At 35.4% G+C, this 126428-nt stretch overlaps 15 protein-coding genes, 1 long non-coding RNA gene and 1 pseudogene across 25 annotated transcripts in view; 13 read left to right on the top strand and 4 right to left on the bottom strand.

Annotated features, from left to right (window-relative positions):
- The first annotated feature begins 7229 nt into the window (after positions 1-7229).
- On the top strand, positions 7230-8177 carry LOC109175428 (ethylene-responsive transcription factor LEP-like). The gene has a single exon (XM_019324688.1). The coding sequence runs from the start codon at positions 7230-7232 to the stop codon at positions 8175-8177; it is 948 nt and encodes a 315-aa protein (XP_019180233.1).
- A 5063-nt stretch (positions 8178-13240) lies between these two features.
- On the bottom strand, positions 13241-16814 carry LOC109176005 (DEAD-box ATP-dependent RNA helicase 21). Of its 2 annotated transcripts, none has more exons than XM_019325407.1 (2): positions 14297-16814; positions 13241-13420 (listed from the first exon to the last, which is right to left on the bottom strand). In XM_019325407.1, exon 1 carries the CDS (start codon positions 16572-16574, stop codon positions 14412-14414), a length of 2163 nt encoding a protein of 720 aa, XP_019180952.1. In that variant the 5' UTR covers positions 16575-16814; the 3' UTR covers positions 13241-13420; positions 14297-14411. The 2 variants fall into 2 exon arrangements, with proteins under 2 accessions (XP_019180952.1, XP_019180953.1); XM_019325408.1 differs by having other exon boundaries at positions 14323-16814.
- Positions 16815-38745: 21931 nt separating this feature from the next.
- On the top strand, positions 38746-49247 carry LOC109175499 (potassium transporter 5-like). The gene is made up of 8 exons (XM_019324765.1): positions 38746-38991; positions 39071-39202; positions 44629-44968; positions 45512-45550; positions 45642-45955; positions 46827-46941; positions 47016-47270; positions 48052-49247. Exons 1-8 carry the CDS (start codon positions 38776-38778, stop codon positions 49071-49073), a joined length of 2433 nt encoding a protein of 810 aa, XP_019180310.1. The 5' UTR covers positions 38746-38775; the 3' UTR covers positions 49074-49247.
- Positions 49248-53511: 4264 nt separating this feature from the next.
- Positions 53512-61711, top strand: LOC109175491 (potassium transporter 5-like). The gene is made up of 13 exons (XM_019324749.1): positions 53512-54532; positions 54610-54740; positions 54822-54920; positions 55535-55638; positions 57810-57968; positions 58260-58435; positions 58592-58811; positions 58908-59156; positions 59434-59472; positions 59573-59886; positions 59991-60105; positions 60191-60445; positions 60542-61711. The coding sequence occupies exons 5-13, from the start codon at positions 57860-57862 to the stop codon at positions 61531-61533; spliced, it is 2469 nt and encodes an 822-aa protein (XP_019180294.1). The 5' UTR covers positions 53512-54532; positions 54610-54740; positions 54822-54920; positions 55535-55638; positions 57810-57859; the 3' UTR covers positions 61534-61711.
- LOC109175501 lies at positions 61414-75380 on the bottom strand. Its single transcript, XR_002053280.1, has 2 exons — positions 75325-75380; positions 61414-61520 (listed from the first exon to the last, which is right to left on the bottom strand). It is a non-coding gene; the product is annotated as an uncharacterized LOC109175501 (long non-coding RNA).
- Positions 67301-70214, top strand: LOC109175500 (potassium transporter 5-like). Its single transcript, XM_019324766.1, has 7 exons — positions 67301-67332; positions 67467-67935; positions 68126-68164; positions 68265-68578; positions 68666-68780; positions 68878-69132; positions 69310-70214. The coding sequence occupies exons 2-7, from the start codon at positions 67638-67640 to the stop codon at positions 70176-70178; spliced, it is 1890 nt and encodes a 629-aa protein (XP_019180311.1). The 5' UTR covers positions 67301-67332; positions 67467-67637; the 3' UTR covers positions 70179-70214.
- LOC109175492 (potassium transporter 5-like) lies at positions 73364-75337 on the top strand. Of its 2 annotated transcripts, XM_019324750.1 has the most exons (5): positions 73364-73455; positions 73551-73864; positions 73942-74056; positions 74135-74389; positions 74466-75337. In XM_019324750.1, exons 1-5 carry the CDS (start codon positions 73401-73403, stop codon positions 75335-75337), a joined length of 1611 nt encoding a protein of 536 aa, XP_019180295.1. In that variant the 5' UTR covers positions 73364-73400. The 2 variants fall into 2 exon arrangements, with proteins under 2 accessions (XP_019180295.1, XP_019180296.1); XM_019324751.1 differs by lacking the exon at positions 73364-73455 and having other exon boundaries at positions 73661-73864; positions 73947-74056.
- Positions 75381-75768: 388 nt separating the features above from the next.
- On the bottom strand, positions 75769-78762 carry LOC109175494 (protein S-acyltransferase 8-like). Of its 5 annotated transcripts, none has more exons than XM_019324755.1 (6): positions 78297-78762; positions 78036-78214; positions 77594-77776; positions 77141-77449; positions 76677-76910; positions 75769-76594 (listed from the first exon to the last, which is right to left on the bottom strand). In XM_019324755.1, exons 2-6 carry the CDS (start codon positions 78144-78146, stop codon positions 76160-76162), a joined length of 1272 nt encoding a protein of 423 aa, XP_019180300.1. In that variant the 5' UTR covers positions 78147-78214; positions 78297-78762; the 3' UTR covers positions 75769-76159. The 5 variants fall into 5 exon arrangements, with proteins under 5 accessions (XP_019180300.1, XP_019180302.1, XP_019180301.1 ...); XM_019324757.1 differs by having other exon boundaries at positions 78340-78762; XM_019324756.1 differs by having other exon boundaries at positions 78344-78762.
- Positions 78763-83311: 4549 nt separating this feature from the next.
- LOC109175427 lies at positions 83312-83953 on the top strand. Its single transcript, XM_019324687.1, has one exon. It carries the CDS (start codon positions 83312-83314, stop codon positions 83951-83953), a length of 642 nt encoding a protein of 213 aa, XP_019180232.1.
- Positions 83954-85385: 1432 nt separating this feature from the next.
- LOC109175426 lies at positions 85386-87375 on the top strand (annotated as a pseudogene).
- Positions 87376-89844: 2469 nt separating this feature from the next.
- Positions 89845-95651, top strand: LOC109175490 (DNA replication licensing factor MCM2). The gene is made up of 17 exons (XM_019324748.1): positions 89845-90199; positions 90319-90497; positions 91408-91601; positions 91714-91897; positions 92325-92544; positions 92630-92837; positions 92914-93048; positions 93150-93341; positions 93476-93648; positions 93726-93914; positions 94012-94128; positions 94258-94342; positions 94436-94585; positions 94673-94798; positions 94886-95068; positions 95173-95334; positions 95423-95651. The coding sequence occupies exons 1-17, from the start codon at positions 89937-89939 to the stop codon at positions 95537-95539; spliced, it is 2877 nt and encodes a 958-aa protein (XP_019180293.1). The 5' UTR covers positions 89845-89936; the 3' UTR covers positions 95540-95651.
- A 178-nt stretch (positions 95652-95829) lies between these two features.
- LOC109175496 lies at positions 95830-99656 on the top strand. The gene is made up of 2 exons (XM_019324762.1): positions 95830-96219; positions 99026-99656. The coding sequence occupies exons 1-2, from the start codon at positions 95903-95905 to the stop codon at positions 99516-99518; spliced, it is 810 nt and encodes a 269-aa protein (XP_019180307.1). The 5' UTR covers positions 95830-95902; the 3' UTR covers positions 99519-99656.
- Positions 99657-100643: 987 nt separating this feature from the next.
- Positions 100644-103259, top strand: LOC109175495. Of its 2 annotated transcripts, none has more exons than XM_019324761.1 (6): positions 100644-101050; positions 101239-101356; positions 101499-101692; positions 101781-101808; positions 102558-102666; positions 102926-103259. In XM_019324761.1, the coding sequence occupies exons 1-6, from the start codon at positions 100781-100783 to the stop codon at positions 103005-103007; spliced, it is 801 nt and encodes a 266-aa protein (XP_019180306.1). In that variant the 5' UTR covers positions 100644-100780; the 3' UTR covers positions 103008-103259. The 2 variants fall into 2 exon arrangements, with proteins under 2 accessions (XP_019180306.1, XP_019180305.1); XM_019324760.1 differs by having other exon boundaries at positions 100645-101050; positions 101481-101692.
- Positions 103260-104715: 1456 nt separating this feature from the next.
- Positions 104716-115450, top strand: LOC109175493 (cyclin-dependent kinase E-1). 3 transcript variants are annotated; one of them, XM_019324753.1, is made up of 17 exons: positions 104716-104794; positions 104875-105245; positions 105784-105894; positions 106836-106939; positions 107022-107064; positions 107179-107277; positions 108594-108663; positions 108752-108846; positions 109005-109038; positions 109119-109203; positions 109318-109395; positions 110256-110303; positions 110439-110471; positions 111273-111378; positions 111599-111817; positions 111899-111965; positions 114968-115450. In XM_019324753.1, exons 2-16 carry the CDS (start codon positions 105033-105035, stop codon positions 111962-111964), a joined length of 1404 nt encoding a protein of 467 aa, XP_019180298.1. In that variant the 5' UTR covers positions 104716-104794; positions 104875-105032; the 3' UTR covers position 111965; positions 114968-115450. The 3 variants fall into 3 exon arrangements, with proteins under 3 accessions (XP_019180298.1, XP_019180297.1, XP_019180299.1); XM_019324752.1 differs by having other exon boundaries at positions 111596-111817; XM_019324754.1 differs by lacking the exons at positions 110256-110303; positions 110439-110471 and having other exon boundaries at positions 111596-111817.
- A 515-nt stretch (positions 115451-115965) lies between these two features.
- LOC109175498 lies at positions 115966-117484 on the top strand. The gene is made up of 2 exons (XM_019324764.1): positions 115966-116385; positions 117302-117484. Exons 1-2 carry the CDS (start codon positions 116038-116040, stop codon positions 117377-117379), a joined length of 426 nt encoding a protein of 141 aa, XP_019180309.1. The 5' UTR covers positions 115966-116037; the 3' UTR covers positions 117380-117484.
- A 284-nt stretch (positions 117485-117768) lies between these two features.
- LOC109175497 (transmembrane emp24 domain-containing protein p24delta3-like) lies at positions 117769-121373 on the bottom strand. The gene is made up of 4 exons (XM_019324763.1): positions 120979-121373; positions 118947-119159; positions 118706-118782; positions 117769-118162 (listed from the first exon to the last, which is right to left on the bottom strand). Exons 1-4 carry the CDS (start codon positions 121183-121185, stop codon positions 118018-118020), a joined length of 642 nt encoding a protein of 213 aa, XP_019180308.1. The 5' UTR covers positions 121186-121373; the 3' UTR covers positions 117769-118017.
- A 1932-nt stretch (positions 121374-123305) lies between these two features.
- LOC109175489 overlaps positions 123306-126428 on the top strand; it is a 15759-nt gene continuing 12636 nt past the window's right edge. Inside the window, exons 1-2 of the mRNA XM_019324747.1 lie at positions 123306-123842; positions 124457-124584. Coding sequence (XP_019180292.1) covers positions 123636-123842; positions 124457-124584 — 335 coding nt within the window. The 5' untranslated portion in view covers positions 123306-123635. The remainder of the gene's footprint in view (positions 123843-124456; positions 124585-126428) is intronic.

Below are 126428 nucleotides of genomic sequence, written 5' to 3'. Positions count from 1 at the left end.
ACCGTTGTCGTGCCCATGCCCGTGCCTACCGTATTCTGCTTGTATTTAACTTCGTTTTCAGTAATTTTAACATGATTTTGACCCATGGTTGAACCCTAACTACTCTCCTTCATTTCCTTCTATATTTTTAGGTTAGATTAAGCTTAGATTTAGGTTCTTTAACATTTTAGATGCTTGTAATAAAAGATTTGAAGCTTGGATTCCAATATTTCAAGATTGTTCTTCCATTTTAGTAGATAAGTTTCTAATTATTTCTTTCTCTTTGCTTTATGCTATATGTGCTTTATTCTTGTGTATTTATGATGTTTATGTTCAATATATGTGAGTAATTAGTTTATGGACTTGAGTTAGAGTTTTATTATCTATCTTGATGTTATATTATTGATTATTGCATAAAGGATTTTTGCCTACCTAGGGTTCATGAGTTTATACTGGATTTGTGTTTGTATCTTGTTAATCATTGGTGTACAACATTCAGTAGCATGCTTTTGGAGGAATTTTGGTCGTCACAACGAGAGTTTTGTCAAGATTTCGAGCCACTCCTTACCTAAACCCGATTTTTTTATATGAAAATAGGGAAAATTGGGGCTTTAGGCTTGGAATTGATACGTCATGAGAGCGGAAAGTGACTTACAGACTATGATTCCTACGTGCATTCTCTCAATTCCTGGGCTGTATGATTTTCTCACAATCCTTAGATTGTGTTTTGCATGTAGATGATAATGCTTCCTAACTTGAGTCTTTTTTTTTTTTTTTTTTTTTTTAAATCCGTGTTCATCTCTTATTTGTATGTGTTTACTCCATCTTGTTTGGTATTGCTTAGCTTATTGTTAATTTTCTAAGGCTAGTGACTAGTTTCTTGGGATTGCATACTATGTGTCATAACCCCCAATCTCAGAGAACGATATAATACTCGTATTCACCGTGAAAATATCTTACATCACACTTCAATCCATAATCTCATAACACAATATATACACACATATACATATACACAAGTAAATTTTGTTGGTTAACCAATCAATTAATTCAATTAATCAATAGTATCAAACCGAAACATTGAATTAATCAATAGCCTAATAATTTTTTTTTTAATTTTCAAACCGTTAAAAAGACTAATATCTCGATTAAAAGAAGTGAAATGAACTATATCGGTTCAATTGATTAATTGATTTTACACCGAAATTTATGCAATCGGATTAATCAATATGCTACCCTTAATTTTAAAAATTTCATACCATTAACAAAATCAATATTCAGTTAAACAAAGATAATCGAATTATATCAGTTCAGCTCTCATGTGGAGCTTGAACTTGGAACCTTTTGATTATCAAACGTTCAAGTCATGCAACTGTTTGACCAATTTGACTGAGATTGCCCCTTTTTTTTAATATTAGCATTTGATTATTAATAAGTCTTTCTAACATATATTGGGGTTCTATTTTATGAGTTTGGACAAATCTTTTTTTTTCTCAAAATTATTTTATGTATATATAATAGAATGAGCTAATTATGAGTACTAGGTTAGAGAAAAGAGATCCTTAATAAAGGAGAATATATTGAATGTGATTAAATCATAGAATTAATCATAATACATTCATGAATGAATATGATGGAAAAGTTTGATGATGTTAATAAATGATGAAAATGATAAAATTGTTGGCATAAGAACTAATAAGTGGTTCAAAGTAAAGTGTAATGGGGCCAATGATAGCATGCTACTCACACTTCTTCACACAACTCGATCTCCCATCTCTCGAATGATGATTGAATTTCATTAACAATCATGAGATGAGTCCTCTTCCAAGTATGGTCTTAACCATATTAAATTAGGACCAACTATGATTATCTTGTGATTTTAAATATAATCATAAAAATATAATGGTTGTGGACCTTGGTCTTTTGGAGCAGTACATGATTAGTGTATCTGGTCAAGCTAAGTGAAAGGTCGGCAAATTATATTAATTATTTGCATTAGTTTAGCAAGTACGGTAGTGAGTTTTGAAATAAATTTATCAATATTTTTTTATTTTTTTTAAATCAAAATATGATTTGTTATGGTTACAAAATCAACTGTTAAATAAATTATGCACACTATAACATATCAACAAACGAAAGACGAACCGTCTATCTTTATAAAAAAAGTAGTAACGTATAAACATAATATCACTAAATTTACTCCTAATGAAACTCAAACTGATCCTTAACCTATATAATTGTTATGGACATCTTAAAATAATGTTTATAGCGCCTTATAATGTTTTTTTTTTTTTTTTTTTTGGTGACGAGAGAAACTTGTAATTACTATACGAGAGTATGCACTAGGTAGGGATGGTCCTCGCTGGCCTGCCAAAGCCCGCCATTTTGACATGGCGGATTGTAATACGGCTCATAAAATTCAAATCCCGACCCACCTTTTTTGCTTGGCGGGATAGGTTAACCCGACGTGCTAAGTCCGTTTTGACGACTCTAATTCAAGATCAAAGGTCCAGATTAGTTTTTAGTTCTCATGTGGCCGGGCGGAGGGATTCTAATTCGATTATGAATATATATATATATATATATATATATATATATATATATATATATATATATATATAAATTCAAATCCCACCACCCTATTAGCTAGATTTACCATATTAAATATATTATACTATAGAAATTGTAAAAAGGTATACTGAATCATGTCCACATGCAACAGAGAAATAATAGTCGAATTTAATTAATAATCTCCATTTGGTGTGAGAAATTTCTCACAATTAAGATTATGTTTTTATAAATATATGGAGGGAAGTGCATGTTATTAATCATGTTCTACATTGATTAGCGGTGGGTTCATGTGATGACAATCTCTTGACTGATAACAAGACACCAATATTAATCATGCCACTACTTTCCACTAATTAATCATTTCTTGATTTTGATTCTTCCTAAAACCTAGTTAACAAAAATCATGTTCCCCCATAACTTTCTTGCTACTTCAAATGGATTGGCTTAAATTAAGGTAAGTTTAAAGGTATAGCTGATAATTTTTAACACGAAGATAATATAAAATCAAACATAAAAATAATGAGTTAGTGTTTAGTTGTTTTGATGTATCTTAAGTCATTAACATGTTTCACGAATTTTAAGAGTTATTAACGAATTTTGATCAATTCTAATATGTATTGTACTATATGTATGAAATCGATGCACATTATATACAAAGGAACTAATAAAGACGTGTTTATTAATTAGAGAAGTTTTTCATTTTTTTATGAAAAAAATAAAAAATGAGAGAAGTGAAAACGAAAAATACATTTATTTGTACAATATAAAAACATAAAACAAAGAACGAAAAAAAAAATAAAGAATTGAAATAAACACAAGCTAAACCTGGCGTCACCATTTCAAGTCCATACCTTAACATACAACCTATTAAAAGATTTTACACCTCAATTACCAATTCAACAAAATACGAGTGAACCATATACACCGATGACATATATTGTTGACATTCTTAACCCTAAATCAATTGAGTTGCCCATGATCTTGTGGTCAAATAAATGTCACCTGCCTATAACTTTAAATTAAAATATTATGACCCTATTTGGTAATATAATTAGTTTATCAGCCAATTTTGACTTATTTGACCACTATTAGCTGTTTGATTTGGTTAAACAACCAATATAAATACGTGTTTGATTAATTAGTTTTTTGTAACAACTTATTGCTTCAAAACGTTAAAATTCAAAAAACTGCTCAAAACAGCTTTTTCGATCAGCGTTTTGAGAAAGTCATTTTGCATATAACCAGCTAATTTATCAAACACCTTTCTATAATCAGCTAATGCTGTCAACTAATCAAAGTCACTAACCCAATAAGCAAACAGCTATTTACCAAACACGTACTCCTGATAATATTTGGAACCATAAAATTATATAAAATGTGATACGTGGGAGACATGCATGCGGTGCAAAGCAACAAAAACGACCCCTAATGGTATAGGGTAACATGAAAGTAGTATAGGAAAATGAATGAATCCATTTGAGCAGTTATAGAGAAGAAAAGTGAAAAGCTATCATCACCTGAATGCTCTCCTTAAATATAATCCCATACTTGTACTACTACGCTCAACATAATCTCATTATGATCTTTGTTAAGATTTTTTCCCCCTTTTTTTATTTATTGTTTTTTAAGGGGGTGGGGGGGGGGGACTTTTCTTGATTAAATTATTTTAATCAAGAAAAATTAATATTAAATAGTTAAATAAAAATACTTCACCGAAACTGCTAAAGTGCTAATTAATTAAGTACTCCATAGGTGTTAATGACTTATTGATCTAATGATAAGTTTGGTCACAGAGGTGAAATTTGAAAACAATGATTCGAGATTAAGTCTCACCAGCAGTAGTGTGTAGGAACAATCTCTTAAAAGTGTTAGTGCCCTTTCTATTTATATTGGTAGATATAATATATTTTTTATTAGTATTCAAAATTTCTTTATAACTGTATTTTGTACCCATCATAGCAATAAAAGAAAATAATAAAGAGTGGTACTATCTCTGAGAGACAATAATGGGGGACATGGTGTGTAGAAGAAAAATATATATATAAATAAATTATTAAAGGCGAAAAAAAAAATTAAAAAGGGGGGCATGATATATGATGCATATATAAACACTAAGGCACATGATTCTAATGATTAAACATGCTATATATGATATGATGATCAAATGAGAGTTGCAGTAAAAATTTAAGATTGGTTGGACCCTCCGATCTGACAAATAAAATCGAAGTCTTCGCATTATAAGTATACCACAATAATATGTTGTAGTCCAATTCTTTTAATTTATAACTCAAATAGCCTTGGACCTATATATAGTTTTTATTTAATTGTTCAATTTACATTATACTCCATATATATGTATGTGTTTCATTTATGGAAGAATTCACAATTGTTATCCAAAAGTGCGTTAGTGATGGAGCTTGCTTTATGACCTTAGCCGATAAAAGATCACAAAGAGGTAAACCAACTTAGATTTATCGGTACTTTGTGAGTAAAGCATGCCTTGTATGTTGTAACCTAGTCAGCAAAAGGAATGATCATAAGGAAGTAAACTAATATAAACTAGCATAAGTTTTTTTTATAATTGACCAGCTCATCAAATCAAGAAGACCAATATATAGCTTTATGATGAGTTGGATTTAAACCTTATGATTACCAAACTATCTGTAAATGCAAATGCTATCAATATATGATGAAGACTGTTGTGTGTTCTAAGTAAAATAAATAAACTATTGATATTATGAGCAAATAAAAGTTAAATCCGCTTTAATTTGTATGTGAAGGGTATTTATGGTGGTGTTGCATCCAGATGCTGGTTTAAATTTTGTTAATCATTCTTTTCAAAAGGTTGAACTCTAACCCTTAGGCCCCCCGCACCTAACTTGACAGAGCTAATTTTGTTAATCATTCACCATGAGTCGAAGGTTGGGACATGTTAGAGACAACTCTCCTCGTTTAAGTCAAGGTGTATGACAGAATAATTGGACAAGTACTAGATTTGACCCGAAGCACATTCAGACTAATCCGCAGTAGTCAAAGGAATTAACACATGCAGTTGGTAAGTGGTAACGGTCAAGAGTGAAGTTGAAGAGGTGGAACGGTTCTTAGAGTCCAATATCGCCTCATCAATGAGCGATTATGAGGAGAGCGCGCGACAATTACTAAGGAGCCCAGACACTTATGGGGAGGAGTCGTTGCACTTATTAGGAGGTCATTAGTACCTTTATTGTAGCCGTTACCATTGTACAATATAAAAAGCTGAATTCATGTAACAAGTGGGCGGACACATTCTGATTCTAGATTGAAACTATAGGCAATACAATGGATCTACTTCTTTCCTAATATACTCCGGTAACAATTTTACCGTCAGTGTATATACTAAAGAATGTTAATCTCAACTCATTGATTAGAAAAATATAAGCGTCGTGATATATTAGAGGAAGCTGCCTATTGATTTTCTTAATTTGAATTATTGATAAATTATGAATAACCTAGGTTGGTTTATTTTATTGTGATCTTTTGTTGATTAGAACATCCTCAATAGTGGGGATTTTATTGTGATTTTTGAAAAATTTTTGCAAGTGTGATTACGAAAGAGGAGATGGTAGGAAAGAGAATAAAAGAAAAAAAATAACAAATGTTGATTTTCAAAAAAAAAAAAGGTGAAAGACTGGCCAGCAACGCGCCCAGCTGGCACGTGCAATGCACGCGCCCGTTGGGCGCAATTGTAAGCTTCACGTGTGAAGTGTGAAAGTAATTATAAATTGGTACTGCACGCACTCGTTGGCTGCAATTGTAAGCTTCACGCGTGAAGCATGAAAGTAGCTATAAATTGGTCTGGATCCCACTATTATGAAAAACCGCCTAATTAACAGAGCTCTATGTTCTTCTCTCTCCTCATTATTACCCTTTCATGTTGGCAACTTTTTATTAAAACTTGTGCATAATTCTCTTATTAGGGATGCCCTTAAGAGCACAAAGCGAGATTCACCTAGAGTCCATTGTCCACATTCAAGTAATGACTTTTCCGTAAAGCTTCAATTCTTTCACCAATTTGGTAGTGTATGAGAATAAGAATAGTGGTCAATCAACAATTTGGTACCGGCTAAACCATCCAGGTTTACTTAGCCGGTTAGCTCAAAAGGCAGAATCAAACACTAGTATACAAACATTTTAAAAACTTTATAGATCGTTGAATTGCATCTTGCAATTTACTTTCTCCACTTAAATTTCTGAGCATAGATATCTTTAAAAAATCATTATTATTATTATTATTATTATTATTATTATTATTATTATTATTATTTTATGGGTACATAATCTCTGCTTTATGGTATTGAGAATTAAGAAAGGGATAGGGTGGGACAAGTTCAATGACTCACATACACCAATACACGTACTAGCTTAGTGTAGAATCCTAAGGCCAAAAATTGGGATATATCTCTCCTCTCCTCTCCTCTATATATAATCTCCAGCCTGCAATATTGCTCTCACCATTCACATTTCAGACACAAATATAAATTACACAATAATCCTTCTTCTTCACAAAAATCTAACTTTTCCTTATCTGTCAAACACTGACATATATCCCATCAATCTCTTTTGTTTATGCATGTTTATCCATTCTATATATAGTAAAAATTACTGAAATTTCTGAAGAATTGGAAGCTTCATTCATGGATATGACGACGAACAAGACCAAGTCTTCTTCTTCTTCTTCTGGAAAGACCAGAAAGAGCGCAAGCGGCAGTGGCCAGCAGGCGGAGCCGAGCGGATGCAGATATCTTGGCGTGAGGCGGCGGCCGTGGGGGCGGTACGCGGCGGAGATAAGAGACCCCAACACCAAAGAACGCCACTGGCTCGGCACGTTCGACACGGCTGAGGAGGCGGCGTTGGCCTACGATCGAGCGGCGCGATCCATGCGAGGGAAATCAAGAGCGAGGACTAACTTTGTCTACTCCGACATGCCTCCCGGCTCTTCCGTCACCTCCATTATCTCCCCCGATGAGCCGCAATACGCGGTGTACAATAACGACTTCCCGCATTTCCCGGGGGGTTTGTTTTCCTCCGCTCCCGGCCAAAACGGGGAGCAGCATTATCAGTCCGGTGGTAATGGTAACCACACTGGCGGCGCCGATCAATTCCTGTTCTTCGGCGGCGATCAGAGCGGCGGCGGCGGCGCTCTGCTGGATACCGGCGGTCTAAACGGCGGCTGTGAGTTCTTTCAGGATTACTATTGCGGTAGCAGTAACGGAAACGGCGTGGATGAAAGCAATGCCGCCATGGCGATGGCGGCGGAGCTGCCTCCTCTGCCGCCCGACATCACCACCAGCTGCAGCGGCGGCTACTTCGGCAGCGGCTTCGGCGGCGAAGCTACCAGCAGCGGTGACAATAATGCAGCATACACCACCGTTATGGGCGGAAGCGGCGACGGAGGAGTTTCAGCCTCCGCCGGATGGGATTTTTACGGATACGGCGGCGGCTCATCGGAGATGGCGATGCAACAACCGCAAGCTCCCCCCGAGCTACAGATGAGCTACGGTTCATCGGAATCCGATGGTATAAACATGTTCACGGCCAATTCTTATACTTTCTCATCTTCAAACAACTATGGCGGCTATTGGCTCTAATCTGGTGCGATCGAGTAATTATATATATATTTTTCATCATATCGTTTTCTTCTTCTCCGTTTCATTTCTCCGATCATTCCCGGCCGGCCGGCAACGAACGGTTTCTTGGATTGTTTAATAGGCTGTGGAGTTTGTCTATTTGATCGTTTTTAATGTAATTTGCATTTGCTGATGATGATGATGAGTGCTCATCGAACCTCAAAGGATGGTTCATATTTTCACACTTTATTTTGTATCTATCAAAATTTATATATATATATATTAATATTTGAATTTTGAATGAAGGAATATAATTCAGCATATAGATATATAGTTCACCTGTTGAACAATTGTCTTTTTATATTGGAATGTTCACTAAAAATTGTTTTGTTTTAATGAATTCAACAATAATTATTATTCTTTTACTATTAATGGAATGTTTGTAATTATATTGGTCTAATCAAATTGGTTTAATTCAACATATATTAGCTGATTTGGTGGAACATTCAACACTTGAAAACCCAACAAATCACTACAGGAAACCTAACAAGTGTGAATTGTAATTATTGCATTTTTAATTTAAACTATTGTACCCGCACGGGTTTAGCTCATTGGTTCAGTATGCATTACTTGAGAGAAGAGACCAATGGATGGTTCAGTATACACTATTTGAGAGAAGAGACCAATAGATGCCGCACGAGCTTAGCTCAATGGTTCAATATGCAGTATTATTTGAGAGAAGAGACTAATGGTGTGAGAATTATGAGTTTGGTTTAATTTTCACACTGTGACTGTCGATGTTCGAACTTTGGTCATCCATTGGTCTCTTCTCTCAAATACTGTATACTGAACCATCCATTGGTCTCTTCTCTCAAATACTGCATACTAAACCATTGAGCTAAGCTCGTGCAAATAACCCTCTCAAATACTGTATACTGAACCATTGAGCTAAACTCGTGCGGATAATCAGTGTATTGCTAATCAGATGAGTGATGAGTGCTCTCACATTCAACCAATGTGAGGCACTACCGTCAAAATTGTACCATACACTATTTTTATAGAAGAAAGATGTGTCCTAGTTGTCTCATGTAGGATAAAGCTCCACAAAATGTACAAAAATGTATACTAGACTTTATGTAATTTGTCTTATATTAGGGAGTAGTAGTTGAAAATGCTTCCTCGGTATAAAATACAGTTTTGTCTCTTATGTAATTACCTCTTACGATGCATGAAAATTTTTAACGACAAATGTTTTTATATTTCAGATACATTTTAAATTAAAAACTCACCGAAAACTTTCTAGAAATGTTTTGGAATAGTTTCAGTAATGTAGGTGTACTTTGTACTTTAGAGGTCTAATTATATTGAAAGAAAGGAAAAAAAAAAAAAAAGATTTTGAATAAAAACGTGAGTTCTTATTCCTTACTTTGCCCCTTGTAAATTCTTATATTTCTTTTATTGTGTATATATTTTCACACAATGACACAAGCTAGCAACGGTCTTGAACTAGAGGTACGAGAAACATGTTCTATCCATTTAATATTATTTAAATTTTTTACATTTTAATAACTGAAATAAATAATAATATGGTCACACATCGTCTCGCAAATCTTTATCGATAAAACGGATCGGGTGAATATGCAAATGTAATACTTATATTTGCAAATGTAATATTAAATTAAGAATAAAATGTTTATTTTGTTTGTTGAGGAGGGAATAAAATGTTTGTTATTTATAAGGAAAAATATAATACTTTTGATGATAAATATAATACTTTTTTATTTTGATGTAAAAGTATTACTTTTTTCATCCAAAGTATTATATTTTTCCTTATAAGTAATGTTGCACTTATGGAGGCAAACGTGATACATTTGATGAAAAAATATAATATTTTTACATCGATCAAAATGTAAATGTATTTCATTTCTCCCATATAAGTAATAATCATTTATTCCTGATTTAATATTACATTTGCTAGTATAAATATTACATTTCATCTCGATCTGATCTGATCCGTCTCACTGATAAAAGATGTGAGACGTCTGTCATAAGTTTTTGCCATAATAATAGAAAGACAATGATTGTAAATTGGTAGTGCCAGTTATTATTGGTTCAATCCTATATGCGACCAATAACCGTATAGTTTATAACACCGGCCATTTGACCGCGCACTCATGATTTCTAATAAAAGCGCTACAAATTTTATGAAAGCACATTGTAAGCATATTGTTGGGTTACTTGTCGACGTTACGTTGTCGTTATACTACACATCCTTATTTATGTGATAATTGAGTATTATATTAAGGGAAAGACCCCCTACCCCCAACGAGTAATAGTATATTCCCTTACAAACTACTTCATACTATTCATAATGTATATGCGATAAGGAAGTCCACAACTATTAATTGAGGTAAACCAGACTAGGTTGTCTATAGTTTTTTTTTTTTTTTTTTTTTTTTTTTTTGGAATACTAATGATTTTATTACAAGGTAGTATATGTTCTATACTTTCTCAAACTATTGCAGCCCATAAAGTCAATATCCCATCACCGGGGTTCGATCATGTGACCTTCCCTCAAGGGAGTCACAGAGGTGTCATCTAAGCACAAGGTGCTTGACAGGTAACAAGAAGGTCAATAAGTCGCTCTGATCATGTAGTTGATCAACTCAAACCAAGAATACCAATAGGCCGCTTTGTTGAGAGTCGAACTTATAACCTTGTGGTTACTAAGTCAACAGACTGGTCAACTTAATAGAGCTTACCAATTTAGTTGTTTTTTAATTGGGTGGCCTAATTGCATTTCTTAGTGTAATTTAGTAGTTCACGTAAAAAGTGAAGATTGATCTAATCAATCTATCTGGGTAGATCAACGATTGGGAGTTATTATTGAAAAATAAGGGTAAAAACGTTTAGATTCTTTTTAAAAATGTTAAAAATTTAAAATTTTTCAGTAACTATAAAATTAACCATGTATATTCTTTTTATTAAAATCTTCAACTCCTAACTGTAAGAGAGATTTTTAAGCTCATACCATACATAATTTAATCCCTGTGATCCAATTAAAGAGAAAGATTGATTTTTTCATACGAAAAGGGGTTCAAACTTCCGATATCTAAGGAATGAAACGAAAAGGGGTTCAAACTTCCGATATCTAAGGAATGAAAATGCACGACCATTCACACCAACCAAGCTGGTTTATTGACCCATGAATCCATGACAAAATTGACTAATTCATGGGTAATTAATGAAAACAAATAAATTTTTTAAAAATTTTATTATTATATAGTGATTTTAGTCAAGACAAATATTTGAAATTTTTCTTCTTCTCTTACTTGATCAGTGACAAACAATCCATAATATTTTCCTTTTTTAAAAGAATAATTACTAGTTGATTCATCCATGATATGATGCACTTAATGAGGAACTATGGTTACTATTGTAACATGAACCTGTTAATTTTTAATAAAAATCTCACTCTTGCAGAGCATACCTTGGCCTTCTCTTTTATAGTCTCTCTCTTTTGCTCTTCCACCTCACAAAACCCACCCAAAATTTCCAAAAAAAATAATAAATAATAAATAAATCACTATTATAAGTGCTGTAATATAAGGTCCAAAAGGGTTAAAATGTAGTTAGCCCAAAATAAATGTAGCAATGCTCTTCGAAGAGTTGCTATGAAATTTGCAATGTCAGTATAGTACGTAAAAATATTTTGCCAAGCACCTTGTACTCAGTTAGTACATTTGTGACTCTTTTTGAAAGAAAGTCACATGATTGAATCTCCAGTGGTGGTGAAAAAAAAAATATTGAACAAATACTTGTTTTATCAAGATCTTCCAATTAGACTGGCCTTTTTATTTTGGATCGAAGTTGGATACACTTATGAAAGATTTAATACCCAATATAGTCCTTGACTATAGTGATTTTACTCAATTTAGTCTTAAATGACTTTTTGTGCTTAATTTAGTCCTCGACTTCGATAATTTCACACAATTTAGTCTTTTGTTAAAAATTCTGTTAGTTAAGTGTTGAAAATAGGGTCATAATAGTAATTTCTCATCCTTCATCACATTTTGAGATGATTCATTCTTCTTCGTCTTATTAAGATCCACGCAAAAATACAAATCTTCGTAACCAAATCAACTTCAACCCTAAATAAATAAATATTTGCCTATAGTTTTTTTTTTTTTTTTTAAATTTAGGTTGAAGTTGATTTAGGTACAAAGATTTACATTTCTGCGTGAATCTTAATAAAGGGAAGAATAAGAAATCATCTCAAATGCGATGAAGGATAAGAAATTACCATTATGACCCTATTTTTAACACTCAACTAACATAATTTTTAACAAAGAACTAAATTGTGTAATACAATTAAAGTCGAGGACTAAATTGAGTACAAAAAAGTTATTTAGGACTAAATTGAGTAAAACCACTATAGTCGAAGACTATATTGAGTATTAACTCCTTATGAAATCACTAGATTTTAAAGATTTAGGTAAAAAATCATAACAAGATATACGGATTAAAAGAAAAATGTTGCGATGCTGCATTACCCTCCTAATTTATTGAAAATATTTTCTTCCCATCTACTAATGGGAAGAGCAAAAGAAGCCACTTTAAAAACATTGAATCCCATCATGCTTCCACCAATATAACCAACTACATAATCAAGTAAATTACTAAAGCTGTTATACACACAAACTAACTGGTGCTATGCAACCACAACTCTTTTTTATGACGAGAAAAATTCGCAATCACTATTGGATAGTGTGCACGGGGTAAACCCCACCTTGTAACCCTATCTAGCATAAGACCACAAAGAGACAAACCAGCATAGGTTGTCCATAACTAATCAACTCAAATAAAAAAAATAAAAAAATAAAAAAACCCAAAAACCCATAGACCACTCCCGTTAGGAGTTAAACTTGTAACCTTATAGTTACCAAGTCATGACCAGCTTGGCAGGGTTGCCCCCAAGATGCTCACAACTCTTGACAGAGCAGCAAGCATCCTCCAAGCTAAGAATGAGCTCGAATGGGAAGAAAGTCACCAGCTTTGACTTGGAAACAATATTTAAAGGCATAAATGAGGATAACAAGTGTTCACATTCATAATCCAAGCAGTGGTCATGTTCATGCATCTCCACCAGTTTAAAATTACATATGATAATGGCAATTATTTCATTACAGAACAATGTTGGTGAATTTAGAGTACCTCTTTCCACAGATAATGTGGCAATGACAAAAATATATCCCGAAGAGATCCTGCAACAAAGTGAAAGTGACAAGTGATTTACAATGACATCTGGGTACTAAATATGATAAAAGAAGACAGTATTAAAGACCAAGAAAAAGCAGAGGATGGTAGCCACAAAAGAGTGAAAAGACTAAATACTCTAAAAAGCATATGGGTGTTGCGTAAGTGCAAAAGTTTAGACATATAAACACATGATGTTGGTTGAACTTGTAATAAGAAAACATCATTCTGAAAAGAACAGGATTCATAGTGTAGTTGAAACTAAAGAAACTATAATCAGTAACTATCTTCATTAATTTTTTAATTGCATCAGTGGCGTTCCATTTCTTTAAATCCTTTCTTGTGTGTACAGCATCTGTTTACAAATTTCCTAGTCACAATCTGTCTGAATATTTTTGGCACTTGTTTTCAATTTAAAACTTAAAGTAAAAGGTAGTCGTGCTTTACTGCTATAGACAAAATTGTAAACATTAGGGGGAAAGTATAATCCCACCTAGAAGATGGCTCATGGGTTTAATATTGCATACCTTCCCCTCCCATGGTATAAGTGGATTTCTAATCTTAAAATGATGTATATGTTGAAGTCATTGCTTTTTCCTATGCCTTTGTATTTAACGATATTTAAACTGTTTTGTTGATAAAAGACCAAAAATGGTCATGCCACAATAATACTAGGACTAAAAATAGATGTTCTGATAAAAAGGATTTAAAGTAGACTGCCACCTATAAATCTAGGACCAAAAATGGAATTAAGTCATTAATAAAAATAGCAAGATTTACTAAGTTCTAAGGATCAAATGATGGAAGAACTGGTCTAAAAGTCATTTAAAAGAGACAACACTTTTTCAAACCCATAGTAATTAGTACAAAAATAAACCACTAACCAAGAGAAACCAATGATGCACATTACCAGAACCAAAAGGCAGCCCCCACCAAGTCCACCAACTCATTCATCATATCAACTCAGTATTTCCGCATGAAACCATTAGACTCTTGACTTCAATGAGCAAAAACAGTGTCATTTCGTCTGGGTGGTCTGTCAGGAATACTTCCTGGCTTGAACTTTGAAGCCTCATGTCTAGCAAGTTCAGGAGGCACAGGACTGTTGCTTTGAATGAGCATTTGCTTAAGATCATAGAAGACTTCTGAGTCCTGAAGAGTCAAGAATGTTGTTGCTACACCAGTCTTCCCAGCACGCCCAGTTCGACCAATACGATGGGTGTATGCTTCAATATTATTGGGCATATCATAATTAATTACATGGGCCACATCAGGTATATCAATCCCACGTCCTGCAACATCTGTTGCAACCAACACATTATACCTCTTTGTCCGAAATCCTTCAAGGCTGATTTCCCTCTGTTCCTGTGACTTTCCACCGTGCAATGTTGTCACTCTATAGCCTGCCTTATCCAAATTCTTAGAAACAGTATCAGCCTGTTTCTTAGTGTTGATAAACACAATAGCTGTCTTGTCACCAAGCTCATCCAGTAATTTCTGCAACCTAAAGGTTTTCTCTGATTCCTTGACCATGATAACATGCTGGGTAATAAGGTCAGTAGTCTTGCCAGCAGTACCAATGGTAACAACAACAGGGTTCCTCAAGTACTTTCTTGCCAGCCGTTCCACAGCAGGTGGCATAGTTGCACTAAACATATATGTCGTTCTATATATCTTCTTCTCATCGAGTTCTTCATCCTCATTCTCTGGTTTCAAGTTGCTAGAAGGCATGGCCTCAAGTACACCAACAACTTGTGGTTCAAAACCCATATCAATCATACGATCTGCCTCATCAAGAACAACATAATTACACTGGTTGAGAACACAATATCGTCTCTCCAGGCAATCAAGAAGACGACCAGGGGTTGCAATGACAACCTCACAACCCTGTCTAATCCTAAAACCTTGCTCTTCAATAGACTGCCCACCAACAATAGAAACAACCTTAATACCCAAATAATGTGCAAATTTAACAGTCTCATCCTCTATTTGTTGAGCTAGTTCTCGTGTGGGGGCCATAACAACAGCATATGGACCCTCTGCCTCATTCTCTTCACTCATAGGAGGAAGCCTCGATATATAAGTCAACATAGGAAGAACAAATGCAGCAGTTTTACCTGAACCAGTCTCAGCAACACCAATCACATCCCGTTGCTGAAGTCCAAGGGGAATTGCAGCCATTTGAATGGGAGAGGGGGTCTTGTAGCCAGCCCTCTCAACAGCCTTAAACAGCTCTGGAGTTAACTTGCTTTCTGACCAGCTCCTCATGGGGCGAGGAATCCTGGAACCTTTGTAGGAGATATTGAAATCCTCCCTGAAGATTCTCCAATCTCTCTCTGTCATTTCCTCAAGCTTCTTCTCAGACCAATGGCGATCCACTCTCATGTCAAAAGTATCATACATATCAGCAGCCTGCTCTTTCTTCCTCAGAGCAGCTGCTTCACCTGGAGTCTCCTCAATACCATCCTTCTTGCGGATCTCTTCGCGGAGCTCCCTCTCATTCTTTGCAGCCAGCTTTTTCTGCTCCCTCCGGTCCATCCCAGCTCGAAAACCACGGCCAAAAAGCAGTCTAGCCTCATGAGGGTTTTGGTAGAGTGAGTTCATGTCACGGGAGGTATCCTCAGTGTTCTCCCAATCGAATGAAAAGCGGAACTTCTCACTAGGCTTAATGACTCGTTTCTTAGGTTTCTTAGAGCCCAGATACTGCTCCTTGATGGAATCGAGCTCCTTCTCCCGCTCTCGCTCAGCGAGTTTGTCCAGTCGAGCACGCTCCCGTTCTTTGGCCTCATCCTCGCGTTCCCTTTCGCGCTTCCTGCGCTCTGACTCGCGGTCCCGGTCACGCTCCCTGTCTCTTTCACGTTCTCTATCCCTCTCGCGATCCCGCTCCCTATCCTTATCGCGGGAGGAGCGGTGGTGATCCCTATCGCGGTCGCGGTCGCGATCATGATCGGAAGAGGGCTTATTGTTATCTTTAGCCGAAGAAGCAGCGTCGGTAGAAGGGAGTCTGGCTTGTTGCAGAAGAAGCTCGGCGCGGCGCTTTTGCTCAGCAATTTCTTCCTGGCGGCGCTGAATAGCTAACTGCTCTCTCTGCGCTTTGGTGAGGAAGACGGGCTTCTTCGCGCCATCCACTTTACTTCCTAGCTCATCCAATGACCGACTCATATCGTCTTTCTCTGTAAACGATAACGATGGTTTCGATCTGCGGCTTCGAAAATTCTGCTTCAGCAAACAGAACTGAATGAAGTTGATGATAGTGCGAAGGGATTTCCAATTTTAGGTTTCGAAATTCCGACGACGAGTGTATGGATCGCTTGGATAACAGCACGAGGGGAAACAATGAACACCAAATAAACCCTAGAATTCCCTCCCTATTGGAAAGAAGATACTGATTTCCAAACCCGGACCCGATTTGTGTTCTCTTTTCGGGTTCGGTTTGTCCATTTCTTAGAGCAAAAAGTAAAAAGGAGTATTAGCAAAATGACAGTTTTAGTTCACATGTTTAGTATTGCTTTAGTATCAATTTCAATCTACGATTATTGTTTTAGTGTTAAAATTCATCACGTTGATGGTTTAAGACATGCTGAAATATGAAATTATTAAGAGTATTTTTGTCTTTTTCCGAAATAAGATTCCAATTTGAACATGAATAAAGAGATTTAAGTTTTGAGATCAGTCTTAATTCGCAGTTCTCCTCCTCAAATTAAAGTAGGATGAGGATGAGAATTGTGAATTGGATCGATCTTATGGTTTAAATTCTTTTATTAATTAATACTCAAATTGAGATTTTAAGTTGAAAATGACGTAAATATATTTAAAAATTTTAGATTTCGGCATGCTTTAAACGAATGGGTGATCGGCGTGATGAATTTTGACACTAAAATAATAATTGTGGATTCAAATTGGTACTAAAATAATAGTCGTGAACAAAAATTGGTAAGAATTAAACATGTTGACCAAAATCGTCATTTTATTAATACTCCTGGGACCAAAATTGGTATTTGCTCAAATATTGTTAAATAAACTTGTTCTATACTAAATATAAATTTGCCATACATTAAAATTAAACCTAAGTATATATACTAAATATGTCACAACTTGTCTTCTTTCTACCTGATTTCATGAACATAACACATGTGCCGCTTCCCATTGATGTGTGAAAGTTTGATTAGCAAAGAAGAAATGTTCGTTGGTTGAATTGCTTGTGTTCTTCGTCAACTAATAAGTGTTGTAGATGTACATATGCGGAAAAAAAAAACCTATGAGGAGACTTTTACGAAGAGAAATGAAAGGTAAAAAACCAATTTATTTTTTATGGTATGATAATTTTGATGATTTTATGTCCATTTTATAGTCAAGATATCATCAATAATTATTTGTTATTGAGTAAAAAACTTGTTAAATCGATATGAAGACAAATAAAATATTATCAAGGGAGGTAAGGTTGGCAATAATATTGTTGACATGCTCCTAAGTATAAAATAAAGTGCATGATTTTAGGAATTGAGGCCTTGGGGGTAAAAGTACTTTTGATGAAATATTAAGTACCATGTTTTCGGAGAGTCATACCATGAATGATGAATCACGATTCACTTTACAAGGTGGACCTGAATCTAAAATACTTAAATGCACAATTTACATATTAAAGAGTTAATTTCATTGTTGGTCCTAGATTTATAGGTGGCATACACTTTCAATCCCTTTTAATCAGAACATTCACATTTGGTTTTAGTATTATTGTGTCATGATCATTTTTGGTCCTCCGTCAATAAAATCGTCGAAATGTCGTTAAATACAAACACATTTCGGCTTTCAATTATGAATTTTTTTCAAAAAAAATAAATATAAAAATATAACGGGGTCAACTCACTTTGTAAAAAAATGATCGAAATGTGTCTGTATTTAACGAAACTTCAACGATTTTGTTGACGAATGACCAAAATTGGTCATGTCACAATAATGTTAGGACCATATGTGAATGTTCTGATAAAAAATGGACTAAAAGTAGACCATCACCTATAAATCTATGACCAAAAATATAACTAACTTCGTATTAAATGTTCACAATTTAATTATATACCGAACGTTCACAATTTACCTACTAAATATTCACAATTTACTTTTTACAAAGTTATAAACATTCAGTATGTAAATTGTGTATTTTAAACTCGGAGACCCGGGTCCACAAAATAATTTGTCCATCTTTTCTCAATAGGCCTAATCTAACAGCTAAATAAACAATCCATCCATCACAGCATTTAAGTAGTGGCCCAAACTTGAAAGTTGAAATATATAAACATGCTTATCTAATTTATGCTAAACATTATCATTCAACAATGTAAATACCATTTGATGTCACGCATTGCAAATTATGCCGTGCAACCGAATGCACCTTGCAAGGTGCATACGGTTGCAAAACGGCGCCGTTTTATTAAAAAAAGACACGGCTCGCTTAAAATTAAAAAAAAAAAAAATTGGATGGCCGTTAGCGGCGTTATTCATCTCGTATTTGATAGTTTTGCGAATTTTGGTAGTTTGGCGTTTTGATTTTAGTATACGCAAAATCGCAATCGCAATAGCAATCGCAGTCGTTTTCCTGATTTCTTGTATGGATCATATGATGGATGAGGCAGTAGATCAGAGAGATGAAGCAGTTGATGAATTGCATACGGTTCCAGGTTATTTTGCATTTGGTTTTTTATGGATTTGTGATCGTTTGCGATTATTTTGATTGTTGCAGTGTGATATATTGTTTAGGTGTTTATATTTAGTGTGATTGTATACAACGTATGTGATGTTGGTCATTATAGTCTGAGATCATTCGTAATTCTGGGTGTTTATGTGTTTATGGTTTTCTGAATGAACGAAATATATATCCATAATGTTTGAACTATATAACCAGAAGTTGTGAGCTATATATCCAGAATTATAATAGTATATATCAAGGATTTTGTGAACGGATACTCTGTTTTGGATTGTATATCCATAGTTATTGAACTTTATGTCCAGAAATTGTGAGCTATATATCCATAATTCTAATACTATATATCCAGAATTCTAATACTATATATCAACTAATTTCTAAACTGATACTCTGTTCTGGCTTGTAACATTATGCAGTCAGTGAAGATGTTGTTGTTGATTCATCAAGTTCAGATCCAATAGAGTTAGACATTGATGGTTCTTCTTCAATTCCAGGTCTATATGTAGTTTTATTTGCTCATAATTCACAGTGTTCAGCGTTGTTATATTTTCATTCTTTTTCCATGAAAAATGTTATTCCTTTTGTAGAGCATGGCTTGATTTATTCGGAATTATATTTTCAATGGAATGTGTATTATTTGTTATACTTGAGGTTATATATTGCATTTGCAGTTGATGAAGATTTGGTTGGTGTTGTTGTAAGTAACGGGGTTGAAGCTTATGAGTTGTATAACAATTATGCATATAGACTTGGTTTTAGTGTGAGGAAGGGTAATCAACGGTGCAAGGTATATAGTAAAACAGTCCAAATGAAGATGTTTATGTGTTCTAAAGCTGGTTTTAAGGTTAAGGCAAATGCTGGTGTTAGGGCATATTCAAAAATTGACATAAGGACAGGGTGTGGTGCATGTGTTCAGTTTGACGTGGGTGAGGATGGGTTGTGGACGGTTACAAAACATGTCAAAGTGCACAACCACGAGTTATGTGCTGTAGACAAGAGTCATCTTCTTCGTTCACATAGAAATGTGGGTGATAATCAGCTGTTATATTTAAAAGATTTGAAGAAGTGTGGTGTTGCAATGGCAGATGGTATTAGGTTTTTGAAACATCAAGCAAGGGGGTCTCCATTAATTGGTTTCACTAATCGAGATGCTTATAATTCGATTGCTTCCGATACATCAAAGCTTTTGGATGGAACAGATTCGAACTCATTAATTGAAATATTTAGGAAGAGGCAATCGACTGAGTCTGATTTTTTCTTCGATTTTGAAGTTGATTGCGATTCAAGACTGTGCAGTTTTTTTTGGAGGGATGGTCGGATGAGACAAGACTATGAGTTGTTTGGGGATTTGTTAGTGCATGATACAACATATCGCACCAATAAATATGATATGATTTGTGGCCCTTTTGTAGGGATGAACCATCACTGCATGAATGTAATGTTTGGATGTGGTTTTTTGATGAATGAGATGATAGAATCATTTGTGTGGTTGTTTAGAGCATTTTTAAGATCTATGAATGGGAGGTGTCCACAGTCTATCATGACAGATCAATGTGCATCCATGGCTGCTGCTATTTGTCAAGTGTTTCCAACATCACGTCATCGTCTTTGCATATGGCATATTGGTGAGAATTCGAAGAAGCATATCAAGGCGTTAAGGAATAATAAGGATTTATTGGATATGTTTAACTGTGTGTTGAAATACACAGAGACTGAAGCTGAGTTTGAATTTTATTGGACAAGGTATGTCCACTATTTTTTTTTATTTTTTTCATTCCAGTAAATGAATTATGGATATTTAGTATTAGAATTATGGATATATAGTATTAGAATTATGTGAACATGTAGTAGTAAAGCATGACACTTTTCTGATTGTTTCTGAATTACATGCATTCAATTTATGGATTTATAGTATTGGAATTGTGGATATATAGTAATAGAATTATGGATATATAGTAGTAGAATTATGGATATATAGTATTAGAATTATGTGAACATGTAGTAGTAAAGCATGGAACTTTCTGATTGGTTCTGAACATATGTCTTATCATTTTCAGGTTGGTGACTGACTATAAGTGTCACAAGAATAGTTGGATACAAAAGTTGTATGATTGTAGGGAGAAGTGGTGTCCAGCATTCAACAAGGATTACTTTTCAGGGGGCATTTTATCATCGCAAAGGAGTGAAACTACTAATCATTCGATTTCAAGAAGGCTGTCTAAGACTGCGGGTCTTTGTGATTTTTATTCATCATTTGTTAGTGTAATTTCTGAATGGAGAAGCAAAGAGAATGGTGAAGATTTTCGTTGTGCTCAAGGGGTACCCACTATGATGATGGAGCACGTGAAACTTCTTTTACACGCTAGAGAGGTATATACGATTGAGATATATTTTTTGTTTGAGGAACAGTTTATGAAAGGCAATGCTTGTCATCAAGAAATGGTGTTGAATGATGGTTGTCAGTTCAAGTATCATGTATGGCGTCCAGATATAGATATTATAAGGCATGAAGTAAGTTTTAAGTTGGCAACCTTGGACATTTCGTGTAGTTGCAAGTTGATTTCCGAGTTGGGAATTTTATGCTGCCATTGTTTACGTATTCTTCATATACATTGTGTTTCAAGTATCCCTAATAAATATATCATGAAAAGGTGGACTAAAAAGGTTGCTGATGGTAGGGATGTGAATACTGGTCCAATGTTTTATAGAGCTGGTGTCCCTCCTTCAATTTGGGTTGTGGAGATTTGTAGAAAATTTCAAAGATTGATTGCATCTAGTCAAGATAATAGTGTAACTAGACAGTTCTGCGATGAAGCAGTTGAGGATGCAAAGAAAAAGGTTGAAGCTGAGATTGGCTATGTGCATATTGAAGAGTGTGGTGTTTCATCTTCAAGTGGTGTCATTCAAAATCCTTCAAACCGGAGATCAAAAGGTGAGCGTAATGTAAGGAGGAGTAGTGTTATTGAAAAGAAGTACAGTGTTGCAAGGGGGAGGAGGAGTGCTGCAAATAAAGTTGCTTCGAGTACAAAGGGTGCTATTCAGTCGTTGGTTTTGGAAAGTCTATCTGAGATTGCCGGGGATGGGTACCTTGTACATCCAAGTTCTGGGAGTTCGGAGTTTTGTCAATTTAGTAATGATTTAGATGATAATGCAGTTTTAGACTGAGATTGGGTTTAATACAAGTTGTTAGCTGTTTTGAGGATATCAATTTACAAGTTTTTTGATCTGTGTATTCAAAAATTTAGCACTTGTTGTTTTGCAGGTTTAAAGCTATATATCCATAATATTAAAGCTATATATCCATAATACTAAAGCTATATATCCATAATATTAGAGCTATGCATCCATATTTTCGAGAACTATATGACCACAAATTATTGGACTTGTATGCCAAAATAGTAAAAGTGTTCATAATGTTATATCAATATATCCACAATATTATAAATATAAATTAATAAATAGTTGAACTTGATGTTTACACTTATGTAAAATGTTATGTTCACAGTTGAACAAATATTCATAACTTTATATCAATATATCCACAATCTTAAACCTATATGTCCATAATCTTTGAAATATAAATTCATGAATATTTGTGGTCAATCTTTGCACTTAAGTAAAATGTTCATAATTGTATATCAATATATACACAATATTAAAGCTATATATCCATAATATGAGAACTATATATTCCGTGAATTTCATAGATCAGAATTTGCAAAAAAATGTAATAAAGTTGTTACAAAACAATCTGTGAACTTCATAAGATCAGAAATTGCAACAATTGCAATAAAGTTGTTACAAAACAATCTTTGATCATAACAAAAAACGTTCAATGATCTTTGCAGTTTTACTTCTTCTTGTCTTCAATCTTTGTAGCTTTCATGACCTGGCTTATGACGGTGTTCAGTTTTGATGTGATGATACAAGCAGCATACTTTGCCCTCAACTCACAAATGAAGCTAGCCTGTAAATTAAGAAAAATAAATAATTAGTTTATTGTAATTTGGTTATCCTTTTTCAATGTAGTATGAATGTAATTTATTTATGTTACTCTTACATTTGTGCGCATATGTTTCTTGAACCCAGGATCCCAGTCCTCGAGAGCTCCACCCATGTAAGTCTCCATATGCCGCATTACATATATGCCACAGTCGGTGACATTCTCAGCATTTTTCCAGTTCATGGCAAGGAACTCTACTGGCATGTTGTTCAGTTTGTGAGTTAAGGTGGATTGTCCTGCTGCTAGGTATGCCTTGAATGCTTCAATCTGGTAAAAAATTAGCTCAATGTTCATAATGTTTTAAATTCAATATATAGGTGACAATAAGGAGTTTTTTAATATAATATAAGCTACCAGTGTATATGGACAGTCCCCATATTTATCAAGCTCTGAAACACCAGCAGGCAATTCCTTGTTGTCTATCACCTGAACCTTGGATTCCTTGACATTTATGCACACAACAAAGTAGTGTGCATGGCGATGCACTGGGAAAAATATCTAATTCCAAAACAAAAGGTATAGCGATGTTAATATTTATGGACATGATAAATTGAAATTACAGAAGATTATGTTAAAGATCAAATTTGAACAACTACATACCCATGTATTATTAACTGCATGGGTATACATTCATATTTCACAGAGTACTATATATCCACAATCATATAACTATATATCCACAATTTTAAAACTATATATCCACAAATTCAGTACTACATAAAGGATCTTAATAAACTGAGTATATTCCAAGCCTCATGCATATATATCCATAAATTCATAACTATACATCCAAAAAATACATTACTATATATCCAGAATTCTTAACAGTATGTTCACAGAGTAATACATTCATATATTCACAGAGTACTACATATCCATAATCACATAACTATATATCCATAATTCTAATGCTATATATCCACAAATTCAGAACTACATAAAGTATATTAAAAAACTGAGTATATTCCAAGCTCCATGCATATATATCCATAATAAATTTTTAAATTATTAAATTGAGTGTGTGTAATAGATCTTACAAGGTCTGCATCATTGATTTCCAGGTTTCCGAAACTTGATATTTCATAATTCAATCTATCATTGAAATTTTCCATCTTTTTCTCGGCTGGGAGACTTTTCATCCAATCATCAGATGGATCAAGCTGCAGCTGTTTTTGAATACACAGAATGCAAAAATGAGGATTCAAAAGGCTTAGAATACTATATATCCACAGCTAGATTTTTAAAAATGTGCATGTGCATGTCAAAAATAACTCTTACATGTGGCAATGTGGTGAAGAATACTCGTTTTGGTATCCCAACAGCACGTTCTGTGTTCTTCAAAGTTAGCCGCAAAGACCAAACATTCAAGAAGTCTATATCCAGCTCGCGTTGCTCAAAGTTGAGAAGTGACGCCTTGTTAGGTAGTAGTCACCATAGCTGAACAGCAACTCACTACAACACCAGAATAATAATAATAATAATAATAATAATAATAATAATAATAATAATAATAATAATAATAATAATAATAATAATAATAATAATAATAATAATAATAATAATAATATGAACTATCTAAGTAATTAAAAGTTTGTTATAAATATACGTGTTCAAACATACTCTTCTGGGTGTTCGTTAGACGCACTCAAGAATGCATAGTTTGAGATGATTTTTTCCCGGGGAGTTGCGTTGCGTATAAAACTTGCATTCTGTGTCCAGTATGGTGACCTCAGACAAAGAGGTTTGTTCCTGAATCGTCGCTGGGGTCTCTTCCTAACAGTCACGTCATCAACATCAGACTCACTTTCTTGCATGGCACTGTTGTTTATATATCCACAGTGTTAGAACTTCATATCCATAATATTAAACCTAAATGTTCATAATTTTATATCTATATATCCACAATTTCAAAGCTATATGTTCACAATTGTAAAAATGTTCATAATTTTATATTCATAATCTTAGAACTATAAATTCATAATGTTAAAGCCAAATGTAAATAACAAACTGTCAATTTACCGATCAAAGTCATCAACATCAGCATCAGCAGCAGGGGCATGATGGACATATCTTCGAAATGGGACTCTAACAAGTGGAGGAGTTACTTCTGCTCCCAAGGGCGTTGACAGTCCTGCATCTTCTCCAATTTGTTGAACCAAAGCATCCAATGGTTGTTCCTCTTCAACTACTTGCTCATGTGGCTGTGGTTGGGATTCATTGCAGTGTATTCCCAAATCAAATGATGGAGCTTCAATTTCCATGGTTCTTGTTGTCTTCTGAAATGCTTCCACCAACGAATCCACTGCAGCTGTGAAGGTTTCACTCCCAAAGAATATGTCATCTAACTGAGATTCAGTTGGAACGGAAGTTGATTCAATTGCACTTGCAGCACCTAGCATGTTTGATATCCCTGAGAATGCTTTCTTCATCACTTCAATAGGTGCGCCCTGCTTTCCAATTTCAGACATAGCTTCACCAAACTCCAGAACATTTGATGCTAGCTTTTGAAGCACACGGGTCACTCGGTCAACACTTGAGAGTGGCTCATTTGTAGGTGGTGTTGGTGTTGCAGTAGCAGGAGTAGAAGAAGTAGTAGCCTGTGAGGTGGTAGCAGCAGCAGTAAATGCAGGTTGTGGCAGTGAGGTTGTAGCAGCAGCAGTGCTTGCAGGTTGTTGCAGTGAGGTGGTAGCAGCAGTTCTTGGCTTCTTAACCCTAGGGATAACCTTTCCCTTTCCAAACCCCCCAGCCTTTTTTTCAGCCTTGACTCTCTTTCTTACAAGAGTGCTCGTCCAAGCAAGTATGCTAGGGTATGTCCTGTTGACTTTCATTCCTTTGAATTCTACTCGATCAAAGTAGAACAGCTACAAATTAAAGAAGATTATGTTAAAGATCAAATTAGAACAAATTACCCATGTATTTCTTAATTGCATGGTCACAGAGTAATGCATTCATATTCACAGAGTACTACATATCCATAATCACATAACTATATATCCATAATTTTAAAACTATATATCAACAAATTCAGAACTACATAAAGGATCTTAATAAACTGAGTATATTCCAAGTTTCATGCATATATATCCATAAATCCATAACTATACATCCAAAAATACATTACTATATATCCAGAATTCTTAATAGTCTGTTCACTGAGTAATACATTCATATATTCACAGAGTACTACATATCCATAATCACATAACTATATATCCACAATTTTAAAACTATATATCCACAAATTCAGAACTACATAAAGGATCTTAATAAATTGAGTATATTCTAAGCTTCATGCATATATATCCATAAATCCAAAACTATACATCCAAAAATACATTACTATATATCCAGAATTCATGCATTTAGATTAAAGACAATAAGAACTAACCAATATCAATGTCATTGGCCCCCAAAAACTTCTGCTTCTATCTTCCTTGTAAATCTCTATCGAGTCAATGAGAGATTGGTATGTGTAGCCGCACCAATTGTATTCTTTAATCATATCAACATGAATCAATGACTTCAAGATTCTGTACTTGGAGTAGCGTGTTGTGTTTCCTCGAAGCATGGAGGAAACGACAAAGTCTACAAAATCCCTCTTGAACTCATCACCATGATCAGCTCTCCTAACAATCTCATCTGGCATGTGTGTTGTTATTGGTGAGCCTGCTGTAATACCCCACCTCCTTCTCCATGAAGTCAACAGCAGTTTGTATTCACGGGTTGAGTTGTCTTCCAGCTTTGTTCCCTCATTGACCTCCATACGCCCTCGCGGGATCCCCAACGTGTACTCGACATCTACCTCTTCAATGTGGAGAATATCATCCTCTAATACAAAATCACATCTGAAAACATTAAATTTGTCCAGCAGGTATTGCACCAACTTTGATTCATTGGAGCAGAGTTGGAGATGTAGAAGTCCACCAAATCCTATATCAACAACAGCTTGTTTCTGCTGTGTTGTGAGCCTCTGGACAAGATCAAACATCAACTTTGGCCCCATCCTCGTACTGAAGTAATCTCTCCTTTTTTCTCTAGTCCGTGGTGCTTGTCGTCTTTTGCGTGAAGTTTGGCGCCCTCTCGTTGAAGTCTCTGCAACAGTTGTTTGCCTAGCAGGGTGTTCTTCATTGGTTGGAGTAGAGCTCTGAGCTACTTGTGAATTTAGGACTGCTGCTGGTTCTTCATTATTTGGATTAGAGCTCTGAGCTGCCTGTGAATTTAGAACTGCTGCTGTCAGGTACCCTGTTCTTCTTCTTTTTGTTTCTCTAAAAGCCTCAGCTAGTGTAGGTTCGCCCGCCATTTCTGTAAAAGAATTATTAAACTATAAATCCACAATTATAAAGCTATATATCCATAATATCACAACTATTTGCCCACAAACATTTCAAAAACACCCTAATTGAAGACAGGAATGATATTTTCATACATGCAGAAGTACTAAACTATAAATCCACAATTATAAAGCTATATATCCATAATATCACAACTATTTGTCCACAAACATTTCAAAAACACCATAAGTGAAGACATGAATGATATTTTCATACATGCAGAAGTATTAAACTATAAATCCACAATTATAAAGCTATATATCCATAATATCACAACTATTTGTCCACAAACATTTCAAAAACACCATACTTGAAGACAGGAATGATATTTTCATACATGCAGAAGTATTAAACTATAAATCCACAATTATAAAGCTATATATCCATAATATCACAACTATTTGCCCACAAACATTTCAAAAACACCAAAAAAAAAAAAAAAAAAAAAAAAAAAAAAAAAAAAAAAAAACAGAGTGTAGCTCTGTTTGAGAACAATCAATAATCGCATTGCAAAACCCTAGTCAAAAATCACAAGATTCTATAGCGAATATGAACGTTAATAGTCAAAAATCACAGCGTTAATACTCAAAAATCACAAAAATAGATTATACATGATGAAGAACGACAATGCTAGAATGAAAATGGCGAAAATGGCAACAATGGTGAACAAAACAGGGCTTCAGCGACAATAAGATGAAGAAGGCGAAAATCGCGATGAAAATGACAGAGAGAGTGATGAAGACTGAAACAGTGAGAGCGAACAAGCTTGTTGGAGACGAAACGTTGGGAATGGTGGAAAAAGGCGCCTAGTGGTGTTTTATGGTAATAATAATAATTTTTTTTTTTTAAAACGACGGGAGGAGTGAAACGGTGCCACTAACGGCACCGTTACTCCCTTGGTACTATACGGTGCCGTTTTCAACCGTGTGTACCAAGAATGGTACACACGGTTGCACGGCATAACAATTGGTCACGCATAGGGCAAATTATAACAGCTGCGTGGATCATGGCCCAAAACAATTTTATTTTAATGTTAAAGAAAAATTCATTATTCCATATGTACGTTTGAATAATGAACATTATGAGGTAAGATAATGTATTTTATGAGTTAGGATAATGTATTTTATATGTGTTAGAATAATAATGAAATTTTTGGAATAAGATAATGTATTTTATGACTTAGAATAATGTACTTTATGTGTTAGAATATTGTAATTTATGGGTTAGAATAATGTAAAATGTACTTTTATGTGTTTAGAATAATGAAATTTCTGAAGTAAGATAATGTATTTTATGAATTAAAATAATGGACTTTATTATGTATTTTTGGACCGTGATCCACGTACGCAACTGTTAATGATTGCACGCATAGGGCAAATTATGCTGTGCATCCGTATGCACCATGCATGGTGCATACGGATGCAAAAACGACGTCGTTTTATTAAAAACACGCGTCTCCCCTTAAAAAAAAAAATCAGGTTCGACTCCTAGCAACAACATATGAATTAAAATTCCAGAATCGATGAACTATAATTCCAGAATCTATGAACTAAAATTCCAGAATCTAATCTATGAACTAAAAATTCCAGAATGAATGAACTAAAATTTCAGAATCTATGAACTAAAATTTCAGAATCTATGAACTAAAATTTCAGAATCGATGAATTACAATTCCAGAATCGATGAACTATAATTCCATAATCTATGAACTAAAATTCCATAATCTATGAACTAAAATTCCAGAATTAATGAACAATATAATGCTGTTGCTAGGAATCGAATCTGAATTTTTATTTTTTTTAGGAGAGACGCATGTTTTTAATAAAACGATGTCGTTTTTGCATCCGTATGCACCATGCATGGTGCATACGGATGCACAGCATAACTGTCCCACGCATAGGGTGCCAATTGGCACATCATACGAGACAAGCACAAAATTTTTATAATTTATGATTGCCTAGACGTAATGCTTAGAATTCCATCTATAGTTGCAATATAAACAAGAGTTCAATTCCTTGCATAAAACTCATAATTGCATATATAATCTGGAATTCTTGTATCATTACTCTCTTATTCTCATAACATTTAATTATTCTCAACCAACAAGATAACATTTAATTATGCTCAACCAAAAAAAAAAAAAAAAAAACACTTAATAACATTAGTGGACCAATGATTTCCCATATTATTTATTGTCTTGATTGTTATGTACTAAAACTGTACTTCAAAGTTGACTAAATTTGCCAACTTCTATAAGACCAAAAAGAAAAGTATCATAATTTGATAATAAAAACCATTAAAACACTAAGATTACTTAGAAGAACAATTAAACACCACAAAGTACATGAACCTAATGACATAAATGTAGTCAATTTTGTTTTATTCGAGTTAGCAACCAACAAGATTGTTTGAAAAATGGTTTAAAATTTTTTTCTCACAAATTTATTTTTATTCTCTATATTTTGTTTTCAAATTTAAAATACATTTATGAGCATCTATCTTTTGTCTTTCTCCAGTTTTTCTTTTCTTCAAACATAAATTTACCCAATTATTAGGCATACTATTTATATTTATATTTATTAGATTGCTTATAAAAAGTTCAACCCACTAAAAAAAAGAGTTCACACAATAATCAAATATTTTTAGAAAGTCACAAATATTATGAGAGCGATCTAAGGGTACACATTTACTAATTCGTTAAAATTTTATTTTTGAAGATAAATGAAAATTGAGAGCGAGAGAGGAAAAAAAAAACATTTTTTTCTCATATATTGAAAAACATGAAAGAAAAAAATGAGAAATTGAAAAAAAAAAAAAAAAAAAAAAACAACAAAACAAAGAAAGAACATTATAGTCTAGTGGCTCTCTTAATGTAAGGTCATGGTTCGAGTTCCAGTGGGGACAGTAGGTTGAGAAAGTAGTTACAGACAGATACTATATATATTGTAATAGCAGTACTCGAAAAAAAAAATGTAAATGCAACCAAACATTACTCAAATGGTTTTATACTTAGCTTGCACCAATTTTCCATTAGATAAGAGAAAGTCAAACATTATTATTAATATAATAATAATAATTAACAATAAAAGTAGTAATAATGATCCTAAATAATGTATGGAGGTGCACTTATAAAATGTTTGACAAATCCGAGGATGCTCCGTCGAGTGTGGGAATTCTGTGTTTGCTTTTTTCTTTTTTAATTAATGATTTAATTATCCTTAATAGTTGGGTTCCTGATTAACTAATGATTTATTGGTAATAATTAATTAAATTCTTTATGGGAGCTTCAAGTCAGATTTAAGTTACTATTATGCGCCTTCAATAGCCATTTTGGGATTTTCCTTCAAGTTTTGGTAACATTTATTAAAATGTTAGGGTAAATTTGAAATTTCAATAATTGATTGACCATTTCGTACATTATTTTAATAGTTTAAGGACCGACTTAAAAATTATTCAGTAATTCTTTTGAGAATTTTATTGATAGAAATATTGGATCCCGTCTAAGGATTTTGGCCCACGAAACTTAAAGACTAGACTAAGGATGCCAAATTGCCATTCTTAGGATTGCCCCGAGATGAGTCGCAAATTATGCTGTGGACTCATTGTGGACACGAGTCCAAAACGACGTCGTTTTTAGGAAAAACGCGGCATTTCAGTTAAAAAATAAAAATGATTTTGTCTCGCCGTTAACGGCGTTATTCGTTTGTGGCATTATGAATGTACAGTTATGGAATTATGAATGTACAATTATGGAATTATGAATGTAAGTTATGAAATTATGAACACAGAGCTCTGGCATTATGAACTTACAATTATGAACATATAGTGATAAAATTATGAACATAGAGCTTCGAAAATTATGAATGTACAGTTATGGAATTATGAATGTATAGTTACGGAATTATGAATGTACAGTTATGGAAGTATGAATGTACAGTTGTGAAATTATGAACACAAAGCTCTGACATTATGAACTTACAATTGTGAACATATAGTGATAAAATTATGAACATATACTTCTATAACGAAGTGGTCTGAAATAAAAAATAAAAATAAAAATAAAAGTGGAAGATAACGTTGCCACTAACGGCATCGTTACCGTGCCCACAATGCATGCTGGACACGGGTCCATAGCATAACAATTGGAGATGAGTAGGGTCAGGCCAACAAGTGAGGTTGGTAAAACATAAGCCAATCGCTAGCCGTTAGCCCGTTACAGGCGTTCACTTCATTCGGAAAACATTTGGGTAGTGCGGAGAGTTATTAATAGAGTCCATTAAACTTTTTCTTGAATAATAAACTAGCCATTACCTTGTTGGGACATCTTTTGTTTCATTGGCACACTCGATAAGGTACTCTCAAAGCAATATTGTCAAATATAGAAAGTTGTTTGCCTCGTTAATTTCTTTTTTACATTAAGCATTTTTCTTTTATAGTTATCTTGGAATTAATTCCCTCCATCATTTGGTATGTCTAAGATTTTTCCTTTCTAATTTTTGAACTATAGATAAAGAAGTATATATACCATGATCAACTGATCAAGTACTAATTGTGTATTGTTTCATCTAAATTTTAACGCATTCACAAGTTTTACTAATATGCCCAAATTTTGGTATTAAGTTGTGAAGTTATAACTGGTGGTATTCAATTAATGTGATTAATGCAAATTTAAATAAATAAATATAAAGCTACTTTAATCTATGTTATAATTTTCATTAGATTGTTCAACATTGTATTTTAACTGAAATACTTTATTCAATATAATTAATTTGATTAATGATCTAATTAATCAGTTCAAATCTTGATCCAATTAAGTAAATGACTACCCAAAATCACACAACTGTTCTTTTTAATAAAGTCATAAATTGTGAATATTTTACATTGTATATCTTAAAATTACATAATATTGTTGAATATTTTATAATTCATATATACATATACAAGTTTTCACATATTTTGAGTAATTACACTTAAGTGTATAAGATATTATTTATATTTTATTAATATATATAAAAAATGACAAGCTTATGATTTTATAAGAAATAGCAATTGTACGTGTTGTCTGGCTAGCTAGTATTCATTACTTAATTGAACCAATATTTGATCAAATTTGATTTGGTTACTACTATTGATGAATTAATTTATCGAATAAATTATTTCAGCTAAAACATAATTTTCAATGACATAATAAAAAACTATTACATAGATTAAAGGCACTATGTGGTCTAATGGTATCCGGGTTGGATTTTCATTTGGAAGGTTGTGAGTTTGAGCCTCAGCGGAGGCGTCATTGGTTCTTTGTGCTCCAGTAGGTTGAGAAAGTATATGAACAGATACTACAATGTAATAGAGCTATAGCATTCAACAAAAAAAAAAAGATTAAAGGCACTCTATACTTATTTATTTAATTGTACGTTAACTACTTTATTGGAATAGCACAAATTATAACATAACATGAGCTTGCTACTAGAACTTGAATATGCTAGCAAAACTTGTGAACGAATTAAAGTTTATATGAAATTACAAATATTTTTATCTAAATAAAAATCTTGAAAGTGAAAAAGAAAGTTTAAAATAGACACAAATAATATTTCGTTGTGATGTCATTCATTTTATACAATCCAAAAAAAAAAAGGAAAAAATTGAATTTAACGAAAATTTTAAAAGACCAAATTCAAAAATTTGTACATCAATTATTGACTTAATGCACAAAATGATTTCTTGATTATTGAAATTTTAAATTTCCACTTCAATTTAACAATTTTCGTAATAAATGGTCAAATTTGATACAAAATCAATAATAAAAAGGATCCAAATAAATAAATTTTAAAGTTAATACGAAAGTTGGGTAAATATAAATAGTTGAGGGATCAAATCGAGAAATTTCAATTCCTTTTTTAAGATAATACAATTAAATGTAAAAATAATTAAAAATTGGAATCTAAATGCATACTAAGGACCTAACCCAATTTAAAGACTAGATTGTAAATTAAACTTGTAGAATTCAAAGATATTGCTAGAATGCGAGGGTAATCTAAGGTATTAAGACTCTTAACTATGTGAAAATAATTCAATAAATTAGAACTTTGTTAGTCAAAATGAATAAAATTAGTCATGATCATATCTATCCTCAAATAGGATGCAAAAAAAAAAAAAAAAAAAAAAAAAAAAAAAAAAAACACACACACACACATATAACTTTATTTGTCACTTTCACTAACTTATGCTAACTTAAATATATAGCATACCATGTATACATAGAACACAAGTAATAACGACAAATTAATACAACACAACATGTGAATTAGTCCAACCATATGCCAAAAAAATTCAAGTTTACAACAACAATATTTAATACACAAAAGAAAAAAATATAGAGAATAGGTCCATAAAATAGGCTTAAACAAACGATAATAGATATAGAGATCTTTAAAATATTTTAAGAATAAAAATCTCACTGATACCTTTTAACCTGGATTTATTTTTACTATTATTTCAAGGAATTAGTGTGGCGTTTGGTTGTAAATTTTTATACCCCTATTATCATTTTTGATATCCATTGCCATGTTTGTTTGTCTATTTTTGTTATCGTACTATTGAGCTCAAATTCTTTAGATCGAAATCATAAAACTCATTTCCTTCTTCTCCCTTGCTTTTGAACAATGGAATAAAAAATGATGAAGAAAAAAAAATCATTATCCATGCAATTAGTATTGAACTTTAATTTTCACACATCATTAACCAAATGATAAGCTCTAATTCTTACTATTTTTATATCCATATTTGACATTAAACTCATATGATTTTATTTTAATTGGTAGCTACGTATTTGCTTATTTGATCCTTTATGTCATTTAGGTGTTTTGGGGGCATTGATTGTAAGATCATGTAAACTTGAGCTCAATTGGATATTTTTGAATTCATATCCGCACAAAAGGTATGCTATAGAAGTCATGAGAAATTAAGAAAGTGAAAAAGAGCATGGTATGTAGAAACATCATGGCTTGACCCGGGACCCAAAGGAACAAAGGAAATGAATAAATATGTATTAGAGTGAAAATCAAGGCTCACGTTAGCACTCACGACCATGAGTGTTAGCGTGACACAATTCGGTTATGTCTTCTTTGTCAGGCGATGTCTCAGTGTTTTAATCATATCTCAGCATAGGAATGTCCAAATCATGTGATTCAACTGGTACTGAAAAGATAATTGAAAGATATAAACTTCTACATATGAAGACCACAAAGTCTAACTCAGACATCGAAAATGTGATATATATATATATATATATATATATATATATATATATATATATATAAAATTAAAACAAAAGAAAAAAAAAAGTTTTTAATCGGTTTGAATTCAAAGTATGAATAGCTAGATTCATCTATGGGTTTTCAAAATAAAAAATAAAAAAATTCATCTATGGATTTGGATTGAGCTTGATCTCTTGTACGGATGCTTGAGTGAAGTAAATTACAATTAGGGATGATATATATAATTATATATGATGCATTAACTAGGGTCCTTGCTGTGAGTTTGGTGAATTTTATGGAATCTTATATAATTAGAGCTCAATCATACAAGAGAATCATCGAGGTGTGTTGTTAATTTGAGAATGGGACAACACTATAACTACACCATTCACGTTTCTAACTTTACTTGAAGAAAAAGAGGTTGAAAAAAGATGCGAACACTATATGTTTGATAAAATGTACCAATTAGATTAATCACCATGAAATCGAACGAGATCTAATCCTAAAAGTACCAATGACCAAGAGAATTACTTTGGCATTGAGTAGCATCTTAATTGATCCATCTTAATTCATCTCATGGTCCCTAGCCTAGGAAAACTATATAACATCTAGGCAATAGTGGTTTGATCAAAACCCCTACTTTTACATATCATTTGTTAATTGTTTTGCTATTTTGCATTATACCTAGTTGTTTTAAGGCGCATCAGTTTAACTATTAAGGTGCGTATGTTTAAAGCTTAAGGTGCATAAATTTAAAATTTAATGTGCGTAATTAAGTTTATAGTTTTAGGTGCTTAAGTTTGAAGTTTAAGTGTTCAAGTTTGAAGTTTAAGGTGTGTAAGTTTATAGCTATTAATGTGTGTAAGTTTATAGCTTAATGTGTGTATGTTTAAAGCTTAAGGTGTGTCACTTTCTAGTTTAAGGTGCATCAGTTTATCTCTTAAGACGCATATGTTTAAAGCTTAAGGTGCATTATTTTCCAGCTTAAGGTGCATAAGTTTGAAGTTTAAGGTGCGTCAGTTTGAAACACTTGATCATTTGCATCCATGTTGTTAGGAATCACATTTTTAAAAAAAAAAAAAATTCTTCAATTTGAGCTGTTGATCTGGATTAAATCAACGACTTAGATCTCATCCCATTTTTCATTTGAGAGAAGTTTCGCACGTGAACCGTCCCCTTAATGGATCATTCATAGTATTTGTCATTCACTTCACGGCATTATTGGAATAACATTTGACAAATCGATGTTCCCTTTCTATTGCTAATCTTCCGTACGTAATCCAACGTTATTTGGTTTACTTTTTGTAATTATTGTTGTAATAAAATCTTAATTAATAAAATAATTACAACAAGTCAACAACTATATATTAGTTAACAGTTTTTTATTTTTTATTTTCGTATCCCACCAAGCTTCGCGGTATAACAGGTGCAGGTAGCAATTGAAAGAAATTAAAAAGTCAACAATGTTTTTGAAAGGCAAAAAGTCAACAATGTTAAATATATAGCAAAAACTCCTTGTAACTACCCCAGTGATATGGATATATGGAGCGTACACTGTACACAACTACTCCCAACCTTATACCGACCTTGATAGGGTTTGTCTTGAGCTCCCACGTTAAGACTCTGACTTTATCATACGAAAAAAAATCAGTAAAATGTCTTCTTAATCATCCTATCAACTTTAGCCGACTCAATACAAACATGTGACACGATTGTTTTGACTATTCTATGGTGAAGCATTGTAAACCTAGAACTCTTCGTCTGCAGGAATCCCGACATGTATAGCATTATAAAAACAAGTTGATGCCTCAAATCTAACTTGACTCGACAAATTCGGAGGTTCTCGGTCTTATAACGAGGATAACTTCCTACATCCGTGTCAATACATCTGGGGACTAGATACATTTGGATACACACATTCATAATTGTAAAAAAAAAAAACATTATTAACAAGTGATACTATATTTATCTCCTCTTTCTTTCTTTAAATTTTGATTTTTACGGTATTTGATGTGATACACCTTAACTGGCTTTAAAAATCTACAATTTTTTATTCGGAAAAAAATTAGAATAAGTGAAAAAGTACAGTACACTAGAATATTCTTAAGCATAATTGACTTGGAAAATAATTGGCCTATAGTACGAAAAGAAAGTGACGAACAACAAACGCAATGTGGAGAAAGTGACAATTAATAAAATAAATATTAATACATACAAAATTTTAAATATTTAAAAATACTGACATATAAAAAACTTAAAAGTAACTAATAAATAAAATATAGTAGTAAATATACATAATGAAACAGAGCAAAAATTTGTGTAAGACCATCTCACGGATCCTTATCGATGAAATAGGTCTGATAAAGATAAAAATATAATACTTATATTGAAAATGTGATGTTAATTAGGAATAAAACATTTACTAGTGTTATTAAATGCAGAAAAAAAAAAGGCGCATAATAGTAACTTAAATCCGACTTAAGCGCCCATAAAGAATTTAATTAATTATTATATTACCAATAATTCATTAGTTTTTTGCGTTTGATATTAATTTATGGGAAAATGGTATTTTTTCCCCCTGAGTTATATACTTATAGCACTTTTTTCCTCTCAATTATTTAGGTAAGCACATTAGCCCCCTCAATTATTTTAAAAGTGGTGGTTTTTCCCCCTAATATATTAAATTGACATTTCTACCCTTAAAGTAAACATTTTATTTATTATACTTATCCAACAAATTATTGCGTATACGTAGGGATCACCACGGTTCGGTTCGAACTGAACCAGACAGTATAGCAATCGAATTAAAAGTTTCCGATTATGATTCAGATCGAGAACCCAATATTTGGATTTCAATTTATTAAAATTGTGAATCAAAAAAATTGGATCCTAAACCGTGAATCGGCGGTTCCGGATCCGGTTCGCGATTTTGAACCGTCTTTATTTTAAAATTTTATTTTTTATTTTAAAATAGTCTAACTTCAACAATAAATGTATTTTATTTTTTTCAGTTCGGAACATGAACCGTCCGTTCCAGTTCGCGATTTTGATAAACTCTAAATATCGAGTTTTGATTCTAAATTGTAATTGAAATATTTCGGTTTGGTTGCTATAGTGTTTGTTTGGTTTGAACCAAATTATGATCATAATTTGTTGGAGATGAAAAATAAATGAAATATTTATTTTAAGGGTAAATATGTCCATTTAACATTTTAGGGGAAAAAACAGCCACTTAAATAATTAAGGGGGAAAAAGTGCTATAAGTATATAACTCAGGGGGAAAAAGTGTCATTCTCCCTTAATTTATTAGTTAATCAGGAACCAACTATTAAGGGTAATTAAATCATTAATTAAAAAGTAAAAGGCAAACACAGAATTCCCACACTCCACGGAGCATCCTCGGATTGAACAAACATTTTATAAATGCACCTCCATATTGAAAACAGATTAAAAAAAAATAATGCCGTGACATTTTGTTCTTTTGCAAATTGGTCAAACTTTATATTCACATTATTAAACTTTATATTCACAATTACAGAACTCTATATTCATAATTATAGAATTTCGTGTTCATAATTTTTAAACTCTATATTTACAATTATGATACTTTTGAAACCGTGTCCATCTTGCGCGGTTCCACAGCATAATTTGCCTAATAAAAATTTTATTCCATTCTCCTTCAAAACATAAAAAAGTTTTTTTTTTTTTTTTTTTTTTCTAAAAGCATAGCTGACTTGGAAAGAGTTGAGCTATATAGTACAAAACGAAAGTCAGCAACAGCGCGCTGGAGAAAGTGACAAATAATAATACATACGGATTAATTACATACTTTATGTTTATAATGCAGATTCCAATTTAATTATCTTAATGATTGATAAAAGTCAGAATTCTGATGTAATTGTTAATATATTATACACATGGGTGTGAGCAAACAAGTGAACAACGTTGTACTTTATTATATATATATATATATATATACACACACATGTTCGATGAGGTTGTGAAAAGGATCAGAACAATATATCATCGTATAGTACTAGACCGCAGTGTAGTAGCTTGGTCTGGAGAAAACATGGCGGACGACACGACAATCCATGGCCGTACAGATGATCATCATGAGACAAGTGTTGAAGACGACGAGACCACGTTGGCCGCGGGAAACAATACTACTACTACCAGATTGAAAGATCGAAAGGTTTCGTGGGCGAAACTGCGTCGTGTTGACTCCCTCAATTTGGAAGCTGGAAGAATTTCTTTCACTCCCACCCATCACCATGCTGCCTCTAGGGTAACTACATATATATAAGTTCATAGATTTTATAACTACAAGATTTCAAGATTCGCTCGTAATTTAAAATTCTGGGCAGGATAACTGGCAGAGAACACTGCATTTAGCGTTTCAGTGCATCGGAGTGATATACGGCGACATCGGGACTTCCCCGTTGTACGTGTACTCCAGCACGTTCACAAAGATCCACAACAAAAACGACATCCTCGGAGTTCCACTACAAAAAAACGCGGAAATAACGACCGATTTAACGACGGATGCATTCCGTTGCTAATTTAGTGACGGAATAGCGACAACTTAGTGACCGATTTTAATTTTTTTGTGAAATAGAACTATAGCGACGGACTAGCGACGGATTGGCGACGGGTATTGCGACGGAAAATTGTTGTCGTTAAATACGTAGCTATTATTAGCGGGAATTTTTGGCGCAAAACTTAGAGAGAGATTAGCGACGGATTAGCGACGGTAATTTCGCGGGTTAATTTCTTATTTTTAATAGCTACAGAGTAGCGACGGCAATTAAGATCCGTCGCCAAACGTTTGAGGGGCATGTATCCTGGTTCAAGTCTAGCGACGGATATCCGTATCCGTCGCTAAAATTTGTACGGGTTTAGACATCCTAGCGACGGATGGTTAAATCCGTCGCTAAGCTTTCTAATATAGTTTTTGGATATCATTTATTTAGCGACGGACCGACAAATCCGTCGCTAAGTTGCCTACATGGTTTTTCGAATTATTTCCTTAGCGACGGACTGTTATGTCCGTCGTTAAAGTTTTGAACCAATTTTTTTTTTAAAGGGTTCTTAGCGACGGATTTGCTAATCCGTCGCTAGGAGTAGGAGACTAGTAAATATAAGACCTTATTTTTAATAAAATATAGCGAGGGAAATTATTATCCGTCGCTGGGTTTCATAAAGTTTAGTCCTAACTCCTAAGGGTTTTGGAATCTCTTACTCACGCTTAGACCTATTCTCTCACAGTCTCACGCTCTCGAACGTCGACCTTTCAGCAGTGCAAGCACGTTGACCCTCCGGCGACTGGTATCTATTTCCAGAATGTCGACCCTCCGGCGAACAGCAGGTATCTATTTCCAGTCCTATTCGTCCAGATTGTGTTATGCAATTATCTATTTCTAGATTGTAGATATTGATATTGATGATCTTATCAGGAATTTTATAGGGACAAGAAAAGGGTTAACAAAAATCGACTGCTTTATTATCTTACCCATTCACTTCTTCCTATTCTGGAAAAGATTAACCAAGAACAACGCATTGAGTTGGAGATAGAAGATAACATATCAGGTGAAAACTCCCGCATTTACCTTGTGCATATTTGTTTTTGAATCTAGTCTTAAGCTCTATGTTAAATAGGAAAAGAGAACTTGGGGGAAGTCCAGATAAAGCAGGCTGCAGTGGGCCCCAAGAAGTTATATTGCTGGTAAATTGACCATTACTCTCTTTGTGGTCCATGGTCTAAATTGAGCAGTTATATTGCTGCAGTGCATATTTGTTTTTGAATCTTTTGTTATTGTCTACTGTCTAAATTGCTCTCTTTGTGGTCCATGGAATTGAACGTGGAGCAGCAGTAGCTGCTTAAACTGTTCTAATTGCCAATTTTGAAGTTAATTAATCTCTCCTAATTGTGTGTGTGTGTATATATATTGAAGTTAATTGTGTGTGTGCGTATTTCCAGATTGTAGTTGCCAATTTTGATGTTAATTGAAGTCAATTATTCCTAAACATTTGTAGTTGCCAATTTTCTTCCTCCCTAGAGGGCAGCAATAATGGCAGAAGAAGTGCAACTAGGTCTAGAAGAAGCCCCTTAAATCAACCAATGAATGATATTCCACCTGACTAACAACCTTGCATTCAGAGATATTGAACTCTTTAAAGTCAAAACAATGGTTAATTTCTTTCTTTCCACAGATCCAGCATTCTAGCATCTTAAATCAAGGTCAAGCAAACAACAGTTTTGGTCATTTTGATGTCTTTAATGACTTCTTTTAAGGAACAAGTGTAATCAGGGCCAATCAAATAAATAAAAAGTAAAAGTTTAAAAACATAAGACTTTAGAGTTAAGAAGATTAGAGCTATACTTGGATCAAAATATTCATCCTTGATCCAATCGTCTGTCGTCTCCCCCACTTCTATTGCTAATCTATCTACTGCTTTTACAGACAACCCTTTTCTTTCTTATCTTCAGCTATGATCATTTATCAATGTGAAAAACCAGGTAAAAAATAGGGCAACGTACACCAGATTATATAATAGGGTGGTTCATTTCTTGGTTTGTATATATATGTTTTTTTTTGCGTAAAAATGAACAATGGCTACTCTGATCTTTTATTTATGGACTACTACTGTCTATTTTTATAGGTTTGCTTTAAACGCATGATGCTACTATCCTGCATACTTTCCCTTCGTTTTAAATGTTTTTTTTTTTTAAATATGAGGATGTTTTAGTTAAGATGTGATCCACCCAAATTCTTTTATTTGTTAAGATGTGATCATTTGGCTGTTGAGCAGGAAATGCCTTTTAGGTTGTTTAACTCAAACACGTTTGAGATATGCATTTGAGCTTGAGTTCAAAATTTTTGATTTATAACTCAAATATTAAACTCAAAATTTATTTTTATTTTATTTTACATTTTTTGAGGTGGGGGTGTACCAAAACGCACAATTGGATTAATTTTGGAAAATCAATATAGTCGGAGGACCATTGTTAAGTAGAATCTGTCGTTGTTTGCTTGTGTTATGGATTAACGAGAAGGGTGTAAGGAGCTGATACTTTCTTTGTAGAGTAACTAACAAAAGGAGCAGCTTTTTTAGGGCAGGAGTAGTTTACTGTCTATTTTTCTGCTTGATGAATTCTACTTATTTCTAAGCAATTGCTTTACTATCTTTATCTATGCTTGATGTTGTTTTGCATCACCAAAAAATATATTGCATTTTGGGATGCAATGGCCGGCCAAAAAGAAAATATGAAATTTCTAAACGTCCATCCCACTGTTCCACGGTTCAGGATCCATCTAATGTGATACATTCGACCGTTCTAAGCCAGGCTGTTGTCACATGTAGCGGAATACAATTAAACTCACCTCGTTGATTAAGAGTACGTTGTTGATATTGGTTTTAGACTTTCAAGTGCAGGCATTATTTTGCATAGAAAATTCAACTTTTTGTGTAGTGTAAATTCGTTTACTTCTGTTAACCTGATGCTATGTTAACACAAAAATCAGGGTTTGGCTCACTTGATTAATTCATGCCTGGCCTATAAAATAGTGGGAGGCAAATCCTACATGCTCTTTACATGTTTCCAATTTGTCTTTTTAGTGTGATTTCTGCCTTTCTTCTTTGCTCTGTATATGGTTTTGTTTTGCATAATGTTTCTTTTCATCCACTCTTAATATCTAGTCATTGCAATCTCTTATGTTTATGGCTACAAAACGGATTGAAAAGAAATGGAGGCTTGTTTAAAATTAAACAATTAGAATTTGTGATTAAGATCTACAGTTGCATTTTAGAATTCTTTACTTCTGGAATGTATAAATCCTCCACCACCTGCTCAATGGAATTAAAGAAACAGAAAACAGAGTCCTCTTTATATGATTGTTAAGATTGTTAAGGTAAATTCATGATATGTTTTTTAAAATAGTGTGGTTCATTCTTGAAGCTTGAAGCTTGAAGCTAGAATGTTATTTAATTTATGTTAGTAACTTTGTCCAATGCATCTTATGGATGATATTGCATATATTTGATAAATTTGTAATTTGTAATGTTACAGAAATTTTACAAGTGGGACGACACCATTAACAGTCAAGTACGGAGAGCGTTTTTAACACAAGCAAGCACACGCTATACAGATATGGTCTCTAGGATCAAGAAGAATCGGATTTCATCTGGGAAGCCAGATTTTGTACATGAAGATACATGGCGCATTTGGGAGACATACTGGGATAGGCCTGAAGTGAAAGCTAAATCTGAACAGCAACGCAAAAATAGGATGAGTGAGGTAGCAGGACCTGGTACGGGATGTTCTCGACATACCGGAGGATCTAGATCATCTATTGAGCACTTTCACACACTGGTAATACATTTAACATAAAAATTTATTAGTTGTATATATTTTACGGATTTAAGCATCATTTAATTCTTTGTGCTTGTTTAATAGCGGGAAACACTTCAAAAGGAGCCTGATCTGTTTGAGTGCTTTAAGCATACGCACCAAAAGAAAGATGGTACGTTCGTTGATGAGAGGTCAAAGAGAATCGCTGTAAGTATAACCTAACAACCGTATATTGTTAAATTGATAAAATTCAAATATGCCTTTATATATTTGTCTTATTTTGTATATGTTTTTAATTGTAGGACGAAATACAAGTACGGCGTGATGTTGCAATGCAAGAGGCGGAAGGGTCAACTGAGACACCAGTTATAGACATGTCACAGATGTATGTGGATGTTGTTGGTGGGGTAAAAAAACAGCGTATCTATGGCTTAGGGTCCAAGTCATCTACATTAGTCAGCAGGAATAGCTGTAGTTCATCTGCTACTTCACAATTTCAACAAGAGGCAATGAAGGATATGGTGAACCAACAGTTAGATACCATGCGAGTTGAGATGGAAGCTAAACTACAAGCTGAAAGAACTCAAATGCAGGTTCAAATGCAAGCTGAAAGAACTCAAATGCAGGTTCAAATGCAAGCTGAAAGAACTCAAATGCAGGTTCAATTGCAAGCTCAAATTGCAAGTTTGATGGATGAGTTGCGTCGCAATGGCATGTTATCCAATCCAAGTACTCAAGCTCAACATTCGGCTAATCCAAATGATGAAACCTTAGGAGATGATTAGATTATGTTTATTAATATATTTGGTACTGGTTCTAATGATGTAACATTATACTACAACACTTTTGTTGTTGTTATTCACTTTGAATGCTTTTTAATATAGTATATTTTATAATTATATTATTCAAGTACTATATTATAGGTTTAATGCATGTTTCTGATATTAATTAGCGGGTATAATTGTTTTATTAATTTTCAAAATTTAGGGACGGACAAATTTGGTAGTAATGTAACGAAATAGCAACTGAAAAATCCGTAGTTAAATTTAGCGACGGATATTTCTGTCACTAAGTTGTAGTTAAATTAAATTCAATTCAAATAATAATAAAAGAATAGCGACGGATAATTTCCGTCGTTAATATAACGACGGACGGTAGCGACGGTCACGTCCGTCGCTATATTTAGCGACGGAAAAATCCGTAGCTAAGTCGTTGTAAATCTCGTCGCCGGAGCATAGTAGTAGCAATTTAACGACGGAATTGTTGCTGCTTTTGCGACGGAATTTCCGTCGCTAATTATGGCGACGGACTATTCCGTCGGTATTTGCTTGCAATAATCCTCTTCGGATCCGTCGTCGTAAGGAGTTTAGCGACGGATATATTTTGGCTAGCGACGGAAATTTCCGTCGCTAAGCCTAGCGACGGAAAATAAATTGTCTCGCTAACTTTTAGCGAGGAGGGTTTTTGTGACGGACGAATTCCGTCACTAATCCGTCGCTAAATACTTTAGCGACGGATTTTCACTATTTAGCGACGGAATTTGTCCGTCGCTATTCTTGTGTTTTTTTGTAGTGCGATCTGTCCCTCATCATCTACACCATAATCCTCGTACCTCTGCTCAAGTACGTCTTCATCGTCTTGTGGGCAAATGACAACGGCGACGGTGGAACGTTTGCGCTGTATTCGCTGATGTGTCGGCATACGAAGGTGAGCTTGAGGCCGAACCAGGAGCCGGAGGATAGAGAGCTGTCGAATTACCGGCTGGAGACGCCATCGAATCAGCTGAGACGGGCGCAGAAGATAAAGCAGAAGCTGGAGTCGAGTATGGCTGCCAAAACTGTGTTGTTCATAGTCACCATCCTCGCAACCTCCATGGTTATCGGCGATGGAGTTCTCACTCCTTGCATCTCAGGTAGGCGGGTCTGGATTTTTTTAATTTTTACTTAGTTAGTTTAGAAATAAAAATAAAAAGTTTTTAATTAAACTTAAAAGGCTTTATAAAGAAAAATTCAAAACTTGTGCACACTATTATTATTTCATAATATGTCTATTTTTACCTGTGCGTTGCATGGAAAAGATTTGTTATAATCTTAAAATTATAATAACGAATATTATATAGTGCAATTGATGAAATGAGTTGTATCGATTATGTTTTTTTTTTTTTTTTTTTATGTTATCCTTGTTTGAATTTGAGCAAATAAGTGCTCAATTATCCGTGCAGTGTGCGTGCGATGCACTGATAATTTTTTTTTATTATATATTTAGATAATAAAATTACGGTATTAGTTTTATAGATTTTAATTTTGATAGGGCCTTATTTATTTATCCTAACAGTGCCACAAAAATCTAAAAACCGACCCTGCAAGTAGGTACCAACCACCTATATATATATCATGATTTTTATTATATTCATGTAAAATTAATTTGCTACTATACATGTTTTTGTTGCGTGCAGTTCTTTCTGCAGTGAGTGGGATCAAATCCCTTGGTCAAGGTAAAATCACTAAAGAACTAAAAATGATATTATTAATTAACTAGTCGTAACTATGGATTATAATAATAATAATGAATGAGTTGTGATTCAGACGCTGTGATGTGGGTTTCGATTGCGATACTGGTGTTGCTGTTTAGCGTGCAGCGATTCGGGACCGACAAAGTGGGATATGCGTTTGCGCCGGCGGTGTGTCTGTGGTTTGCCTTCATAAGCGGGATTGGTCTGTTCAACCTATTCAAGCACGACGTCACGGTTTTGCGTGCCTTCAATCCCAAGTACATAGTTGACTACTTCCGCAGAAATGGTAAAGAAGGGTGGGTTTCACTTGGCGGGATTGTTCTGTGCATTACTGGGACTGAAGCCATGTTTGCTGATTTAGGCCACTTTAATGTTCGAGCTGTTCAGGTACTTGAGTAAAGCTTGATTACTTAAAATAAGTTTGATTCAAAGCAAAGTATGTTGTGTATTATTGATGGTTTTATCCAGGCCCGGATTTTGGGCTGTGCAAGTTGGCCTACCGCACAGGGCCCCAAATTTTAGAAGCTCAATATTTTATTTTTACTTAAGTAGTTTAGAAATAAGAATTAAAAGTTTTTAATTAAATTTAAAAGGCTTTATAAAGAAATGGTAGAAATATGTATTTATTGTATTTTAACTTTAAGGTCTAAAGTTCAAAACTTGTGCACACTATTATTATTATTCCATAATATGTCTATTTTTACCTGTGCGTTGTACGGAAAAGATTTGTTATAATCTTTAAATTATAACAACGAATATTATATAGTGTAATTGATGAAATTGGTTGTATTGATTATGTTTTTTTTATGTTATCCTTGCTTAAATTTGAGCAAACAATTGCCCAATTATCCGTGCAGTGCGCGTGCGATGCACGAATAATTTTTTTGTTTGTTTGTTATATATTTAGATATTATATAGTGCAATTGATGAAATGGGTTGTATTGATTATGTTTTTTTATGTTATCCTTGCTTAAATTCGAGCAAACAATTGCGCAATTATCCGTGCAGTGCGCGCGCGATATATGTGCGATGCACGAATAATTTTTTTTTTTTGTTATATATTTAGATAATAAAATTATGTACGGTATTAGTTTTAAAGATTTTAATTTTGGTATGACCTTATTTATTTACTCGAACAGGGTCACAAAAATCTAAAAACTGGCCCTGATTTTATCGGGATCGGGTCTACCTTAAAACGGCCTTAAAGTATGTTGTTAAACTAATTTAGGGTTTTAAATTCTAAAATGGTATATATTAGATAAGTTTCACGGGAGTTGTTTGTCCTGCACTGCTGACTGCATATTGTGGCCAAGCTGCATACCTCAGCAAGTACCCTGACCACGTCGCCGATACATTTTATGACTCAATCCCAGGCAAGTTGAATAACTAAACCTTATTATTATTTTAATTCGATCACCTATAATAACAAGAAGTTTTCATGTTGCAGATCCGCTGTATTGGCCGATGTTTGTTGTTGCTGTCGCGGCTGCCATTATAGCTAGTCAAGCTCTGATATCTGGAGCATTTGCCATCATTTCTCAATCTTTAAGTTTAGGATGTTTCCCAAGGGTGAAGGTGGTTCACACTTCTGCTAAGTATGAAGGTCAAGTCTACATCCCAGAGGTCAATTGGATCCTCATGATCTTATGTGTCATAGTCACTTATGCCTTCAAAAGTACAACACAGATCGGTCATGCTTATGGTAAGATTATAAATAAGGATGTCAATCGGTCAGCATGTTTAATTTCGAGTTAGTCATATTAGGTTATAAGACTTATTAGTTGTGGCTCAAAGTCATTACTTCCCATTCGACAATAGAACTAACATATAAACTCTGTTTGACATAACTAGTTTAAAAACTAGCTGAGACTCTAAAAGCAAGTAGCTACTAGTTTATTTTGAAGCGCTATTTAAGATATCGTTTTAAAATAAGCAATTATTTTAAAGATACGGTTTCAAAATAAGAGATTATTTTAAATTCATTATGTTTTACTAAACATAACTTATAATTTATTTGTAACTTAAAAGAGTTAATACCATCTGAGGTCTTCCGAGTATAGTGATTTCACCGCGTTTAGTTCTAAACTTTCAAATTGACCATTTGTGGTCCTTCGACTTTCAAATATAACCATTCGTGGTCCAAGTTAACCACCCATGGTCCTTCAAGTTTTGAAATTTAACCAATTGTGGTCCTCTTGAAAGGACCATGGTTGGTTAAAATTTAATAGTTAAAGGACCATGGGTGGTAACTTAAATTACGAATGGTTAAATTTGAAAATAAAAGGATCACAGATGGTCAATTTGAAAGTTTAAGACTAAACATGGCAAAACCACCATATTCGGAGGAACTCAGATGATATTACTTAAAATAAGTTATACAAAACAAAGTCATAAACTGCATGTATATCTTGTTCACATCATTTGTGAAATAGTAAAATATATATAATGTTGAGCGATGTTGAATGGTGTGTTGGGACATGCAGGGATTGCTGTGATGAATGTGATGGTGATCACCACCTGCATGGTGACTCTGATAATGCTTGTGATATGGAAGACAAACATTTGGCTGGTGGGATTGTTCTTCGTGGTGTTCATCGCCATTGAAGGCATATTTCTATCATCGGTTTTGTACAAATTCACGCAGGGCGGGTACCTCCCGCTGTTGTTCTCCTTGGTTCTAATGATCGTGATGGGGATATGGCACTACGTGTACAAAGAACGCTACGCGTACGAGCTTAACAACAAGGTTTCAAGCGAGTACGTGAGGGATTTAGCCAAGAATCCCGACATAAAAAGAGTGCCCGGAATCATGCTTCTTTACTCCGAGCTAGTCCAAGGAATCCCGCCGATTTTCCCCCACTTCGTCTCCAACATCCGGTCGCTCCACTCCGTGGTGGTCTTGGTTTCAATAAAGAATCTCCCCATCAGTAAAGTGGTGCCGGGGGAACGGTTCCTGTTCCGACAGGTTGAACCCACGGAGTACCGTGTTTTCCGCTGCGTGGTCCGGTACGGCTACAATGACAAAATCGGAGAGCCTAAGGAGTTCGAGGGGCTGTTGGTGGATCACCTCACGGAATTCATCCGACACGAACATTTCATCGCCGGCGGCCCGTCCAATCCCGAACAACCTTTGCCAAACAGGAAATCATCCTCGTCCACCGTACACGTCGAGGAAACTCTGGAAAACGTGTCGGCGCGGTTATCCTCGGCCTCAATTCAGTCAATAAACGCGATCAGGTCGGCCCATTCCTCCACCCGGACCAACACGGTGGTGCCAGGTTGGGAAGAAGAAGTGAAGTTTGTGCAGCGTGCGAAGGAACAGGGCGGCGTGTTTTACCTCCTGGGAGAAGCGGCGGTGGAGGCGAAACAGGACTCGTGGTTTTTCAAGAAGTTTGTGGTTAACAACGTTTACAGTTTCCTGCGCAAGAATTTCAGACAGGGGGAGAAAGTTTATGCGATTCCTCAAAATCGACTCTTGAGAGTCGGCATGACTTACGAAATATGATGCTTCTCATTCTTCACAAATAAAACCAACGTAGGAGGCAAGCTTGCTGCTTGCTTGTCTGATCTTACAAAAATATATATACTTTATGCTTGCTTGTGGATTTCTTTTTCCTTTTTAAATGTTTGGAAGGGGTGCATGAAACTTTGAATTGGAATGTAAACATATATCTTAATCCGTATTACTTTACATGGTTACACAATTATTGGTGTAAAATCAAGTAATATATATAATCCCAACATCGATTATATGCAACACATACATTGGATGAAAAGATGGATGATTTTGAACAAAGTAATTACAAGTGTGAATGAAGTTCTTGGTAGTTTGAGGCTACAAGAACAATGTATTAATTTACGCATAGTATCAATTCTCTTTTTAGTCCTATAAGGTATTATTTATAGGACACAACATACTAGAATATTACAAATGTAGGATGAGTTATAATCATTAGGCGGTATATATATATATATATATATATATATATATATATATATATATATATATATATATATATATGTGTGTGTAAAATGTATGTTATTGAGGATATTATTGTAATATTATTGTGGATAATATTATTATTTTCCACAATCCAAACCAAACACATAAGGTAACCTTACATTCCCAAAATCTCACATTATCTTATTGGAAGTAATCTTACCTGGGGTAATCCAAGATTCCATAAACCAAGGCAAACCATATCATGCATAGCGATGCATAATCGATTATGCACCGCGCGTTGAGACGACGTCGTTTTATTTCATGAAAAGAAACGCCATATGTTTCGCGCCGTTCCGCGCCATTCCACAAAAAGTAATTCTATTATTTAGTATCATTTTGTATACACTGTAGTTTCATTTCGATATAACTATAGTTTCATTCGATATTATAACACCCAAATATGTGAAAATGTTATTTAATTTTATTTTATCTACATCATAGTTTCATTAAAACACAACTACATGATCATTTCGATATAACTACAGCTTCATTGCCCAATATACACTCAAATATGTGAAATGTTATTCAGTTTCATTTTATATACACTGCAGTTTTATTTCAACAATCAAACACACCTACAATTTCATTTCAATTCAATTGCAGTTTCAGTTGATAATATAAAAATAATACGTGAGTTAGTGTCAGTTTAGATACACTGTAGTTTCATTTCAACACAATTACAGTTTCACTTCAATTCAATTGCAGTTTCAGTTGGTAATATATAAAATAATACGTGAAGCAATGTCGGTTTAAATACACTGCAGTGTCAGTTGATAATTAATACACCAAATATGTGCTCTCCGTTACGTATAACGGTGCACTATTTCTTTATTTAAAGAAATGGTGTCGTTTTGACCGCAATGCATTTACACCGCAGTCCACGATGCACATGCACTGCGGTCCACGATATAACCACCAGTAAACCAAACGCTCCCTTGGGTTATCTAAAAAAAAAAAAAAACTAAAAAAAATAAGTAAAGGGCCAACTGCCAGCCCAACACCAAACTATTTTTTTAAGAAATAAGGGTCAAATTGACCACTGAACGTAACACAAAAATGCAATCAAGCCACCGAACTTAAAAAACGTGCAATTACACCCCTCAACGCTTCAAATACCTCTAATTTCACCTGGTAGCAGGTTTCTAACCTTTTCTTCAGGTTAAATGCTGACTTGGATGATTACATGATAATATATATTATTTTCTTTTAATTCCTTTGTTTTTGTTGCTTCCACGTGTAACCCTCTTCAAATTCTCTTTTATTGAAATTAAAAGAAAAGCTGTAACATCATCACTGTTAGAAACAAAGCTGTAACATCATCGCTGTTAGAAACAAATTTCACCTCTTCAACATATTATGACTTCCAGCTGTAACAAACCACTCTAATTTCTTCTTCGATTTCTCTTATTTCTCGGCAATTTCTCAAACATCAGCACAACCATGGTGTCCATGACGATCCTGTGGTCAATTCGCGTCTTCTCTTCAGATTTGAATTGAGTTCGGAGACGGAATCGGCGTCGAGAAATTGGGAGGTGAGTGGATTATTGTGATGTTATTCGGGTCTCTGGGGAAACCCAGGAATGAGCCATTGGCTAGGGTTACTTGGGAGGCGAAGGCGGTGAGGGAGATTGGGTCATAGGTGTATATCAATTTCTTGTTAGGGTTTTTGGCAGAGAGGGTTAGGTTGAGCTTGGCGGTGAGGTGGGTCGTGTCGTCGACGGCGGTGGTGGTGAGGTTGAATTGGGAGATCTTGAGGGTCCGTAAACCTTTTCTTTAGCTATGTCCGCCATTCAGACCACCAAATGACGCCTAAAACCCATCCCCTAATCTGTTTTGTCACTCCAAGTGTCGGGAAACACCAAAGGGTTGGGCCCTTATACATCATCCCTCTAGTCTTAGCTAAGTTTTCGGATCGCAGTTTACAGAAATCCATAAAATGTGTTCGTGGAAGTTGTTATTGAGCTATTCAACCCTAACGATTCACGATCTAAACTCAGAGGAAGCTGTTCTGCGTGACAAATTCGTAAATTTATTTGCCCTAGTCCATTTTGATTCAGTTCCATTTACTGTTTCTTAGAATGAATTTACGGATAAGCATTACTATTCATTTTTTCATACTATTGGGTTTTCGCATCTCAGATTCACTGGGATTTTGAATCTAGAATAGTGATAGCAATATCCATAGCCTGTAATATGTTTTTTTTTTGTCTACCGCTATCCTATTTTTCAATTCCTTACAGTTTCAATCAAACTATAAATTCCTTGTATGTTATTGTGCTAACTACTTTTAGGCATCTAAAATCCCCAGATCGCATGTCTTAAATTCTTAAATTTGATTTAGGAGTTCCTTAGTTGTTTATGCATGGGAACACCGATTTGTATCTGGTTGCATTCCTTATGGTCCATACACTAAATGAGGGACAACCTAATTGTTAGGGTCTTTCTAGACCCTAAATTCAATCTGAGTGTGGGTAGACTGTTTCACTTTGTATGTTTGTCCATTAGGAATGCATAATCTTACCTTTAGTTACTGTGTAATATAATTTTTAGTAAATCATCAAAACAGTTCACTCTTTTTAAGTGGTTCTTTTATTTATAATGCAGTGTTATTAAAGGATTTCAAGACTACCTATGCTGTATTCCTGCACATATATTTCACTTCCCATGTCACAACAGGTCTGTGACTTGTGCCTTTTATTTTCCTTCCTTTAGAATATAGGAAGAATGTCATGGTTAGAACATGGCTCAAATCTTATTTTAAGTGTTAATTGATTACACTCATTGTGATCCATCTGGAGCTTGCTGTTTGATCTTCAACATTGATCACAAGTCTCATTCTACAAATTGGTGCTTGATGTTAACTTTTTAACTGAAAAGGGGTTATTTAAAAAAAATTGCATCTTATTACAATGTATCTGAGACTTCATAGCTGTACAGTTTTAACTTCCAAAAATTAAAACAATGGAATTGAAAATCTATTTTTTTTAGCATCGTTTAAGAGTGTTTTTTGGGTATACTGGTTTACATCTTATCAGGTGCTTTAGTTTTTGAATTTAACTACCATCTCTATTTAGTTTTGGCTATACATACAGTTTTTAAAGTTTGCTATCCCTGGAATAGTTTTTCTGTTTTCTTAGATTCAAATTAGAATCAGGTGAAGCACTAAATCATGAGATTTCTCTCAGAATTATCCTTTTTCACTTCTTGTTCTGATTGATTGGTTTTGCCCAAAAAAAACAAACCAAAACTCAAAATGCCCAAGCCTTCTCCATGTGACTGAGCCCCCTCTCTGCCTCTCACCCCCGCACTGTCTCTCAGCCTCTCCGTGACTCCTCCTTCGCCTAATCGCTGCTCATTCTCAAACCCTCTCGCTTGAGAGTCCCCTCTGATCTCTTTCTTTCAGAGTTTCAGAACCTCTCAATCACTCATTCCCTTCAACTCTATACTCAGGAAATCCTAGATCTCCTTCTAGGCTTCAACATTCTTGATTTCTTCAGTCACCGCCGTCCGTCGGTTCGCTTCTCAAAGGCTGCCATCAAAGCCGCAAAGCCTCTAGCCATGAAAATATATAACATTTTACTTTATTTGTGTTTTTCTTTTACGATTTTTTTCCAGAAAATTCAAAATTTTAAAGTTTTTGGAAAATTTTCCATTTTGTATTATTTTCGAAGATTTTTGAATAATTTTTTCCAGAAAAATTTAGTTTTAACATTTTTGGGGAAAATTATCCCCATGATGTTTATTCTTTTTATTGTCTCTAGGTGTCTTTGCAGGTTAACAGAAAGTTCACTAGAAGCACATGTTTGTGGTAACTTTTGTTAGCTTTTTTAATTGTTATTTTACGGGGCTCTATTCCATATGTGCTTTGAATGTGTGTAGCTAAAGTAATCCTAAAACTGAATTATTTGAACTTTTACATATGCATTTTAACAGAGTAGTTAACTTTTTACATGAAAGTTCACTAGAAGTACATGTTTGTTGTATCTTCTTGGTGTTAGCTTTTCTAATGTTTAATTGTCATTCTGCTGTGCTCTATTCTATATGTGCTTTAAATCTGTGTAGCTAAAGTAATCCTAAAACTGAATTATTTGAACTTCTAGATCTTCTGTGCCGATGCATATTAACAGAGTTGTTAACTTGTTATATGAAAGTTCACTAGAAGCACATGTTTGTGGTATCCTCTTTGTGTTAGCTTTTTTAATGGTTAATTGTCATTCTGATGTGCTCTGCTCTATATGTGCTTTGAATGCGTGTGCCGTGTAGCTAAATTAATCCTAAAACTGAATTATTTGAACTTCTAGACAAATACAGCTAGATGCTCAGGTAACCTACGAAGTTGTTTAAATAACTGAACTATCTCCAATATAATACCATCATGATGGTAAGGTTAGCTTGCTGAGTTTCTTAAATATGTTAACAGTTTCCCAGATTGTCCTGTTTGTTTCTCAAATTGTTTGTTCTGATTTGCAGGCCTTTTCCTATCTCTTGATTTTCAGGAAGTCACAGGGATATATACAAACAATTTTGACTTGTATTTGAATACTAGAATGGATTTCCTGTGTTTGCCACTGTTATTGAAGCAAATTATGTCACAAAGAAACATGATCTCTTTTCAGTTTACAAATTAACTCAAGAGGACAAAGAAGAAATAGAGGAGTTGGCAAAAGATCCAAGAATTGGAGAGAGGGTATGCTGCTTTCCCCCTTTTTCAATCAAGTTTACTCTGTATTATCTATTGGCAAGTTGTTCCATCTGATGCAGGAGTTAGAGTACTAATTTCTCTTGCTATACTTTTAAAAACTTGTACTGGAATTCATATTGTTAAATCCATTGCCCCATTAATGTTAGGTCATGAGACGTTTTGGGGGCCAAGATAAAAATGTTGAAGGGGAACATTGGCTGTGAGGAGACATTACTGTACTTCTCTAAGGTGATCTAGGGACAACCAAGTCAAAATTTCAGTAAGAATTTTCAAAATGACTTATTTGTTGAGTATCGACAATGACTGGTAATTTAACAATAGAAACATCTTTTAAAGGTATGTTGAGGAAACAAGGCAGCAAGCTGTTTATACCACTGGAAAAGGAGCATCTTCAGTGGGGCTTGCAAAAGCAGTGCACAAGGACCCAGTCACTCGTGAGTGGACACTTGAATGGGGGTGGGGCACAGGTTTGAAATGCCACACCCTTTTCTAGTTTTTCTTACTTGATGATTAGTTTATCTTCCTAAACTTTTTCCTGATTCATGAAGCCATGGAGCAGCAGAGTATACGTATATCAAATGATATACTGGGATCATCATTCTCTTCAGGCACGCTTTTCCGTCATTTGGAAATCCTATTGGAGGAAGGTGCATGAGTAGATGAATTTTTAATTATTATTTTATCTAATGTTTGGTTGCCTATACAACAAATTAAGCTTGTCATTTTGTATTTCCACTTTCCAATACTTTAAAATAATTCATTGCAGATATGATTCTTCAAATACTTTTTCAGAGTGTAGAATTAACAGATCTAATCGTCTGATTGACAAGGCATCATACTCAATTATTCATTGTTAGTATCATTATTATTATTATTAGTAGTATCTCACCAGTGTGATGCTCGGTCTAAAATCTAACAAGGGTAATGTTAATCAATAGTATAAGGCTGGCTATGCAGTATCAATCATATAATTTAAGTTTTCATTTTCTTTTTGTGTAGTTTAAAAATACGTATGCTTTTAGTGTAAACATAGAATTTGTTAAATTGAACACTAATATTTGCATATGTTTTGATTAATTGAACACTTCAATTATTTATTTATTTATTTTTTGATTTTATGAGAAAAGGGACCTTACTCCATCAAAACAATATCATAAAGAAACACCAAAACGAAAGCATCTCCTACATGATAGGATCATACATTTATTGAAATTGGAATGGTAGATAACATTACATCTGACATATATTATTCTCTTTGCAGGTATGTGGGTTTTATTTTTGGTGTATAAATCATATCCAAGCAAGGAGAAAAGAGATATGAAGTATATCAGCACTATAAGTTTCATTAATCTAACTCAGTTGAAGGTAATGTGACACTTTACCTTTGTTAGGTGTTTGTTGCTTCTTCTTGCCTGCAATGATGGTTGATCCTTTTAATTTCCTCATTTGCTTTCTGAGTTGAATTTTAGCTGACTTTCTTTTTTGATTGAACTTTACCTGAGTTTGTGGTAGTAAGAAAAATAAATATAAGATAGAATATATATTGAACATATATAATTATATACTGATGTGACCTCTAACTCTCTAAGATGGGGACGTTCCAGCTCTGCATAGATAATATAAATTTGAACTTTAATATTGGTTAAAGTAAAATGCTGAAATGCTAATCCATGCAAATCATTAGTTCTTTGCATACTGAAACGAAAACCACCAATGCCTGACAATCTGATCCAAATTGCATACAAACAAAAATAATTTGAAAAGACTTTTTAAACTAGAAAAATCTATCACTTTGTCTTATAGTCCACCAGACTGTCTAATTGAACATATCAGTTCATATGAGTTTTTTTTTTTTTTTTTTTCTTCCAAATATTAATATGTAATTTGTTATGTTTCAAACCTAAGGTTGACATGTGTTTGCTTACTAACATTTAAAATTAAGGTTTTGGCATGTGATGAATTGATGATATCCAGTTCTGGATATAAATTTTTTTCAATCCACTAAAAGCAAATACCCAATTTCTAGAACTCCAACATGAATGCATCTTCAAAGTCCTGAGTACTTTATTAAATATAACTATATATATATATATATATATATATATATATATATATATATATATATATATATAGAGAGAGAGAGAGAGAGAGAGAGAGAGAGAGAGAGGTAGTTTCTGTGCTGAGGAATCACAACAGTTTTTAAATTTCAAATTATTGACTTGAATACCTGTTGATCCCAATATGATACCCTTATTTAATACTATTATATGCAGGCTAATATTTTGGGTGTTGGAAGACTAAAAGGTGGAGTTGCTGAACTCCATTTCCCTATGCAGCATTTGTGGTAGAGACACTTGTAACTGCCTCTTAATTCAGGTATGGGATTTTCATTATATGTTTTTTGATGTATATCTATGTTTAAGACACTTGGCACTGCAACTCTTCCCAAAAGCCAATATTGTTTATGCTTTAGTTGCCTTTGGATTTTGCATTATGTTGTACCAAACTGAACCTTATTTCTTAATGCCCCTGTATATCTGAACTTTGTATTTTGCCTTACAACAGTGTTGTGCTTCCATGTTTTAGTTAAAAGTTGTTATTTTGTCATTTTGATCCTGTCATTTTGGTGTGAGTTTTCTGGCAGTTTAGGGTTATGTCATTAGCAATGGATCTTTAGCTCGATTATGGACATTTGCCTAATATGAATAGTCTTGGTATTTGTTAATTGATTTAGGAGTTCCTTAGTTGTTTATGCATGGGAACACAGATTTGTATCTGGTTGCATTCCTTATGGTCCATACACTAAATGAGGGACATCCTAATTGTTAGGGTCTTTCTAGACCCTAAATTCAATCTGAGTGTGGGTAGACTGTTTCACTTTGTATATTTGTCCATTAGGAATGCATAATCTTACCTTTAGTTACTGTTTAATATAATTTTTAGTAAATATTTAATTTATAAAATTTAGTTTTATTTGTATTGTCAAATATAATCTAACAATGGTAATGTTAATCAATTATTTGTATTCTTATTACTATTATTAATTTATTACTACCCCAATAATTTTTATTATTACTATAGTTAGTATTATTCCTTTTACTATTATTTTGAAAAAAACTTGGCTATATTATTCCTTTTACTATTTACTACTACTCAGCCCTCTCCTGTGCATTTCAGTACTCTGTATAATTCCTACTTATTTTGAGAAAACATGGGTATAGGTATTATTCCTTTTACTATTATTGCTACTACTACCACTATTGTTACTATTACTATTATTAGTTTTAGTATTAGTATTATTATTATTATTATTTTTTTTTTTTTTTTATTAGAGTAACAATAGAACTCCCCATCTCAATATCTCACTCTTTCTTTCTCTCAGCCCTCTCCTGTGCATATCTCGCTCTCTTTCTCTCAGCCCTCTCCTGTGCATATCTCACTCTCTCTTTCTCTCAGCCCTCTCCTGTGCATTATCTCACTCCTCTTTCTCTCAGCCCTCTCCTGTGCATATCTCACTCTCTCTTCCTCTCAGCCCTCTCCTGTGCATTTCAGTAGTCTGTATAATTCCTACTTATTTTGAAAAAACATGGCTGATGAAACGACAATGCGTGGCCATACAGATGATCATCATGAGACAAGTGTTGATGACGGCGAGACATTGGCAGCAGGAAACAATACCACTACCAGACTCACAGGTAGAAAGGTTTTAGTATTACTATTATTAGTTTTAGTATTATTATTATTATTATTATTATTATTTTTATTATTATTAGAGTAACAGTAGAACTCCCCATCTCAATGTCTCACTCTCTTTCTCTCCGCCCTCTCCTGTGCATATCTCATTCTCTTTCTCTCAGCCCTCTCCTGTGCATATCTCTCTCTCTCTCTTTCTCTCAGCCCTCTCCTGTGCATTTCAGTAGTCTGTATAACTCCTACTTATTTTGAAAAAAACTTGGCTGATGAAACGACAATGCATGGCTATACAGATGATCATCATGAGATAAGTGTTGATGATGACGAGACATTGGCAGCAGGAAACAATACCACTACCAGACTCACAGGTAGAAAGGTTTCCTGGTCGAAACTGCGTCGTGTTGACTCTCTGAGGTTGGAAGCTGGAAGAGTTTCTTTCGCTCCCAGCCATCACCGTGCTTCCTCTAGGGTAAGTAGATGACTTCATAGAGATCATTATACACAGATTGGGGTGAATCATAAAGGATCACAGATTAGGGTTTTAGGGCTGCGAGTTTTTTACTTGACAAAAAATTCAATAATATAAAGTTGTATCTAATTTTTCAACTTGACACTTTCTTGGTAGGATAACTGGCAGAGAACGCTGCATTTAGCATTTCAGTGCATCGGGGTGATATTCGGCGACATCGGGACTTCCCCGTTGTATGTTTACAGCAGCACGTTTACAAAAATCGACAACATAAATGACATCCTTGGGGTTCTGTCCCTCGTCATCTACACCATAATCCTCGTACCTCTGCTCAAGTATGTCTGCATCATCTTGTGGGCAAATGACAACGGCGATGGTATACCTCTACTTTATGAAAGATTCTTAATGCATTGTATTATATTGTTACAAACCATTATTTACATACTATATGCTAAACAATAATAACTTTCAGGTGGAACGTTTGCGCTGTATTCGCTGATGTGTCGGCATACGAAGGTGAGCTTGAGGCCGAACGAGGAGCCGGAGGATAGAGAGCTGTCGAACTACCGGCTGGAGACGCCATCGAATCAGCTGAGACGGGCGCAGAAGATAAAGCAGAAGCTGGAGTCGAGTATGGTTGCCAAAACTGTGTTGTTCATAATCACCATCCTCGCAACTTCCATGGTTATCGGCGATGGAGTTCTCACTCCTTGCGTCTCAGGTACCCAACAAGCTATGAATTTTATTTTCTTTATGGGAAAATAGCATATTTTGCATAATTTAAGAAAAAAAGTTATAATATCCAACTATATTTGAACAAAAATAAAGTATATTATGGGATAGCACTTAATTAATTATATTTATATGTGTATATACTCATGCGCAATATGGTCTATAATTTTACACACTTATGTATATATATTTTGTTTAATGTATTTTTATTATATATATATATAACCAGTTAACAAAAAATAATTTGCTACATGTTCCTTCTGCAGTTCTTTCTGCTGTGAGTGGGGTCAAAAGCCTTGGTGAAGGTAATCGACCACTACCAAATCTGTATTGTATTAACTATACTTGAAAGACTAAAAATGACATTAACATGAATTATAATGGTCGATGGGATTTGTGATGTAGGTGCTGTGATGTGGATTTCAATTGCAATACTGGTGCTGCTCTTTAGTGTGCAGCAATTTGGGACAGATAAAGTGGGATATGCATTTGCGCCGGCGTTGTGTCTGTGGTTTTCGTTCATAACTGGGATAGGTCTGTACAATCTTTTCAAGCATGACATCACGGTCTTGCGTGCTTTCAATCCCAAGTATATAGTTGACTACTTCCGCAGAAATGGTAAAGATGGGTGGGTTTCACTTGGCGGAATTGTCCTGTGCATTACTGGGACGGAAGCCATGTTTGCTGACTTGGGCCACTTTAATGTTCGAGCTGTTCAGGTAATTACAATTAAAATACCTCTAAAAACCTTGTTTTAATTTGTTATTAAAAAAATTTAGATATTTAAATTCATTTGGGTTTTCAATTTCTAAAATGTTATCAGATTAGTTTCTCGGGAGTGGTTCTTCCTGCAGTGCTGACTGCATATTGTGGCCAAGCTGCATACCTCACCAAGTACCCTGACCACGTCGCCAATACATTTTATGACTCAATCCCTGGTAAGTTGAATAATTAAACCTTATAAATATGTGAATTCAGTTAACTGTAAGTCACCTATAATGACATCGAGTTTTCATGTTGCAGATCCGCTGTACTGGCCGATGTTTGCTATTGCTGTGGTGGCTGCCATCATAGCCAGCCAAGCTTTGATATCTGGAGCATTTGCCATCATCTCACAATCTCTAAGCTTAGGGTGTTTCCCAAGAGTGAAGGTGATTCACACTTCTAGTAAGTATGAAGGTCAAGTCTACATTCCAGAGGTCAATTGGATCCTCATGACCTTGTGCGTCGTCGTCACTTACAGCTTCAAAACTACAACACAGATCAACAATGCTTATGGTATGATTGTAAATAGTGAGACTGCACATTTACTTTATATATATATTATGTTTTGCTCATTTATTATGTTCTGCCATGCCATGCCATGCCATGCAGGGATTGCTGTGATGAATGTGATGATGATCACCACCTGCATGGTGAGTCTAATAATGCTGGTGATATGGAAGACAAACATCTGGCTGGTTGCATTGTTTTTCGGGGCCTTCATCACCATTGAAGGCATATATGTTTCGGCTGTTCTGTACAAATTCACGCAGGGTGGATACCTCCCGTTGCTGTTTGCCTTGGTTTTGATGCTCATCATGCTGGTATGGCACTACGTGTACAAGGAACGCTACTTGTTCGAGCGTAACAAGGTTTCCAGCGAGTACGTGACAGATTTAGCCCAGAATCCCGATGTGAAAAGAGTGCCAGGAATCATGCTTCTGTACTCGGAGCTGGTTGAAGGAATTCCGCTGATTTTCCCGCACTATGTCTCCAACGTACGATCACTCCACTCTGTCGTTGTCCTGGTTTCGATAAAGTATCTCCCCGTCAGTAAATTGGTGCCAGAGGAACGGTTCCTGTTCAGGCAGGTTGGGCCCAGGGAGTACCGCATTTTCCGCTGCGTGGTTCGCTATGGCTACAATGACAAAATCGGGGAGCCAACGGAGTTCGAGGGGCAGCTGGTGGATCACCTCATGGATTTCATCCGGCAAGAGCATTTCATCACTGGCAGCCCGTTGGAACAACCTTTGCCGCACAGGGAATTGACCTTGTCTACCGAACAGGTCGATGAAAGTCTACAAAACACGTCAGCTCGTTTATCCTCGGCCTCAATTCATACAGTTTCCTCCACCCGGACCCACGAGGCAGTCACGGGTTGGGAAGAAGACGCGCAGTTTGTGCAGCGTGCGAAGGAGCAGGGCGGCGTGTTCTACCTGTTGGGAGAAGCAACAGTGCGGGCAAAACATGACTCTTGTTTTTTCAAGAAGGTCGTGGTTAACTATGTCTACAGTTTCCTGCGCAAGAATTTCAGGCAGGAGGAGAATGTTTTTGCAGTTCCTCAGGATCGACATTTGAGAGTAGGCATGACCTACGAAATATGATGCTGTGTTGCTGATGAAGTTGTTTGGTCCTCATCCCTCCAGGAGACTTTGCTTTGTACTTCTGTCATAGAAACTCTCTTTTCTTAGTTGATTAGAATGTCTGTCATAGAAACACTGTTTTCTTAGTTGATTAGATTGTCTGGTACCAGTTTATGTAGTTTTGATGCATTTGCTTTAATGGAACAGTGTTATACTCTGTTTGCAGTTGTTTGGTCCTCAACCCTCCAAGAGACGTTGCCTTGTGCTTCTGTCATAGAAACTCTGTTTTCTTAGTTGATTAGAATGGCTGTCATAGAAACACTGTTTTCTTAGTTGATTAGATTTTTTTTGAAAACCAAAAGCAATACTTTATTAAATCAAATGCGCAATACAATTAGGAATATTCAAAATCTAACTAATTGGACTAGTTTGAGAACGAGTAGCTTTAGCCAAAGCATGAGCACAGTGATTCACTGGTCTTGGGACAAATTTAAAAGACAATATTTCAAAGTGTCGTCGTAATGTCTTGCACTCACTGATCACATAGTCTGCGTATAAACGATCGATCTTTGAACCATTAAGTAGCCGGCATACTGTATGACAATCTGATTAGATTGTCTGGTACCAGTTTAGTTTTGGTGCATTCGCTTTAATGGAACAATATTATACTCGTATATATTTATTATGTGGGGTATTTCAATGTTTAGTGTAATTATTTTCAGTAAATTTTTATTTTTTTTTTTATTTTAAAAAAATCCTAATTTGAGAGTAAAATTATACATGTATTGCTTTACTCTCAAAAAAATAAAAAAATACATGTATTACTTTATATAATTTGCACTCAAAATGGCTACACAATTGTTGGTGTAAAATCAAGTGCTATAATCCTCAACAAAATTGAAAGATAGAAGTTCTCAGTAGCTTGGGGTTCCAAGAGTAATGTATTAAATTAAATTTTAAATATAGTATCAACCCTCTATTTTGGTCCTATAAAGTACTTATTTATTGGACACAAGCATATTAGAACATTATTACAAATGTATGATGAATTGATGAGTCATAATTATTAGGCGTCTAGAGTGAGGAGAGCAAGGTTTTATTAGGTACTTTGCACTTCCAAATCAATTATACAATACTATCCAAAACTCCAACTAATACCAATCTCGATTGATTTCATTATCAGTCTAATGTTTACACAACAGTAAGCGAAAGGCACAACAGAGTTTTTTTTTTTTTTTGGGTGAATGTAAATTTATTAAAGCCGAACAAACATTTGTACAAATCCACTAGGAGGGCATACCCCAGATAATACAAAAAAGACCCATGCTAGTATTAAAAATTGGCCCAAGGCCTAAAGCACGAAGCATTTCAAATTTAAAATCAAAACCAAAAGCAAATAAAGACCAAATGAAACTGCAGCCCACTAGAAGTCAATATTGTTAAGGCCCATCCTTCTCAAGCCCAAAAAACCCTAAAATATAAACTATGGGCTCACGCCTAAACCGCCATACACAAATTAAATCAAATACCCAATTCTGTCTACTGAGAGCTCATTCAAGTAAAACCCATAAATCAAAATCCACAAACACAAGATGAGCGGCAAATTATGCCGTGCATCCGTGTACACCATGCATGAACGCGCGTCCACTTAAAAAAAATTAATTTCGACTCCCGGCTCAATGAACTAAAAATCCAGAATTAATGAACTAAAAATTCAGAATGAATGAACTAAAAATTCATAATGAATGAACTAAATATCTATAATGAATGTACTAAATATCCAGTATGAATGAAAAAAAAAATCAGTTTCGATTTCCGTCTAAATATCCAGAATCAATGAACAACATAATGCTGTTGAGGAGAATCGAAACTGATTTTTTTTTTTTTAAGTGGAACACGCGTTTTTAATCAAAACGACGTTGTTTTTGCATCCGTATGCACCATGCATGGTGCACACGGATGCACAGCATAACGATCCAAGATGAGCCCAAAGAATACGGTAATTTATTGTGTGATCATGATTCACGTAAACTTGTGAACTACGAATAGGATATACATTTTTAATATATTAAAAGTATATTATTTGTGTACTGAATGTACATTATTTAATAATATATAAAAATAATGTATTTTCAAGTAATTTACTTTTTATTTATAGTTCAAACAAATGTGTGAAACCATGATCCATGGAAGAATGATTGAAAGAATACTCTGCCCAAGTCCCAATGAATATTATGACCACATCTTCCATCTAATTAAGATCTTTTGAATGACATCCATATTGATATATTTTTATTTTTTAAATAAATTTATAAGTACATAAAATCATTACTTTAGTGTAATATTTATATACATTAAGCTTTATTTTTATTAACATATACAAATAACATTATGAACCTATGATAAAATGAATGGAAATACATATGATATTTTAATTAATCCAATTGCATTTTCCCATGGTCCGATATGAATAGAAACCATGCATGCATGCTTATTGGCCATTCTTCCAGACTAATAGCAAGCTTACGCCTACCTTTCCAATACATTATATTGTCCCACCCACGGGCAATGGCGATCAAAGCGTTCAACGCATATACAACAACATAACGAGTAGGCAAAATTTGGGTGAAATCCAAAAAAACACTGGTTAAATTCATTAGACTTGAATAGGGTCGATTTAGATGAAAAGTGGGTTAAACCATATTTTAAATGGCCAAAGGTTTTTACAATCCATTTGATTTGCGAAAAATATTTTAGAGGAAATAGAATTGAAATTCCATAGGAAATCAATTATTAGAAAGATGATTTCATTGTTTGGATGGTGAAAATAAAATTACTGGAAAAATTGATGAGTCTATTGTTTGATTGGATTTGAAATTTTAAGTATAATGGCCTATATATATCCCTACAAAATAATAAAAGTAGTTCATAATAATACTCCCCGCCTCGTCCCGTCCAGTTGCCATCCCATTATTAGTTGTAATTATATTTATTATATATTATTAATTAGTATATATCAACAATTTTACACGGTATATACACGCAGAATAGTTTAAAAGGATAATCAAGTGAAAATTTTCCTTTTCTTGTCCAAACATAAAAATCTTTTCAAAATTTTACTCACCATGCCTTCCCCCCCCCCCCCCCCCCCAAGTCATCACCGTGCCTCCTCTAGGGTGATCTGATAGAGATCTTATCGAGATTAATTATAATGCTCAAATCAACACTAAAATATTATTGATGAACATATTGGGAATGGAGCAAACTGACTCAGAAAAAACGGAGCGTAGAAGACTCAGGGCCTCGGGGTTAAGCCCCGCGCTTGACCCGGATCGTCTCGGTGTCGACCCTTCAGGTGAGCCCTCGATCGACCCACCCGAACACGGTCAGAGGCCGTTGTAACTCTCCCCTCCTCTTTAGGTGGGCAGTTATGGGTCTCATTTGGGTATAAAAAGAATCTATTTTGTCCCTTTACGACATCATATCCATAATCACTTGCTATCTTGTCCTAATTTACTTGTCTAATAGCATTACTTTGCCATTGTAATAGCTTCACAATCATTGTCTAATACAACATTTGGAATCATTGTCTAATACAACATTTGGTCTCTGTGACCCTACAACACCCATTTTACCTATTTTTCCTATCCATTTACATTATCCTTAATTTATTCAATTTATTAATTCGGTCTATCCTGATTAATTAAATCCATCAGTTTTACCTATTTTTCCTATCCATCAGCTTTATTGGAATACCACAAATTATAACATCATATATGAGCTTGCTACTAGCACTTGAATATGCTTATATGCTAACAAATTTTGTGAACGGACTAAGTTAATATGAAAGCAACACAATTTTGAGTAATAATTATGGTATGATTGATATTGTCAAAGTTAAAATTTTAAGTATGATTTTTTTTTTAAAGGAAAATTTTAGGTATGATAAATTACTAAATATAATTATAGTAACATTTAATTAAAATCTAAAGAAAATCAAACTTATTTCTTATATTACTCCAATATATAGACCATGTTTGGATATGGCAGATCCACCACTACCTTCGGCATTTTGACCATGGTCAAAATGCCAAAGACCATGTTTGGTTAACCAGCGGTTTTCTCCAAATATCTTTTTGAGTCATTTTACATGTTAACCATTAATGTAACATTAAACATCTAATGTTACCAAATATCTTTTTACAAACCGTTGATACAATCTGCTAGTCAAACCCGTTATCACAATCCGATATCCGCTATCCGCTAATCGCTAACCTTTGATTGCCAAACAAGGCCATAATGTTTACATACATTATTACCATTGAAAAATATAAGAATATATTGTATATGCATATGCATGGTAAGATTAATGGATAAAGTTAACAGAACTTATAATAGTAAGAATTTTTTCTAAATTAAAAACTTGTATAGTAGAATACTTGTAGCATAATGTATAGAAAAAAATTAATAGAAAAAGTGTATACAAATCAGGCATATAATAACTACAATTATGCAAAATATTTTTTCATTAAAAATCATCAATATATGTAAATGTCAAAAAAAGAATTAGTACAATCAATTGATAGCCATTTTACCATTGGCATAAAAAGAAAAAAATATTGCATTAAGTTAAAAATCATTCTAGTAGCCAAAACCTTGTGGTCTAATGACACCAAGATTGGATGGGTTTGAGCCTGAGTGGAGGCGATATTGACTCTTTGTGTTTCATTAGGTCAAAAAAATCATTCTAGTCACAAAAAAAAAAAAGTATTACATTAAATTGATAATCAAGAATTGAATAATTTTAAACGCGGTAAAGGGACACATTTGAAAATAAATGTAGGATGTACAATAAGTAAAACACAAAGTATATAATCTATAAATACAATCTGTAGTACTAATTTATTTCTTATTTACCTTAAGAGTAATAAAGATTATATATATTTTTAAAAAATATATCCAATAAAAAAATTAAAAACGAGAGGACATGTACTGAAGATAAAACAATGACAATGCTATCCAAATGAAAATTAAGAAAAATTAGAGAAATTAAAATCGAAAGTAGTATTTATTTAGACTATCGCTTTAAGACTAAGTATTTAGACTAGCGTTATTACAAAGTTGCAAACATTTATTTTAGTGACAATTATAATCAATATCTCATATATTGTCTTGAATTTATATACTTTAAATTACCGATTTAAATAAACAAATTCAACATTTATTTACCTATGCATAAACATCTCCTATATAATATTGCATTGATATACTTTGAAATACTTATTTAAAAATAATCATGAGACACTATCTCATTCGCGCAAAGCGTTTAAAAAAACTAGTATATATATATCTCAATTCAAAAGTGGAAATTACTTCGATCTATTAGTTTTTGGAATTAAATATTTAATGTTGTTTTCAAAAAAATACTTAGTTAAATATTTCCTAATTCATTAAATTCAATCCTTACCAAAAATTAATTCCATGATCTCATCTACAAGGTAATTTCACATATATTATATATATAGAGAGAGAGATTATAGGTTGTGATCGAAAAGGAACAGAACAATCATTGTACTAGAGCGCAACGTAGTATAGCTTAGCTTGGTGAGTAGATACTGGAGAAACATGGCGGACGACACGACAACAGTCCATGGGCGTATATATGATGATGACGACACAATTGTTGACGAGGATGAGACGGCTGACGTGGAAAACAATATTTCTACGGCTTCGTGGCCAAAACTGCATCGTGTTGACTCCCTGAATTTGGAGGCTGGGAGAGTTTCTTTCGCTCCCGCCCATCACCATGCTCCTTTTTGGGTAAGCTGCAGATATAGAGATCGAGATCCAGATTAGTTTCAAATCAATACTAAAAAGTTATTATTGTACTGTATATTATTATTAATTTATAATATTAATTTTATGTAATTTTTAATCTCGATCTCAATGGGCAGGATAACTGGCAGAAAACGCTGCATTTGGCGTTTCAGTGCATCGGAGTGATATACGGGGACATCGGGACTTCCCCATTGTACGTGTACTCCAGCACGTTCAGAAAGATTGACAACAAAAACGACATCCTCGGAGTTCTGTCCCTCATCATCTACACTATAATCCTCGTACCAATGCTCAAGTACGTCTTCATTGTCTTGTGGGCAAATGACAACGGCGACGGTGGAACGTTTGCGCTGTATTCGGTGATGTGTCGGCATACGAAGGTGAGCTTGCGGCCGAACGAGGAGCCGGAGGATAGAGAGCTGTCAAACTACAGGCTGGAGACGCCAACGAATCATCTGAGACGGGCGCAGAAGATAAAGCAGAAGCTAGAGTCGAGTATGGCTGCCAAAACTGTGTTGTTTCTGGTCACTATCCTCGCAACTTCAATGCTTATCGGAGATGGAATTCTCACTCCTTGCATCTCAGGTATTGTCGAGCATATAGCCATTAACGTGCAATTCAACTATGGAGCACATGCTTCAATTTGAATCTTAACGTCATCTATAAGCGACTACGGTCCACGTGTTAGCATATAGCCATTAATGTGCAATCCAACTATTACTAATTAAGCTAGTTAATCAAAATTAATTTTGTATATACATGTTGTTGTATGCAGTTCTTTCTGCAGTGAGTGGGATCAAAGCCCTCGGTGAAGGTAATTCATTACTATACTCGAAAGACTAAAAATGATATTAGTTCACTTCATACCCATGGATTATTATATATAATAGTGAATGGGGTTATTTGTGATATAGATACTGTGATGTGGGTTTCTATTGCGATATTGGTGCTGCTCTTTAGCGTGCAGCGATTTGGAACAGATAAAGTGGGATATGCGTTTGCGCCAGCCTTGTGTCTGTGGTTTTCCTTCATAAGTGGGATTGGTCTGTACAACCTTTTTAAGCACGACATCATGGTTCTGTGTGCTTTCAATCCCATGTACATAGTTGACTACTTCAGCAGAAATGGTAAAGAAGGGTGGGTTTCACTTGGCGGAATTGTTCTATGCATCACTGGGACCGAAGCCATGTTTGCTGATTTGGGCCACTTTAATATTCGAGCTGTTCAGGTAATTACAATGCAACCATAATTTAAAATTCAAGATTGAATAGAAAAAAATTGGATTTTCAATTATTTCTAAAATGATATGTATCAGATTAGTTTCTCGGGAGTTGTTTTTCCTGCCGTGCTGACTGCGTATTGTGGCCAAGCAGCATATCTCACCAAGTATCCTGATCACGTCGCCAATACATTTTATGAATCAATCCCTGGTAAGTTGAATAATTAAACCTTAGTATTAATCTATATATTATTCAATTCAATTCAATCACCTATATATAATAGTAAGAATAAGTTTTAATGTTGCAGATCCGCTGTATTGGCCGATGTTTGTTGTGGCTGTGTTGGCTGCTATTATTGCCAGTCAAGCTTTGATATCTGGAGCATTTGCGGTCATCTCCCAATCTCTAAGCTTAGGGTGTTTCCCAAGAGTGAAGGTGATTCACACTTCTGCTAAGTATGAAGGTCAAGTCTATATCCCAGAGATCAATTGGATCCTCATGATCTTATGCGTTGTCGTCACTTACATCTTCAAAACTACAACACAGATCGGCCATGCTTATGGTACGATATGATTGTAGATAGCCAGACTCCACATTTTTTATATATATCACTACTGGAAATTATGAAATTTCTGATCACCTGAAGTGTATAATTTAAGATCACTTTCAGGTGGTCGGAAATTCTATAATTTCTCTGTGATGTTGAATGGTTTGTTGATGCATATATATATATATGCAGGGATTGCTGTGATGAGTGTGATGGTGATCACCACCTTCATGGTGACTCTGATAATGCTTGTGATATGGAAGACAAACATCTGGTTGGTCGCATTGTTCTTCTTGGTGTTCATAGGCATTGAAGGCCTATATCTTTCGGCGGCTTTGTACAAATTCACCCAGGGCGGGTACCTGCCGCTGCTATTGGCCTTGGTTTTGATGATCGTGATGGGGATATGGCACTACGTGTACAAAGAACGCTACGCGTTCGAGCTTAAGAATAAGGTTTCAGGCGAGTACGTGAGGGATTTAGCCAATAATCCGGACATGAAAAGAGTGCCAGAAATCATGCTTCTATACTCCGAGCTAGTCCAAGGAATTCCGCCGATTTTCCCCCACTTTGTCTCCAACATCCGATCGCTTCACTCGGTGTTGGTTTCAATAAAGAATCTCCCCATTAGTAAAGTGGCGGCGGAGGAACGGTTTCTGTTCCGGCAGTTTGAACCCAGGGAGTACCGCGTGTTCCGCTGCGTGGTCCGGTACGGCTACAATGACAAAATCGGAGAGTCCAAGGAGTTCGAGGGGGAGCTAGTGAGTCACCTCATGGAATTTATCAGGGACGAGCATTTCATGGCTCCCGAAAAACCTTCGCCGGCGGATTGGGAAGAAGAAGTGCAGTTTGTGCAGCGTGCGACGGAGCAAGGCGGCGGCGTGTTCTACCTGCTGGGAGAAGCGGCGGTGGAGGCGAAACAGGACTCGTGGTTTTTCAAGAAGTTGGTGGTTAACTACCTCTACAGTTTCCTGCGCAAGAATTTCAGGCAGGGAGGGGAGAAAGTTTTTGCGATTCCTCAAAATCGGCTTTTGAGAGTCGGCATAACTTACCAAATATGATCGATGTTGTGTTAGTTGCCGATATGACTTACCAAGTTGTTTAATTTGGTTCCATCCTCAGCTCGATCCATCTCTACGAGACTTTGTTTTGTGCTACAATTCGATCTGGTATGTAGGTATACAAAAAAATTTTAATGCATTTTCTTTAAAGAAACAATTAATTAATATTAGGCTCAGCTCCTATATATTTATTTTTATGCATGTCAAGGTAAGTTAGCTAGCTTGATAGTAAAATTTCACACATTATATGATAATTAAAATATAATTAAATATTAAATTAATATATAATAATTTTAATAAAATGATAATTAAAAAATAGGAAAAGATATGATTGATATAGGTGTATGATAATAATGATGTGTTATCAATATAATGTTAGAATTAAATACTAACGGTGTTATATATAACAGTGTAAGGTTAGTTTTGTTTAATAACATTGAAATGTATAACATTTAAAGTAAAATGTATACATTTATTTGCATACAAAAAAAGAGACATAAAGTAAGTATATAACCTGAGGCTTATTATGTTTTTAGATATTTTATACTCAAAGGATACATGATTATAAGCCTAACAGCCATTATTGACAACACATTAGATGAAAACATGAATGATATTGAACAAAGTAATGAGAGTATGTACGTGAATGAAGTTCTTAATTTATGAGGACTACATACTATACCAAGCTTACTGCAGGACATTCTTTATTTCTTCCAAATGGATAGCAAGCTTATGCCTACCTTTAATTTCCAATACATTGTCCCACCCACGGGCAATGGGGAGCGATATGCCATGGAACCGTGTTCACCATGAATGGTGAACATGGTTCCAACGGTGTTAGTACACTGTTATCTTTTTTTTTTTTTTCTTAATTAATTGCGTGATTTTTCTTCTTCATTTTCACATTTTGCGGTTTCACTTTAATTTGAGGTGAACAATGATTTCGAACATTCATAAATTATGAATTCATGCCTGCACATTCACTTTGGAACCATGCCTACACATTCCCGTCCGAAATCACAGGCATTTATAAATTATGAATCCATGCCTACACATTCACTTTGGAACCATGCCTACACATTCACTTTGGACCATGAGATTATGAATTTTCTGTTATAAGATTATGAATTTTCTGTTATGAGATTATGAATTTTCTGTTATGCGATTATGAATTTTCTGTTATGAGATTATGAATTTTATGAAAATTCATAATCTCATAACAGAAAAATCATAATTTGATCAACTCGCGCCGTTAACTCCACATCCGTGATTTTTTTTTTTTTTTTGCCTAAAAACGACGTCGTTTGACCTTGTGTTCACCATTCTAGGTGAACACGTTTCCAGGGCATAATTTGCCCGGGCAATGGTGATCAAAGCGTTCAACACAGTTGTTACATATAGAACAATGAGAGCAACGTGGTGGGCAGTATAGCAGGCATGTTTGACAGTATTTGACCCTAACAACTATCCCATTGACTGTAACACTTTTTGTTACGTTGGGGCTAAATTTATACCACTCTCGGATACTTCATCATCTGGTTCCGGGGTGAAAATTTCCCATCCCCACTCCTGTCGGTTGTCATTTCATTATCAGTTGTTATTATTAATTAGTAGATTAGTAGATATCAATAATTTTACACGGTACATACACGCAGAATAAGTTAAAAAGTGTAATCCAATAAATTTTTTCCTTTTAATGTCCAAACATCAAATCTTTCCAAAAATGTATTCCTACCATATATTTTATTCTTATTTTGAGAATTGACCCTATTTTATATGTATATATACACACGTTTAGGTTTTGAAAAGGAACGTAACAATCATCACCCTTAACGGCAGTGTAGTAGCTTGGTCTGTAGATACCAGAGAAAACATGGCGCCCGACACGACAATCCACGAGACGAGTGTTGATGACGATGAGACGACGTTGGGCGCAGGAAACAATATTACTACCACACTCAAAGATCGAAAAGCTTCGTTGCGTCATATTGACTCCCTCAATTTGGAAGCAGGAAGAGTTTCTTTCGCCCCCAGCCATCACCATGCCTCCTCTAGGGTATGTTATTAGAGATTGATCGAGATTAATTATAATTACAATTATTTCTTAATTTTCATCTAAATTTTGTCGAATCTCTGGATAAAATGAGCAGGATAACTGGCAGAGAACACTGCATTTGGCGTTTCAGTGCATCGGAGTGATATACGGCGACATCGGGACTTCCCCGTTGTACGTGTACTCCAGCACGTTCACAAAGATCGGCAACAAAAACGACATCCTCGGAGTTCTGTCCCTCATCATCTACACCCTAATCCTCGTACCTCTGGTCAAGTACGTCTGCATCGTCTTGTGGGCAAATGACAACGGCGACGGTATATATACCTCATCCATCGAATGATAATAAAATTGTACATTTAATAATATTACTGTATGGTGGATCAGCAATATATATATATATATGATGTAATAACGTTCAGGTGGGACGTTTGCGCTGTATTCGCTGATGTGTCGGCATACGAAGGTGAGCTTGAGGCCGAACCAGGAGCCGGAGGATAGAGAGCTGTCAAATTACCGGCTGGAGACGCCTTCGAATCAACTGAAACGGGCGCAAAAGATAAAACAGATGCTAGAGTCGAGTATGGCTGCCAAAACTGTGTTGTTTCTGGTCACTATCCTCGCAACTTCAATGCTTATCGGAGATGGAGTTCTCACTCCTTGCATCTCAGGTAGGGCTAGCTATGAATTGAATTTTATTTTCTTTATGTCAAAAACAATATATTTGATATTTAATTTATTAATTTGATTTCTAGCCTCTTGTTCAGCTAAATTACCCTAATTTATCTCTTCCAAATATTCTGTCATGTCCGGACATGGGACCTTTGGGGAGAAAGTTATTAATTTGATGTCTAAATTTAATTAAATAGCAAATATCCAAAATCCCCTAATACACCGGGGGCCGGTTTTCTTCATAAAATTGTTTTTTTTTTTTTTTTTTTTTGTTTTTTAATTTTTCAGTTTTCATTCTCTATTTTTGTTGTTGAATTCTTACATTTTTTAGAAAATTGGAGAAATTTTCGAACTTTTATTAAAAAAAAAAAAATGATTTATGGATGCTAACAAATATGCTATTTTCCCTTCTTTTTATTATTAAATTAAAAAAAAAATGATTACGCCCCCAATAATACATTACTAAGCTAGTTAACCAAAATTAATTTTGTACATACATGTTGTTGCATGCAGTTCTTTCTGCAGTAAGCGGGATCAAAGCCCTCGGTCAAGGTAATTCATCACTATATTCGAAAGACTAATAATGATATTTGTGATTAGTGGATTATATATAATATTGAATGGGATTTGTGATCCAATATATCCAGACACTGTGATGGGGGTTTCAATTGCGATACTGGTGCTGCTCTTCAGCGTGCAACGATTCGGGACCGATAAAGTTGGATATGCATTTGCGCCGGTGTTGTGTCTGTGGTTTTCTTTCATATCTGGGATCGGTATATACAACCTATTCAAACACGACATCACGGTTCTGCGTGCTTTCAATCCCAAGTACATAGTTGACTACTTCCGAAGAAATGGTAAAGATGGGTGGGTTTCACTTGGCGGGATTATTCTGTGCACCACTGGGACCGAAGCCATGTTTGCTGATTTGGGCCACTTTAATATTCGAGCTGTTCAGGTAATTACAATGCAACCATAATTTATAATTCAGACAAAAATTGGGTTTTCAATTATTTCTAAAATGATATGTATCAGATTAGTTTCTCGGGAGTTGTTTTTCCTGCCGTGCTGACTGCGTATTGTGGCCAAGCAGCATATCTCACCAAGTACCCTGACCATGTTGCCAATACGTTTTATGACTCAATCCCTGGTAAGTTAATTGAATAATCAAACCAAACCTTAATTTTAAGTCGCCTATAATGACAATTAGTGTAATTTCATGTTGCAGATCGGTTGTATTGGCCGATGTTTGTTGTGGCTGTGTTTGCTGCCATCATTGCTAGTCAAGCTTTGATATCTGGAGCATTTGCGGTCATCTCCCAATCTCTAAGCTTAGGGTGTTTCCCAAGAGTGAAGGTGATTCACACTTCTGCTAAGTATGAAGGTCAAGTCTACATCCCAGAGGTGAATTGGATCCTCATGATCTTATGCGTTGTCGTCACTTTCGTCTTCAATACTTCAACAGCGATCGGCCATGCTTATGGTACGATATGATTGATTATATATATATATATAATGTTGTGTGATGATTAATGGTTTTTTGATGCATATATATGAAGGGATTGCTGTGATGAGTGTGATGGTGATTACCACCTGCATGGTGACTCTGATAATGCTTGTGATATGGAAGACGAATATCTGGTTGGTCGCATTGTTCTTCTTGGTGTTCATAGGCATTGAAGGCCTTTATCTTTCTGCGGCTTTGTACAAATTCACGCAGGGTGGGTACCTGCCGCTGCTATTGGCCTTGGTTTTGATGATCGTGATGGGGATATGGCACTACGTGTACAAAGAACGCTACGCGTTCGAGCTTAAGAATAAGGTTTCAGGCGAGTACGTGAGGGATTTAGCCCAGAATCCGGACATGAAAAGAGTGCCAGGAATCATGCTTCTATACTCCGAGCTGGTCCAAGGAATTCCGCCGATTTTCCCCCACTTTGTCTCCAACATCCGGTCGCTCCACTCGGTGGTGGTCTTGGTTTCAATAAAGAATCTCCCCATTAGTAAAGTGGCGGCGGAGGAACGGTTTCTGTTCCGGCAGTTTGAACCCAGGGAGTACCGCGTGTTTCGCTGCGTGGTCAGGTATGGCTACAATGACAAAATGGGAGAGTCCAAGGAGTTCGAGGGGGAGCTGGTGAGTCACCTCATGGAATTCATCAGGAACGAGCATTTCGTGGCTCCCGAACAAGCTTCGCCGGCGGATTGGGAAGAAGAAGTGCAGTTTGTGCAGCATGCGACGGAGCAAGGCGGCGGCGTGTTCTACCTGTTGGGAGAAGCGGCGGTGGAGGCGAAACAGGATTCGTGGTTTTTCAAGAAGTTTGTGGTTAACTACCTCTACAGTTTCCTGCGCAAGAATTTCAGGCAGGAAGAGAAAGTTTTTGCGATTCCTCAAAACCGGCTTTTGAGAGTCGGCATGACTTATGAAATATGATTATGAAGTTGTTTGGTCCGATCCTCAGCTCTCCAAGAGACTTAATTAGCTTTATGCTTCTGTTATAGAAACTATTTTTTGTTATAGAAACTATTTTTTCTTGGTTGATTATAATTTGTCTGGCACTATTGATAAGATTTTTTTTTCTGGGTATCCAAAATTTTCACCGTTACTAATTCCCTTATTAGATTATAAGCTAATCTTTTGAGTGTACAGTTAGTCTGGCCTAGATATTTAAAACTGCTCTATGTCCAAAGTCAAGGATTGAACCATTAGCCTTTGATTGAAGATGGATAATCTTTGATAAGTCATATGCACACAGTAAAATAGCCTTTGATAAGTCATATGCACACAGTAAAATAGCCTTCACACACTTGGATCTGATAAAAAGTGGCATTGTAAAAGCAGTAAGAAAGTTAGGGGGCATGAGATGAGGAGAAAGAAAGAAAATGCAGTAAACTACAAAAGATTGATTCCCCGTTTCTAATCCTGATTTAAGTGAATTGCTAACCATACACAATATAAAAAGCATATCGAACAGCGTACAAATAGCACACTACAACAAACATCACTGTCCCCACGCCAGAAAGAAAATATGTTCTCTGGTCATCACTTCAAATCCTAAGAAGCCCTTAAAGCCAGCTCCCTACGCCAGAAAACCACTTGGAGGGAGTTCCGGCCACTACATTGCATTACTTGTAGTCTTAGGCAGGAGCACTAGTAATAGTCCACTACTTTTTCCCCAAGCAAAATCTTCAGAACACCTCGAGATTAAGGCCAGTGTCCAACTTTTTTGGAGCCTTGAAGGACAGAATTCAACTGTCAGCGTGCTCTGGTGATCTTCTCCCTGTCCTTTGCACCATGTTCTACCTGATTATCGACATTCGTTAAATGTGATTCGGGACTTCTCTCCCGTTTATCGTCCCAGTTGTTGCGTTTAGGTTGGGGTTCACATCTCTCTAAGTCACCAATGCTCTTAATCTGTTTTCGTATGTCTTCAAATTCATTTTTCTCAACAGCCTGTCTTTTGTCTATATCTACGTTGTGGCTTACTTTGGACATATCTGAGCTCAAGGAGCTGCTTGGGTATGTTGAACTGTTGAAGCTTGAACCAAAATCAGCTCTCACCTTTGCACGGAAGTCGTTCTTAGAAGCAGGAATCTTAGAGCAAAAGACATCCCTCAAATTGTGGGCAACTCCAATGTTATAGGGATTCATCTTCCTCTCATAGCGGTATCTGAAATTCTCATATGTTGTCTGCAACAAGGACATCACTATGAAGGGTGAGAGAGTGGACCAAAAATAAGTATACATCAATTGTAAGAAAACTGAAATGAACCTGATTTGTGAGAATCAGGTATATGTGAAATGAAGTGAGACCTCCAACAAACCAAGAAACAATGAATGTATACATCATAAGAATTCCTGAACAAGGTGATTTGGTAAAAGCCTTCCAGAAAGAGAAATTTCCTGATTTCATTATCAGTCTAATGTTTACACAACAGCAAGTGAATATGTACAGGCACAAGAGAGTCGTAGAGGAAACAAACATGAAAAAGTGCCGATAATTTCTCTGCAAAAAAAGTTGAAACCAAGACTGTCAGGTTAAAAGTTAAATAATGATACTAATAATAACAACATATCAAAAGGAAGACTTCCAGAAAAATACACCCAGTAGGTAAAGAAGGAGCATAGGCCTTAATGGCATAACTATGTTAGGCTACTCAATTTATGAGGACATACTATACCAAGCTTACAGGACATTCTTTATTTCTTCCAGATGGATAGCAAGCTTATGCCTACCTTTCCAATACATTGTCCCACCCACGGGCAATGGTGATCAAAGCGTTCAACACAGTTGTTACATATAGAACAATGAGAGCAGCGTGGTGGGCGGTATAGCATGCATGTTTGACAGTATTTGACCCTCACAACTATCCCATTGACTGTAACACTTTTTGTTGGGGGTAAACTCATACCACTCTGAGTACTCCCTGCCCAGTCAGTTGAGATACTTGATGTATCTGCTTCATCATCTGGTTCCGGGGGGTGGGAATTTCGGGGAATTATTCCAGGATCACTTCCCGAAGTGAGAAACAGAAGAATAATAATCTGCATTCCTTGACATAATCAATAAATTAGAGATTATTGTTATGGTAATCTAACAATCTCATATTTATATTCTCAAAAACTAAATATTTACACACTAAGATCCCACAGCTAATCTTTGTTCAATTCAACCAGTAAAAAACTCACATAGGAAGTAAAAAGAACTGCTACTGCTAGAAGAATATAGCCTACTCGGTTGGGGAGTTTATTCATAAGTCCTTCTGCAACAAAAACACAAAACAAGAGTACTGGAACCAAAATTAAGCACAATGTGAAACATATTGATTTGAAATCCGGTCCAAATATAAGTCTGCCCCCAAAGAAGAATTTCTGCAAAGACAAAGAAGGTAGGATAATGAGCTATTCCAACTTCACTGATTCAAGCATATATGGCAAATAATACATGCACTGATGCACTAAACTAACATAACGAGTTCAAAATTTTCTTCAGAGGATGCTATACACTGTTATCGAGTAAATTTGTATTGTAAGTGTTCATTCTTTGGTTTCATGTGTTGTGCATACATAGTATATCATACAAAAGCAGAAGTAGAAAGAATTGCGAAGAAGAAAATTGGACCAAGCATACATTACTTCCTTTCCAGACTTGATAAAGTCGGAGGTTTGGAGAATTAACGTCGATCATTCGCCGGTTGGTGCTAGCTAGATCATGCGCAGGTGCATTGGACGTTTGATACATATTCCTTCGCAATCACGGCAGAGATCAACAACACAGGATTCTCCAAAGTCACCGACAAATCACCAATTCTGCATCAACAAGTATAGTAGCGGCGTTACAAACATGAAACGAGCATGCACGCACGTATATTTCCATTTCCAAGGAAATCACCAGAGAGAAAACGTAAAATTCAATTCAAACGGCATCGTATAACCAACCCGGTTATGCATTCAATATCATATTTCAGTATTCACTCAAAATATCATCAAAATGCATGAGAATTAGAAAGCCTTGGATTAGTGTTGCAATTTTTTTTTTTTTTTTTTTAATTCAGCGGTGGAAAGCAGGAAAGAGTATCTGTATGATCCGTGTGCGAGATTGATAATGGGGGAGGGAAACGATGAGCAATGAATGCAGGGCAGGGTTCTGAAAGAAGGGGAGAAGAATGTGGCTCGCTCGCTCTCTCGCTCTCTCTTGTCCTTGGTTGCCGGAAAATCTAATCGGTGCCGGAGCGGGGATCGATTGGATCAGACGGGAGAGAGAGAGAAAGCAAAGGAGACTCTGATCGATCATACACGAAAATGAACCCTCCCCTCCCAGCCGTCTCTGGCCAAGGCGGAGCTCCCTCTTAGCTCGATTTTCGGATCGTTATTGCTAATTCGGAATTTACCTTTTTGTTTATTTTTTACTTTTTATTTTTCCCCTTTTTTCTACATTTGCTTGTCGCGCTAATCAATTTACTGATAAAAAATGATGGATGACACAACACTAATTCCTTCCTTCTCATCTGGAGATCAAATATTCTAATCTCATTTCGTTTTTCAAAAAAGAAATATTTAATTTTTAAAAATTATTTTCCTATACTAAAGTCACTAATGTTAATCCCATGGCATGATATTAATTTATTCTTTTATTTTACATACAATACTGATTTTTACGCCCAAACTAATTCAAAGTTGTTTTGCATAATGAGGGAATTCTAAAGTCTCTATCAAACCGCTTTAGTTGCTTGGTTGGGCCTTTTGAACTCATAAACTTTAAAAATTTTATACTAATTACAAAAATAATATTACATTTTTTTATATTTTTATACGAAGCATTGTTCTGAGTTCTCATATTATCAGGTATGAAGCTTGGTCAATAACGATCCACACAGGTGTGTGAATCAGGGTCCCAAAACATCGTCGTTTTGTGTTAAAAAATATAAAAAATCACGCAACCCGAACTTAGTCTTAAGCGCTATTGCTAATTGGTTGGTATATATGTTACAATGCAGTATGCATCCACTAAGACTTAACCTATAACCTTTTATATGGGAAAGCAATTTGGTGCTATTAGACCACATTAGCCAGTTTACCTATTTCTAACTCATTCTAAATCTCATTAATTTTTAGAATATTCATGGTCTTGAAGTTTTGGCCCATCATAGTTCTTAAGGGCTAAGGCTTATTGTGTATATATAATTTTCCAATGGACTTTAATTAGTTAATAGTGTCAAGCCCAAAACGTCAATTGGACCCACCAATCAAGTCCACTCTTGTCTTTCTCTCACCACTCATAACTATTTCTTTCACAAAATCTATTTGAGTGTTAATTACTTACTATCTTAAAATTTATTAAGCGCAATCCCATTTGTTTGAGTTTTTTTTATTGATTTTTTTCAGCATGATTGGGAGAGAGAAGAGAGAACAAGAAAAAATAAATAAAAAGGAAAAAGGAAAACAAATGTCAGAACCAAAAAAATAAAAAAATAAAAAGGAAAAAGGAAAACAAATGGGAGAAGAAGCTGCAAAAACAAACAAAAAATTCAAAATAAGGTTACTCTAAACTCGTCGAGTATTACTTTTGCAATATTTGATATCACAAATTCTATTTGTTTGCTGCATTTAATATTTCAAACATTCTAACCAAATTGCAAATAGAAAACAGTTAAACATGTCATATTTTTAGTTTAAAGGCATATTCGGCTTGAATGACTGAATGTATAAACACTTTTGGGGAAAAAAAAGTATAGTTTCAAATATAAAATATGACACATTTTGGGAGTTTTGTTTAGCAAAAAAATTGTTTGAATGACTAAATGTGATTTTAAAAAAACGGATCGGAAATCACGTATATCTAATTAAGTGACAAAAATCATATTTTAAAAAAATTAAATATAAAAATTATCTAATAATCTTGTGGTCAATAGTAAGGTGACCCCTATCATTTTTTATTTTTTATTTTTTTTGTTTTTGAATGCGACCCCTATCATTTACATCAACTAAAATTTACCTTTTCCTTTTCTTCTTTTTTTTTTTTTTGCATTATGAGGATTCCTTAGCATCTTTTTCTTTTCAGGTCTGTAACTTTGTATTGGGCGGTGCCACTATTGTTCCATAGTTCATATATATATATATATGAGAATTAAGGACCAATATTCTCCGCCTTTGATTTTAGGTTCGTGTATGATCATGATTTTGTTTAAATTTGTTGGAATATTTATTTACATATATTTATAGAGGGGTAAATTAGTAATTTTGTGTGTATTTATAATCATGAAATTATTATTTGTGATGTTATGCATGATTTTAAGGGGTATATTTTTTATAGAATTGTATTTTCTCGTAAGATTGTGTTTTTGGTAATTATAATGAGTTTAAGTCAAATAAATCTATTTGCTTTGTAGTAAATATGAATTGAAATAAAATAAATAAATAAATTATAAATATATATATATTGAAGCTCCATATTTTTTATATGACTGGGAAACTCGGTCATATGTAATAACCCGCAAATCACACAAGAAAGGTAAACTGCACTATGAAGACCCCATGCAACGGGCTCAACCAAGAGGGTAGTGGCAAGAATTGAATTCATAATCTTTAAATTCGAAAGTCATTATGTTTTTACCCATTTAACCACCCACTTCGAATCTAAAAGTTTTATATTGAATGCATGGACAATGACCTTTTCATAATTATTAAATTTTATGATTAGTAATAAATTTGAATCCAATAACATTATAGCAAAAATAAGCGAACAAACGGGATCATATTTTTCTATGCAATTTTCCCTCATAATATAAGGATATAGGATATACGTACACATACATACACATGTGCATGCATGTATCAATGTACGTACGTGTAGATATATATATATATATATATATATATATATATATATATATATATATATATATATATATATTATAGTCACCCTCTAAAGCAAAATAATATTGTATTCTTAATCACGTGCAGGCCACACATAAATGGATCTTTTATCTTTATTACTAAATAGAAAAGAAAAAATATCTAAGATTCTAAACAACACAAGGACAGTGACGACTCTGGTCCTAAGCCCTAATTAAGCAACCCCAGAGTTTCTCCTCCCTTGCTAAGTAAAGTGCATAAGCCAACTTATATGGGTTTGCTTTGCAGCTTTATTATATCTTTTTCAAAAGCAAGAATCCATCTGTTCCTCACCACTTATATTTTACTGCACTAATGCTTGACAGATGTATTATTTTATTAATATTGTTTCATTTATTTATGTTGTTTAAGATTTACATTGTGGGTTGGGTTAAAGAAGGCTATCTAAAGTTAGGTATATATTATTGACCTTGAGAGTGTTACTTACAAAAATCATATAAATTAAATGAAATACAAGTTAATCTCGAGTTTAGATAGGAGATTTAGTTCTATAAACTTGTAACGTTATGCAAATGTTAAAATAGAGTTGAGTTTAATTGTGATTTTATTGCTTGTAGTGTTTGTTTCACTTTTGATCAACTAGTATTTGGATGTCGTCTTTGATGTACACTATTAGAAATTATGGATTTTTCGACCACCTGAAAGTGATCTTAAATCAAGTTAATACCAAAAAGTGGTCGGAAATAGCAACAAAGGTTTTTCCGAATACTAAAAGTGGTCGGAACAAGGCTTTCGACTTAATTTAAGATCACTTTTAGGTGGTCGGAAATTCCATAATTTTCAGTAGTGGTATTTCTCATATTCCCTAGCCTTAGTAATTTTCCCCGATTCCAAGTTGTTATTACCTAGCATTGTAGCAAGATTTAACCAAGTTTTGATCCCGACCTTCTACGCCATTGTAGGCACCTTATTTGATTCATTTAGTTAGATCACTTACTTGTTATTATTTGTTACGTTGCTATTATTTGGGTGGTTGCAGGATCGAACTCTGATGCTGAGAGCATTGACTCTTTAGGCTAAAAAAATGAGAAAGTATAGTAAATCGAACAGATACTAACTTGTAAAGAATCACGAGTATTTCTAAAAAAAATAAAAAATAAAAAAATCTTGACAAACTTTCATAGTAGAACAGATACTAACTTGTAAAAATACATGCCTTGTAAACTACTCCGATCCATTCCTACACACCAGTCCTATAATGTAGTTCTACGTCCTATGCACAGTTGCCTAGGCCATGGCTAGGAAGATAAGAAAAACAACGTTATTCGAGTCACAACAATTAGATTATTTTATCTCGATTATTGAAAATGTATCATGTTCTTAGATCACTAAAAGAACCCACAATCATTACTTAAGGGTATACAATAGGTAAATATTAGTCGACAAAGGACCACAAGAAAATAAATGAGTCTAAGTTGTCTATAGTTGACCGGCTTAATGCAATAATATGACCAATAGACCACCTCTACTAAAAGTTGAACTTGAAAAGTTACCAAATCAACCGTCTAGCTAACTTAATTGGATGGAGTTCCCAAAAAAAATATTACATTGGAGCAGCACTTTTTAAAATAATTTATGGTCAAATATAATACTATTGAATATTGATATTAAATCGAAAGAGTAAAAGTAAAAAAGCAATATCCAAGGGGCAAAATTGGAATTAAGCCTCCAAAATATAACTTCGCTCCTTTAATTTATATAATTAAATCCCACTAACGTGGGACATTAGAAGAGGATTACGTACTAATAATTGCTAAGAAACCGCTGTCAAGCACGGAAAGCACACTTGTTGAGTTCTATATAAGACCATCCTTATCATCCTTCTATTATTTCAGCACACCTTCCATATAGTCAAGCCCTCAGTCCTACATCGTCTCTAATACTTCCCCCTATACCTTAGATTTTAATTTCAGCCATTGCACCAAAAACCCTAGAAATCAATTCAAAGCAAAAGATTAGATTAGATCAGATCAGAGATCATATATAGTGAAAATGAAGAATAGTAAGGTGGCCGTTTTCGTGAAGCATGTTGTTTCAGTGTTGAGCGCTCTGGCCAAGTCCAAATCCGTCGCCATTAGAGACAAAACCGGAGCCATGAAAGCTAAAATCATGCTCTTCTCCTTGATGAAGAGCAGGAAGCTGTCTCTGCAAGGCCGCCTCGGCCTCGGAGCCATCTCTCACAAGATCCACGCCTTGCTCGCGCAACACGCGCACGACGACGGCGACGCCGAGGAGGAGGCGGCGGCGCTGGCAGCCAAGGACGTCGCCGCCGTAATCTCCAACAGAAACGCCGCAACCGCCTCCGAGAGCACTCACATTGAGGCGGAGACGATGAGCGGACAATACCTGATTGATCAATACAGTTATGACGACGACGACGATGATAACGATAAGTATCCGGATCTCCGGCACTCGCTGTTCGATGAGGAAGAGGAAGAGGAGGAGGACGATCCGAACGCGTCGGTGATCGAGATGGTTCGGAGTTCGAAGGAAGACGAAGGCGAGATGTTCCGCCTGGAAGACGAGATCGACCACGTCGCCGATTTGTTCATCCAGAAGTTCCATAAACGGATGCGGTTGCAGAAGCTCGAGTCGTTCAAGAGGCTTCAGGAGATGATTCAGAGAAGTGCATGAGACCGGTAGCTAGCTGCATCTCAGAATAATCCGGCCGCCGGAGATGTTTCAATTTTATTATTATTATTATTATTTAAAATTTAAACTAATTATTTTTAACAACTAATACTCGATCCAGTTATTTATTGGTACGAGTTTGAAGCATTTATATCATTGTATGATAGGATAGTATATCACACTATCATGTGAACTGTGAAGTACTGTCTTTCCGAGTTCAACTAACCGGGATTGAACTCACTGGCCACTGCTCTGATCGGAGGATTTCTTTTTATATAATAATAATAATAATAATAATAATAATAATAATAATAATAATAATAATAAATAATTCCAATAAAACCAGGATTATGATAATATATTCCATTTGTTTAATTGTTAAATTATGGAGTGACATTATTAAAAAAAAAAAAAAAATACTACAACAACAACTTTTCTTTAACTGCAAATTTGGCGGGAAAATAATTTTTTCAACACTTACTAATTTTCATATTTGATTATGGCATCATCTAACAGTTAAAAGTTAAAACCCAAAATGAGGTTTTTTTGTCAAGAAATTAGAAAAGAATAATAAAAAAAAGTCTTTTTTTTTTTTTTTTTGGAAAAAAGACGACGACAATGGAGGAAAACGGAGATGTGGTGGAAGGCAGTGGGGGAGGCGAGAAGGGAGACAAGAGGTGAGTACAAGCAAAAGGAAGATGGCAATAAGGGAAGAGGAGCAGACGCCGCCTCCGCTAAGCAAGCGGAGGCGCGGTCGCGGGACAAAGTAGAAGGACTTGAGGGATAGGTTTTGAGAGGGAAGCTAGAGACAACTTTTAGAGAGAGATACCTAAACAAGATTTTATTTAAAAATAAATAAAATTAAGTTAGGGTGTTTGTCAATTGACGACCACCCTAACTGATCACTCACTGGGTGCTCCTAGCTAGCACACGCAAACCAACTCTTCTTCTAGTTTTTATTTTTCTTTCTATTTTAGAAAAATAACTGATTTAGTCCATCAATTATACATATATTATATACTCGGTTCTTGAATTATTACCATACACAAATTTGCCCCCTCAATTATGTGTAAAGTAGCAATTTTAGTCCACCACTAACAAATTATGTTAATATTAATAGTGCATTTTAAAATTTCAAATTATTGAGGGACACCTTAGTCAGGACCAAATATGTCATTAACTCTTATTATTAATGGAGAAGATGCATAATAATCCGGGGAACTAGACTCCCAAATACGAGTATTAGACTAAGAGACAATCGCTTTCACCAAAGCATGTGCTAACTAGTTCGTTTATCTACAATTGAAGCTAACTAAACATGAACTAATGGTTTTAGAGGGTGGTGATTTCTATTTGAATACCACAATCAGTATTTGAAGGCCAATTTCATATTTACTCGTATGAACAATAGAAGAATATTTTAAGGTGGAGTTGCCAATAGAACAGCATAGAAAGAAAAATTTATTCTCATGTTTTCTATGGGAATTTCTTTTCTCCCCAGCGTACATCAAATAATCTTCTCCATTGAGCACACTACCAAATTGCTAAAAACTTTAGCAGAAAATAAGAACCTCAAATTTGGAAAAATCATACATGCCCTTTTGATTGTATCCAATCAAGCCTCTGAATGCCATGTTGTCCACCATAATTCTCTTATCGGTCTTTACTCGAGGTGTGGCCAGCTCCCCGTTGCCCGCCATCTGTTCGACAAATTGCGTGCAAGAAACATAGTTTCCTGGAGTGCTATAATGGCAGGGTATTTCCGCAGTGGTTTTGTGGATGATGTTCTTGAACTGTTCAAAGACATGATTGCAGTGGGCAGTTTGCGTCCAAATGAGTATGTTTTATCCACAGTTCTTTCTGCTTGTTCAAGCAGTGGTTTGTGTGATGAGGGACGGCAGTGTCATGGCTATGTGGTGAAGTCCGGGTTGTTGTCTCATCAGTATGTGAAGAATGGGCTTGTCAGCATTTACTCGATTTCTTCAGATGTGGAAGGAGCTATGAGGGTATTGGATTCGGGATCGGATAATGTCACTCACAACTCTTTTATCAATGGCCTTTTGGATGGCGAGTATGTAACTGAAGCATTGGGCATTTTGAAAAGAATGGTGGGTGAGATACAGTGACTTGGAATTCGATAATATCTGGTTTATCGCATCATGGACTTGGCGAGGGTGTGATTAACATGTTTAAGAGCATGTTGGCTTCCAAAGAACAGCCAAATTATGTAACTTTTATAGGAGTCTTATCTGCTTGTGGGCACTTGGGTCAAGTAGACGAAGGTTTCAACTATCTGAACCATCTAATGAGGGAAATGAACATTAAGCCCGGGTTAGAACATTATACGTGTGTTGTTGGGCTTCTAGGTAAGGCGGGAAGACTCAACGAAGCCGAGAACTTTATGAGGTCCACGTCTATCACATGGGATGTTGTTGCCTGGAGGACTTTGCTTAGTGCTTGTCATGTCCATCGAAATTACGGTTTAGGTAAGAGGGTTGCAGAACTGATGTTGAATATGTATCCTTATGATGTGGGAACCTATGTCCTGTTGTCTAACATGCATGCTAGAGTGAAGAGGTGGGATGGAGTTGCAAGGATGAGGAAGCTTATGAGGGAAAGGAATGTCAAAAAGGAACCCGGAATAAGCTGGACAGAAATTAAGAATAACACCCACATCTTCGTTTCTGGTGATAACATGCATCCAGAGACTGTTCGGGTTCATGAGAAGATAAGAGAGTTGTTGAACATGATAAAACCGTTAGGTTACGTCCCCGATATAGCTTCTGACCTGCACGACGTGGAGGAGGAACAGAAAGAAGATTAAGATTACCTTAGCTATCACAGCGAGAAATTGGCCATTGCGTATGCTCTCATGAAGACACCTCCTCATGCACCAGTTCGGGTCATTAAGAACCTACGGATGTGTGATGATTGCCATTCTGCAGCAAAACTTATTGCAATGGTCACGCGTAGAGTTATAATTATTAGAGATGCTAACCGTTTCCATTGCTTCCGTGATGGATTATGTTCCTGTGCTGATTACTGGTGATAACAGTGGTCGAATACATCTGATATGGATTGGACTAAATTGATTCTAGAGGAAGTTGCTGATTATAAGCTTGAAAAGGAGATATACACCTAATATTTCATCAAGAACCTGAGGTGGAAGTTCCTTCTTGATCCCATATTCAAAATAAAATTTTAAGTAAATGGTTGTATTCACATTTCCCCTTGACTGTTTATCATTAGGGTGAAAGAATCCTTGTTACCTCACCAAATCAGAACAGCAGACCAAGCAGCATGGTTGTCAAGGCAAGTTCATGTTCTTTTGGTGAGGGAAACTCGCAGTTACTGTCCAAGATTGTGCACTAGATAAACTCCGTCTTGTGACCCTAGCCGGCAAAAGATCACAATGAGGTAAACCAGCCTAAGTTGACCATAACAAACCAACTCAAACCAAGAAGGCTGGGATTAAAACTCGAGACCTTGTGGTTATAAGTTTGTATTCTTAGTCAACTTGGTTGGGATTATCCGCAGGTTCATGTTCTTTGATTTAGAAGGATGTAGACCCTTTCATGATCATCTAAAGTTTTGATCTGGGTAAGTGTATTTAGTTTCTTTGTTGATTCTTTGAATGGCAACAGAAAGCAGATTCCAGCTCACTTGGATGGAGAAGCCAATATCAACACTCCATGGACTTTATCTAAGATGGTCTGAACATTGCAATGGCCTTGTAGAAGGTGGAGACAAGATTGATATGTACACTGACTCTTTGCATGGTTGAGGACTTTGTATTAAAATGTAAAATTCTAATTTAATTACAAGTAGAATGGAAGTAATCAAAGCATATTAATCCATGGTTGCATTTTAAAAACTTCGATGTCACGGAGTATGTTTTAAATTAATTATTTACCTTACCGTCTAACATATGCTTCTGTTAATTTCTTAAACCGATTTCGCTAAAATGCGATTTTGCAAATATCACCCGATAGGAAATATTACCCGAACCGTGTACTTGCTAGTGACCCGACTCGGCTGCCGAGTGGATTCTATTCCGACCTTAGCCTTGACTCTCTAGAACGTTATGGGATCACCGCCCGACTATATTTGCTCGGGACAATCTTTCCGAGTTGTTCCTATAACTATGGTTCAGTCCGGTTTTAATAGGTATTCAGAATTTTTAGGACACATAATTGATGAAGTGCGCCTCTCGAGTTTGGCCGTTGCATGTGCGACATGTGCTGAGTATGCTGGGGTCCGGCATGTGTCTCTTCTCTCTCATCTATAAATACTGCATTTATTGTAAAAAGAGAGACTTTTGAACAATTTCTATCTAGCCTTATCAAGCTCGGGAACCTCCGACCTTACGTCATCAACCGAGCTTAACTTTTAAACCAACAAGTAGGCAATAGAAGGACCTAAACCTGACTCCGAAACTCATACGTATTTATGGGAATCATCTTATTTACCACACCATCACCCTAATGGCATATGAGCGAACTTAAAATGTAGGACTATATATTTATAAAAATTAGATAATTAGAGATTAAAATAATTAGTGGTCTGCCAACTACAATGTAGTGTGATGACATTTTGGTTATTATTTTAAACTAGTAATTCACCCGCGCGATGCACGGAAAAAAATTATGTTATTATAAATATAAATAAAAAATAGAAAAACTAAAATATTTTAAATTATTTAATATAATAATATTTTTGAGCTTCCATTGGTCAAGTATTTATTATTTTTATAGAATACAAAATTACAATTAAAATTAATATTAAAATTATAATTTTGTATGGTTAATATAATCTCACCTTCAAAAAAAAAAAGTATGGTTAATATAATCTCTAATTATGTGCATATTCAAATAAACCTATAAAGAAAATTTACATAATTACATTGATTTATTCTTAATTGTATTTCATCTATATTATAATTTTCACAATACGAATAATAACTAAGATAATTACATTTGGAAAGCAAATTTCAAATATTGTATGTGTAAATTTAAACTCTAATTGAACACATTTTTTATATGATTATATAATATATAGCTATTTTATTTTTCAAAAGTATATTTTTTATATGATTATATAATATATAGCTATTTTATTTTTAAAATGTTGTGTTTTTTTTTTTTTTTTTATAATAAAGGATGTTGTGGCATTAATTGTAACATTAATTATTTTTCAAACCATATAGCTTTATTATATAAAGGATGGTGGGTCATATGTTCGAACCCCGATGAATTACAACTCAAGTAAACAAAAAAAATCACACAACATTTACCTACTAAATGTTAACAATTTACCTTTTAAAAATCACTTGTATACTACGAACACACAATGTTAAAATATATGTAATTAATTACCTTGTTTTGTATTCACAAGTTCCTTTTAAATACTGTAGTCACACCTACTGCGAGGACGTTGCATGAAACCAAATTGCCCTGCCCGATCAAGTACCAGTTGCTTCGCAGGTAGGCCCACTCAGGTTAGGGGGCATTGCCCTCAGTTCTCACCAATATCTGGTGTGTAATTGACATGTTTCTAGCTAGAACTCGAATATTAACAGATTATGATTTAATGATCATGTATTACTTTCACAAATTTTTTTCTACAACTGTTATGTGTTTTAATTTAGAAATACAATTTATATTCTAAAAGTCCATAATTGCAATACTAAAAAAACACAATTTATACTGTGTTTAAGACTGATTCGCTCATCTGTAAAAATAAAAATAAAAATCTGTCCAATGTATATGTATTGGCCCAAAGACTAGAGCCCACAGTGAATTTTATTTTATTGGGTCAGCCGGTCAGCGTCAGCCCATAGCTTCACTTTGGCGCCAAAACTTCCCGCCAAAAACAAATGCCCTCTCTGTGTAACTACCGTGCGCGGGTGTGCCCTAACCCTACAGAGCAACTTAACACAGACACTAATCCAGTCAGAGAGAGTGAGTGAGAGAGACAGACAGAAGAAATGGCGGGAGAAGGTGATAGGCGTCCGTCCGATCCGCCGTTGTCCCCCAATGACGGAAATGGAAACCCAGCTTCGACACCTGATTCGCCTACCTCGGTGGGATTCAACACGGATCAACTGCCGTACAACACCAGCCATGCGTCGGAGCCTTACTCCGACGAAGACGAGGCTTCTGTGGATCCGGAGATCATAAGAGACGAGCCTGATGATGTGGCCGATGTCGAAGAGGAAGGAGAGGACCTTTTCCACGACAATTTCCTCGAGTTAGTACAACTGTGTTTTTTTAATTTATGTTGTAATTTTGCTGTTATTTTTACATTTCGACTGCACGAGGTTTTTGCACTGATTTTGCTTTGGTTCTTTAATTTCTTCGAATTACCAGCGACTATCAAAGAATGGATGAACAGGACCAATACGAGTCGCTTGGTTTAGATGATTCGGTAGAAGATGAGAGGGGTTTTGATCAGATCATGGCGGACCGCCGGGCTGCTGAGGCTGTGCTTGATACCAGAGATGCTCGAGTCTCGAACCGCAAGTTGCCTCAGCTTCTTCATGATCAAGGTCCAGCTATCATTTGGCATTCGTATCTCTTGCATTTGCTTTATTATCTTGCAATTTTTTGCTCTACGTTTTAATTTAAGAATGTTACTTGGATACATATAACTATCCCTTGTTCTGAGACAAAATAAACACACAAAAAGTTTCATATTTATCCCAGTAGACTATTTTAACATGATCTAGTAGCTAATTAATTAAAGCATTTTTTTTTAAAAAAAAGCTCTGCAATGTTAAGTGTAGGGGGCTGTTTACAAAACTAGTCTAGGAGTGTACTTGTTGTGAAGAGGCAGCTGCTGAGAGAGGGTGGGGGGGAAGGGAATTTTTGAAAACTACTTTATCTACCTACGAAAAAGGGAGTGCTTTCAGCATGTCAAGTGACACATTAGGTCACACAGTCAGTGAGTGTGCCTGTGCCCTTGTTCCGGGAGTATTTATGAAATTCGATAATTAAGTTATTGCCTTTGTTTATTTGCTAGTCTGATATTAGTTTTCTTTCATACCTCCATACATTATAAATTGATATTTGGTTTGGGTTTACACATTGCAATTGTCAGTTATTCAAAACTATTACTATCATTTTAGCAATTTGCACTATTTCATTGCTTTGTTCAGTTGTCTGAGGCTGAATGTCTCTCATTGCCTCACTACTGCTTTTTTGCATCCCCTAGTGAGGCAGCCTCATTGTCAGCATTATCATGTTATGCAATTCATTAATGAATACATGGTATGCTGAAAATTTTCTGATAGCCACTGTGCATCAAATAAACATACTAATTGCTCTGATTCTCTCAACAATTGAAATTTAAGCTGATTTGAAGTGTCTACTTCGTATTTTCCCCCTTCATTTATGAGGCAGATATTAGAGGAATTGTTATCTAAATACTAAAACTGGACATGTGATGTTTTGCTGCAGATACTGATGATGAAAACTATCGACCATCAAAAAGAACTCGAGCTGATTTTAGACCCCCAACGACACCTAGAAGTGCTGATGATAGTGATGCAATGCAGAGTTCACCAGGCGGTGGGGGAGCTAGATGGAGAGGGGGAGGGAGCAGCCCGGGAGATGTGCCAATGACAGATCAGACTGATGATGATCCATATGAGGTCTGGACATGTTTCTGATTGTGCCTTTTTTAACTCATAAATCACAAGCCACTTTGTGGATTTTCTTTTATTATCAATATACTAATACTAATTCATGGGTATTTTTTTGTAGGATGAAGACAATGATGAAGGAGAGTTTGATATGTACAGGGTTCAGGGAACTCTTAGGGAGTGGGTCACACGGGATGAAGTTCGGCGCTTTATTGCAAAAAAGTTCAAAGAATTTTTGCGCACATATGTAAACCCAAAGACTATGCAGGAAGATTATCTAAAACAGATAAATGAGATGGTGTCAGGTACGTCTTTCAGTGCATGGATTGAACTTGGTATTTCTTGTCCTATAGCACGGTGACTTTATAAAGCATTAGGTGAGTCACTAACAGAGTAATCATGACATTTGATCTTTGTATTGCCATGTTCAGAAGAGTGATCATGACACTCATGAGAGATATCTCTCCTAAGTGAATACCTTTGTGATCAACTTTGTAAAGAGAGCAAGTTGATTGTGCTTCTTCTTTGTATCTCAAGAGTTCAATCATGTACCCTTGCCCAGGGTTGATTTGAAACTTTTAGGAAAGTAAACTTAGTTCATGCCATATCTGATTTTACATTCCAAGTTCATTATACATATGCTTTCTAACCCTTGAATTCTCCTGTAAACCTAATTTTCTAACATGTCTCATGTTTACTCTCTGACTCAGCTAGCTCATTTCTTGTCTGCAGTTAACAAGTGTAGCCTTGAGATTGATTACAAGCAATTTATATACATCCATCCCAATATTGCCATCTGGTTGGCAGATGCACCCCAGTCTGTCCTTGAAGTAATGGAGGAAGTCGCCAACAAGGTTGTCTTTGACTTGCATCCCAACTATAAGCAAATCCATCAAAAGATCCATGTTCGTATTTCAAATTTACCAGTTTATGATCAGATTCGTAATATCAGGTAAAATGGCAATCCTATTTATCTGCTTCATTAAATATCCTTGAAGTTGTACACTAGTCATGCGAATTTTCATTCCTTTCTTCAGGCAGATTCATTTGAACACCATGATTCGTATTGGGGGAGTTGTTACCCGACGGTCCGGAGTCTTTCCTCAGCTGCAGCAAGTAAAGTTTGATTGCAACAAGTGTGGGTCAGTTTTGGGCCCCTTTTTCCAGAATTCATATTCTGAAGTCAAAGTTGGTTCATGTCCCGAGTGCCAGTCAAAAGGTCCATTCACAGTCAATGTTGAGCAGGTGAAGTTCATATGAGTCTTCTTGTACCTGCAGGAATAAGAAGTTGGATGATTTACCTACGTTGTTTTTTTGGCAGACAATTTACAGGAATTATCAGAAACTGACACTACAAGAGAGCCCAGGAATAGTGCCTGCTGGTCGACTTCCTAGATACAAGGAAGTGATACTGTTGAATGATCTTATTGATTGTGCCCGTCCTGGAGAAGAGATTGTAAAGTCTTAATATATTTGGTTCTATAGTTGTTTTAACTCTTGGTCGTAAACTTATTTGGTTCTGATTCACATGCCTTTTCCTTATCTCTTGATTTTCAGGAAGTCACAGGGATATATACAAACAATTTTGACTTGTCTTTGAATACCAAGAATGGATTTCCTGTGTTTGCCACTGTTATTGAAGCAAATTATGTCACAAAGAAACACGATCTCTTTTCAGTTTACAAATTAACTCAAGAGGACAAAGAAGAAATAGAGAAGTTGGCAAAAGATCCAAGAATTGGAGAGCGGGTATGCTGCTTTTCCCCTTTTTCAATCAATTTTACTCTGTATTATCTATTGGCAAGTTGTTCCATCTGAAAAATGCTGGAGTTAGAGTACTAAATTCCCTTTCTATACTTTTGAAAACTTGTTCTGGAAATCAGATTGTTAAATCCATTGCTCCATCTATATATGGTCATGAGGACATAAAGACCGCAATAGCTCTTGCACTTTTTGGGGGCCAAGAAAAAATTGTTGAAGGGAAACATCGGCTGCGAGGAGACATTAATGTACTTCTCTTAGGTGATCCAGGGACAGCAAAGTCACAATTTCTTAAGTAAGAATTTTCAGAATGACTTAATTGTTGAGTGTTGAAAGTGACTGGTAATTTAACACTAGAAACTTCTTTTAAAGGTATATTGAGAAAACAGGGCAGCGAGCTGTTTATACCACTGGAAAAGGAGCATCTGCAGTGGGGCTTACAGCAGCAGTACACAAGGACCCAGTCACTCGTGAGTGGACACTTGAAGGGGGGGCACTTGTTCTTGCTGATAGAGGAATTTGTCTGATTGATGAGTTTGACAAGATGAATGATCAGGACAGGTTGGAAATGCCACCCTTTTCTAGTTTTTGTTACTTGATGCTTTAGTTTATCTTCCTAGATTTTTTCCCTTCTAACTCATTCTTTTTATTCGTTCAGGGTAAGTATTCATGAAGCCATGGAGCAGCAGAGTATAAGTATATCAAAAGCTGGTATCATCACTTCTCTTCAGGCACGCTGTTCCGTCATTGCTGCTGCAAATCCTATTGGAGGAAGGTGCATGAGTAGTTGAATTTTTAATTATTACTTTATCTAATGTTTGGTTACCTATACAAATTAAGCTTGTCATTTTGTTTTTTTCTTTTATTACTTCACTAACCAATATTTTAAAATAATCCGTTGCAGATATGATTCTTCAAAGACTTTTACACAGAATGTAGAATTAACAGATCCAATCATTTCTCGTTTTGATATTATGTGTGTTGTCAAGGTTATATGCTTGATTTCTTTTCCATGAATTTGGTTTTCCTGTTAATTACTTTTATGAGCTGTATTGACCAGGAATGATTTTTGCTTTGTGCAGGATGTGGTTGACCCAGTCATTGATGAAATGCTAGCAACATTTGTTGTTGACAGTCATTTCAAGTCACAACCAAAAGGGGCCAATTTGGATGACAAGTCCATGAATAATTCTCAGGATGATCTCCAATCTAATGTGTCACTTGATCCTGAGGTTTGTCCTTGAATTCTTTGTGCAAGGGAGCCAAATTTATCAAACTTTCTGTTATTAATGGGCTGAGAATTTGTCTTTTGTGCACAGATAATTCCTCAGGATTTGCTAAAGAAGTACTTAACTTATGCGAAGCTAAATGTTTTCCCAAAGTCGCATGATGCTGATTTAGACAAGCTCACACAAGTTTATGCTGAATTGAGAAGAGAATCTTCAGTAAGAAAATTCCCTTTGTTTTAAGAAATCATTATAAGTATAACTAATGAGAAAAATGATATTAAGTTTTGGTTTTGAAACACGTAGCATGGACAAGGAGTTCCTATAGCAGTGAGGCATCTAGAGTCGATGATTAGAATGTCTGAAGCTCATGCAAGAATGCACCTTAGGCAGCATGTTACTCAAGAAGATGTAGACATGGCTATTCGAGTCCTTCTGGAATCATTCATATCCACACAAAAATTTGGAGTTCAGAAAGCTTTGCAAAGGGTAACTATAATGAACTCTTGCCTATGCTACCCCACAAGGAAGTTAGTTAATCTATTCATGCCTGAACTAAAGAATGTAATGACTGGTTTGTTATGTGTGTGCAGAGCTTCAGAAGGTACATGACATTTAAAAAGGATTTCAATGCGATTGTGCTCCATCTATTGCGCGGGCTCGTGAAGGATGCCATCCACATGGAAGAAATCATGTCTGGCTCTGCTGCGAATTTGAGCCATGTTACTGTGAAAGTGGATGAACTGCAAAGCAAGGTGGTGATTTAGACACAACTAAATTGCTTATAATTTTGTTTCTTCTCGTAAGGAGTAGTATTAATTGAAAACATACATTTGTGTGCAGGCACTTGATTATGGCATCTCAGATCTTAGAGAATTCTTTACCAGTGCTGAATTTTCTAGAGCCAACTTTGAGGTGGACGAGGCGCGCGGTGTAATAAGGCACCGCCTTTCTACCTGATTTAAAGATTAGAGACATTCAGCGAGCAGGGCTTTTTGTTGTATTGCTTCTATTTTAAAAATGTAACAGTACCATAGATCTGTGTTTATATAGTGACTAGTGAGTGATTATTAAATAGTTACCTTTGCAAAATGATTTCTAATTCCATATACAATTGCTAATCTTTAACTCTCATTTTTCAAGTAAGGAGAGAAATAAAAAATGTTCTCTTTATTTTCTTTTATTGACCTGCAAGTCTGTAACCGAAAGAGAAAGCCCAATTAGTTATAGCCCAGCCTAGGAATACAGACACAATACGCCAATACATTGTCCCGATTCGTACGGGTAAACGGACTACGAATACGAGGTCGTCTCAATTTGGAAATGGGATTGGGAGGAAAATGGGGGACGATAGCGGCGGTGGTGGGGATAGCGGTGGCGGTGAGGGCTCTGAGCAAGCAGTATGGGTGGGAGGTGGACAAGGACGCTGCTTTTGATTGGTTTAAGCAAATGTCTGATCGGCTGGGATGCTGGGCGATCCCGGCCTATATTGGCCTACACACCGTCACACTTGCGCTTTGCCTGCCCTATGCCGTCTTCTTCGAGGCCGGCGCCTCTTTCCTCTTCGGATTCTTCCCTGCCGTCTTATGCGTCTTTGCCGCCAAGCTCCTTGGCGCCTCCCTCTCTTTCTGGATCGGCAGGTACGCCTCCCTCTCTCTCTCTCACAAGTTTTTCTCTTGTTCAAAATTTCACTTTGAAGCTTAATGCAAAGTCCTTGATTTTTGTTTGCTCTTCATTGAATTTTTCAAATTTATTCAGTGATTTCGGTCATGTATACGTTGATTGTTGTTTCTGTGAACTGCCAAACCCTTCACATTTCTCAAGAGATCAGAGGGGAAGAACAAGTTTATTTAAGAGAAACCTCTAAATTGAGGATTATGAAGTTATGGAATTCTATACTGTACTCTGTTTTGTGTATCAGGGAAATGACTTTGTATAAAATGAACATAATTGTGGATTTAATAACTACAAAATTTTGCTTTCAGAAGAAGAAAAGCCATAACTAATTAACTAATTAAGTCACTAATTTTTCCAATAAGTTGTTTCCTAGTTCAGTAATATTGTTACCCCCATCAGAGTAAAACAATATTTAAAAAACTCACATATGGGTACAATGCTCTAGATAGTAGCGCTGTAGTGGACTACAAAGACAAACAGAGCTTACCCTCCCTTCTGCCTTACCACCAAAACATCAAGACCTCTGCTTTACTCCTTTGCTTGATCATCTTTCCGGCTGGTAGTCCATATAGCTTTTCTGGAAAGTGTGTTGATGCAAATCCTACTATCCCAGGATAATTCCCAGATTTTTCTTGTGTATAAAATCTTATTCTAGTGGCATGTCAGTATTCCTCCAAAACCCTAGTCCCAGGCTCCCAGGTGCATTGGAACTCTGAAATCTTCTCAGGGTGTGTTTGGTTGGTGGGTTTTGCACATAGGAATGGGTATGAAAGTGATTATTGTTGTTTGGTTGATAAATTTTTAGAACATTACTATGGGTTTCGAATACCCCATCAATTGAAAAACCCATACCCAAATAAAATAAGGGTTTCATTCCCTTATTCATTCTCAAGCACTACTATTAGTAACCATTCCCATTCCACCCTACTACCAAACATGTTAAATACTTTCACCAAAACCCATTACCATTACCAAGTATTTGATACCCATTCCAATTCCGATTCCTATGTGCGAACCAAACACACCCTCATTTTGCATTCTTGTCAAACATAATACAACAACAGTTAAACTCTTCTTGAGTCTTATGCCACCAATAATGTTGTGCTGTGGAAGAAACCTTAGATGGCAAATAACTTGGAGACCTCAAAATGATGGTGGGAGAGAATCGTAAATGCATGGCAATAGTTATCTACTTATCTCTCTAAGGGAAATTTCATGAATTGCATTTCTTTAGAGCATGAATATATATCTGATGTGCCACACCGTTCACGAAGAGTGCCAAAGGAAAATCCTAAATAACAGGTATGCATGAATTGGTCCTGGTCGTGCATGCTATCACGTAGGAGTTGGAGAGCATTTTTATTTGTATTTTCCTTCAAATAATGTAGTTTGTGCAGTGGCGTAGTTTATGCTATTTGCTAGGGAATGACGTTAGTCTTTGATGTATATAAACGCCTGAAGCGGAAGTGAATAAAATCATCTGATTCTTCTTGAAAACCCTTCCTTAACAAGCAAGTCCAGAATGGTCTATAAACAACAGGAGTAATTTATTTGAATCAAGCACACTCCCAAACTTCCATTGGAGACCATCCATCCAGGGCCGATGGCATCAACGTAGAAAATTTCCTGCCTTGCTTGATAAAATAAATGCATGATCAAAGCGGTGAAAATTGTTAACTTGTATGTTAGATTCTATTTTGTTTCACAGCACAAAGGCATAATGTTTTCCTTGTTTACCTAACGGAATATGAAATTGTTGTGTTCTAGTATTAAGGAAAGAAAATAAATCTTTTTCGTTTAGCAATCATGGTTACAAAACTCGCCCCCCTAGGCGCCTAGGCGCTAGGCGGCACCAAGCCTTGCCGGTTTTGGGTGTAGGCGGCCATTCCTTGGCCGGCCGCCTAGGCGGCCAACTCGGCTAAGTCGTCCGATTTCGTCTGATTTTGTCTGATTTTGACCGATTTTGTTTGATGTCGTCTTTCCTTAATTATTGATTTTAATATTATTATGATTATGATGTTATGACTTATAAATTATTATTATTTCATTTATTTGGCCGTTTATTTGATTGAATGTTGAAAACAACCTCATTGAAATTGTCAAACGGCAAGCCTACCACTATTTATTTTATTTTTTTTGGCGCCCGCCTAGCGTCGCCTAGATTCTGCCTAGGCGCTGGCCGGGTCCGTCTAGTGCCTAGCGCCTACTGCAACCTTGTTAGCAATAAAATAACACCCTCTGACTCTTAACCCCAGCTTTCTCTGAGCAATTAAAAAAAAAATCTCTTATTTATTTTCTTAATGCTGAATTGCAATGGATGTGTCGATGCATTCACAGAAGGATTTTTTTTTTTTTTTTTTTTGGCGGTGGGGGTGGGCACTGGGAATTGGTTGAGTTGATAAAGATTTTTTACTTCACTCGAACTTCAATTTCAATTTCTAGAATTCCGTCTCTGTGGGCAATCTGTAAGTTCAGGCCGTTTGGTTGGAAGGAGGGAATTAGGGTAGGAAAGGAATTTCAATTTCTTCCAACCAAACAACCTGTGGAAGTTCTTTTCGAGACTGGTGGTATGTCTTGGCCCTGGAGACTCCTAACGCTTTTCATTCTATGTGTGTGTTTACATTGTTCATCCTAGTTACAGATGATGCCCTAGGATTCCTAGGTCAGAAGTTCTTTTACAGTTTTACATTACAGCGGCCAATTAGGAACCCAATATAGTTTCACTATAAGTTACTTCGAAATTTGACATTGATACTGTTGCTTCCTCAGGCTTTTGTTCAAGAGTTCTAGCTCCGCTATGAACTGGGCCCACAGCAACAAATACTTTAATGTGCTTTCTAGGGGAGTTGAGCGGGATGGATGGAGGTTCGTTCTTCTTGCCCGCTTCTCACCTATACCCTCGTACATTATCAACTATGCACTAGCGGCAACGAGAGTCAGGTTCCTTTTGGATTTTCTTCTGCCTACGGCAGTTGGCTGCCTGCCTATGATCTTGCAGAACACGTCAATTGGTAGTCTTGCCGGTGCTGCTATGGCTTCTGCATCTGGGTCACGAAAATCTCAGGTCTGGTCTTATATCTTCCCGGTTCTTGGTATCTTTTCCAGCATCCTCATTTCCTTGCGGGTTAAAAAGTACTCCAAGGATATCGCTGCTGATGAAGGCATTTCAAGCGAGGATAAGGATGATGTTAAATCTGTTCAGTCTAGTAAAACAACAGCTAGTAGAGAAGCAAGCAAAGTCACACATAGAGGCAAGAGATGAGCCTTTCACCCTTCCAAGTTTCCACATTGCCAATCATTTTGTGTTTTAATATTTCAAATTAGATGATTTCTGCAGACTAGTTAAAACCACTTCTTATTTCAAGGAAATTAGCAACCGAGACTATCCTATTTTCATTTCCTCTTTTTTTTTTTTTTTTTTTCTTTTTTTTTTTTGGGGGGGGGGGGGGGGGGGGGGGGGGGCGTCATTTCACAATGTTGTGTGTGGAATATATTGAGAGTAGGAATACATGAATAAAAAGAATGTGTCATTCATATATATATTTTTTTTTAAAGGCCATTAATAACAAAAACAAAAATGTTAGTTCGAAATGCTAAAAAATAAAAATAAATAACTTAGCAACTTAGGGCTAATGGTAAGCAGAATGTTGGCCCTTCATCACACTTCTAAGAGTGGCGAAAGAAGATGTGTAGATCTGAATTAAACATTTTGTGGCTGATTACAACTTATTTTGAACAAAAAGGTTTAAATTTATTTTGTGATTTTTTTTTTCTTTTCGGGGTGATGTGGAAAATTGACAATCACTACATGATAAGTAATTCAAGTAAAATGGTAACAACCACTTAATTGAGCATAAAGAATGTTATATTAAGTGTGATTTGGTAATTCAAGTAAAATGGTAACAACCACTTAATTGAGCATAAAGAATGTTATATTGAGTGTGATTTTTATCAATTTACATTTAAATATCTTTTAATTATAACTATAGGCTTCAAGTTCGAATTATGAAATTGAGAATGCAACTACTTTAAAACCCATGAAAGCATATTTTGTAATATTTGAAGTCCTACCCAACAAGAACATGATTAGTCTCAGTGTATAATTGTAATTAACTTGTTGATAAAACATATGATTAGACTAAAAATAAACATCTTGCAAATACAATATGATGTATACTTCACAATACACTCATATAAGCCCACAAAAGAAACATTACCATCATCAACTTCTCATGATTTGGAAGAGTTTGTAGTGAATTAACACTTCTATCTCAAACTTTAGCATTTTGGAGAAAAATAAAACATTCAAAACTTTAGAGGGTCCAAGTGATATTTCATAATAAACAGGGGGCTTTAGAAAAAAGCCTTTCTCATAAGACAAGTAGACGACAACAATTTGACGATTTTTACACGCCACCAAACCTAGGGTTTCCCACCTCTGCGATTCTATCGTAATCCATTCATCTATTCATATATACTCCGTAATAAATTATATGCGCGATTGTTTGTCTGCAGAGAGAAACCATGAAAGTTAATCATCCAATTGAAGTGGCGAAAACGGTGTTGGAGGTGGCCGACGTGGCATGGGCCGCCGTGGAATGCTGTCACCACTACCACCACGATGGTCACAAGGAGGCGCCGCCGCTGCCGTCAATTCAGACGAACAAAGTAGAAGAAGATTTGGAGGCTTTGCGATCCGAAAACCAACGCCTAAGGCAACTGCTCGAACAAAATCTGAATATTCTACAGCCTATTTCGCAATCTCCTAAATTATTGCAGGATTGCCCATCCGATGTATGTACATTATGATAATGATAGAAAATAAATGAAGGTTTTGTTGATAAGAAGAGCATAATTTTTACATTTGTTTAGTTTCATCCTAAAGGAAAAAAAAGGAAAAAAGGAAAATTAACTCGTTTAGTAAAATATTTGTTTTTTCCTTTCTAATTTGAGTTGCATTTTCTTAATTGGACAATTTTCAGCTCCATGATAAGCTGCTTTCTGCCGTTGATTCTGCGAACTTTTTGAAACAACTGGAATCTCTGCATCCAAATTCGGCACCTGGTGCTGTTTGTAAATTTCCGTTCCAGGAGGCATCAGGTTGAGATCTAAGTTTTGCTTCGTATTTCCTTTTAACTAATTCTGGAATATTAACAGGTGACAGTGGCTGGAATTATGTTCTTTAGCTTTTATGATTTTTGAAGCCATAATCTTAATTGTTTAGATGTGGACATGGAAACAGCTGAAGTTCTGATTAAAATTGACCATGAAGAGCCAAGTTGGTGGGTCTGGGTAACTGATGATATGGTCCCGAGCAATGTTGAGGAAAGGAGCGGAATTGATAATGATAATTATGTGATTGTTAATGAGGAACAGGTTGTAGATGCAGTTGCGAACTTCATGGCTAGATGTGTTTTGTCCAACCCAAAAGCTCAGGTGATTCAAAACATCTCCTTGATTTCCTCCAGGGATAACTGGTCTATAGTGAAATATTTCTTATCGTGTTGGTGTTTTGTTATTGCAGAACATGAGTCCCCAGCAGCTGCAGAAGTGTAAGTGTTTGCATTTTGGTGTTTCTTTTAAAGTGACTTAATTACTCCACTAGAGTTTGTAATGTAACATAGATAATGTAGGGCTTGAGTGTTTTTACCTAGTGGTGCCATTCACCTTTATGTACCAGTACCACATGAAAAAAACTATGGGGCCATTTAACACTTTTTCAAGACTCAACATGGATAGCTAGCTCCAACACATTCAATAGTCCATCACCATATCCCAGCAATGTCACTGATTTGAGAGCAAGCAGTGCTTCACTAGATCTGCTTGTCTGCTCTTGAAAATGTTACTCCGTAGATTAGCCTTGGTGAGTGTATGACCAGAAGCCAAATGGTGTAATGGCAGTTATTTGCCAGCACAGAGCAGCCAGGGAATGAGGATATGGGAGTGCAGGGAGAGGGGGAAGGAGGGTGTTGGAGAAGGGTCTATGTTTTCGTAGGTAATTAGTACCATAGCAGCATTAATGGAATGTGTATCACCCCTGTTCATGAATATTATTTGCTGGCTTGCTTAGTCTGCTCATTCACTAAATTCTGATGGATATTCTTGAGGTCTATAAAACAGTTGAATAAATGAGCTGATTTGAGATTACTTGAGTGGGGTTGGGCGTTGCTTGTGATCTATTAGTAGAGCTGTTCATGTTGCATTTTTGAAACATAGAGGCTATATCTTCTCTTGGAGCGCACTATTTTTATTCATGCAATCTTGTAATCACTAATCCCATGGCTTGAACTTGAAATTGCAGCCTTGAAAAGAGGACTGGGGGGCATGAACAAGTTGGAGACGGCGTTCAACATTTGGCACGCAGGGAAGTTGTTTTATGCCCTCTCTACATGGGGACTTGCTCTGGCAGGGTAAGGTTTTGACTTTCTGAAGCTAAAATTCTCGTCTCCAATTCCTTTGGTTAAAATTCACACTTAGATTCAGATGTCAGACAATGTCTTATGTCTCTAAGACTTGCTTGAATCCCCTTTGAAAATTCGAGAATTTTCAAATATGTTAACCATGTTTTCTTGAAATTAGCATACACACTCCAAACACCATTTCCTTCATAACTAGAAGGATAATACTGAGGCAGGGGACTCATGTATGCTTACTGTTGCTTTTTCGCAGGTTGTACAGCACTCGCTCAGTTCTGAAACTTGCTGCTAAGGGGGTACATACAACCAGCAAAGTGGTTATGAGAGCCCTTTGAGCAAACAAATTGGTATGTGTGCAAGTGTACAGTACGATATGTCATTTAAACTCCCTTGTAAATACTATCAAGATTGTTCTTTCCTCAGAAATGGGTTCCTACTCCAGATGATTGTAATTTGTTATTTGTTAATGACAATTGGTGTTGTGACTGCAATTTGAAGATAGTTGTGTCCAAATTTCCCATCTTTGTATAATTGCAATCTGTGGTCCCTGGCAATTTGAAATAGAAGTGTTATTAATGGCTTTGAAACCTTGTTTTCCCAAGGATTGACCAATAGTGGTAAGGGGTACAGTGAGATTGTCACAAATTATGTAATGTTCCTGGAGCAGGTTGGTTACATTTGCTCTACACCTTGCGGCCAGCTGACTGCCAATCACAGATATTGGGGACCTAATTTTCTTTTCATGTATCACTACAATTATGGCGCTTAGAACATATACAGAGTAGTTGTTCTTTTCTCTTTGAAAGAGCTGATCTTTCTAAAGAAGAAAGAAGAAAGAGATGATCCTACTACTGTTAAAAAAAAAAAAAAGAGTATAATGTCATGTTAAGATATGAATACTAAATTTATTGTGATTTATAAAATAAATGTTTGTTTTTAATATCAATAAATATGCACATGCTTATTGATAGTTTTTGGATTGTAAGAGCATCCACAAGACCACAATAACTGATCTCCGTTGCGATTTTTTATAAAAAAAATAATAATAAAATAAACATTGTTAGGTGCGCTGGTCAGTGTGCCTGCGCCCGCTAGGTGCACTCGTTGCCTTCACCCTGAGGGTGCGAGACTATGAATTTCCTTTCGTGGGGCCCATATTTCTGCAATAATCTCATTCTTGCATCCCCAAAAGATAATAGTTGATGTGTGTGCGAGATTTGAAAAATGATTATGTGCGAGTTATTTGAAAAATAATTATCCTGCAAAGTTAAGCATAATGTTAGACAAAATTGAGATGGCCAGACGGGTCCATAGAGTTGAGCATAATTTTATTTATAAATTTATATTTAAATAAATAAAATAGATAAAAAAAATAATTAAAATATAGTGGGTTAAATGGTGGGTGCACACAAAACTGAGAAAAAATTTAAAACTGATGTAGAGAAGAGTTTTTTATGATTGAGTAAAATAGTTGAGGATGGAGTGGATACTGTGATCCACAAATAACTCATAAAAAATCTCAAGTGATAAAGTTGCTCCCTTTCTTCTCTCTCTTATATTCTCTCTCGCCAAATGTGCATGCACTGTTTCAATATCTCCAAAAGATCAAACACACCCCATAATTGAGTTATTCAAGTGAGGAATGTAAAGGAAGGAATTGGTATTGAACTCGAAAAGCCAAGTTGTGGGTACCATTTTGGCTCTTACAAGGTTATGTTGTAATAGGTACACATATTCTCTAGTCATAGTATTGAAATTGAAAAGTCCATTTTGGCAAAGGAATTACGGAACATGTCTACATAATAGGTGTAAATTGTAAAATAAAATTTTAAATTAACATTTCATTATTTACATAATACTCCGTAATTTTTTATTAATCATTTAAACATAAAATCTATTTTATTTATGTATAGAAAATTAAAACCCTATCATTTCTAAATCTCTTATGGGGGACTCTTAATCAACAATATCTATATCCTAATGTAAATTTATTTACTATACAAAAAAATGATATATAACTAAAATTCAGTATTTGGCCTATATCTGAAATGGATACCACCAAACTGAAAGTTGTGTGACTGTATCGACTTATCTTTTCATTCTCGCCCAAAACTGCAATAAGGTAAATGCCCTAGATTTTCCTCCATAAGTAATTTGGGCATAAAATAATTTGAGTATGACTTTCATATTAAATTTCCGCAGTTGGAAGAGTTGGGTATTTGGAAATTAAAAACTTTCCCTTATCGTATTCTCCCTTTTTTGGTGCTCTGCAAAACTCTGCTGGAAATAGTAGGAGTACAAGAATCAGAGGGAGTTTGAGCAGAAAGAAACACAGAACTCAATTAAGAAATCCGACACAAATGGGAGACGGCGGTAGAGGAGGTGGAAATTCGGGAAATAGGCCGGAGTGGCTGCAACAGTACGATCTTCTCGGGAAGATCGGGGAAGGAACGTACGGATTGGTGTTTCTGGCGAAGATCAAATCCAACGGCAACAAACCTATTGCAATCAAGAAGTTCAAGCAGTCCAAGGACGGAGACGGCGTCTCCCCCACCGCCATTCGCGAAATCATGGTTCCCTTGCCCCTCCTCTCTTCTTATTGCTGATAGTAATTTTGTGTTTGTGGAATTGCCAAGTTAAAATTAAAATTCTTACGTTTATTAATTTGAGTAGTTGATATGAAAGGAATTCAATTAACTTCTTACAGTTATGGGTGTATCTGTATCTTTTCGGAAATGAATGAAATTGTGTACAATTTCATGATTTATATTAAGATCTTGAAATTTAAAGTGAATGCAAGGGGTTTCTTTCCTTTCATTATCTTGTATAATTTGCTTCTTATTACCCTGAAATAGTTGATCAATGTTTCTCCCGATTGCCTTGGATGATCAGTTTCTGTTCTTCTGACTATTCATGGGAAAGAATTCATCTTGTTCCAGCAGACCTATGTTCTTGTAGTTTGACGTTGGTTATGGAGTATAATTTTTGTAGTCTTGTTACTCAGTATTTAATTTTTTTTAGTAGTCATTTGTGTAGAAGAGATTTTTTTTTTTTTTTTTTTTTTTTTTTCCAATTCATTTTAGTTGTACTGATGAAACCAAAATTATGCAGTTGCTCCGGGAGATAACCCATGAGAATGTTGTAAAACTGGTGAATGTACACATCAACTCTGCAGATATGTCGCTGTACCTTGCTTTTGACTATGCGGAGCATGACCTTTATGTAAGTATATGCCTTTTTTTTTTGAGTTCTGATACACATATTTTGTACAGTGTAAAATTGCAGTAGTAACATTTGCACTATTTCATTTTCTATGGCAAATCACCCAATTAAACACCACAGTATTGCACATTGGCTATCAACAAATTCTAAATGAGGCAATTTAGCCATTCATTTTAAAACATTAGTTTTATTACTAGGGTCCTAACTCCTAATCATAACAGAAAAATAGACAAAGGTCAGGTAGGAATATTCATTCCACTCCATGTTTTTCTCTTCCATTTGGGGTGGACTCTACTTGAATTAGATGGCTGCTTGATGGTTTTAAGTTTTAAATGGTTAAGGATTATCCTAAGCTCTGGTTATAATTTTTAAATGGTTAAGGATTATCCTAACCTCTGGTTAATAGTAGGAGCCTAGGAGGTTAGTTTGCTAAGTTAAAATGGAGAGTTTTTGAGGATGGCAAATTAGGAACTTCACTGGTCTGTTTATGGAGTTTGTTCTGAGTGAAGAACACCCTCTACTAGTCTACATTTCAATATCTACTTTTTGTTCTAGTTGCTATTTCTCTTTGAATCTTTGCTGCACCTTGAGCACTTGAGTGGGTTGCCAACAGTTGAATCTATTTTCTTGTCTCTGATATACAATCATGTGAAGAACCTATTGTATCATTGCATCAGAGTTGCTGTCTGGGTTGTTATTGAGCTCCTGTTGATTGTCTACATTATTTTTCACTTGTAAAATCAGCATTGTTTTGACACTAATGTTGGTAAATATTTCCTATAACTAAGAAATGTAGTTTCTTTACATGAGCTTTCTACAATGCACCATGTTGTTAAATGATACTGGAATAAAAAAGCTATTTTCCTATTAACTAAATCGCGCCTTTTTTTTTTTCCTCTGCAAAACATGTTTTGGTCATGACCCTAAAATCTCTGCTTTAGGAAATAATAAGACATCATCGAGACAAGGTCAACCAGCCAATCAATAACTACACCATTAAGTCCTTGTTGTGGCAGCTGCTTAACGGTTTGAATTATCTTCATAGGTAGTGCAAATTTATGATGCTCCTATGTTATGTTTATTCTTTATATCATACTAACTATTGAAGATATGAAACTTTGCTGCAGCAACTGGATTGTGCACAGAGATCTAAAGCCATCAAACATCTTGGTATGATTTAGACATTTCCGTCTGTATGTGGTATTTGTGCTACAGTTTTTATTTGCTTGTCTCTTTAACTTTTATTGCTACCTATAAATTCTGCTAAATGAACTTCAAAACCAGGTCATGGGTGAGGGAGAGGAGCAAGGAGTTGTAAAAATTGCTGATTTTGGTCTTGCAAGAATTTACCAGGCTCCTTTAAAGCCACTTGCTGACAATGGGGTAGGACAAATTTGCTAGTTTCCTGACCTTTACTTGTCAGGATCTTAATATGCATTTATTTATTAATTAAAATGTTTACATTTGTATGGTAACTATTATAAAATGTGTTAAGAAGAATTTAATCATATGAATAGCGTACTGAATTTCTTTCTGTATGAAACATTTTGTGTGTGTGTGTTGAATTTCAGAAAGGTGTTTGGAAGCTTAGTTTTCTTAAATCTTCTTTATTTTAGCTGAATATGTACCCCCATTAAAACCTTGTTTTGCAAATTTGTGCTGCTGTTCAAATGCTACTGACTTGTAACAATGTGATAGACTGATAGTATGGAAGGTTGGGCTTTGTGCATATACTAACCATTAGGTCAAGAGTTAAAGTCTTGAGAAAACAACATTTCTGGAAACAGATGTAAGTTGTATATACATTTCTTCCTCATGCTCTACATGATGCAGGAGGCCTTATGCATGAGCATGACCTTAATAATTTGATCATATAAGCCTTTTGCTATGTAGAGTACTAAATCACTAGGTACTAGGTAGTCATTCCTTCTGTCACCTTGAACCTAACTCATTTAACATAGAGAGCATGTCACCTTGAAGTGGTATACTGCATATTGAAGCTCAATAAAGAATTAGGCATTCTAGATCCTCTTATGGTTTCTGAGAATCACTTAAATGAAATAATTTGTCTTCATCTGCTGCTTGGAAAACACACAGAGCTTTTGTGTGCAACCTTAATAATTTGATCGCATAACTACATAAGCCTTTTGCTAAATCACTGTGCAGTCATGCCTTTCATCAACTTGAACCCAAATCAATTTACGTAGAAAGAATGCCACCATGAAGTGTTATACTGCATATTTATAACTTGATAAATAATGGGGCATTCTAGATCCTCTTTTGGTTTTCTGGATTAGTTAATTGAAATGATTTTGTTATCTGCCTGTCTTGATACCGCATACAGCTTTTGTGTTGAATTTTCACAACCATAGCTCCTTTATGGTTAAATCCATGCCTTGTAATTGTAGGCTGCACCTACCATCTAAATTTGACATGGCGAAACTGGATGCCTTGTATAAAATGAAACATAAATTGATTTTCTGCTATTTTCTTAGCTTCAAGTGTTTGAAATGATTCAATTTCTTTAGTGAGTATGAAAATTGCATAGGTTTCAAAAGAAATGGTCACAAATCCCTCCTTAACTCCTTACTTCCCATCTAAGTTATATATAAATTTAAACGCTATCTTCACTAGTTTGTGGCTTTGTGCTCTCTATGTTTTAAAGGGTCATAACTCATAAGTGGAACAATTAATTGCAGGTTGTAGTGACAATTTGGTATCGTGCTCCTGAGTTACTCCTTGGGGCAAAGCACTATACAAGTGCAGTTGGTATGAACTATCATCCTTTAGATTACATAGAAGGAGTTTATGTCTTTTTTCCTGATGAGGAGAATAATTCACTGTAATGGATTATTAGACATGTGGGCTGTTGGCTGCATTTTTGCGGAGCTTCTTACACTAAAGCCACTTTTTCAAGGGCAAGAAGTGAAAGGCCCACCTAACCCCTTTCAGGTATGATACTCTATCCTTTTTGTCTGTTTTTTGTTATGTACCTTTTGCTGAATACATTGTTTCTATTGAATATATTATAAGACGAGAAATATATGTTGTCCTTGATCGGCATATGGGTGTATCTTGAATTATCTTGATGTGGCTTGTTGGTTGTGCAGCTTGACCAACTTGACAAGATATTCAAAGTTCTAGGTAAATATCTTTTGAGATTCATTCCTCATTGTTTGTCAGAGAGCGAAACTAACGCAACCTTGCACTATTTATGGTATCAGGCCATCCCACACCAGAAAAGTGGCCAATGCTTGTTCACCTTCCACACTGGCAATCTGATCAGCAACACATTCAAGCACACAAATAGTAGGTGCCTTTGTACTTGGTTGCTATATGGTCTTAATATACCCATTTTAGTAATTTAAAAGCTTCGTTGGCTTCAGTTCATCTCATTTAAGATTCTTTTTCTTCTCTATACAGTGACAATCCTGCACTTAACAATGTTGTACACCTCTCTCCAAAAACTCCGGCATATGATCTCCTCTCTAAGATGCTTGAGTATGTGCCTCAGTCTTAAATCCAATTTTAGTTTAATTTCCTGTTTAAAATTTGATGTCTATGCACTTGTCGTAATGCTGCCAAGCGCACATTAAATTTCAAATTTCCTTTCACAGTTTTTTTTTTCCCCACTTAAAATATTATCACTTCTGAGACATAATGAAAGAGTGCCTTCATTAGCTCTTTCTCCCCACTGTTTCCTCTGCAACTAACTTGCAGTGTATAGTTAACATTTTACCTCTTTTGTTGATGGATTCTTAGAGCAATTGAAAATAAGCTCTACTTTGAAATCTTTCTGAATATTCTGAGGTGGTTGACCAATTCAATGTGGAGTTCTTATTGATGCTCCATGCTATGCATTCCTCAACCTCACTTGGAAGGAAATCTTATATTTCTCTGACCAAATCTAATTACTTTGCCCAAAAAAAAAAAAGAATCACTAGATGACATTGGTAAATTTTCTTAGTATCAATGGTGCCTACTTGGTGATTCAATTTGATTCCACTCTATTTTTCTTAGTTGTACATTCACAATGTTCTATGCCATTATGGAAATGTTGTTTATCCTTCTTTACCATTCCTCACTTTTTCTTTTAGATACTATTACTAATTACAATGTTTTATTGGCCCTGCTTTGTAACTGTAGATTTTAACTTCAAAAAAGTTGTATTTATCTCTTCTCGGATCTGCATCTGAGTATACTGTGAACTTTCTTTTATATCCTCAATCTCTATTCTTGTTCAATTAGGACACCTAAGATAGAATGGATAAGTTAATGTGTGCTTAAATAACTTTATAATATATTTCTGTTGTGGTTTGTATTTACATGGACTCACAGTTTTTCAATGACTGTATGTCTAGATATGATCCTCACAAGCGAATTACAGCAGCACAGGCTCTTGAGCACGAGTATGGATGGACTCCCTCTCCCTCTATTCTTTACATAGAAAAGGGGGTTATGTGGATATTATTTTGTTTTTATATTATGGAAATTTGCTTGTCGTGTATTTAAGTATTCACATTCATTTTCTTTCTGGCTTGTAGTTATTTTCGGTTGGAGCCTCTACCAGGCCGTAAGTAAGTACTTATTTTTTTGTCATTTGATATCCTTTTGTGTTTTTAGAATTCCATTCAGACACAGTTTAATATCCTCCCTTCTGTTCCACTCCTGAATTTTTCTGTATGCTTTGCCTTCACATTATTGCTTGTTTCAATTTTTTTTCACCATCTCCCTACCGACTTCACCAAATGTACATACAAAAGTTTTGCAATGTCTTAGTTCTTACCAAACTTGCTCTTGTTCCACTCTCTGTTAATTTTGAGAGTAATGAATGTAGTATTTGAGTAAATTGAGAGTGTTGAAAACCAAAGGGTTATGTCTGTCTATAGGTTGTCTGTTTATGAATAGGTGTTTAAATTTTAAATTAACTGGTATATATATATACATAGTTACATACTGTTTTTTTTTGGGTGAGAACATAGTTACATACTATGTTTCTTCATTAGAAACATAGAATCATACTAATATATTGTAATCTTTCAGTCTTATATACATTTTCCCATTCCTTGATTCTTCATCTCTGCTTCCGCCTAAGTCCTAACTGGCGGGTGGTTGTTATTCTCCACCTGCCAGGCCTTTAAATCTTTCAAATTCAACAGAGAGGTTAAAGAATACAAGGTTGGGGACCATCTTTACTCGGTCTTCTTCATGCCTTCTTTCTCGTTGCTCATCACCCCATTTTATTTAGTAGTCATCCCCTTTTATATGCCCATTCACTGCCTTTTATTTTTATTTTATGAACTATGTATACTTTCCCTTTCTTACCCCTCCCATAAGATAATATTATGTTATAAATAAATATTTCATTACAATGCCAGTGCACTTGTGCCCATGCAACCTGGAGAAAAAGTTGTCAACTATCCAACTCGACCAGTGGACACAAATACAGAGTTCGAAGGAACAAGCAATCTTCAACATCAGCCAGTGAGCACCAAACTTTTGTAATTGACTTGTTGATTACTTGATTCAAACTTACCAGGATCATTGACATTCATGATCTGTCTACTTTTTTTTCCCTGAAATCTTCTAGCTTAGTATCTTTTGACTTTGTCTAACAACATATAAGTGGTTGAAAGTTCTTGAATTTTTTCCTATGAATATCTGGATAATTTAAATATTTCTCCACCATCAAATTTTGGAGAAGGTATCATCTGGAGCTGCTGTTTCTGGTAACATGCAAGGCCATCATGTAATGAACACTAGATCTGTACCCCGGCCAATGCATGTGGTCAACATGCCACGAATGCAACCACAAGGCATGCCTCCTTATAATATGGCTTCTCAGGCTGGGATGGGTGGTGGGATTAACCCCAGCAACATGCCAATGCAGCGTGGTGTTGCTGCCCAAGCTCATCAACAACAGGTTTTTTATAATGAGCCAAATACTTCTATTACGTACTTTCAGTTGTGTCCCGTTATGGATGTATTCATTATATGATTCCAGATGAGAAGAAAGGACCAAGGAATGGGAATGACTGGATTCCCTCCCCAACAGAAAAGGCGCTTCTAAGGTAATCTTCTTTGTACTTCAAGAATTCTTGTGCATTTGTATGTGAGATTATCCTGTTATCAAGCTACCTAAATGAATTTGTTACTTTGAATAAGTGATGTTTTGCTAGTCATCGGCAAATATCTTTGGCCAAAATTAAGTACCATAACAGCAGTCTATATACTTATTTGGTAACCGCATTTCAAACTTAAATTAAATAGCGTAAATTAAATGAATAAGTGATCCATTGCGGGGCTTGTTAAGATTCAAGCAAAAACAAGATCCATAAGCTGCCACCAAGAAAAGGAACATCAAAATTAAAACAAATTCGAAAGCATGAACCCATCATTAAAAAACAAATCCTACAAAAAATGATGAAATCATAAGCCCAAAACAAACCAAAAGTCTGTAGAAGTGAATGAAGAGCTGTTATGCGTGGTTGAAAACTATACAACCATCATGTTGATAGCAGAAGTGACTTGGAGATAGAATACCTAAAAACATTAGCGTTTACTGCATTTCTCTGTTTTCATTTTCTAGTTTTCTAATTTTCCTTCTCCATTTCTCTAATTTTCTGATTTCATTTTACAAATTTAATTTTTAAATTAAAAAAATTCAATACGCTAATACTAAATGTGTAAAAGGTAACAAAAGTTAATAAAAGCATATTACTAAATAAATTACAACTATTTCAATTTAGGGGGGGGGGGGGGGGGGGGGGGGATGGAGGAGACTAATGTTGTGTACGCAAAGGAGAAAAAGGAAAGGGAATATGCAAAGAGGGATTACAATTAATTAATTACACTTTTAAAGTGCAAGTTATTTGCATATATATCTCACATTATCTAATTAATATGATTTTCTTAAAAATACTTTTGTACCTCATACCATCAAATTTCTAGAATCTCATCCTCTCAAAATTGTAAAAAAAATAAAAATTTAAAAAAATGTGATAATTGAAATTAAATTAAATGCACATGTCACATGCACGGTAATTCTTATCCAATAAAATGAGTAAAATAACAAATATTGCAACAAAAATATTTTTAAAAAATGGAAGAAACTTAATACGAACAAAATAATATTACAAAGAAAGAAAGAAGAACGGGGGGTCGGGGGGGGGGGGGGGGGGGGTGAGAAGGAAAAATTGTCCCCAGCACCCCAGGCAGGAACCGATCCGTCGGCCTCAGAGCACTGGTCATCCGTGTATTTCCATTTCTCCAAATGGAGAATGCTGATTTTGGATTCTCCAATTTGCTGGAGAAATGGAAGAATGGAGATAGAATTAAGGTTGGAAAATTGAATTTAGTAAAAAAGTTTGTGGCATTTTCCAATTTTCTAATTCTCCAATTTCCTAGTTTTCCAGAAATTCTCCAATTTTCCGCTTTGCTAAACAACCCCAACATTACTGTTCTTGTGCTCGAGTATACATACACAGTTGCTTCAGTAATTATCTCACAAACTAGCAATCTATAATGCATATAATGTGTGTATCAGGTAACTCCAGGAGTTCTTCCAAACACTTCAGTGAGCTTCCTATGCCCTCAATTTTAGGGTCAAAGGAGTAATCAATGAAGTGTCTGGAGGAACTCTAGGGGAAACCTGAAGAGCTGCGGTCCTTAACTCTTTATTGGTTCACTTGCTGAAGTGCTGAATTATCATGGTATTGTTATATATGCGATTTTGTGAATGTTTGTATCATGTGGTTGCCTGTACTTAGGCAAAAGCCTGAAGGTATAGAAGAGCAGCTGCTGTATCTAGACCGCCTAGCCGGCTGAACCGGCCGATTTCTTTATTTAATTTTTTTTTTAAGGATTTAGGGTAAAAAACTTTGCGAAGGCATAACTTTTGACTCGGTTGTTCATTTTGGACAATTTTTTTTTTCAAATCACGTATTTTTTCGAGATCTATACACCGCAAATTGCTGAAGGCGGTTTGGCCCTCTAATTTCTCCCAAAAATGCTTCTTTTGCTCTTAATTTTAATCTTTTATGTATTTAGATGGTTTCAACAATATTTTAAACTACTTTATAGCCACTTAAATAAATAGTTTGTAAGAAAAAATGATGAGAACCTTATGTTTTATTAGTGAATTTTGATAATTTTTAATTTTTCTTTTTTTACATTTAAAAAAAATTAAAAATAAAAATAAAAAATCGGCGCCTAGGGGCCGCCTAACGTGTTTTGCAACCTTGTTAATGTTTAATGTTTTTCCTTGCTCCAAGATGGACTATCTTTCAGACTTTCATTAATTCAGTATATCTGTTCTTCTGAATCTTGCACGTATATTGGATGCCTTATGTGCCTTAGCACAATAAAAGAGTCTGAGTCTCAATAGACACAATTTATGTCAGAACTGCAACTTTTATTTAACTTTTCTTGATACGTATATGTTTATAACTGTAATTATTCAAGCAACAGCATGGCATGATGTAGGAGTAAATATGAGATCCATTGTCACTCCATGTTTTTATCTTTTTATTTTTATGGAACTCATTATATTCCCTCCTATGCTAATATAATGTTGAAGGCAAAATATATTTGCTGTTCTTTCAGATCTGTTTGTTTCTTTCTAGACCATGCCAAAGCTGCACAAGTTTCTATACGTAGAATGTGTAAACTTACTGTTGAGACAATTTCATGTATAAAATATTGGCACTAAAAAAAGAAAAGAAAAGACAAATATTCATGCAGAAATGTGCTGAAGAAGAGACTTTGACTTGGTATTCAACCTCGAATACACCTGCCTTGATTAAGATCGCATATTAGTCTGCATAGGCAGAGGTCCCTTTTTCTCCTAATCTCCTTGTCAATTCTGTGGTTTTTTTATAACTTGCAATCTATGTGGACTTTTGTTGTTTTATTATTTTGACACTATGGGGAGTTGGAAGATTGAAGTTTTTCTTTTAAGTAGATTAGAGAATGGGGGAGGTTGAAGTGTTGAACTCACTGATCTTGGATCTAGGAGTCCTCACTACCACTAGAGCCAAGGGTTATTTACTGGTATTTTGGTTTGCAAATGCAGGTGGAAGGTTATTACACATTGTTAGCCTGAATTTTGAATGAGAGCCCGTGTTTGTACGCCCTACTTCCAAAGCAAGTTGGTCGACTTGGCTCCATTTCCGTCATGGCAACTCATAACAGCGATTCCTTCTTGCCCCAACGTGCTGCAGAGTTGCTTCACTGCATTGCGGAGATGCTCAATTGCTTGATCTATCGGTCCATTAGTGGCAGCAACGTACTTGTTTTGTATATAAACTGCACTCCTGTCATGGGTCTATATTACTTGTATGGTTCAAGAAATTGAACCATAGTCTCTGTAGGTTGAAACACTCCAATGAAGTTGATTCTGGTTTTGCAGCTTTACATCTTTGCACCCCCTCCCCCTCTTTCTCTCTCTCTTTAATATGTTTTTGTAGTATATAACTTGTATGGTTCAAGAAATTGATCCCAGTCTCTCTCCCTAGGTTGAAACATCTCAATGATATCACTTTTTGGTTTTGCTTTACATATTGGCCCTCCCCCTTACTCATATATTCATATTTCTAAAGTAATACTCCGTATTACATATATTTTTATTTTTTACTTTTTGCTGACATGATATATTCCACTGGATTTAGAAAAAAAATGGGGTATAATTTTTGTTTTTTTTTTTCTTTCTGCAATAAAATCATATTCCACTCGATTTAGAAAAAAAAAATGGTTATAATTTTTTTTTTTTCTTCAATAAAATCATGATCAGTGGGTCAGTATTCCTTATCGATTTTAGGATTTGAATTTGCCTTCAATACTCGGACAGTATCTGTTGGATTGACGTTGTTAGTTTTTTCTTTTGTTTAAAAAGAAAAAAGAAAAAAAAAACTAGGATTATATTGCCTATGATTTCTTAATTAATTCGGATTTTCAATTGTCGAAATTTGAAAATAAATACTTTGTTTAACTTTGAATAGTAAAATTTTACTGTAATTAGTCGATGAGATATGGGCTATGGCGCCATGGTAACTGGTAAATAATGGGTGAGAAAATATATATACAATCTTTTATGGAGTACATTGTACTCCGTCATTGTTTTTGAGGAGCGGAATTGAAAGAGATATGGTGGTTGCAGTAGCCGGAGCAGTGAGAGCAGGATTACTAGGGCAAGCTGCAGCTGCTTCTAGAAACACGGTCGTCTCCTTCAATCGCCGCCGGAAATGGTCTCCCGTAGTTTCCTACTGCTACTCTTCCCCTTCTTCTTCTTCGAGAAAATTGATATTATATTCAAAGCCCGGTTGCTGTTTGTGTGATGGCCTCAAAGAAAAGCTCGCCGCCGCTTTCTCCATCTCCGGCTCCGAATATGTGGTTGATTTAGAGGTGAGAGATATCACAACTAACCCCGAATGGGAGAAGGCCTACCAATTTGAGATTCCTGTATTGGCCAGACTCTGTCCTGATGGCACCGAGGTACTTTTTTGTTTTTGTTTTTACTTACCAAACGCCATTTCTGTATATGCATATGCTTAGCCTATCATTCTTTTGCTTGTAGAATTAGTTAAATAGCACTTAACTCTGTCATTGCTAGATAAGTGTGGTTACTTCAACTTGAGCCTTAGTCTGTGTTGATGTAAATATTTTTAGGATAAGGTAGAAGGCAGTTACTTTTCAAAGAAATAAATCAACCAAGAATGAGGATTTTGGTTCTTGAATTGAGGGGAATGGGGATGAGATAAGATAAAGTACAGAATGCTTGATGCAAAAAAATACTTACCAAGTCTAATTGGCAAATTAGAACTTAGGAGTTAGGACATTGGAGAATAAGTACTAGCATATATATGTTGTGATGGAATGTTTTTGTCTCCGTGATTTGTTCACTTTCTTCTGTAGTTATTCATTAAGACTTCCAAGTTCAGAACTGTTTTCAATTGGGAATCAGGTTCACATTGCACAACCTTTCTGTGCCAATTTTGATGTGTTTGCCTCAGACCTCGGTTAATCTAAGGGAGGCATCGACTCATGTTCATCTGTCTTGCTTTTCTCTGTTAATTCCTCTCTTCCACCTTCATTTAGCAAGCATGGAGTAATGCTTTTTCACTTTTATTGTTTGTTTAGGTTAACAATGTGACTAATTGAATGCCACTTCAATGATACTTAAATTCTTGACAACAAATTGATTTGATAGCTCCGGTATTGTTTATTCATGATGTTGAATAGCAATTTATAGTTACCAATTTAGACTACCAACAGTTTGAGATGACTGCATAAATATTGTATCACTTGACCATTGGATGCTTCTGAAACATATTTTACGTGATTCTTTTGTTAGGGTTACTTTATAGGTCTCATCTTTGATTTAAAATCTCCTCAAATCATTCTATCACAGGAAGTTCTTCCTAGATTATCTCCTCGGCTTGGAGTTGAGCTTGTTCGGAAGAAGATCACAGCTGCATTGGGTGAATAAATAAATTATTGAGGACTTGAATGCAGGCTGATGGGAGATTTGTTTTCATCTAGGGTATGTCTTATAGAATGAGTTTATATTTTCAATTTTATTTTGGTTACTTTTAATAGGTAACCATATATTGCAACTTCTTACTGTCCAATTTTAGGTCTTGTTACGTTTACGATTATTATACCATATATTGCAACTTCTTCTATGCAAGAACCAGACACTTTGTATTATTGCTATGGTTTTGGATACCTATTGACTTGAATATCCCCAACCCCAAGATAGTTCAGATTGATTACGCCAAACACAGCCACACAGTGACACAGATTACCTTTGTGAACTAACTTGCCCATATTCAATCAAGTATTTATCAGACATTATAAGTTATAACCTTAACATAATGGAGATGAAAATTTCTTGTAATTAGAATTCTAAAAAGAATTTGGTTTTCTAAAGCATACACTGAAACCTCACAAGTGCCAATTCCTTTCCCTGCAGCTTTGATGAAATATGACATGTGGTTACAAGCTCAGCCTATCAAAGGTGATAGTGTATATAATTGTATATGATACAGATTTAGTGGGGGGAAAAGGTGAAAATCAGCCTATGAGATTCTCTCTGAGGGAAAAGGTGGAGCGAAAGCTTGAACTTTAGATAAGCTTCTTCTTTTGAAAGAAGTTCTTCAAACGCCATATTTGCACAAGTGAAACAACTATACAGATACCAAGGGACATTATACTAAACCAAGCCACTCTCGCATTGGTTTTCTCACTCACCTCCCTCATCTCCGCTTCCCTGCACACACAATAGAGAACAGCTTGTCAGTACCATTCCCACACAACAATAGGTAATCTTTAAAAATATGGAGGGTGAATTTAGCCAGTAAAATATTCAAATGTACGGTCCACAGAAAGTCATGCCATCAACATTCATTTCTCACCTTGAATGTACATATGAAGAACCATTGGCATTTCAAGAATCACTCAGAACACTTTATGAATGAAAGCATAGATGAGAAAAAAAGGAGTAATTAGCAACACAAATTTTATCAGGTGCATAAATTCAGAAGTGAACATGTGTCCCAATTGATGGGGTTTAGGATGGGAACTGTGTACCTACCCAAATCCTTGGGACTTATCTCTATAGTATTTTGGGTTATCCCCATTACTATTGTTACATTTAAAGGCTAAACTGATACTATGATAAGGTGTTTGGTTTGCAAACAGATTAAGCAAAAAATAAAGATGGAGATAAATCTTTGACAAGTAGGACTGACAAAAACATCACAAAACAAGTAATAAAAGGTCATTCTTTACAACATTGGTGTACCAAACTTACCTCTCCTTCAGATAGTTCAAATTTTCATGGATGGCTTGAACCAATCCTTCAAGTTTCATCAACTCAATATTGACACCCTGAAGGAAAAGAAAGGTCATATATGAGCCAGAATATAGCATGAAATACACAACACACATGTATATATATGTGTGTGTGTGTGTCAGTGTGTGTGTGTGTTGTACAACAGTAGCATAATTAGTAACCCCCAACCCAATACCACCCAAGAAAGGAAGAGCTTTACTTCTAATTTCTCTTTCTTTGCAACTGATTCCCAATCCTTAGCAAAAATTCCTGTCTTCCAGTCAAGACCAACAGTTGCACCCTTACTCACTGGTAAATTCCCATCCATCCAGAAGCATGCCAGGTAGTTACCAGACTCCGTTGTTGTAAAGGCAAATTGACCATGTGTAACATTCTCTTGATGGTGGAGATTGTTCCCATATGGCGATGTCACCTATAGAGGATATGCAAAAGTAAAACTTAAAAAATTGAATTTTTGAGTGATGAGATGATTCATATTGCAAAGTTTAGGCTCTCTGTACAGCTTAACATAGAATATTGGAAATGAACTAAGGCTGAATATAAGCACTATGGAGTATCTGCATGACCCGAATGATTGTTAACCGTTCACTTCTCAACCACCTAAATTTCATTCAAGTTTGATCACATTAGATTTTGTCTCATGCACTACCATGACTTATTTGTTTATTAACTGCTGTTATTGAGTTTTTATTTTCATCAGGCTATCTCATAGAACAAAGAACCCAATACATTCATTTAGCAATTAAAAGCTCAAAAGTAGTTTAGATTCTTAAAATGTTGCCTCCAGGATTCTCAAAAAAGTAAATTAGAATCAATATTGAATCAAGGGTCGCAAGGTGAAGGGATTCTGTTTTGAAAATTGAAATTTCAGTCAGTGCAAGATTGAAATAGGGGTGTTGTGCCATTCAGGAAATATTGGGAAGTGATCAATTTTTCAATATTCAGATGGCTTATAGTATAGGTAGAGTCTGACCCGAGAGAGGGTCTCTGCATCTGGGAGTCGGTTCCTCCTAAGTGTGTCTCTCATCTTATTCATTAATCTATTTTCGTTTTTTTTTTTTTTTTCGCTCAAAAAATAGTATAGGAAGAGCATTTCTTTCAGGAAATATGTGCAAGCCAAACACCCATGCAATATCTAAAGCCTAAAACCTATTTATGTGTCCTTCAGGTTTATTCCTAGATCAGTGAATAAGGCTGCCCATGCCCTTGCACAGGTTGCCCGTTCGCAGATTGGTCCTAATATTTGGCTTTATTCAGTTCCTTCTTGTATTCAAGATTTGATTTAATAAAATTTCGTCCTTTGATTTTCAAAATAAAAAATAGAGATATAAAGAAATTTCTTCAGTTTCATGACTCAATGGAATGCCAATTTCTGATCAAGGTAATCTGGTTCCTGTTAGATGGGCTTTTAGGTATGTCTAAACACCAGTTTGACTGCTTCCTTAAACAATATATGACAAAGGTGACTAGAGTTGAACAGCATCAAATGCTTCTCTATCTAACAGATGAGCAACTATGAGTAGTGAATATATTAACAAACACAAAACTTAGAAATGGTATTTAAGTTTTCTCATGTGAAAGGAAATGCATTCTGTTCCTCCCATATTGTTATTGCAAATCTAAGTGACTACAACCCCTACTTAGCATAAGAATATTTGTAGAACTATTTAAACTAATTAACCTTTTTGATCGTGGTAAAATAGTTAGTCTATCAATCAATTTTGACTTATTTGACCACTATTAGTTATTTGACTTGGTTAAACAACCAATATGAGTGTTTGATTAATTAGCTTTTTGTAACGGCTTATTGCTCCAAAAAATTAAAATTCAAAAGGCTGTTCAAAACAACTTTTTCGATTAGTTTTTTCAAAAAGTCATTTTGTATGTAATCAGCTAACAACTCATTTACCAAACATCTTTCTACAATTAGTTAATGCTATCAACTAATCAAACTCACTAACTCAATCAGCTAACAACTATTTACCAAACACCCAACATTGGCCAAATTCATATTCTTCCCATAATACGGAGTATCAGATCAGATTTCAAATAAATTTCTCTTTTTTTTTTAATCTTTCATATGATTCTATCTTCAACTTACTTCTTTCCCCCTAAATCGATTTTCTCGGTGTACACAGAGTATAATAAACCATAGAAGTTCGAGAAACTACAGATAACGAGTTTGTCAACAATCCAATCCAAAGCAATTCAGTTTTTTTTTTTTTTAATACCTTGACGGAGAAGGTAGGGACTACTTTATGCTCCTCATCGCCGATGATGTAATAATCCGCCAAAACGACGACGTTGTTGTGGAGTTCCTCCGATACACACTTGGTTCCCGAACTCGGCAAGTCTAGCCACAGCGCTTCCCCGGTTGGCAGCACCGCCGCAGCAGACGCCAGCGCCAACAGCACCACCGCTTCCACCAAGTTCATCATCCTCTTTCCGATCAATATCTCTCTTCTCCTCTCAATATGCAGGTGAAATTGACTTCGGCGTTGAGATTAGGTGGCCAACCTTCTTTGAGTTCAATGCCAACAGTACAAACTACAAAGAGATCTCGTCTGATTAGGCCGTGGACTTTAAGACTATTTGCCTATTGGAAGAAGTGTAGCGATGCGCGTGTGAACAAACCCGATTTACGTGCGAGTGGGTTTGAAAGTATGAATTGGCAATATATTTGCCGCCTGCGCTGTCTTCCCATTGAATTGATTTTATTTTTATTTTATTTTTCAGAATAATAATAGTTTTTTTCGCTTTTATAATTTAATATTAGAGTTAATTACTGATTTGATCCCTCGTCTACGAAGATTTCACCATTTTGATCCTCGACTTTTAAAATTGACTAATTTCATCCTCAACTATGAAAACGTTAATCGAAATAGTCCTTAGTCTATTTTACTGTCAAACTAAAAGGGTAAAATAGAAAATTTCAATAGTCATTTTCTTTCCTAGCGTCCCCAACTTTGGATTGCTATGCTGATGGAGGACGTTAACGATGAACTGGGACCATGTCGAAGATGAAGAGATGATTTCTTCGAACCTAGAGGCCGGTTATCCTCCGGCGTCCCAGATAACTTGGAGTCATCAGGATCGAATGAGGATTTCGTGGATGCCTGTCTCTTGTTTAGCACCGTCGTCTACGCATCCGCTCGACCCTCCATCTCCCTCAACAATTCTGTCAACGGCGCCTAGGCGACGATCGTCGTTGCCACCAGACCTCACTCCGCCTTGAATGATAATGTGGATAGCCGAACCAGGTGACATGAAGAAGTAGCTGAAGCGCTGCTGCCGCCACCTCCAAGGCATGGGCTTGTTGAGCAACAATAGCCTCCAAAAGATCGCCAGTGCCAAGAAATTAAAACTTGAAATAGTAGTAACCACGATCGCTTTCTCTGTGTCATTTGTAGAGCAAATATTTGTGAAAATGCGAGCGTCAAGGCAAATTAGATAGGTTATAGAACCATCTGTCCCAATCCCATCCCCTTTCTCCTGAAACTGAAGCCGCTCAGGGCTCCTCCGGCAATCCGCCACACATTCCGCTTCCACCACAATCTCCGTCGTTTCCTCCACCTCGACCCCCCTTATCCGCCGCTCAAGGCTTCTCCGGCGATCCACTCTCATCTCCGCCACACCTTCCACTTCCACCACAATCCTCATCGTTTCCTCCACCTCGCGCTCCCCCTCCCCCCTCCTCTGCCGTAGCCTTGTCATTTTTCTTCCCTGTCTCTTTTTCGTCCTTGTTCATTATTCTTCTATAGGTCATCGACTGCACCTTACCTTTACGCAAAATTGAGGGCACGAAAAGGGACATCAAAGAAGACAAAGAAATGTAAATTACATTTCTATCCTTGTTTTTAACGTCTAACAAACGGTGGTTTGTGCCAAGGACTTGACACTATCCACATTAATGGTATAATGATTGTTAGCATATGGCTTCCAACAGAGTTTCGTCATCTTTTCAATACTGGCGAAACACTTCATGTTTTCCTCTGGCATAAATGCACGACATATTTCCTCTCAATTTTTTTGATCCACACAATCTTCCTTTGTATCTCCACTTCTCCGCCGTTGAACACTCTATTGTTTCACCACCTCCAGATCCACTATAATGTAAAAGATTATTTATTTAATTGATACTACGTAATATGTAGATGTTGAGAAATAATAGTAATGGATAATATGTTTAGAGACCTAAATATGATATATTAAGTAATTTTTTTACTATAATAATTTAAAAAGCACTATATATTTGTCAAACAAAATATTGTAAAAGTTGACATTTTCTAATAAAGTGACATTTTCTTGTTCATGGTCAGTATATAACATTTATACAAGACATTGTATCAAATATTTGTAATTTTCTTAAGTATATTTCATGAGTTAAAAAAAAAACAGTTTTATTAAAAGAATACAAAATATTAACAAATTTAGACTGTAGTATAGTGATTAAAACCTGTTTGAAAGATTGTACCCAAAAAACAACCTGTTTGAAAGATAAATAAAATTTTGAAAGTAGTCTTGTTCGGGAAAAATACTTATTTTTCCCTCTTACTGACTGCTGACTACTGACCAAACAAAAAAAAAAAAAAAAATTCATAGTAGAATTGGAGATCTCAGCGAAAATCTCTCGTTTGGTCTGGATCGTCCCCGGTGCTTCTGGGAGGAGCTAGATTCCTCTCCAGATCGACACAAATCCACGAATAGATCCAAAGATATTCTCCACTCCTCCATTTTCAAATTTATAGTTTATCCACGTTTCCATCATTGCATTGCTCGTCGTCTCTACCAACTCAGTTCAAGCTCATTGATCGCGCGCTTATCTTAATTATTATACATCGATCACCGCATTTTTCGTAGTTAGTTAGGGGATAACGCCTGTTACCTCATGGTAATGGACGCCGGATCCCCTGAATCCGACAGTGTTACCGGAATAGCTTTAAGTTTTCCGGTGAACGATTCTGATACGGGGTCGCTGCAGTCCACTCCTAGGCTCCCTCGCCGCCTTCGCCGTCGCCTTCTCGAGGCTAAAAGCCCCTCCACCACCGCCCAAGATATTGAAGCCAAGCTCAGAGACGCTGAATTACGCCGCCAGGTAATGCCAAAGCTTTTGTTTTTCCGAAAGAATTTCGGCGTTCATGTTATTGTTTAACATTTCCTTCCTGACTCCTGAGAGCTGGACTAAGTTAATTTGTAGTCTTCCAGAATGGAGTTATTGTTTCAGGGCTTAATTTTGCACTGAACTTAACTAGAAGTTGATTTCCTGAACTTTGAAGAAAATATTGGATGTAAATTGAATATTTTACTTGTATAGGGTGTGGTTATATGTTCACCAATACATAGAACTTAATTTTGATTTCTAAAATGATTGTATTGTGGAAACTGAAGAAAAGGAAAATTGGAGTTGTCCTCTGTTTGAGTCTGATTTTTTGTTGCCATAATGCTAAGCCAGAGAATAATGTTAATCTGGATAATCATTAGTGCTTTGCATAGATACAATTATTATTATTATTTTTAAACATAAAACTCTTATGAACTTCACTTGCTTAATAAAGTGGCATTGTTAAGAATAGAGTCCTTCCTCTTTTCCACAATCCATTATGGGTAAACTAACAATGCAATGGATGTGTGTAATTAAGAAGATTGTACCCATATTTCTATCAACTTCTGGTTTCAGTTATATTTATTAGCACACTCAATGCAATGCAGCAATTTTATGAGATTTTGTCATCCAAGGCACGCACAAAATTAAGATCTCTGACATGGTCATCTTCTTTACAAGATGAGGAGTTGGGGCAACGACTTGAAGCAAAACTTTCTGCCGCTGAGCAGAAAAGGTGAGATTTTTTCTATCATTATTTTAGTTGTTGATTTGTATTCTTTGGGACAAGTACTATGTTAGCTTCATCTGTTAGTCTCAATACAGTTTTTGACTGTGGACTATATAGTATATGCCCATCACAAGGAATAGCTGAAAATTTGCCTCTGTTATCAGTGAAGTTGCTTGCAGAGCTTGAACCATGACCTACAACCTTTAGGTATTTTCTTATTTCACTCATGCTTGCCACCATTAGACATCATGGATTTGTTGAGAGTGGGGACAGTATAAATAAGTTAAGATGCTGCAAGAAATCATTGGTGTTGCGGTGTTGATGATGCAAGCTCCTAAATGGGCATCTTTTGGGGAATATAGAATATTGTGTGGCAATGAAATATTAATTGTGATTTGTGCAGCTAGGTTTTAGTGAGCTCAACTGACACACTAAGTTTTTAAATGTGGAGCATCAAAAGTCCATAATCATAAGGTTCAAAATTTATACTCTCAGTCTTATGTGAAATTTGAATGCAATATGGTAACAAGGACATGGCATATATGGTATGGTGATTGTTATGTCTTGAGAATGGGAGCATTTTGTGGACAATGGATGTTCAACTCCTTGATGGATTTTTTTGGGGAGGGAGAGATAGAGAGATGAGAGAGACATTTCAATTCTTTAGGTCTAGTAGCATGGAAATGAGAAATGAGAAACAATAAATGAGGCACAAAACAACAATTTTTTAAAAATGTAGGATATGAAATGCTAGGAGAATATGCAAAAATAAAAATAAAAATATAAGGGTATATTTGGAAATATTTTCTCCTTAAATATGCAAAACTATTAATTGTTTATTAGTTTTATTATAATTAAAAGTAATGCAAATATAGAAAAATATAAGGGTATATTTTGAAATGTTTTCTCCTTAAAATGATTTGACTCTTACTGTTTAGTGTTTACTATATGGACTTTAAGAAAATGTATGAAGCTCTTAATAAACTAATGCCATTCAATGATGACATAAAAGTACAACAAACCTAGCGAGAACAAATGACTATTATGAGTTTCTTGAATGATGTCAGATTGGATCAAATGACGAAGAAGCGGCTTAAGAACATAGAACTAGATTGGGTTTAGGAAGGGACACATGAGGTAGAACTAGGATAGTAGGATGAGCACAATAGGACGTGACTTGTGGGAAATGGGAATACACATGTAAGATAGGAGGGATAGGAGCAGAGGACGTGATAGTGTACATCAAAATGTTAGGAACCTCCCCTGACTAATAGAATTTGTAAAAGAAGGAAAGAAAGAGACATCTTAATAAAAGGTGACATCTATAGACTCAAGACACCTACCAAATTCAACAGTCACATTTATACCCTTTTTGTACATAGGAATGATTGTGAAAGATATACTTTAAAGACTTTGGGTCTATCTTTGTGACCTAGGGACAAACATCTCGAACAAAGTAAGTACAACCAAATGTGTGGTTGAATGGGAAATAAATATTTTGATGGGAAAGAGAGTATGACATGGAGTTTTTCCGTTCAAAATTTGGAGGGCGTGTGATTTATTAGAAAGCAAGTTGTGGAAACAACATTGGCCGAGAATTGCTTGGGAACTTGCCTTTGAAATAGAAAGACCCTTGCAATCTCGAGCAATTGCCTATTTTTGTACTCAACCACCCATTTTATGACGGTGTGTCCACATAAGAGGACGGATGAAGCATGCCTTGTTGAAGCATATAGGAAGCAAAAGGATATGAAGAATACTCCTTAGCATTACCACTTTGCAAAATCCTAATGGGTATATGGAATTGAGTTTCAATTTCAACACAAAAAGCAAGAAGAATATTGAGTATT

This window comes from Ipomoea nil, unplaced genomic scaffold (genome assembly GCF_001879475.1).
Source record: "Ipomoea nil cultivar Tokyo-kokei standard unplaced genomic scaffold, Asagao_1.1 scaffold0688, whole genome shotgun sequence".
Taxonomy (NCBI): Eukaryota; Viridiplantae; Streptophyta; class Magnoliopsida; order Solanales; family Convolvulaceae; genus Ipomoea; species Ipomoea nil.
Note: the sequence above shows the minus strand (reverse complement) of the source record. Positions and strands in the feature narration are given on the sequence as shown.

Coding starts and splice junctions, on each gene's coding strand:
- LOC109176005 (XM_019325407.1), bottom strand. CDS start 16,574: ATGAGTCGGTCATTGGATGAGCTAGGAAGTAAAGTGGATGGCGCGAAG.
- LOC109175492 (XM_019324750.1), top strand. CDS start 73,401: ATGTTGTTGCATGCAGTTCTTTCTGCAGTAAGCGGGATCAAAGCCCTC. Junction 73,456..73,550: donor GATCAAAGCCCTCGGTCAAG/GTAATTCATCAC, acceptor CAATATATCCAG/ACACTGTGATGGGGGTTTCA. Junction 74,057..74,134: donor GTTTTATGACTCAATCCCTG/GTAAGTTAATTG, acceptor TTCATGTTGCAG/ATCGGTTGTATTGGCCGATG.
- LOC109175491 (XM_019324749.1), top strand. CDS start 57,860: ATGGCTGATGAAACGACAATGCGTGGCCATACAGATGATCATCATGAG. Junction 59,887..59,990: donor TTAATGTTCGAGCTGTTCAG/GTAATTACAATT, acceptor AAATGTTATCAG/ATTAGTTTCTCGGGAGTGGT. Junction 60,446..60,541: donor ACAGATCAACAATGCTTATG/GTATGATTGTAA, acceptor CATGCCATGCAG/GGATTGCTGTGATGAATGTG.
- LOC109175428 (XM_019324688.1), top strand. CDS start 7,230: ATGACGACGAACAAGACCAAGTCTTCTTCTTCTTCTTCTGGAAAGACC.
- LOC109175496 (XM_019324762.1), top strand. CDS start 95,903: ATGGGATTGGGAGGAAAATGGGGGACGATAGCGGCGGTGGTGGGGATA. Junction 96,220..99,025: donor CTCTCTTTCTGGATCGGCAG/GTACGCCTCCCT, acceptor TTGCTTCCTCAG/GCTTTTGTTCAAGAGTTCTA.
- LOC109175500 (XM_019324766.1), top strand. CDS start 67,638: ATGCTCAAGTACGTCTTCATTGTCTTGTGGGCAAATGACAACGGCGAC. Junction 68,781..68,877: donor ATTTTATGAATCAATCCCTG/GTAAGTTGAATA, acceptor TTAATGTTGCAG/ATCCGCTGTATTGGCCGATG. Junction 69,133..69,309: donor ACAGATCGGCCATGCTTATG/GTACGATATGAT, acceptor ATATATATGCAG/GGATTGCTGTGATGAGTGTG.
- LOC109175499 (XM_019324765.1), top strand. CDS start 38,776: ATGGCGGACGACACGACAATCCATGGCCGTACAGATGATCATCATGAG. Junction 45,956..46,826: donor TTAATGTTCGAGCTGTTCAG/GTACTTGAGTAA, acceptor GGTATATATTAG/ATAAGTTTCACGGGAGTTGT. Junction 47,271..48,051: donor ACAGATCGGTCATGCTTATG/GTAAGATTATAA, acceptor TGGGACATGCAG/GGATTGCTGTGATGAATGTG.
- LOC109175495 (XM_019324760.1), top strand. CDS start 100,781: ATGAAAGTTAATCATCCAATTGAAGTGGCGAAAACGGTGTTGGAGGTG. Junction 101,693..101,780: donor TGTCCAACCCAAAAGCTCAG/GTGATTCAAAAC, acceptor TTGTTATTGCAG/AACATGAGTCCCCAGCAGCT. Junction 102,667..102,925: donor TGGGGACTTGCTCTGGCAGG/GTAAGGTTTTGA, acceptor GCTTTTTCGCAG/GTTGTACAGCACTCGCTCAG.
- LOC109175497 (XM_019324763.1), bottom strand. CDS start 121,185: ATGATGAACTTGGTGGAAGCGGTGGTGCTGTTGGCGCTGGCGTCTGCT. Junction 119,160..120,978: donor TCCCTACCTTCTCCGTCAAG/GTATTAAAAAAA, acceptor TATCCTCTATAG/GTGACATCGCCATATGGGAA. Junction 118,783..118,946: donor CAAAGAAAGAGAAATTAGAA/GTAAAGCTCTTC, acceptor CTTTTCCTTCAG/GGTGTCAATATTGAGTTGAT.
- LOC109175490 (XM_019324748.1), top strand. CDS start 89,937: ATGGCGGGAGAAGGTGATAGGCGTCCGTCCGATCCGCCGTTGTCCCCC. Junction 93,049..93,149: donor CCCGTCCTGGAGAAGAGATT/GTAAAGTCTTAA, acceptor CTTGATTTTCAG/GAAGTCACAGGGATATATAC. Junction 95,335..95,422: donor TGGATGAACTGCAAAGCAAG/GTGGTGATTTAG, acceptor ATTTGTGTGCAG/GCACTTGATTATGGCATCTC.
- LOC109175498 (XM_019324764.1), top strand. CDS start 116,038: ATGGTGGTTGCAGTAGCCGGAGCAGTGAGAGCAGGATTACTAGGGCAA. Junction 116,386..117,301: donor TCTGTCCTGATGGCACCGAG/GTACTTTTTTGT, acceptor ATTCTATCACAG/GAAGTTCTTCCTAGATTATC.
- LOC109175494 (XM_019324755.1), bottom strand. CDS start 78,146: ATGTATCAAACGTCCAATGCACCTGCGCATGATCTAGCTAGCACCAAC. Junction 77,777..78,035: donor AAGTCTGGAAAGGAAGTAAT/GTATGCTTGGTC, acceptor TTGTCTTTGCAG/AAATTCTTCTTTGGGGGCAG. Junction 76,911..77,140: donor TGGGACAATGTATTGGAAAG/GTAGGCATAAGC, acceptor CTTTTTTTGCAG/AGAAATTATCGGCACTTTTT.
- LOC109175493 (XM_019324752.1), top strand. CDS start 105,033: ATGGGAGACGGCGGTAGAGGAGGTGGAAATTCGGGAAATAGGCCGGAG. Junction 109,204..109,317: donor CACATTCAAGCACACAAATA/GTAGGTGCCTTT, acceptor TTCTCTATACAG/TGACAATCCTGCACTTAACA. Junction 110,472..111,272: donor GAGCCTCTACCAGGCCGTAA/GTAAGTACTTAT, acceptor TTACAATGCCAG/TGCACTTGTGCCCATGCAAC.
- LOC109175427 (XM_019324687.1), top strand. CDS start 83,312: ATGAAGAATAGTAAGGTGGCCGTTTTCGTGAAGCATGTTGTTTCAGTG.